This window comes from Ranitomeya imitator, chromosome 1 (assembly GCF_032444005.1).
Source record: "Ranitomeya imitator isolate aRanImi1 chromosome 1, aRanImi1.pri, whole genome shotgun sequence".
In the NCBI taxonomy this organism is placed as follows: Eukaryota; Metazoa; Chordata; class Amphibia; order Anura; family Dendrobatidae; genus Ranitomeya; species Ranitomeya imitator.
In genome coordinates, this window is record NC_091282.1 from 891946736 (window position 1) to 892051844 (window position 105109).

The 105109-nt window shown below is 44.8% G+C and overlaps 1 protein-coding gene across 1 annotated transcript; it reads right to left on the minus strand.

Moving 5' to 3' along the window:
- Nucleotides 1-496: 496 nt before the first annotated feature.
- On the minus strand, nt 497-75397 carry MRPL1 (mitochondrial ribosomal protein L1). Its single transcript, XM_069743212.1, has 9 exons — nt 75299-75397; nt 53877-54000; nt 51740-52019; nt 50056-50139; nt 36954-37025; nt 32195-32306; nt 14949-15049; nt 5819-5900; nt 497-1556 (listed from the first exon to the last, which is right to left on the minus strand). The coding sequence occupies exons 1-9, from the start codon at nt 75327-75329 to the stop codon at nt 1450-1452; spliced, it is 993 nt and encodes a 330-aa protein (XP_069599313.1). The 5' UTR covers nt 75330-75397; the 3' UTR covers nt 497-1449.
- Between the last annotated feature and the right edge of the window lie 29712 nt (nt 75398-105109).

Consider the following 105109-nt stretch of genomic DNA (forward strand, 5'->3'; position numbering starts at 1 on the left):
GGCAATATACTACGTAACTGGGCAATATACTACGTCGCCGGGCAATATACTACGTGGACATGCATATTCTAGAATACTCGATGCGTTAGAATCGGGCCACAATCTAGTATATATATATTTTACTAATGCATGACTCAAAACGCATTACAAACCACAGCAGTCTTTCAGTTGTTAATATATGTGCCAGAGTCAAAAACTAACATCAAAAGCAAGGTGATGTCACATATTCCATTAATTCATTTTGTACAACCTATCTAGCACAGTATTGTGGATACCTTTAGAAACACAAGTCACAATGCATATTTTTTTCGAAAATTTAAATCAAGAAAAAAGAAACAAAACAATACTTATTATTGTGATGTAGATAAAGGAGACTTTACCAAAAATCTGTATGTACTATGTACTCCAGCTGTCAAGTGATGGATCTGTACAGCAAGTAGTAGGGAAAGTTGTTAAAGATTTTATTCAATAAGAAAGAATATAAGTAGGAGTGGGCTTCCTGAATATTTTTACTTTTATTCATAATGTCATTTTTAGAGCTAGAGATCTTTGCAGATTTCTTAAACACTTTCTAAAAGAAAAAAAAAAGTTCTGACCACTGACCAATATAAAATATAAATAACTCTCAAAAGCAGAAATTTAAACATGCTCACTACCTGCAGTCTCCACTCGAGGGAGAATGGGAGCTAATGTAATCAATTACAGACAGCACATTGTGCAGAATGGTTCACTGCTCCCTCTAGTGGTAACTGAAGGCAAACCGCTGAGGGACTCGCTATAAAAATAACAAAAATGTTCTGTGGCCATTCAGTCTACACCCGAATCATCGTCATACCCAATTGTGGTGGAAACTGCCATTGCAACTACTCAAATATGGCTCAAAGCATTTATCATATGTATGTTGGAAGGGCTCCAAAAGTGACAAAGTGTGAGCCATCTCATTGATTATGCAGTGTAAATACGTGTGGGTGAACGGATACCTTTATTCTAGGCAACTTGTGTTGGCATGTAGAAAATACAGTTACAATTATTTATACCTATGAATCATTTAGTGTAGTGTGAAAATGTAGGTCATCAGCCAAACAGGTTTGGCTAATAGATTAAATGACAGTCTATAATTAGGTTGTTTTGTATGATGCTCATTAGCATCATTACAATTAGGAGACGAGTCATATGTTGTTTTATACAGCAAGGATCTTAGCAAAAAAAAAAAAAGGTAATTAGGAAACAGGTTTATTTAATAATAAAAAAAAAAAAAAAAGCTCCTCTCCCATCTCCAGGCAGAGGTTTTCCTTGTATTTGCCTCCTCTTGTTGTGAGGGTTCATTTAGGTCCAGGTGCTGTCATTGCATACGACAGGTTGCACAGAAATACCACTGGCTTCTACACGCTCCACGTGAGCCCACCGTCTGGGTCAGTGCCGCACAAGTCATCCCATTAACTTTTGCCTTTAGTCCTCATCCAGGTTTTCAATCTCTTTTGGGAAGAATGTGTGGCAATCGATAAAAAGGGCTTCACTTGTAGCACTGGTGAGAATGGACCTTTCCACAAAGGGACCTAAGAAAACAACATTTTAGTGATGAGAACTTGTATGTCCATCATTGGAGACATCTATACTGAAGACCATTATATCTGGTACTTGCAGAATATGAAACATCCTAGTTTTAATTAGTTTTTAAGTTTTACAAATAAATTAGTGAAAACTAGCATACTGTAAGAGCAATGTACTGTACAGAAAAGAGTGACCACTGTGCCACAATCTTCTGGTGGGATTGATAGCATGCAGGTAGGTGCCACGTGTCCTAGCAGGGCCACTGTGTGATTGTAGTGTAAACACCACAACCGCACTAGCAGCATAAACTTCCCATAAAAATAACTTTATTAGTACAAAACACATAAAAAACTGTACAGCAGGTAATTGGACAACAGGGAAACGCAGGACACGCACTACATGTCGGTACACATGCCCGCAGGCTCAGAGCAGATTAGCTGCGACGGTATAGAAATACTAAAACAGGTATAAGCCATACACTGTGGGACCCATACTTAATAATATAGGGAATCAATGCCCCAGACAGCGCACATAGTAACATACCAGAATAACACCAGTGTATAGTAAGTATAACTACCTGATACCATGCACAGCCAAAGACTCCGAGCACACCCGACGTACGTTTCGGAGCTACCCGCTCCTTCCTCAGGGGGCCCATGCTGCTGTGCGGTTGTGGTGTTTACCTATGGTTGGCAGTTGTTTTCCTGACTACTGTCTGGAGATACACGCAGTGGTGTACCTATATGATTCTGTTATTATTGATTCTGGGTAACTCTGCATGGCTATGTATGTAACAATCTTCTTTTACGTGACTGTAGTGTGTACAGAATATGTGGATTATCTACACACAAAGAAGATCACACAGACTTGTACACAGCATAGTAAGGTCACCCATACACATCAGACTTAAGTCCACTCGACCCACTGATATCCATAGGTTTGTAGGACAGTCTACTGTTTATGGGGGTGACGGCTGACTGATGGTCGGAATGATGTCAGTCGAACATGACCAATTTCTGACTGTCAGTCGGTAGCCTTCTCATAGAGAACACGAGTGCTTGGCTCGAATCAGAACTCCTGTATTTGCGAGTGTCAGCTGAGATTGCTGTCAGCCATGTGATCGGTCAATGGCCATCTAGAGTGCATGGCCAGCTTAAATCTATACTGGTACTGTTCTCCAAGGACCCGTGCCTGGCAACGTTTTTGGGAACTATAAACTGTATATTAACATGAATATTACCCATAGGATATGTACAGTAACTTGCTTTTTCAGATTTTGACTCTTTCTTATCATGGGTGTATCTTATGATCCAGGGGGAAAAGTCACTAGTTCAGAAATGATGGCAAATGGATGGTGAAACTGTTCTAGCTTGTCTAACATGAGGGCAATATAAAGAAAAAGCCCAAACGGCTCAGTCGGGGGTTCATCTAAATTATACCCTAATTGAGTGCAAGAAAAGGTAGAGGATGAGATGCCCAGATGAAGCATATATACTGGTAGTTTTGATAATTTTACTGTGTAGGTGCTGCCACGACTGGCAGTGTAAGCCTGTGAGTCCATACAGTTAAGGCCCCGTCACACTGGACGATATCGCTAGCGATCCGTGACGTTGCAGCGTTCTGGCTAGCGATATCGTCCAGTGTGAAAGGCAGCAGCGATCAGGCCCCTGCTGTGATATCGCTGGTCGGGGCAGAAAGGCCAGGACTTTATTTCGTCGCTGGCTCTCCCGCTGACATCGCTGAATCGGCGTGTGTGACGCCGATTCAGCGATGTCTTTGCTGGTAACCAGGGTGAACATCGGGTTACTAAGCGCAGGGCCGCGCTTAGTAACCCGATGTTTACCCTGGTTACCATCGTTAAAGTAAAAGAAACAACCACTACATACTTACCTTCCGCTGTCTGTCCCCGGCGATGTGCTTCTCTGCTCTGGCTGTGAGCGCCGGGCAGCCGGAAAGCAGAGCGGTGACGTCACCGCTCTGCTTTCCGGCCGCTGTGCTCACAGTGAGTGCAGAGAAGCAGAGCGCCGGGGACAGACAGCGGTAGGTAAGTATGTAGCGTTTTTTTTTTTACGTTTACGCTGGTAACCTGCGTGGTGGCCCTGCGCTTAGTAACCCAATGTTTACCCTGGTTACCGGCATCGTTGGTCGCTGGAGAGCTGTCTGTGTGACAGCTCTCCAGCGACCAAACAGCGACGCTGCAGCGATCTGGATCGTTGTCGGTATCGCTGCAGCGTCGCTTAGTGTGACGGTACCTTTAGAGCGGTCACTATCTCTGTATGGGAGGAGGATGCACGACTCACTAGCTTGCTCTATGGTCCTGTCAGTCCATTTATAAAACTTCTTACATAAAAAAGGCAAATGGAATTACCGTACTATATAACCTTGCTGGGCTCAATAGCTCCTCTGTTCTATGTTGCCCTAAAGGCAGTGAGGCATAGGCACTAAAAGGCTACAGACTCCTTTGACATGCAAAAAAATTATTTATACATTTTAGTTAATACCGTTCATTAATAAAAAAAAAAAAAGGTTGCAATAAGATTGTTTGCAATTTTCATTCCTTTTCAGACCCCCTAAGTCCTGTATACTGCTCCTATAGTTGTAGGCAGTAAGGGTATGTGCAGATGTTCAGTAATTGCACCAGATTTTTCTGCTTCAAAAACTGATGTGTTGATAGGAAAAATACCATGTAAAGTACACGTGTTTTTGCGAAAATGTTATGTTTTTTTAAACTTCTGTTTTTTCCCCATGCTTTGGAAAAAATGAAAAATGCAACAAAAACAGTAAAAAATGTTTTTGACATGCTGCAGATTTGAGACTGCTTCAAATAAGCAAGTAAAAAATAAGCAAGATGTGCATGAGACTTCAAGAATCCCATACACGTTGCTGGAATCAGGAAGTGCATCAGTTTTTTGACCACTGCATGGAGAGAACATGACAAAAACGCAGCAAATACTTAACAAGTGCACACACCCTAATTCTTGCTGGATGTGAGGTCTGCGCTGTTATCGTCATTCCTCAACGGCTTTCCCAGTATAGAGGGATGATGCGTTGTAATACCTAAAAACGTTAAAGCTTTCCCCCACCCTACTTGTATTTCTAATACTGAAAGAATGGTGGGGGACGGCAGAAAAAGTTGTCAGTGAAACTATCAATGTTTTCAAGGGTGTATTGTTGAAAAACTTCTCACCAGTAAATTCTCATTTTACAATTTCATAACATTGACAACAACAATACTACCTCACCCGCGGAGTCGGACATGCGGCACATCTCTCCAGACTGCAGCATGTCTATTGCTCTTGCAAAGATGCGAGTCTCCACAAGATAAATCTCACACAGAATGTATTGATTGCGGTAAATCCGCCTGGTTCAATGAACGCATGCGGATTTACCTGCGTTCAATAGAAGGAAGCTATGGTCACAGCGTACATGTGCTGCTTCCAAAGCGCTGCCAATTCCTGATTGTGTGCACATTCCCTAACTTGTTCCATACAATTTGTTGCCCATCTCAGGCAGCACCTACTAATAGACAAGGAGAAACAAGTAGACCTTTCTACTTTGATTGTCTTCCTCTGTTTGTTGGGATGACTTGAGAATGCTGGTTGATGACAGGCTAGAGAAGGCACCACCTACAAGTCGTAGAAGGCTTTGTCATTACGATTTTGGACACAATCTGTTTAAGGCCGGGGTCACACTAGCGTATTGCATGATGCGAGAGCATCAGATGCAATATGCTAATGACACTCGGCTCCTGCTCGCAGCAGTGCAGGAGCCGAGTGTCATGCGTCTGTGCTCCGATTCTCTCGCAAAAGGGAGGATCGGAGCACAGCTGCGGAGGAGGCGGAGAAATGAATTTCTCCATCTCCTCCATTGCTGGGGTCCGCTTATAGCGCACATCACTCAGATGATATCCGAGTGGTGTGCGCTGTCTCACTCGCACTCATAGGCTTATATGGGTGCGAGTGAGCCGAGAGTTTTCCTCGGTCCGAGACAATCGAAGCATGCTGCGATTGTCTCGGACCGAGGAAAACAGCCGACAAAAAGTCGGCTGGTGGGAGCGGCCCCATATGGTAACATTGGTCCGAGTGCAATGCGATTTTTTATCGCATTGCACTCGGCCGTATTACGGTCTAGTGTGACCCCGGCCTTACACTTAGGCTTCTAATTTCAATTCAGAGAATTTTTTAGTATTTTGCATTGATACCTACATTTTGGGTACTAAAGTATTTTTCACGTATCAAGTAAAATATAAGGTAACACAAATACTTACCAAAGCTTAATGGTTTGTGTTTGCAAACATCCTTTACAAGGGCATCGAGATTGGCAGCTATGTGCTCAACGGGCATGTCCAGCTGGAAAGAAAGATGATATCAATATGCTTATGGCAAGACTAAGCAAGAACACAAGCATGCTTTTCAACTGTACAGACCAAAGGTAAACTGCAATGTACTCAGAACACATTTTACTAGGAGGTACAGAGCTCTCATTTTTGCTGCATTTCTCTTTGAAATTATCAAACTATGGTACATTAAACCTGAGATACCTGGCTGAAACTCATTTGTAGGTTTTCCGCTGCCAAGCCTTATTAGGGTGAAGTCTGAAAGAAGCCTAGTATAATCAGCTGGCATCTGGGTCATGATGGTGGAAAGAAAGCTCAGTAGGTCAGTTTCTTAGAAACCGGAGGAAGTACATGGATACAACTTTTTTGGCAGGGGCACATGAAGTTTGGCAAATCATTAAAGAATGCAGTAGGTACGGGTTCTGTACACAACCTGAGGCTCACCAGCTGCTACTCCTCCCTGTCTGTGTACCTATCCGTGGCCACATTTCTTGTGAAGACGCAGCTTTAACACCATGTTGTAACTTATATATCGATATAATCCACATATGATTTATCAAATTACAATGCACGTTACAAACTATACGCGTTTTTTTTTCCATAGCTGGATTCACAAGTCTGCTGTTTTCAGAGACAAAATGCGTCAAAGTCAGTATAATTTGTGTGATTGTCCAGGAGAAATCAGTTTCCGAGTAGAATTTCAAGCAGAATTTGCTTATGTGTGTACTATATTGTTTTCAGTTAAATATTAATCCACTTTGTCTTAAGGCCCATTTACACTGGCCGATAATCTGTTATATTCCAATATTAAGTGCGTAGATATGACCCTTAAAATTCTAATTTATTATTGCATAATTACCGTAAACACCTAAAAGGAAAAACCCTGAGGCTATGTGCACATGTAGGAAATGTGGTGCAGAATTTTCTGCACAAAATCCGCATCCCCTGGCAGAATCCACAGCTGCGGATTTACTGCGGTTTTTATGCGGATTTTGTGCAGATTTACTGCGGAATTGATGCGGATTTGCTGCGGAATTGATGCGGATTTTGTGCTGATTTTCTGCAGTTTTTGCCACTGCGGATTTCTATCATGGAGGAGTGCAGAAACGCTGCAGATCCACACAAAAGAAGTGACATGCACTTCTTTTAAATCCGCAACAATTCCGCACTGATTTTTCCGCATCATCAGCACAACTTTTTTTTTTACCCATTGATTTACATTGTACTGTAAATCACAGTGCTGATCTGCAGCGTTTCTGCGCGGAAAGATCCGCTGCGGATCCGCACAAAATCTGTATTGTGTGCACATAGCCTTAGTGTACAACAGTACTCGATAAATACAAACAAGGTCTAAAATAAAGACCAATAGATCATGAATAATTCACATCTATGCAGTCAGAAAATCCAAGAGAACGCCACTTCCTGCGTCTCCTTGAAATGATCTATGATATATATAATTATATCCAATAAGTCACAATATCAGGAAGCACAAGTGGACTAAATTAGTTCTCTAGACTAGGTCTCAGGTACTACCACACATGGCACCCTGCCTACCAGCGGAAGTAGGCACCCTAGATACAATGTTTGGCACCCCTGCTCTACGGTGGCTCCCCCTCACTTGCCCTATATGCCCCACAATAGCAGATAATATATAGGGAACCTAGGCTAGACAGTCATCAACTACACTAAAGGAGGGGTAAGAATAGCAGGACACAACTTGATATATAAAAGGGTGGAGATTACTTATTATGAGGTAACGTATGTCAATAGACGCCTGCTTCTATGCCTCTGCCATGATGCATTTCTTCTTAGATGCTTGCTCTCTCCCCAGCTCTGGGTATTCACTTGATTATGGGAGGGAGCAAGAGGGGCTCACTGCTGTATGACACTGGGCCCCTCTCACTCCCGCCAGTAATCTTAATTGAGTGGCCCTATAAAGGCTGCATGGTCTGCCGCTATGGGCAGTATGCCCCTGACTGTAAGAGCCCCTTGCGCCTCCAGGCCCCGATGCAGATGCACCAGTGGTATGTCCGCCCTTAATCTGGATATTATACAAAGGTCCTAATTGGACTATCAGTATCAGATACCTTTTATTATGCTGTACCTAGGCATAGCATCAAATTTATAGAGTCTTTGTGTACTCCTGTATTTTTACTGTCTGCAGGCAATCGACCCCTTTATCTGCTCTATACCGTCTTTTGTGCAGTTTTTTCATCACTCACCCTGTATATTTACACAAGGTTAATGTGTTTGGTCATAATGGGGCAATTCTTTCTCTGGTTTTTAATTGTTTTTATTATGTGTTTTTGGTATCAATAAAGAGATTTGATTTGACTGATTATACATTCTTGTGTTCATTATATTATAAGGGATATTTTAGTGCCTTTATGCACCACCTCCCTTTTTTCTCACCGATACCTTTTATTCACACTTGTTTAAATGCGGACGTGTGAATGACGCCTAACTGTGTAATGTTAATGGGTTGAGTGCCTGAACGATGTGCCCAATAATGCTTGTTCATTGTGCATGAAATGGTTTTCACTCGCGTAAACTTTCAAAAATTGTATAATGCAAATGGGAGATTATTCCCTCTATTAGATCAGAATATAGGATGAGCGGAAATTCAAGTGCAAGATATGGTTCTGTCTGCGTGAGCTTAATACCCAATGTTACAATCGTTATTCAACCATTTCATTCACAATTCTCAGCCTATACACACACTTGTCTAACATTGTTTGCTTGCCGTGAGTTACGATCACGTTGTTCATGGTATTAACAATCATCTGCTTGTGTAAACTAACCCGTATGGTCAAGGATGAAATACATGCATTCAGATTTACAGCTGCATTGCATATTCCATCTTGACAACCAAAATAAAATTGATTGCAGAGTTATTGCGAACATATCTAATTCATAATGTGACCAGATGTCGAGCACATGCTAATCAATAGTCCAGATTAAAAGCAGCTATAAATACGACAGTTAAAGAACAAAGGGTTATTATAGCTGTCCGAGTAGAAATAAATCACCAATGTAAGACATGTTCGCACCCAGTGTATAAGAACCATTAATAATCATTTTTTTGAAAATGAAGACCTCAATACAGCAGTGCCCTTTCTTATTTGTTCAATCATGGAGGTTTACCGTAATCAGAGTATAAAGGATGCATGTAACGCATTAACAAGTCATTAAAAGTGCACCAGATTTATCAAAATGGCATGTCATGATAAAAAAGGCACAAAATAATCAGAATTACAGCTAACGCTAAGGCACAGTTGAGATTTGAAGAGAGGAATTTCCTGGGGTAGGAGACAATATAATGCATACTATATTGTCCCTTACCCCAAGAAAATTCCTTTCGTCAAATCCCAACTGTGCCTTAAAGGGTTAATTCACCTCTGGATCCCACGTATTATTCGTGTGAGGAACTGATCTCACAACCACATGTATTTGGTTTTACAGAACAGACTCTTCCAATATTCCGAGCCGACTAAATGCTTGCAGTGCTCTTGCTCTGGGGATTAACCAGTCTGCAGTGGCAGGTGTAAAGATGTCACTTCCCAGTCACAGCTGTAGGGAAAATCCAACAGGACCACCGCTTTTTAGCAGTTTTATCAAGTCAACAGAAACGTCTTCTGGTGTTATTGCAATCTAGCAGGCACAGGACTAGATGCAGTTTGTAACCACTTTTGTGGTCTCTTCTACAGCCGGTAGCTCGTGGAGGACTATGCAGCCAACAAAATGAGCAGAAATGCCACGGCCCCATTAGACATGACAATCACAATATTGCCGGATGCCCCTCAGGCATGGCTGATGGTTCTAGGCAGTCCCAGATTAACTCTGCTAGTAAGTAATGTCAAGATAGGGGGTTGTAGTGTCCTATAAATGGGGCATCTAATTACAATGAAAAACAGCAAAATTAAAAGAGCCACTAGCGGTCTTTTATGACTTTAGTGTGTGATAATACCATAAAAAAGGTATAATGACTAGCACAAAAAATTCAAAGATAAAGTATACAAAAAACAAAAACAAACAGTCATCATAGTCGCCCTGTTCAGACTATGCATATTGCATGACTAGAAAAGAAGCGACAGATTTGCTCTTCTGCTTCAGGCAGTCTAGTAATTTTTAATACTGGATTATTTCTGGTTCACATATATAAATACATACTAAGTGTCAATTACAGTAACATGCAAGTAGCACACATTATGTGGCGTTATCACTCCTCCATTGAAGTAAAGAATCTTACAAAACTGCAGTTTGCGCTTTAAAAGCATACATATACGACCGATATTAAAACACACATTAATATGGATAGTGTAATAGATGACAAAACACTGACCATAAGCTTTTCACTCGTGTCTCCTACAGCCCGTGCCTTATCAATGGCCAAGATCATTACAATGCGTACCCTGCATATTTGCAGCTTCTCTTCATTTAGGCTTTCCTACATATGAATTCTCTGAACCCAAATTCCACATATGAATTCTGCGATATAAAGCTTTCATAAAATAGAGATGCAACAAAACTATCATCCAAAAGTGGAAAAAGCTACGGTAGTTTTCAATTTCGAAATGATAAAAAATGTAATGCACTGATAAAAGTTTTACACTGCGCCTTCCTTGGACACAAGTACTTACTCAGGTCCCTAATCAGTTATTAGCAGTCCAGCTGGAGATGCCGATCAGTCCAGTTCTGTGTCAATGACCATACTATCCGAGAGCTGGGAGGAGAGCACAACCTCGCTTTCAGAACTTCTCGCTTTACAGCAAAGAGAGTAGAGAAGAGCCAGGCAAGTAAGGAAGTACAGTCCGACAATAAACCAAACTAAAGCTCCTAAAACAGCGATGCAGATCGATCCCCCTTCCATGCTGTCAGAAGCAGGTTCATCTCATCTTCCTGTCTCAGCAGGGAAGACAAAGTAATGGAAAGAACAGCAGGAGGGAAAGGAGACTACGTAAGATGTGAGGTAGCCAAAACAAACAAACTGTGTTCGCAAACATACATCATAATTTGAAGTAGAATTAAATACTTCCGAAGTGACTGATAAAGGGAGAAAGAAAAAAACGTAGACATTGCATCAAAACGAGCACAACGAAAAAAAGAAAAAAATTTATGGCATTGGGCAAAATGGCTGAACCTTGGGATACACATTCTCCAGCCCTTTAATGGCATTCTGTGCGGCCAACATTTATGTGGAAACAGAAATGCTTGTGTCCGTCTAGCTGTTGACATGTTGATTACTTTACCATGTCAATTACAGATAGGTAACATACCGTTTTCCCGAAAAAACACCTACCACGAAATTAAGCCCTAACATGATTTTTTTACAGGATTTTAGGCGCATGCTTGAAATTTAAGCCCTACTCCAAAAATAATCCATAGTTACAGTCAGGGGTGGCACTAGGGGGGAGTCAAACTGGGCAATCACCCAGGGCCCACACTCTCGGAAGCCCCCAGCATTTCCATTACAAGGTTAAGATGAACACCTAGCCTGTTTATATGCCGAGCTAGCCAGGTGCACTAATCAAAGCCTGCAGATCTAAGAGTTAACCCTAGCCTTCCTAGCATTGCTACAATGTATACACATGTCTATGTATGTGCATATACATGTTGTAGCGTGGCTAAGGGTCGTATAGTCGACCGGAGGCATGTGTCACAGAGTTGGCTTGTCTCTGTGATGTACATAAGCACTAAGGGATCATTTAGTGCACTTGGGTCCGGGTTACGGGTAGCTGTGAGAGATGTACCTCTATATGTGTTTAAGGACCTGCAGTGATGTCACGACCACATGACTAATCATGTGATGGGTTCCTGGGTGTGGTTATAGCTATATAATGTAGGCTACTGCTTAACACAGGACCTGTATGTTTTTTCATCAGCATGTGCAAACAGTAGATTATTGTGCATTCAAAAAGGATCTCAAGAAATTCATGATGAAATTCATGGTTTGAATGTTGATGTTCCAAAATGTGATGACATGATTATATTTGAATACATGTTGATTTTTTATGTTCAAAAATAAATTTGGATGGTTATTCATGGAAAAAGAAAATAAAACATCCCCTCAAAATTAACACATCTTTCGGAGGCAAAAATAATATAAGACCCCAACATGCCCCCTCAACACCTGACTGTGTATATGAATCAGGGGTTTAACCCCTAAGTGAACAAGCTAATTTTGACCTTAATGAACAGGCCATTTTTTTTTTTTTATTTAAATCTAACCAGTGTCACTTTATGTGGAACTATTCAATGGATCCCACTGATTCTGCGATTGTTTTTTTTGCGACATTATATTTCATGATAGTGGTAACATTTATTTAATATGGACTTGAGTTTGTAAAAATTTTGTAATTTTCAAACTTTTAAATTCTTATGCCCTTAAACCAGAAAGTTATATCTCACAAAATAGTTCATAAACAACATTTACCACTTGTCTACTTTACATCCACATCATTGTTAAACAATCTTTTTTGTTAGGAAGTTAGAAGGGTTAACAGTGTTTTTCTTTCTCATTTTTCCAACAAAATTTACACAACTTTTTTTTTTTATTTTTTAGGGACCACATCACATTTGAAGTGACTTTAGGGGGCCTATGTGACGACACAGCATTTTATCTTAATTAACCAGACGTCTATTTTCAGTAAGCCGGGAGGAACAGACTTCTCTATATGTTAACTTTTCAATTTGTTTTCTTGACCAACCAGAAAGAAACACATAGACTTATAACATGCTTTGAACAAAAAAAAAAAAAAAAAAGAGCATGAACCGCACCTCCAAAAATTATACTTTGATCTAAAGCCGGCAGGCAAAAATTAATAACACTGAACATGAGGTTTTCAGTTTAACATTCTGATCAGACTGTATGAAGCCCACTGCCACGTCACGGCAAACCTCGTAGTGGGTCCTACCACCCTAATGGAGCGCAGCCGTGCGGCGACCACCTCCCCAGCGGCAATGCACCAGCAGGACTTCTCGCGAGATTTCGCAATGTATTACTAGGAACGCTAGCTGCCGGGAGCATCGCTGCGCGGGAACGCCAGTAGGTTAGAATACTGCAATTTTTTATTTTTTTTACCTGGTTTGTGTTGTGCACATAGCCTCGACAGATCCGTCAGAAAGACGGGCCCAGTGCACACATTTTCCACAATCTGCACAGGATCCGTCATTTTAACGTCTTGACGGATCCTGTGCAGATTTGGAAGACGGAAGTGTGAAAGAGGCCTAAGAGATCAAACTCGGATTTGGAGTATCATTACCATAATCGAGCCGATTCTCTTGCAAGTAACCTTGGCCTGACATGCACAATCTTCTCTTTTACAAAGAAGATATTACATCTATTTTTTGTTAGTGCATGATAAAACAAGCAACTTTTTCTTTTTTTTATTTAAATGTGCCCCGTTACCTGGATAATCATATTTTTGTTTCATTTTTCTACAGCTATTGCCAAGAGGACCAGCCACTGCTGCCACCTACCAGTGATGGCCGAATATGCACAGTGCTTACAAGCTCTTACATACTGAGCTGGTAAGCACTGCTTTGAGTCTGACTGGGATCTTTGGGGAGTGTTGATCTCTAATTCCAACCACATCTCTCCTACCCTACTGTGGCTGCAGAAGGCAGGCAGCATGGTATTGCAGCATAAAAGCACAGACAATTAAGGCCAGCAATGCAATGATACTGGCCTGAATTGTCAATCAAGCAGGAGTGCCCACCACCTCCCAGTAATCAGGAAGTCTGGAGGGAGGGGAGTTGTAGAAGAATGAAGACTAGAACCACCCTTTAATTTAAAAAAGTATAATTACTCGTATTACGAAAGCACAACAGCATGACAAAGCCTCAGGTTTCCATATAAAAGTGTTTGCATCATGCTTAATTTTAATTATATTGTTTTCCAAAAATACAGCTGTATTATTTACTGTAGCTTTCAGGCCGCATATTACATAGAAGTCAAAGTTATTCTTAACACTATTAATCACTACAACGTAAAAGGAATTCTCTCTTGTGACAGTATAGAATTGGTGGGGGTCTCAGGGCAGCCTATTACATGAAGCTTCATACAAGTATGTTCAACGAAATGGCCGCCAACGACAATGTAACCAACTTCTGCACATGTGGATGCCATTTCACCACAGCGGGCTACTTTGCCATACAGTGATCAAACCCTTCAAAAATAAAGAGGTGAACATCGTAAAATCTTACGGATTTATTGAGATGCTGCTTTTTTGAGTATTGGTTTGTACTGTACTGTTGCTGCTGCCAAAGCTGAGGAATAATGTAAAATGCTTTCTAGCCATCTCACTTCTATGGGCCAAAACCCTGATCATGGACACAGCCAAAGGAAGACATTCTTACGTTGGCTAAGAGCATACCTTTCACATGGGAAATTATCTTCCGCCACTTTTTAAATAGAGTACGGGAATTTGAATAGCAGTCTCAGTTGTCTGTGTGGCACCCTAAACATGTCATTCATTGAAATTAATGATTAATCATGTAATCAAAAGGATGAGTACACTAGACTGGGAGTCGCATTTACAAAGAAGTTTTTAGTTCTGCCTTCTAAAGGAGGTAGGAGGCTGTGATATCAATTTACAGAAATAGGTCTCATAGACAGAGGATGCTATTGTAAGCCAGCTCCCTTAGAATACATTACAAACGGGATTTTAATGTCCTCTCTACATGCAGGTCTGCGGCAAAATGCACACAGGTAATGTATGATGTCCCACAGATTGGATCCCTCATCATCACTGAAATAAGTGAGATCAATGATGACAATTTGCAACACAATTAAGGGTGCAGACTTTGAAAATCCACACTGTGGAATTGATGTGTGCAAATGTTGCACAGGAAAAATCTGTAGCATGTATCTATTACGAAACAAAATTTTCATGAGTGTGGCCAGTCTAATCCTGCACATATCAGATCACCACAAGTTTTTGGCAAGGCAGTTGGGATCATAAAAGTTTGTGCAGGAAACAGCTGCCGTTATCCCATGTGGAGATCTTTTCTTTCAGGAAATGGGTTTATGACGGGAGAAGCGGAGCCCCATTGTACTTACCGTAGCTATTTTTGTCTCTATTAAGCATTCATTTTCTACAATGTACTCGTAGCTGGTTTCAAAAAGCTTCATCATGTTGGCAACATCATTTCCGACAGAACCTAGAACAAAAGAATACCTATGAGAGGTGAGAAGTTTTTACATTTGAACATCTGCATTTTATTAAACAAAATCTGGGTTTTCAGCAATATTGGTCACAAATCTACGCTCAAGTGATGATTTAGGGAAAAAAAATAAGAAGCATGGGCTTGGTGTAGTTTATTAGCTACAGCAATTTCCCTAATATGGCACCCACAGAATTGTATACAGAACTTTGTATCACTGCTTACAAGTATCTCTGGATATTCCCAATTGTGACTGTTCCTTATTCATATGAATAGCAGTAATATACCAAAATGAGCTCCAATGCGGATAATGGTTAAGTCTGGCATTTACAGTTCAGTATGGTCTGGCAGATTTAGGAAAAATAAAATAACAATAGGATCCCGTTCATTTCTGCTGGTGGCAATTCTCAGTCAGATGGATCTATACTGTCGGTAATATGGGCGAAATAAAATATGGAAAAATATCACTGAATTTAATGTCCACTTCGAGGCTTTGTGGATGCAAAGTGTAGCTACAAGATGGAGTTTAAAACACTGTCCATACACTTTAGATAGTTGTCAGCTGAATAGTCGTCATTTGGCTGATCGTTCGGCTTGCAGCTATTTCGCTGTATCATGCACTTCTGTGTGTCACGCAGTGCCTTGGTACTGTGGGCGCTAACTAGGTCCCTAAAACTAAGGGTGCCCTAGTTTATCCATGTCTCCCGGATTACTACTGAAGGTGGAGATGCCTGGTCCACGTGCCTTGCTATACTCCTATATTAACTGTTATCTGTCTCCTCCTACAACCAGGGAGGTGGAATGCCGAAGTTTATAGGAGAACAATAACCAGACAAGCAATGGAAGATGGACAGGGATTAATGAAAATAGCAATTATACAAACTACACTCACCAAACAACACGGAGTAGAACACAGGGGAGTAAAAGGAAGGAGAAACCAAATAGGAGAGGATGAGGATCTACAATCTCCTGAACAAATCTCAAAACACCAACTCCAACCATGAACTATCCCTCCAACTTCAAACCAGGCATTTCTGTAATACAGGAATCGGTTCACAATTATCTCCACCACCAGGAAAATAACGAGGTAAGGCATCCGCCTTAATGCTCATATCCTCCGGCCTACAAATCACCAAAAAAATGAATCTGGTGAAGAACAATGGCCTTCTTGACTGTCTAGGTGTCAGACGCTTTTCAAACTCCAAATATAAAAGATATTTATGATCAGTGACTACCATGACCGGATGTACTGCCCCTTTCAAAAAATGATGCCACTATTCAAAAGCCCACTTTATTACCACTAAGTTCCCCATTACAATGTCAGTTTTTCTCAGCGGACGATAGCTTCTTTGAAAAGTATGCACACGACCACCATTTATTTGGAGATGCACCCTGCGACAATACAGCTCCAACTCCCACTTCAGTGCCTCACTGACCGGACTGGACCATTGTGACTCGAGGTCAGGCAAATATATCAATATGTCATCAATATTTAATTTACAAAGTGCTGAAAGACAGCGAGAACATTTGTCAATCCAAATGGCATCACAAGGTTCTCAGTGTCCCTCAGGCGTATTAAAGGCAGTCTTCCACTCATCTTCCTCCTTCATGAGATTAAATGCCCCCATGAAATCCAGTTTAGAAAACCATTGTGCCCTGACAATCTGGTTTAAGAGGTACAGAATGAGAAGAGGCTATGAATCCTGAACCATGATCCGAATAAGTTTGTGGAAATCTCGGCATGGGCGTAACCCCCATCTTTTTTCTTAACGAAAAAATAAGCTGCAATGGGAGATGAGGAAGGTACAATATGACCCTTTGCCAGACTTTTTGCAATATTGTCCTTATATAACCCGCTCTTAGGCAGCTTGGCTCTAGCAATAAGGATGATGAAGAGGGAGTTATTGACACCCCTGTTCCGAAAACACAGTCCTGAAGTCAGACAGGTATTCTAACAGTAACAGGGGATCCACCCTGGCTAACCGGGTGCCCAAGCAGTGTCTTGCTCCACACTACCACCACAAAAAAAAAACACTCCCTTTTACGCCAAACTGCAGGGTGACTAATAAAACAAGTCATCCCCCCAATTACATGGGTACCTTGGTTGACTCAGCCCTAGGTTCCCTTGACTCCAGACACCCTGATAATTGGGGTGTCTTTATGTCTCTGGAGAAGACATAGGGGATCCACACGCATAGCCAGAGTCATGGCTGCCTCCAGGGAAATCGGGGTCTCATAACAGAGCAAAGATATCCTTTACCCTCATAAAATGCCACTGACAGAACTGACTACAGAGTGCAAGGTCATTCTACTTAGTATCCGTGGACCACCTACGGAACTAGGAGCAATAATAATCAGCAGGCCGGTCTCGCTGCTGAATGTGACAGTTTGGATTTGGCCAGAGAGACACAGTCGTCGTATATATGACCCAGATCCTGAAAACGATTTCTCAAACATACAAAGTTACTGACAGACACTTGTGGGAGAAAATGCCCAGGCTTGGGGGACACACTGGAGTAGAGAAATTACAATCCCTACCCGTTACTCCTCGGTACCTGAGAACGGAATTTAAAATAAAGTTTACAGGCCTTCCTGAAAACAAACAAACTTATCTCAACCCCCAGAGAACTTATCCGATAGAGCGATCTTGGGATCCACCCGGGGTTGCCCATGAGTCATAGGCCCCAAGCCTCAAGTGTCTGGGTGCTGCAAAACAACTGTGTGCAAGTTTGCCACCTCCAAGCTGAATTGCTGCAGTTGTCCTGCCAGAGCAGCCACTGGATCCTTGATGAATCAAAACAGGTATTTGCCAGTGTTAATGTCACACACTGCCCATACACTTTAGATGGCTGTCAGCTGAATGGTGGTCATTTGGCTGATCGTTCGGTTGGCAGGTATTTTGCTCTGCCAAGCACTCCTGAGTGTCGTGCAGTGCCTTGGTACTATGGGCACTAACCAGATCCCTGTAACTAGCGGCGCCCTAGCCTAACCTTGTCCACCAGATTACTCCTGAAGGAGGAGCCAGGTCCATATGCCTTGCTGTGCTTCTATATCAACCTTCATTTGTCCCCCTGCGCCATCCAGGGAAGTGGGAAGCTGAAGTGTAAAGGATAATACTAACCAGACAAACAAGGGAAGACAGACCGGGATAAACAAAAATAGCAAGCATACTAAATACACTCACCAAACAACAGAGTTGAACACATGGGAGTAAAAGGAAGGACAAACCAAATGGAAGATGAGGATCTGCCCACAAACAAAACTCCAAGCAGCATCTCCTGAACATATCTCCAAATGCCAACTCCAACCACGAACTACACCTCCAACTTCAAACCAGGCTGTTAGAACTAACACTGGCAATTCCTAAGTGCGAGAGACGAGCATGCATAGCAGAGTAGAGCTGTAAACAAACAGCTGAGACAGTCCAGGTAGGAAAACTCCAGGAGCTTCAACTGAACAGATACACCATTGCACTGCCAGCAAAGGAAAAACCTGCTCTGTTTAATAAGATGGTGAAGTACTTCTAACCAGTGCAGGAGTTCGTGAATCCTGAGGCCGCAATCTTCTGGCCCCTCTCTCTCACGGTTTTACTGTGAAACTGTTTGCTATTAGAAAGATCAGACATGCCAGATCCTTAACTCCCTCAACAATCAATTTCCCGGGCGTCCCATACACATTAGACTCTCAGCTGAACCCATTGTTATCAGCGTGTTCGGACGATATTAGTATATAGGGGGCTTTAGAGGCCAGACATTTTTTGCCTACATACTCCAGACATGTAAATCTCATTTCACTAGGGGCGATTATGCAGTAATCAGAAATGTACATTACACAGTTGACAGAGTTGTGCTTTTTCAGCTCCGAAACTGGTAAAATCCAGCCTCTGGCAGCACTGAACAGCTGATCAATGAGGGTGCTGGGTTTTGGACCCCCCACTGATCTGATATTATACATATCATATTAATAGCATAGGTCATCAATATGAAAGTAGTGGAATGACCCTTTAACCATCAGTCTCTGCAGAGTAGAGGCAGCGATTAGAACACTAAAGGTTTTGGGCTACGGTATATCCCCTCTAAAAATTTGTACTTCGTTTACATTTACCATCTGGGCTGACATACTACATTTAATCACTTAGGGCTTATTTCCATTTGCGAGAAACACGTCCGTGTCTCGCATGTGGAAACGAAGCTCTGGTGCCGGCACTCCAGAGCGGAGCGTGCAGCCGCATAGCAATACATGCAGCCGCACGCTCCGCTCCGGAGTGCCGGCACCAGAGCTTCGTTTCCACATGCGAGACACGGACGTGTTTCTTGCAAATGGAAACAAGCCCTTAAAGTGAACCTGTCACCAGGTTTGGCAGATACGAGTTATGGCCATCACCTTTCAGGGCTTATCTACAGCATTCTATAATGCTGTAGATAAGCCGCCAATCTGACCTGCAAGAGAAGAAAAATAACTTATTATACTCACCTAGTGGCAGGTCCTGTTCCGGCACCTCCCATCTTCTTGCGATGCCACCCTCCTGCTTGCTTCACTAGCTCCATGGCATCGCGCTCCTGAGCAGGCATACTTATCTGCCATGTTGAGGGCAGAGCAAATTCCTGTAGTGCGCAGGCGCAGGGCCTCTCTGACCTTTCCCAGCTCCTGTGCACTTCAGTACTTAAGTACGCCTGCGCAGGAGCGTGTAGCCCATGTGGATGATGTACAGACGCGTCATCCACATGAAGCAAACAGGAAAACGGCATTGCAAGAAGATGGGAGGTGCCGAACCAGAACCGGCGACACCCACTGGACCGGACTACCCCAGGTGACAATAATAATAGTTATTTTTCTTCTATTGCAGGTCGGAACGAGGCTTATCCACAGCATTATAAGCATGCTGTGTATAAGCCCTGAAAGGCAGTGGTTGTAACTCGTATCGGCCAAACCTGGAGACAGGTTCCCTTTAATGCCCCATGATTGATAATTCAGTCATGGAGCAGATAGTCATGCTGCATGCATCCGAAACACAACCCTTCGGCTACACGATTTTGAAACCAAATCATGCGGCCATTGAGCATCACAGCGAGTGGTGTTTCAGATGCAGCAAGACTCATTGTTTGCAATCAAACTTATAATGAATTTCCTTTAGCGAGCAATTAAAGGAGTTGTCCAGAACTTTTATATTGATGGCCTAGCCTGATAGACTGCAAATAGGTGATGGGTGGGATTGCAATGCCCAGCACAAGTGGCAGTTGCCGTCTAAATTAAGGAGCCAGAATCTGAGTCTAACAGCCGAAGATGTGTTAACCATTGAAATGCCACGGCCAATCTCTGATGGCAGCATGTGAACGGAACACGCATTAAGGACGAGATCGAGGAACCGATGGCTTACCATGGCAGCCAGGGACCCTGAAGGCCCCCTTTCACCTGCCTGTCACTGCCATCTTGCTCAACAACAAATGTATTGAAGTTTGCTATTGCCGAAATCATACAGACCTGGAGAATCACATTTCCCAGTGATTTTTATTGAACAATGAAGGCCACTTAAAATTTTGTACCCATTGTTCAGTACATTGTATGGTAAAATTAATGTCATTCGAAACGGCTGCTCGACCTACTAAAAACAATCCCTCATATGACTATGCTAACAAAAAAAAAAAATTATGTCTCTTGTAACGAGAGTAGGAAAAAAAGTGTGCCTGTGTTACGAAACAGACCACCACCTTGTTCTTTAACAGATTCACTGTACAAATCCAGGAATTTTTTACAGCCCACATGTTATGTAAGCCATCAATCCAGCTAGAAACCTGTTTAGTTCAGTTCTGTTGCCATTGTTACCATTATTTGCAATTTAAACCTTGAATAAATAATGGGATGGGATTAATCAGAGCAGGAAACCTTGCATTATTCGGGCTCTCCTGATATTACTAAGATTGCCTTTATTTTATTTATTAGAGTTTATTTCTTTAGAATGATGGCACACGCCAAGTCTTGCTGCATGAGTCCGAAACGCAGCCCTCTGGCTACACAATCTTGAAGCCAAATCATGCGGTCATTGAGCATCACAGCGAGTGGTGTTTCAGATGCAGCAAGACTCATTGTGTGCCACCAACCTTACAATGGTTTTCCTTTAACAAGCAATTAAAGGAGTTGTCCAGGACTTTTATATCGATGGCCTAGCCTTAAGGTACCGTCACACTAAGCGACGCTGCAGCGATACCGACAACGATCCGGATCGCTGCAGCGTCACTGTTTGGTCGCTGGAGAGCTGTCACACAGACAGCTCTCCAGTGACCAACGATCCCGAGGTCCCCGGTAACCAGGGTAAACATCGGGTTACTAAGCGCAGGGCCGCGCTTAGTAACCCGATGTTTACCCTCGTTACCATCGTTAAAGTAAAAAAAACAACCACTACATACTTACCTACCGCTGTCTGTCCCCGGCGCTGTGCTTCTCTGCTCTGGCTGTGAGCGCCGGGCAGCCGGAAAGCAGAGCGGTGACGTCACCGCTCTGCTTTCCGGCCGCTGTGCTCACAGCCAGAGCAGAGAAGCACAGCGCCGGGGACAGACAGCGGAAGGTAAGTATGTAGTGGTTGTTTTTTTTACTTTAACGATGGTAACCAGGGTAAACATCAGGTTACTAAGCGCGGCCCTGCGCTTAGTAACCCGATGTTTACCCTGGTTACCAGCGAAGACATCGCTGAATCGGCGTCACACACGCCGATTCAGCGATGTCAGCGGGAGATCCAGCGACGAAACAAAGTTCTGGACTTTCTTCCCCGACCAGCGATATCACAGCAGGGGCCTGATCGCTGCTGCCTGTCACACTGGACGATATCGCTAGCCAGGACGCTGCAACGTCACGGATCGCTAGCGATATCGTCTAGTGTGACGGTACCTTTAGGACAGGTTGTAAATATGTGATAGGTGGGATTGCGACACTCAGTACCACCACTGATCAACTGTTTCTGTGGCACACGGCAGCCAGACATGCTCAGTTACAGAGCGGAACTACAGAGCTATGCCACCTGCACAGTAGCCGCAACCTATTGATTCAAATAAGGGGCAGATATGCAGTAAGCGGCTGTGATCACTGTACAGTTGACAGTGCAATTTAGTTCGGCTCTGCAACAGAGCCGCTAAGCACCACTAGGGATAGCTGATCGAACCTACGGATAGGCCATCAGTATAAAAGCCCTGGTCAATCCCTCTACTATTCTTCAATTTGCATGTGTAGCCATAGTGAGTTTTTGGAGAAACACCGGATTACTTACCGGTAATACTCTTTTATAGAGCCACGACAGCACCCACTTGAGAGAGGGGAGCCGCCCCTAGGAACAGGAAACCCTATGGAGAGAATAAAAGGGGCGGTCCCCCTCGCTCCCACAGTTGGGTTACAGAGAATGAGAGGAACCGCCCACCAGCATTAGTAGGCAATCCAATATCATTATTTATCTTTAGTTAACTTAAGTATAGCTGACTACAAGAACCATTCACCCTTATCAGTGCTCTTGTGAAAGAATAACTATTAGGGAGGGAAGTGAAGGGGTGCTGTCGTGGCTCTATAAAAGAGTATTACCAGTAAGTTATCCGGTGTTTTCTCTTCGCCACGACAGCACCCACTTGAGAAACTTACAGAGATAGTCATTCGGGAGGGATCACCGTGTTAAGAACTGCTCTACCGAAAGATAAGTCAGATGAGGAAGACAAGTCCAATCTATAGTGAGTATAGAAGGTAGTAGGAGAAGACCAAGTTGCGGCCTTACATATCAGTTCTATTGGAACCTCCGCTCTCTCAGCCCAGGATGAAGCCATCGCCTGGGTAGAGTGTGCCTTTACGCTTTCAGGCGGGTTCTCCTCTTCTGTTGAATAGGCCAGGCAAATTGCGTTCCGAATCCACCGAGATAACGTGTTCTTTGTGATACTAAAATCCTTCATGTGGCCCTGGAAGGAAATAAAGGGAGCCCTGCTCTTCCTCCAGGGGCTAGTTCTGTCTAGGTAAGCTATTATAGCCCTTCTTACATCTAGTGTATGGTATCTTTCCTCTTTCTGATTTGCGGGGTTACTATAGAAGGGAGGAAGGAAGATTTCTTGGGATCTGTGGAATTTGGCCCCTACTTTAGGTAAGTAAGAAGGGTCTGGTTTTAAAACAATTCTATCCTGGAATCTTGACAGAAAGGGAGGGTCTACCGATAATGCCTGAATGTCTCCTACTCTTCTGGCTGATACTAAAGCAACAAGAAGAGCTGTCTTAAGAGAGACGTATTTTATGTGGGTCGAGTGTAGTGGCTCGAATGGGTCCCCTGTTAGGGCCTCTAGAACTAGATTAAGATCCCACGGTGGTATATGGGGGATCTGGATTGGTTCTGCCCTTTGGCATGCTGAAATAAATTGTGCTACCCATCTGTCTCTGGAAATATTGTGACTATATAGGGCTCCTAGAGCAGAAACCTGTACCTTCAGGGTACTGACTGATAAGCCTAAGTCACACCCTCTCTGGAGAAATTCTAAAATAGCGGAAATTGGAATTTCTTTTGACAGAGCTGCTGGGTAGAAGGTAAGATATTTTTTCCATACTCTTACATATATTGTTGTTGTAGATCTCTTTCTACTTAGAAGGGTATCAATCAACTTTTCTGAAAAGTCTCTTAGTTTTAATAGCTGCCTCTCAAATTTCAGGCTGTCAACCGTAGGCCCTTCACATGAGGGTGGTTGAAGGGACCCTGGGAGAGACGGTCCTGAGCCTCTGGAAGGATCCATAGATCCGAGATTGATATGGCTCTGAGGCAGGAAAATCATGGTCTCTTGGGCCAAAAAGGTGCTATTAGAATTATGTTCGCTTTGTCCTCCCTTATCTTCCTGATTACAGTCGGAAGGAGTATTAATGGAGGAAATGCATATGCTTGCCGGAATGTCCACGGAACTTGGAGAGCATCGCGGATATTGGGGTTGTCGGACAGGAATAATGAAGCGAACTTTTTGAACTTCTTGGTTATCATTGTGAAGATACGACGATTGAGTACCCACTCTCCTTGATGGAGAGTGTGACGGCTGAGGAAATCTGCCTTTGAATTGTCCACTTCTCTGACATGCAGTGCTGACAAAGATAGAAGATGCATCTCGGCCATAGATAGGATGTCGTCTGTTCTAGACATGAGAGCTCCTGATCTTGTTCCTCCTTGATAGTTTATGTATGCAACAGATGTCATGTTGTCGGATAGCATTCTTGTGTGAGTTCCTTGTAAATGCGGAAGGAATTTACATATGGCATGATAGACTGCTTTTAGTTCCCTTTCATTAGATGAATCGTTTGACTCACTAATAGACCATTTCCCTTGAACTATCTGGTCTTCTAGATGTGCCCCTCAACCAGTAGGACTGCCGTCAGTAAAAATTGGTTTTGAAGGTTTAATTACCCAAGGTACAGCACCGACAAGGTGATTCGGCTCTTACCACCAGGACAGGGACTCGATTACATTTAATGGAAGATATAGACGGCTACCTAAATGGCCTTGTAATTTCCCTTCTTCCTTTAATATGGTATACTGCAACCGTCTAGTGTGGAATTGAGCCCATGGAACCGCCGGAATGCATGATGTAAAGGAACCTACCTTCGCTAAGGGAGATTACAGGGTTAATTACTGATTGTACTTTATTTTTTATTGTTAACTGTTTGGATTCTGGAAGGAAACACCTCTGACATTCAGAGTCTAAGATAAGACCCAAGAATGTTTCATCTGGATTTTTCCCAGTTAATCAACCATCCCATTTCCTGTAGGGATGAAATCGTATTAGATAGGCGCTGTTCACATTGTGAAGGGGAGTTTCCCACCACCAGATGGTCATCTAAGTATGGAACTATGAGGGTATCTTTTAATCTTAAGAATGACATCTCTTCTGACATTAATTTGGTAAAGACTCTGGGAGCTATCGAAAGTCCGAAGGGCATAGCTGTATATTGAAAATGACGTATTTGCCCCTTCATCATGATTGCCACACGCAGATACTGCTGATGTTTGATATAAATTGGTAGATGGTAATACGCATCTTTTAAGTCAAGGACTGCCATGAACCACCCAGGGAACAGAAGTTTTACAGTGGATCTGATCGACTATCTTGAAGGTTTGGTTCTCTAAAAAGATACTCAATTTTTTAAGATTTATTCTAGTTCTATATGATCCGTCAGGTTTTGGAATAAAAAATAAAGGGGAGTAAAAACCCTTTCCCCTCTGATGAAGCGAGACTTACACTAATACCTTTTTGGATAGGAGATTTATTATTTCCTGCTCCAAAAGTTGTTGTTGAGATTAAGACTTGTGTGGAGAAAAAAAGACAATCTACCACCCACTGGTAGAACTGTCCTAACGTGGTTTGTCTTCCATTTTAAATGGGCGTTTTCCGAAAAAAGAACCTTTCTGTTTGGTATCCTTATTGGCCAAGCGGTCTTGGTTTCTAAAATCCCTTCTCTTATTAAAAACGGGCTTCCGGAATGCTCTCCTATAAGATGAAAAATAGCTATTAGGGAACCCCTTTTTCCTTTCACCTGCTTTGGTTAGGATTTCATCTAGTTTTGCACCAAACAGGTACTCACCCTGGCATGGAAGGCCACATGATTTTGATTGGGCGTCTCCTTTCCAACCCTTTAGCCAAAGGGCCAGACATGCCGCGTTGGTTAGGCCTGCTGATTTGGCTGCTAACCGGATAGAGTCAGCAGATGAGTCCGCCAAATATGCCGTAGCGCCTCTGATTAGGGGTAAAGAATAGATCAACTTATCTCTGGAGAGGCCACCTTTTAGACCTTCCTCTAGGTCATTAAGCCAGACTAACATGGACCTTGCTGATATAGCCGATTTGAATGCCCCTGTACATGATTCCCATGTTCGTTTTAACAGAGAGTCGGTTTTGTGATCCAGCGGGTCTTGTAAGGAACCAGAATCCTCTACTGGAAGTAAGGATTTCTTGGACGTGGATGCTACTGCCGCGTCTACCTTCGGGGCTTTGGCCCAAGTAGACATGTCCTCGTCTTTAAAGGGATAAAGCCTCTTTGATGATGAAGGCAACCCTCTTTGCCCTAGGCTCTCCCATTCTTTAACTAAATTTTTGATTGCTGTTATTACGGGAAAGGTAGGTCTCCATTCTGACAATCCTGTGAACATTATATCATGTGGTGTTTTGGGGTCTTTGGTGTCCTTAATACCCATGGTGTCACATACAGATTTAACAAGATTATCAATGCTCTCTGTTGGAAAGCACTTATCTTGTTCACCTTCCGAGGAAATATATTCCTGGGAAATATCCGTATCTTCATTATCAGTATAACAGTTGATTTTGGTGAATTATACTTCCTGCTTTTATTTTCAGGAATACTTTCTGAACTACATAAGGCCCGTAATTCCTGATCATCTGTCTAATGTCATCTGATCTTACTTACTGAGGATTCCTCACGTAAGGTGTTTTCAATACAAATATAACACATTCTCTTTGTATGATTATCAGGGAGGGACTGGGTACATAACGCACACTGTTTGTGATTTGATTTTTCGGATCTTTTTGCCTAGGGTGCATAGAGAAAAGAGGGGGCAACAATCAGCTTGATAGGGTGGGATACACACTCACCCCAGTGAAGCAGTCGAACAAGGTACCGGCTGGAGAGGAGGAGATGGAGGCACAGGCTGAGAGGAGGATCGGTCAGATCTTTTCTCTTTAGCGCATTTTGTGGAGGATCTGCTCTGCTTCTATCGTCCACTGCTTGTGCTGCTGCGAGGTACATTGGCTGTGTCTTCTAACGAAGGCATCGCCGAGTCCTGAGGTGAAGCCATGCTTTGACGCCGGGGGATCAGTGCCGGCGTCCTTTACACTGGAGGCCGCCATCTTCTTCCTGTTGTACCCGGAAGTCTTCATCACTTCCGGGTCATGGTCATCTTGCGTGTGTCTGAGCACTGCCCGGCATCATCTCTCCCCTCCACTCACCCCGGAAGCTTTTGCTTCACTTCCGGGGGAGCAAATACCAGGCTCCACACTCGCGCATACCGCCGAGAGCGGCATCACGCTTACTCAGGTGCGTTCTTGCCCGCCGAAGCGTCCTCTTCCTCCGTGAGCCAGGAGACTCCCCGATCCTGGCCTCACGGTGCCTGCCAGCAGAGGGGGGAGGAAGCGGACATCAGGACCCCCGACGCTGCTTCCAGCACTGGAGCCGCTGCCGTCCTCCAAGGTAAACCGTGCAGGCGGCGTCCAGGCCAGGTATCCTCTTCTCCACGGGTTCCCTTAGGAACAGGAAACCAACTGTGGGAGCGAGGGGGACCGCCCCTTTTATTCTCTCCATAGGGTTTCCTGTTCCTAGGGGCGTATCCACTCTCTCAAGTGGGTGCTGTCGTGGCGAAGAGAAAAAACTGAAACACTACCAGAGGAACACTTTCAATGTAAGTAGCTACTCTTGGTGTAATTAGGTATATTGTGCAGTAGGAATACAAGGACAAGGTGCAGTGCTTGTCACTTAGCTACTCTTGGCAATTTTATCAGCAGGTTCAAGCAATAACTAAGTGACAAGCAATATATAGCCAATATGAATGGAGATGCCCATAAAAGGTTTTTTTTTTCCCAAAATTCAAGATCCTATCCCAATATGTAGTAAACATAATAATAATAATATTCCCAAATATCTCCAAATATGAATGTAGACTAGTTCTTCCGATTCGCTATAACGCTTACCCCATGTGCAGGGCACTGCAGTAGCTTAGATATCCATGGTTACGACTGAGGAGAACTAAGTGCTGATGGTAATCAGAGTTTCATTTAAAGGGGAATTCCCATCTCCAAGATCCTATCCCAATATGTAGTAATATAATTATTAATATTAGCAAATAGCTCCAATTAAGAAATGTAGTATATGTCTTCTGATAAACTATGTCGCTTACCCCACGTGCAAAACATTGCAGTAGCTTAGCTATCCATGGTTAATACCACCCATATATTGACAGTTAGTGGTCGTAACAATGGATACCTAATCTACTGCAATGCTTCCTCCTCGTGGTTGTAATTATTTGAAAATTTTTTTTTTTTGATAAACAGAATAGGATTTAAAAAAAAAAAAAAAAAAAGCTACTGCATTGCCTGCACATGGGGTCGGCGACATAAGTTATCAGTAGAACTATACTACATTTCTAATTTGAGGTATTTACTACTATTATTTCATATTGGGCTAGGATCTTGGCGACTGAAATACCCATTTAACAGTTTTGCACTCCTCCACAATGGTAGCGAGGAGTTGTTGCCTGCTGCAGAATTCAGTGATGCTAATCTGAAAATGTTACTCTGTTGAGGAATATGGCAAAAAATAACCCTCTGCCATATACATCAACAGAGAGGCATTTGGAGTTTCACATCATTGAACTCAGCAGCAGGGAGCCAACACTGATCAACTCCTCTCAGCTTTTGTAGCCAATGCCCCATTCCGTAATATATCTCTTTGTCCCCCCTATATACAGCCGATCCTGCAGTATATCTCTCCTTTCAGCCCCTGTATACTGTCCCATTCTGCAGTGTATCACTCCTCTCAGCCCCCAACCTGCAGTTCATCATTCCTCAGTTACCAGCACACAAAACTCTACTGCTTCCTTTCAATGGCTAAAACCCTCACAGTACAGTAGAAGCTCTGTTCTAGACACAGCACATTAATGCTGGCAGGATGATATCTGAGAGACTGCACTATGTGGGATCGACCTCTGCTAATAAAAAGAAAAGCACCAGCTGTGTGACAGGAGCCTGTGCTAAAGGGAACCTGACAGCTGATCATGGATTGGGCAGCATGGACTGGACTGAGGCTGCACTATTTCAGCTAATATTTGTTTTATTCTGAAATGCTGCAGCATTTTGAGAGGAAGCAAAAAAAAAAAAAAAAGAACAGTTTAATAGCCAGTTTTCCTTGACCACAGCCAGGTCTCTCCCTGCATGCATGTATTAGAAGAGACCTGTCACTCCAGGGCAGCGGGCGGAGAGAAGCCGCCAAGGACCAGCTTGTTTGACTAGTTTCCCGTGCGGCTCAGTGCCGGTGGTTATTAAACTGTGTTGCTCTCTGGAAAGTCTCAGCATTTCAGAGTTAGATATACATTGCGGGAATCACGCAGTGTCCGATACATGACCGTGGAATGGCAGCACATATCTGCTGTCAGGTTCTCTTTAACCTGTAAAATGGAAATAGATTATTGGTTACTGAATATCAGGGCTGATATTAGCTCGGTAAAAGCCCTCTACAAGACCAGGTAGCTGATTCATTTTACTCTTCCAGTCTTTTCTAAGGGAGTCTATAATGTCTCTTCTCTTTGTAAGGTGGTCAGTGTGATCAAGGCACTACCGATTGCTTTCTGTACAGCAGCAGCTTCAGTTGCAGAATTTCATTTTTAATTCTTTGCTCTGCCTCCTTGTTAACCCCACACATCCACTGCACCCAGAGAACCTGCCATCTACTTTCCTCACCAGAAAGCCTGTTGCAGGTTGTGCCTACCTTCCTCATACCTTCAATTAGGATGTGTCTACCTCTCCTCTCTAAAGACTCTTGCCCCATGGGAAGCCCCTGATAGTAAAGAGAACCTGTCACCAGGATTGTGTACAGTAGCCTACAGACTGTGTCAGGTCAGCGCCATTATACTGATTACAATGATACCTTGGGAGATGAAATCTGTCTTGTAGTTGTTGCTTAATCTTTGTTTTCAGTTTTGAGTTAAGGTACTGTCACATTTAGCGACGCTGCAGCGATCTAGACAATGATCCCGATCGCTGCAGCGTCGCTGTGTGGTCGCTGGAGAGCTGTCACACAGACAGCTCTCCAGCGACCAACTTGCGAAGTCCCCTGGTAACCAGGGTAAACATCGGGTTACTAAGCGCAGGGCCGCGCTTAGTAGCCCGATGTTTACCCTGGTTACCAGCGTAAACGTTAAGAAAAACAAACACTTCATACTTACATTCCGGTGTCTGTCCCCCGGCGTTCTGCTTTCCTGCACTGACTGAGCGCCGGCCGGCCGTAAAGCACAGCGGTGACGTCACTGCTGTAATCTGCTTTACGGCTGGCCGGCGCTGACAGTGCAGGGAAGCAGAACGCCGAGGGACGCGCCTGACACCGGAATGTAAGTATGAAGTGTTTGTTTTTTTTTACATTTACACTGGTAACCAGGGTAAACATCGGGTTACTAAGCGCTTAGTAACCCGATGTTTACCCTGGTTACCAGTGAAGACATCGCTGAATTGGCGTCACACACGCCGATTCAGCGATGTCTGCGGGAGATCCAGCGACGAAATAAAGTTCTGGACTTTCTGCTCCGACCAACGATGTCACAGCAGGATCCAGATCGCTGCTGCGTGTCAAACACAACGATATCGCTAGCCAGGACGCTGCAACGTCACGGTTCGCTAGCGATATCGTTGTTAAGTTGGCCAGTGTGACGGTATCTTTAATGATATACCCCTGCTCCGGGGAGGCCTGTGGGGGATCTTCATGTGGTGCTCTGATTAGGTATTCATCAGTATAGCTTCTGACAGGTCACTGATCCCTCACTGACCTGCCCTCTAGTTTACATAATGAAAATATATGCACATACTGAAAAAAAAAACCCTTCTGCATGCGCCAGCCGTAGCACCTGCCCTGCAGCATAATCACATGTTTACTGTGTCAATACATATGGTTGACGTTATCCTAATAGTAAAAAAAAAAATCTATTTGAAAATGGCGCCTGCCCAGTAGCAGCTGTCGGTGTATATAAAGGTGATCCGATAGCTGCTACTGCGCAGGCGGCACCATCTTGGAAATTTTTTTTCTCTGGCAAGATGGCGCCACCTGTGCAGTAGCAGCTATCGGACCACTTCTATATACACCAATAGCTGCTACGGTGCAGGCAGGTCGGGTGCCAATTTCAAATGGATTTTTTTTAACGATCAGGATAACCTCAAACACATTTATTATTAACAAATTAAACATGTGATTATGCTGCAGCACAGGTGCCACGAGCTGTACGTACATATATTCATTATGTAAACTAGGGGGCAGGGCAGTGAGGGATCAGTGACCTGTCAGCAGTCTGCATTATCAATACCTAATCAGAGCACCACATGAAGACCCCCCACAGACCGCCCCAGAGCACGAGCATATCATTAACTCAAAATTGAAAGTTAAGGTACCTTCACACTAAACGACGCTGCAGCGATCCAGACAACGATCCGGATGGCTGCAGCGTCGCTGGAGAGCTGTCACACAGACAGCTCTCCAGCGACCAACGATGCCGGTAACCAGGGTAAACATCGGGTTACTAAGCGCAGGGCCGCGCTTAGTAACCCGATGTTTAGCCTGGTTACCATCCTAAAAGTAAAAAAAACGCTTCATACTTACCTTCCGCTGTCTGTCCCCGGCGATCTGCTTCTCTGTACTGGCTGTGAGCACAGCGGCCGGAAAGCAGAGCGGTGACGTCACCGTTCTGCTTTCTGGCCGCTGTGCTCACAATGAGTGCAGGAAAGCACAGCGCCGGAGGACAGACAGCTGAAGGTAAGTATGAAGCGTTTGTTTTTTTACTTTTAGGATGGTAACCAGGGTAAACATCGGGTTACTAAGCACGGCCCTGCGCTTAGTAACCCGATGTTTACCCTGGTTACCAGCGAAGACATCGCTGAATCGGTGTCACACACGCCGATTCAGCGATGTCAGCGGGAGAGCCAGCGACCAAATAAAGTTCTGGCCTTCTAGCCCCGACCAACGACATCACAGCAGGATTCTGATCGCTGCTGCGTGTCACACTGAACGATATCGCTAGCCAGGACGCTGCAACGTCACAGATCGCTAGCGATATCGTTTAGTGTGAAGGTACCTTAAAGATTAACCAACAACCACAAGACGGATTTCATCACTCAAGTATCATTGTGATCAGTATAACGGCGCCGACCTGATACTGTCTGTAGGTTACTGTGCATAACCCTGCTGACAGGTTTCCTTTCACCTACACAGAAACCTGGAGGAGCATGAACATTTTTCTTAACATTCAGTTCCACACCTATTTTGCAAATTCTCCATACTAGTCAAGACAAGTGGAAAATGACTGTCAAGTAGACATGTTTCAACCACTAGGATGGCAAAGTAAAAGTGCAGAAATCATTAGGGAAACATTGAAATGTATATTACCTCTTTTCGTTTTGGGGAATTTTTTCCTTAGCTTATTTTTGAGAATATTTAGTTTGGCAATTATCTCAGGTGTTGCGATGTAGAAATCTGCTTGTACTTCATCGTTTAGAATCTGTAATGGCAACATTTTTTTTACATTAGTTAACATGGGTCTACAACTTAAAAATTAAGGCTAATCACTGTGAGAAAGAATCAGGATTCAATTCCAACTGTAAACTTATAATGGTATACTCACAATAAGGTTTTTGCTGAGAATATACTCCAAGAGCAAATACATACAGTGGCTTGCAAAAGTATTTAGCCCCTTGGCTTTTTAGCTATTTTGTTACACTACAACCCATTTTTAAATATTTTTATAATCCTATTGGGTGTGATGCATCAGCACTAAATAGCTGAAGTTCGTGAAGTGAGAAAAATATAGGCATAAACTAAATTTATGGGATGAAATAACTAAACACTGGCATGTGCACATGTATTCACCCCTTTTGCTGTGAAACCCCTAAAAATTTCTGGTGCAAGCCATTACCTTCATAAGTCACATGCTTAGAGAATGGAAGCCCACCTGTGTGCAATCTAAGTGTCACATGGTCTGTCAGTATATACACATCTTTTCTGAAAGGTCAAAGAGGCTACAACACCATTAAGGAAGAGGCAACGCTAACCAAACACCATGAAGACCAAGGGGATATCCAAACAAGTCAGGGGCAAAATTGTTGAGAAGTACAAGACAGGGTTGGGTTATAAAAAAAAAAAGATCTCCCAATCTCTGAAAATCCACCATCGAATCTATTATCATTAAATCTAAAGAACATGGTATCACAACAAACCTGCCAAGAGAGGTCCAGCCACCAAAAAACTCAGCCCGGGTAAGAAAGCCGATAAAGGGAACCTGTCACCCCCAAAATCAAAGGTGAGCTAAGCCCACCGGCATCAGGGGTTTATCTACAGCATTCGCGATTCGGGGCCTCCCATCTTCTTACGATAACATCCTCTTCTTGTATTCACACTCCGGCGCAGGCGTACTTTGTCTTAGATTCATTAATTTCAAGGACCACCTCCCTACGCGTTTCATCCCAGAGGGGAATCATCAGGGGACAGGGTAGTCAATCTGTGCTCATAATGATGATGGAGTGCTCAACCGTGATTGGTATCTCTAGGGAGCATCTCATCTGATTCTGGTTTAGATGTGGGAGACACATTTCAATGTGCGACATCATCATAATTGGGTGAGATCGTTCTAATTTTTTTTATGTGTCTCCTCTTATTTACAACCTAGTACTGGTGATCATCAGTGGTATTGATTCATCACCTTATAGATGTTGTTTTTCTGACAGTAGCATTTATATCTTTGTGGATGTTTGCATTTGGTCCTTCTGCTTTACCGAAACGGTTGTTTTTTTGAATGAAAACCATGAGGGTTGTGCAGTGAACAAATCTGTCTACTAATTATTTGCCTCTGGACTGATTATCAGAATATTGTCCGATTAACTGTTGGTTAATGTACATGTTTGTCCTTGAGTGTTGTGTCGTTCTATTTTTAAATGGTTTAAAATAAATGTTATGTCTTTATCTTAGTGGTGAAAAAAAATTTCAAACTTTGCTAAAAAAAAAAAATTGCGCCATTTTCCAATACCCGTAGAGTCTCCATTTTTGGGGATCTCGAGTCGGGACAGGGCTTATTTTTTGCGTGCTGAGCTGACGTTTTTAATGATACCACTTTTGTGCAGATATGTTCTTTTGATCGCCCGTTATTGCATTTTAATGCAATGTCGCGGCGACCAAAAAAACGTAATTCTGGCGGTTTGAATTTTTTTCTCGCTACGCCGTTTAGCGATCAGGTTGATCCTTTTTTTAATTGATTGGGCGATTCTGAAAGCGGCGATACCAAATATGTGTATGTTTGATTTTTTTTTTGTTTTATTTTTAATGGGGCGAAAGGAGGGTGATATAAACTTTTATTTTCTTCATATTTTTTTTACAACTTTTTTTTTTTTTTTTTTTTTTACTTTTGCGATGCTTCAATAGCCTAGTAACTGGCACAACTGGATCGGCTCTGCTACACAGGAGCGATCATCAGATCGCTCCTATGCAGCTGAATTAGGCTAGGTTCACATTGCGTTAGTGCAATCCGTTTAGCGCATATGCTAACGGAACGCGCTAACGCAATGTCCAAAAAGGGATTGTGTTTGGCGATCCCGCTAGCGCAGATGCCCGGTCTGCGCTAGCGAAGAACGGACCCTGAACGTTCAAGGTCCGTTCGAAAATAACAGGACATCGCTGACGCATGCCAAAAATGGCATACGTTAGCGATGTGTTAGCACATTGCGGTCAATGGGTGCGCTAACGGATCAGTTACATAGCGTTAATTGCGCCATGTAACGGATTCCGTTAGCGGACACCCACTAACGCAATGTGAACCCAGCCTTACAGACTTGCTATGAGCGCCGACCACAGGGTGGCGCTCACAGCAAGCCGGCATCAACAACCATAGAGATCTCAAGGAGACCTCAGGTTGTCATGCCGACTCATCGCTGACCCCCGATCACATGACGGGGGTCAGCGATGCGCGCATTTCCGGCCCGATGGCTGGAAGCGGTAGTTAAATGCCGCTGTCAGTGTTTGACAGCGGCATTTAACTAGTTAATAGCGGCGGGTGGATCGCGATTCCACCTGCCACTATTGGGCGCACATGTACAAAACAGCTGACATGTCGCGACTTTGATGTGGGCTCAGCGCCGGAGTCCACATCAAAGTGGGAGACACGGCATGTGATGTACTAGTACGGCGCATGTCGTGAAGGGGTTAAGTCACTGAATATGGGTACACATTCAGGTGGAAACACCCACAGCCTCCAAAAATGATAGTATGTGAAGGCCAAATTCAAATATATATGCATCATGGTATGATAAGAACCACAAAGCATGGACTGGCCATGGGTCTCCTGACCCGAACTTTGCACCCTCATATAAGCCAATGAGGCTGTGAGGATCAGAAGGCCAGTTGTTGGACCATGATATACTGATGTCAGAATTTGGCCAAACAGTTAAGTAGAACAGCACTCCATAAGCAGGTATGCCTTCAGAAAGTTTAATTTTTCTTTTACTGATCCAAGCAACAGAAAGCATGTGAAACTAAATATTACATATGCATTGTTTTGGGTCAAAGACCCTTCATCAGGTAATGGAACATAAGTCAGCACACTGCAGTTGCGGTCACATGTTTATCATCTAGGTCCATGACACAGGAAAACTACCCTGTACTTGCGGACCAGTGTATACCCTTGAAACGTCTAATATGTTACCATACTCGAAAGGTCTTTGACCCGAACCGTTGCGTACAAGATTAGTCTCACAAACAGTAATTTGCTTGAATCTAATAAAAAAAGTTAACTTTCTGAAGCCATTCCTACGTATAGCGTGCAGATCTAACTACTGTTATACATACTATTAATAGAATCATTGACTCTTCATTCCAATGCCATCAGAATTTCTATTACTTTAATTCTGCATGTTGTTCCTGGGTAGTGAGAGGTTACTAGGTACATCGTTATCGATTTGATCATCTGTTAAGATGTGAAAAATAATTAGAAACCAACAGTGTCTACAATGAGACAAACACTTTCTTTGTATGCACTAGAAAAAAAAATAATCTTCCCAACCAATGATTCCACAACCTAACAAGAATTCTCAAAGCTTTGGCAAATGCTCACTGAGACAACTCTTGAAACATAATGAGCTAACTACCAAGTTGTACATCAGTCCTCCTCTTTGATGTACTGCAAGGCTGTTTTTCACACAAGACAAGCTTTTTAGATCAGAAGCCTAAAGGCCCCTTCACATTAAGCGACGCTGCAGCGATACCGACAACGATCCGGATCGCTGCAGCGTCGCTGTTTGGTCGCTGGAGAGCTGTCACACAGACCGCTATCCAGCGACCAACGATGCCGGTAACCAGGGTAAACATCGGGTAACTAAGCGCAGGGCCGCGCTTAGTAACCCGATGTTTACCCTGGATACCATGCTAAAAGTAAAAAAAAAACAAACACTAGATACTTACCTACCGCTGTCTGTCCTCCAGCGCTGCGCTCTGCTTCTCTGCTCTCCTCCTGTACTGTCTGTGAGCCGGAAAGCAGAGCAGTGACGTCACCGCTCTGCTTTCCGGCTCACAGACAGTACTGGAGGAGTGCAGAGCACAGCGCTGGAGGACAGACAGCGGTAGGTAAGTATCTAGTGTTTGTTTTTTTTTACTTTTAGCATGGTAACCAGGGTAAACATCGGGTTACTAAGCGCGGCCCTGCGCTTAGTTACCCGATGTTTACCCTGGTTACCAGTGAAGACATCGCTGGATCGGTGTCACACACGCCGATCCAGCGATGTCTCCAGGGAGTCCAGCGACGAAATAAAGTTCTGGACTTTCTTCAGCGACCAACGATCTCCCAGCAGGGGCCTGATCGTTGGTCGCTGTCACACAGAACGATTTCATTAACGATATCGTTGCTACGTCACAAATAGCAACGATATCGTTAACAATATCGTTATGTGTGAAGGCACCTTAAAGTGGAATGTGAGATAGTGGCGTGTCCATTCCTCAGATAATGACAAAGCAGCAGATCTGGTCTGCAAGACCTAAAAGTAACAGCTAGCAATCTGAGATTATATGGTTCCATCATTTACTGTTTGTTCACTGTACATAGCATGAAAGCCATGGTGCAGAATGTTATACATGGCAGCAATGAATTTACAGGCATGAAATATGATACCTGCGGGATGAGCTCAAGCCCTCCAACAAATGCAGCTCCATTCTTTCTTGCAATCTCAGCTTCTTCTGCCTTCTGCAGAGGGGAGGGGAAAAAAACAAACAAACAAAATCAAATCAGTGTGAAACAAAGGGACTGAAGATGGTAAAACCGTTTTATATGTAATTCATTAACTGTATACATTCCTTGCTGCGTCCATTGGAATAGAGAGAGGTTTACTAATAAAAATGTACTAAAGTTCGGGTGTAATTTGGGGCAAATTTCTTGTCAAACACTTTTTGCATTTTTCTCCACAAAGTGCAAGGTATTGCATAATGAAAAAAGGCATACAGTGTCTTTAAAAAGTATTTATACCCATGAACTTTTCCACATTTTTTCACGTAACACCAACAAAGTTAAATGTATTTTCTGTGAGATGCCAACACAAAGTAGCAAAGATTTTTTAACTATAAAAGTACATGATACACTGTTTTCGAAACATTTTAAAAATATCAATCTGAAAATTGCGAAGTGCATTTGTAATCAGCCCCCTGTAGTCTGATCCCTCTAAACACAATCCTGAGTGACCAGTTGCTTCCATAAGTAACAACTAGCAAATTGAGTCCACCTGTGTGTAATTTATTTTCAGTGTAACTACAACTGTTCTGTGCAGGAATCAGAGGTTTGTTTCAGAACAAACAGCATCATGAAAACCAAGGAACACACCAGACATGTTAAAGATAAAGTTGTGGAGAAGAGTAATGCAGGGTTAGAGTATAAATAAAGAACAAAAAAAACAAGCTCTGAACATCTCACTGAGCATTGTTCAATCCATAATCCAAAAGCATTAAGCTACTTACTGGTAGCGGCGTTTCTCGGAGGCCCATGACAGCACGACAGAGAGAGGGGATCCGCCCATTAGGAACAGGAAACCTACAGATACAAAAGGGCGGTACCTCTCCCTTGCCTCAGTTGTATTTCAGAGTCTTGAGAGGACTACCGCGGTTAGTGGCACAAAAAATATACACTACATACAATTATATACAGATTATATACAAATTTCCAGCTATATATTTGGAACTGGTATCCTGAGTGAGATATATACATCTATAGGAAGTGCAACCCCCAGTGAATAGGGAGGGAACTAAGGGTGCTGTCATGGGCCTCCGAGAAACGCCGCTACCAGTAAGTAGCTTAATGCTTTACTCGGACTCCCATGACAGCACGACAGAGAGAATTACAGAGATGTAAGGTACCTTAGGGAGGGACTATGGCCTGTAGCACCCTTAACCCGAATGTGAGATCAGAGGAAGCCCCCAAATCCAACCTATAGTGCTTAAAGAAGGTGGACGGGGATGACCATGTGGCCGCCTTACATATCTGGTCGATTGATACTCCAGATTTTTCCGCCCAGGATGTAGCCATGGCCCTGGTGGAATGCGCCCTCAGATTCTGCGGAGCCGGACCCCCACCTGCAGTATAAGCCAAAGAGATAGCCTCCCTAATCCACTTTGCTAATGTGTATTTTGATACCCTAAGTCCCTTTCTAGGATTTTGGAAAGATAAAAATAATGCATCATCTTTCTTCCATGTGTCGGTAACAGAGATGTATTCTAGCAGGCATCTCCTAACGTCTAATGTATGGAGTAGTTCTTCCTTAGGGTTAGCAGGATTAGGGAGGAAGGATGGTAAGATTATCTCTTGTGACCTGTGAAACCGTGATGATACTTTTGGTAAATAGGCTGGGTCCGGTCTGAGGATTACTCTGTCTGGTAGAAACTCTGTATAAGGGGATACCCTGGAGAGAGCTTGTATGTCTCCTACTCTACGGGCAGATGTAATTGCTACCAGAAATGCTGTCTTAAGGGATAGCGCCTTAATTGAAGCTGTTTGCAAAGGTTCAAATGGCTTTTTAGTCAATGCTGATAGGACTAAGTTGAGATCCCAAGGCATAGATCTATCTTTCTGAATGGGTCTAGATCTACTGGATGCCTTAATGAACCTTGAGATCCAGTAATTATTGGCAATGTTACAGGAGAATAGAGCCCCTAGGGCCGAGACCTGTACCTTTAGAGTACTAGTGGATAGACCTAGTTCTAAGCCTTTTTGCAGGAATTCTAAAATTTGTTTTACAGGTATTCATTCTTCTAAATTGAAATCAGAAGAGGCCAGAAACTTTCGCCAGGTTCTAGCGTAGATTGTTGTGGTTATCTGCTTCCTACTTTTCATAAGGGTTTCAATCAAACTCGGGGAGAACCCTTTGTTTTTCAGTAACGCCCTTTCAAAGTCCATGCCGTTAAATGAAGGTTCTTTACTTGCGGATGACTGATCGGCCCCTGGTAGAGCAAATCCGGAATCTCCGGAAGTACCCAGGGATCCTCCACTGACATGATCCTGAGCCAAGTGAATCAGGCCCTTCTGGGCCAGAATGGGGCAATCAATATAACCCTGGCTCGATCTTCCCTTATCTTCCTGACTACCAAGGGTAATAGGCCTAGTGGAGGAAATGCGTATGCCAGCTGAAAATCCCAATTGATCAGGAAAGCGTCTACGGCTAGAGGATTTTCCCTGGGATTTAGGGAACAGAATTTTGTTGTCTTCCGGTTGTCCCTGGTAGCAAATAGATCTACATCTGGATGTCCCCATTTGTGGACAATCTGATCGAACACGCAATTGTTTAGGGACCACTCCCCTTGTCTCAAGGTGTTGCGGCTTAGAAAGTCCGCTTTGACGTTTTCCTTTCCTCTTATGTGCAGTGCGGATAGGGATAAAAAGTGATTCTCTGCTGTCTGGAACAGACGATCCGCCACTCTCATCAGTGACTCGGAATGAGTTCCACCCTGATGATTTATGTACGCAACCGTCACCCGGTTGTCCGATAGGATCTTGACATGATGACCCTGCAGATATGAGAGGAATTTTTTCACTGAAATCTCTACTGCCATTAATTCTTTCTGGTTGGAGGAGGCTGATATTAGGGAAGGGGGCCATAGACCCTGAACCATCATGTCATCCATGTGTGCTCCCCAACCCGCAGGGCTAGCATCAGTAGTTACCACACGTGTTACCGGAGACATCCAGGGAACCCCCGCCGATAAGTTTTCACTGACTAGCCACCACTTAAGAGATGTGAGTGCTTTTGGACCTAAAGTAACCTGACTCTGCAGGGACCCCTGTAAGATTTTGTCATTAACCAGCACCTCAGCTTGTAATGGTCAGGTGTGGATTTGGGCCCAACGGACAGCGGGAATGCAGGAAGTTAAAGGGAACCTGTCACCCCGTTTTTTGAGATTGAGATATAAATACTGTTAAATAGGGCCTGTGCTGTGCGTTACTATGGTGTATGTAGTGTACCCTGATTCCCCATGTATGCTGAGAAATACATTACCAAAGTCGGCGTTTTCGCCTGTCAATCAGGCTGGTCTGGTCAGGTGGGCGTGTTCACAGCGTTCTTTTCTTCCCCAGGTTTCCGTTGGTGGCGTAGTGGTGTGCGCATGTCCAAGGTCCGGATTCCCTGTGCCCACGTGAAGACACAGCGCGCGATCTGCGCTGTCATTCCTTTCATCGGTGCGGGCGGCCATCTTCCTGGGGCCGCGCGTGCGCAGATGTAATGCTCTGCTGCACGGGGCTTCAGGAAAATGGCCGCGGGATGCCGCGCGTGCGCAGAAGAGATCGCGGCGGCCATTTTCCCAAAGCCGAGTTTGCATCTCGGCTTTGGGAAAATGGCCGCCGCGATCTCTTCTGCGCACGCGCGGCATCCCGCGGCCATTTTCCTGAAGCCCCGTGCAGCAGAGCACTACATCTGCGCACGCGCGGCCCCAGGAAGATGGCCGCCCGCACCGATGAAAGGAATGACAGCGCAGATCGCGCGCTGTGTCTTCACGTGGGCACAGGGAATCCGGACCTTGGACATGCGCACACCACTACGCCACCAACGGAAACCTGGGGAAGAAAAGAACGCTGTGAACACGCCCACCTGACCAGACCAGCCTGATTGACAGGCGAAAACGCCAACTTTGGTAATGTATTTCTCGGCATACATGGGGAATCAGGGTACACTACATACACCATAGTAACGCACAGCACAGGCCCTATTTAACAGTATTTATATCTCAATCTCAAAAAACGGGGTGACAGGTTCCCTTTAAGGAACCCAATAGAGACATAGCCTGTCTAAGGGTCATGGATGGTTTGTCAATTGCCTTAGACACCTGTTGCTGAATATGTAAAGATTTGTCGAGTGGAAGACAACATTGTTGTGTTTCTGAGTTTAATGATAGTCCTAAGAATCTTTGTATTTTTTGAGGCTGTAAACGGGATTTCTCATAATTTATGATCCACCCCAGACGCTCCAGTCTGGATGTGGCTGATTCTAGCTGGGACAGGCAATGGTCTGCTGAGCTCCCTACTATAAGGAAGTCATCCAAGTAGGGAATGATCAGGATGTCGGACTCTCGCAAGTGCGCCATAACCTCAGCCACTAGCTTTGTGAACACTCTAGGAGCTGCTGATAAGCCAAAGGGGAGCGCTCTGAACTGGAAATGGTGAATGCTACCCTCCATTGACACCGCTACTCTCAGGAATTTTTGGAAATCTTCATGTATTGGAACATGATAGTATGCATCTTTAAGATCTACAACTACCATAAAACAGTGTTTAAACAATATCTTTATTGCTGAATTAACCGTTTCCATTTTGAAGGATTCATTAACCAGGAATTCATTAAGACGCTTTAGATTAATGATCGTTCTAAACGATCCATCTGGCTTTTTGATCAGAAAAAGCGGAGAATAAAATCCCCTTCCTTTTTCTGAATCTGGAATTTCCACCAATACATTCTTTGCGCATAAGTTCATGATTTCAGCCTCTAGGGCTGCTTGCTCCAGGGGGGAGGAACGATAAGGGGTTAATTTGAATTTATCCCGAGGCCAATGATTGAAGTCCAGCTTAAGACCTTCAGTAACAATGCCTCTGACCCATCTACTGTTCGTTATGTCAAGCCATGCTGAGGAGAATGCTGACAGTCTGCCCCCCACAGGGATTGCTAGTCATTGGTCTGGTTTTTTCTGATCCTTTGAGGAACGGCGAAACATATATCCTGTACCTCTACCGCGTCTGTCTTCCCATCTGAAACTCTCTCTAGTGGGAGAGGACCCGCGTTTCTTCCCACGACCAAATCTTCTTCGACTGAAGGGTCGGCGGTAGGATGCCGAGTACAGACTTGGGAACTTCTTTTTATCATCGCTTGCCTTTTCCAGTAACTCGTCCAGCATTGGACCGAAGAGATACTGTCCCTCGCACGGAATGGCGCAGAGCTTAGTTCTGGACTGGATGTCCCCTGACCAGCACTTTAACCATAGGGCCCTGCGAGCCGCGTTAGATAGACCTGCTGCTCTGGCCGCCATTCTGACAGAGTCCACAGAAGCATCCGATAGGAAGGCTGCAGCATTCTGAATTGTCGGAAGCGCTTTCAAAATAGAATCTCTGGATGCGCCATCCTTCAGCTGAGACTCTAATTGATCTAGCCAGACCATTAATGATCTGGCTGTGCATGTTGTGGCCACTGCTGGTCTGAGGGATCCAGCCGCCATCTCCCAGGTACCTTTAAGAAAGATATCCGCCTTTCTGTCTAGGGGATCTTTGAGGGACCCCATATCCTCAAAGGGTAATGAGGCTTTCTTTGACGCCTTTGCTACGGCCGCGTCCAACCTCGGAGCTTTATCCCATGTCTCCACCACCGGATCATCAAAGGGATACCTTCGTTTTAAAGCTGGCGGTAAGGCCCCCTTTTTTTCAGGTTTTTTCCATTCACGGAGTATCAATTCTCTGATCTTCTCATTTACCGGAAAAGACCTATGTCTCTTACGATCTAACCCACTAAACATTAACTCTTGTTTGGAGGGCTGTGATTTGGGTTCCTCTATACCCATCGTGCCCCTAACTGATTTGACTACCTTGTCAATCTTATCTAAGGGTAGACAAAATCGTCCAGACTCTTCATCTGATGAAGAGGAGAAAGGACTAGAGAGATAAATATTTTCTTCTCTTTCCTCTTCTGATGAATTAGAGTCCACAGGGGTCCTATGCTTCGGGCCTTCCGCTTGGGATAGGGATCGTAATAACTCCCTTACTTCCAGCCGGATCATTTCTTTTAAATTTGCCGTACTCACGGACTCTTCTGCTACCTGGGGGAGGACAATATAGGTGATAACGACTATCTGACCTAAGGTCACTTCCACCCAACCACTCCTGTAGACCTCACCGTCTGTTGTATACAGGGGGCACATAACTTTTTAGTACAGGAGTCGGGTAAGGGGACTCCACAGAGGGCACACTCCTTATGCTTGGATTTTTCCGTACTTTTCTTCCCCTGGAAAGATAAAGTATAAGGACCCCGCGTCACAGAGTGAACTTTCACGTAGATCACTTACCCGTGCGCCCAAGTCAAATACCGGAATCCGAGGGGGTTCTTTCCTAGACGAAGCTCTGGATCCCTGTTCGGATGAGCTTTTCCGACTAGGTTGGTCGCCTCTATCCTTTTTGGGCTTCTGACGCATCTCGTCTGACAGCTGCTGCTGCTGCTCACCACCACTCTCCATGACGGATTACGACCAAAAGCATGGTTCTGAAATTGTGACCTGCTTATATCCCCCTTGGATCCGGTCAGCAGATAGGCCAGCGCGATCCCTATTGGTTCCTGGACACAGCCAGGAGGGCAGAGGGCTGAATGATGAACCGGCGCTCAGATGCGATGGGCGCCGCCATCTTGGAACGCCCGCGCATGCGCAGACGCCCGGCGACCCGGAAGCGGCTACCAGACTCCGCCCCCCCACGTCACCGCACCCGGAAACGCTCCAGCACACGCTGAGAGCGGTGCAGGACGCCGGGGACGGATCGGCAGCGCTCCGGAGCTCGCCCACACATCGGAGCCCGGCACCCGCAGCCATGCCGCACCGCTGCACCACCAATGGGAATACTTACCTGCGCCGACACTGATGGATGCAGGAAATCCTCCGGACTCCGCTCCCTGCTGCGAACACCACTGACGTGTAATCCAGCAAGGACCACCGTGGTGTCTCCAGGGATCTCCGCACCGGCCGAGGTAGGAGACCCCCCGCTACCGTAATCGGCCGGCCGGCCTGGGCTCCTTCGTCTGTAGGCACCCGTCCCCTCAGGAACAGGAAACCAACTGAGGCAAGGGAGAGGTACCGCCCTTTTGTATCTGTAGGTTTCCTGTTCCTAATGGGCGGATCCCCTCTCTCTGTCGTGCTGTCATGGGAGTCCGAGTAAAATAGAATTACACTTACCGGTAATTTGATTTCGAAAACCCCACATGAAACCACCATAGGGGCAATACCAAAGAATAATGCTAAGGAGGGACAACTGCTTGAAGGACTTTTGATCGCCCATTATTGCATATTAATGCAATGTCGTGGCGACCCCAAAAAAAAAAAAAAAAAAAGAGTAATTTTGGCTTCTTTTTTTCCTCGCTACGCCGTATAGCGATCAGGTTAATCTTTTTTTTTTTTTGCTAGATCGGGGGATTCTGAACACGGCGATACCAAAACGTGTATGTTTGATTTTTTTTTTATTTTGAATGGGGCGAAAGATGGGGTATACATATAATTTATACAATGTGATTATCTGGATTTTATTTTTGATATTCTATCTCTCAATGTTAAAATTAACCTACCCTTAAAATTATAGACTGTTCATTGTCTTTGGGCAAACTTACAAAATCAGCAAGGTGTCAAATACTTATTTCCCCCACTGTATGTATCAAGTGGGAAGGGAAGCATGGTTCGATTAGATCCTTAAAGTACAATATTCAAATCCTACGATGGGATTCTATTGGATCTTCTTTGACGCATTCATGATGCGGCTGTCAAATTTTTTTATCAATCAGTGTTCAGCCAGATTTCTAACAAAAGAGGAACTTAAGACCAGCACCAGGACCTTGAGGGTCCTAGGTTTTAACCTTCTGTACAAGTCCTCCTGCAAAAATCCAATATTTTGGCAATGTCCAGTTGGAAAGGATCTAGAGGTAAGGACTAATGATGGGCGAACTGCTTTTGATAACTCCTTATCCGAATAGCTATAGCACTTACCAAATAGCTGCATAGGGAACCCGGATACCTGGAGCGTTCCCGATAATCAGCTGTTCGGCGCAGCAGCTGCATTTGTCGAGGCTGTGTGACAGTCACAACACATGAATAAAGAGCCCAACAAACAGGCTCTTCATGCATGTGTTGTGACTGTCACACAGCCACGACACATGCAGCTGCTGCGCCGAACAGCTGATTATTGGGAACGCTCCAGGTATCCGGGTGTCCGAGGCAGCTATTCGGTAAGCGCTATAGCTATTTGGATAAGGAGTTACCTGAAGCTATTCGCTCATCACTAGTAAGGACCCATTCCATAACCTGAAGGTCTCCCAAATCTTAGCATACATGGAATTTGTAACCTTATTCTTGCTCTTCTGGAGGGTATGAATCACTCCCTCTGAGAGGCCTCTAGCTCTTAGAATTGAGGCTTCAGAAGCCAGACAGCTAAACATTGGTTCTGGGGGAGTCGGATGATAGATTGCACCATGATGCAGCAGGTCATGGACCGTAGGAAGGACAAGCAGACCCTCTATCTTCATGCTGTTTAGCAACCCAAACCATCCTCTTTTTGACCATATCAGTGCAATGTGGATACCTTCTACTCTGATTTTCTGCAGTGTTCATGGCAGCAATAGGATTGGAGGAAATGCATAAGTGAGCCTGACCTAAGGTTGGGTGAATGCACGTACCCCCGCTTTAGTGTCCTTGAGTCCCAGGGGAAAAAAAATGGTTTTACTTTCGCATTTGATGACTTGCAAACAGATCCACCTCTGGATAACACCATCTTCTCATAATCATGTGTTCGATATCTGTATTTAGACTCCATTCTCCCCGATGTAAATCCCTTCTGCTTATACAATCTGCCTGAATGTTGTCGGTGGCTTTTAAGTGAAAAGCTGACAAAGACAGGAGGTGATATTCTGCCCAGGTGTAGATTCTCGCTAAAAGTAGGCCACTGTAGTCATGTTATCCGAATAAACTTTGACATGTGTCCCATGATGCAGAGATGTTGCTGCCTTGATGGTCTCTTTCAGTGCCTTTAACTCCAAGAAGTTTAGAGGACTGTCTGGCAATCTCATGTGGCCAGTTTCCTTTGAAGGCCACTTGTGAGATTACAGCTCCCCAACAGCTCTTTCTGGTGTCCATCCTCACAGGTGTTAGAGGATATTGAATCCATGAAGTTCCTTTTGCCACATTTTTTCGATAGAGCCACCAATTCAGGGATGCTTTTACATGGTACGGATTCTTTGAGAGAACTTGGAAATCGGTCCCAGCGTGAAATATTATAATTCTGCCGGACTCTTGTATGGTCCTGAGAGCAAGGAACGGCTTGAACACAGGATGTAATGTACCCCAGGACAGACATTGTAAACTTTATATAGAGACTATCTTTTGGTTCGTCAGGGTATAGACCCTTGATCTTAACTGTATTTGGTTTTCTTTTGGTAAAAACTAGGTCTGCTTTTGGGAGTCTAGACGAATTCTCAGGAAAGTCTTCCTGGTGGAAGGATTCAGGTTTGATTTTCCTCAATTCACTAGCCATCCCAGAGAATCTAGAATCTGAAGGGTTGACTGCAGATGTTCCTTGAGCTGTGGAATCGAGGGAGCCATTATTAAGAAATTGTCTAAGTAGGGGAAGATACAGATCTTTTGCTTTCCTATGAATTCTACCACTTCTGCCATGAGTTTTGTAAAAAGTCAAGGAGCTGAAGAAATCCCAACAGGAAGGAAGTTGAATGGGTAATGGCAAATCTTCCGTCGTTGTTTGACCACTAATCTCAGAAATTTCCAGTAAAAAGGATGTATGGGCAAGTATTAGTACGTTTCTTGAAGATCAATGGTTGTCATGACGAAATCCTTGCCTATCAGTGGAATCGTGAATTTTATAGATTCCATTTTAAATCTTCTGTACAAGACATGGTGGTTCAGATTTAGTATTATTCTGTAAGCCCCTGTTGATTTTTTTCTTAAACATAAATGAGAATAACGGCCTCTGCCCGGTTCCATCATTGGAACTGGCGATATCATTATGAACTCCTGCAGGTCTTGAAGCCCTGATATAAAGCCCTGATATCAGGATGTCTTGTTTTGGGGAAGACAGGGATGTTATTTGTAGTCTCAGGGGCGGATAAGATGAAAACTGAATTTTTGCCCCTACTCCAACCAATTCTAGAATCTTTCAGTCCGATTACATTTCTTACCACCATGAGAGAAATTTCACGATTCTACTTCCTACATGCTTGGTGTCACTTCCTCTCTTGTCGCTGGTTCAGGAAACAAAATTTCCCTCTTCCACCCTTTAGGATAACTCCAGTGACTCAGTTTAGCCATCCCTCTGAACTGTAGAGTTTGCGGCTGTGATGGACGAAAGGAACATTGATTTTTGGCTCAGGTAGCTATTTGTTCTTATCTGATGCTTTTTTCTAAAAAGGTCATCCAGAGCAAATCCAAATACATTCTCCTCTAAAAGGGGATGGAGCAAAGTTTGGACTTGGACAACATCTATTCTCCACATCTTCAACCAGAAAGCTCTTCAGGAGTTAGAGAAGACCGAACGTCTTGCTGCTATCCTGATTGACTCCACTGAAGCAGCCGCTAGAAATCCAGTAGCTTTTTGTAGCAACAGCAAGGAGGCAAGTAGATGTTGCCTAGGAGTATCCCTGCAGAGATGTTCTTCCAGCTGATGAAACCAACGGAACACGGACCTTGCTACATAAGTTGAAACATTTGTCTTCAGTGAAGCCGCACGTTTCCCAAGTGTTCCTTAAAGAGCTGTCCATTTTCCAGTCCATCGGATCTTTGAGCTGAGAAGAATCCTCAAATGGTAGAGTCATCTTTGCCACCCCCGCAACCTACATGTCCACTTTGGAAATCTCTGACCAACATTTGGCTATGTATTCTCCAAAGGGAAATTTATCCTTAATTTCTCCAGGAATAGTCAGCCTTTTTTTCCCTGGAAACTCACATTCATCCAGTATTAACCTCTTTCCGACATCAAGAGAAAATAATATGCCGATGTTGGACATGCTCTTTTACGGCACGTCAGCTGTTTAGAACAGCTGACACGTGCAGCTAATAGCCACAGGAGAAATCGCGATCCTCCCGCAACTGAAAACCTGTTAAATGTCGCTGTCAAACTGACTAGCATTTAACGCACGCTTCTGGCAAGCGCGCCTAAAATCCGTTGAGTTGGCATGACAACCAGAGGTCTCTATGGTTGTCACTGCCGGATTGCTCATAGCAAGTGAGTAATTCTGATACATACAGGTGATCTGATCATCACTTGCATGTAGCAGAGCCAATCGGGTTATGGCAGCTTCTAGTCTCCTGTGACGCCCAGGAGACCGGGGTACCCAGCACCGGACCAATGGGGTCTGTCTCTTGAGGGGGATGTCACGGGTGGCTTGACCCGGTGCTGTGGTCTCAGGCAATGCACAGTGTAAGGGGTATCGTGAGGGAACAGGCACTTACTTGATCAGCAGCAGGTTCTCCCAGCGGTGATGATCCCGATCCTGGATAGATGGCTATTGTCCAAATGAAAGACTGAGGCACTGAAACGTTTAACCAGTTTACTTCAACATAAAGGGATTTACAACCAGTCCTGTCACCGGAGTCTGTATGGGAACTCTGAGTTACTTTGACCCTGCCGGGGTCTTCGCCTCTTATTGTACGCAGTTTCTATGTGGCCCTGCTGCTGTATGTGAACTGGCTGCCGGCCCAATCTGTCCCCTCCGGGTCCTGGTTCAACGGGCAACCCGAGTCCTTTTATCGGCTTACCCCCTCCGGGAGTACCGCTGAACTCTGTGTCTGTTGCTGCGTCCGGCCCTAGTGAAGCTGATATCACCTCACGTTTTTCCGGTTGCTGTATTATATATAATGAATACAGCCACGGATCCGGTATCCGTCTTTGCGCCTGTTCTGGGTAGTGATTAATGCTACCCGGTTCTCACAATGTCCTTTTTCTCTGTCCCTCTTCTCCTCAGGCCGGTGATTTGGGCCTGGAAACCGTCATAGGGCTGTTAGAAATTCAGCTGTATGACCTCTCACTTTCAGCTCCTTGGCCCAACTGCCATTTCTTCTCTCAGACCAAAATGGATCAAGGGGAGTCTCTGGAGCTCCCCCTTCTGGCCGGAGGTGGTAGTGCAGTCTTGCTATTTTAGTATTTGTATTTACTGTCAGTAACTATTTTTGTGGCAAATACCCCTAGGGGTGCCACATTCCCATGAAGACTATGGAAGCAGGCTAAAAGTAAAAAAAAAAAAAAAAAAAGTTTAAAAATATATAAAATATATATATATATAAACATTCAAAACACCCCCTTTCGCCCCATTCAAAATAAAATAATAAAAAAATCAAACAGACATATTTGGTATCGTCGCATTCAGAATCGCCGGTCTATCAATAAAAAAAGGATTACCCTGATCGTTAGAGAGAAAAAAGTCAAAACGCCAGAATTTTTTTGGTCGCCACAACATTGCATTAACATGCAATAATGGGAGATCAAAAGCTTGTATCTGCACCAAAATGGTATCATTAAAAAAAAAAGAATTGAGACTCAATGGGTATCAGAAAATGGCGCAATTTTATTTATTTTTTTCTAACAAAGTTCGGAATTTTTTTCACCACTTGGATAAAAAAAAAAAAAAGAATCAGACATGTTTCGTGTCTACGAACTCGTAATGACCTGGAGAATCATAATGGCAGGTCAGTTTTAGCATTTAGTGAACATGGTAAAAAAAGTCAAACAAAAAACAACTGTGGGATTGCACTTTTGTCGCAATTTCACACTTGGAATTTTATTTCCCGCTTTATGTTAAAACCAATCAAAAGTACAACTTGCCCCGCAAAAAAAAAAGCCCTCACATGGCCATATTGACCAAAAAATAAAAAAGGTATGGCTCTGGGAAGAAGGGGAGCAAAAAAACAAAAATGTTAAATCAAAAATACCTCCGGTGATGAAGGGGTTAAACTCTGTATATTATCATAAATTCCAATTAACTTATATAATTATTTGAACTTACCTCTGTAAATACTAAGATCTTATTAGGCTCCATGACAAAAGGAAATGGCAAATGAAGATAGCCAACAAATGGATCCACTTTTTTCTGAAATGTATTAGAAAAGCAACAATAAATATTCTTGCTAATGTTTTAATGAAAGGGAACCTGTCTTGTCCAATAACGCTATTAACATGCAGATGTATGATTAATCTGTAGGTTAATAGAGATATGAAGATGCCCAGCTGCAGTACTGGAAGAGCGGCACCTAGGACAAAATTAACTATGTCTCCCAGGAGCTACCGGCTTTCAGTCACGTAGGCATGCTTGGATCACTTATCGTCACTGCTCACAACACTGAAGCGGGGGCTGTGATCATAATCCATAATACTATATACGTAGGTTAATAGCATTATTGCACATAACAGGTTCCCTTGGAGAATTAAATGGAAAGCATTAGGCCCACGAAGCCTCCCGAACTCTCACTATTATGCTCCAGAGCCCTTTTTCTGTTTATTAATATTGTTCTCGATATCCAAAAACAATCTTAATATAGGAGACTAGATAACTTTTTGCACTTTCTGCCAAATGCTAATTAGCGAGGACTAGTTTTTGGGGTTGTAGGCATTGGCGTCACTTCCAGACTAATCCGGTGTCTCTAAATCTCATCTCTCCTTCTTCAGCGTGCACAGTTAAACTAGTTGTACTCTCTGGCTTCATCGGCGCATAGCACGTGCACAAGAAGTGAACAGAAATAAACAGGAGAGCGCCACTGTGCTGCTGACTGAGGTGCATGTCCTGGGCACTACACATGCCTAGGAAGGTATAGTGATGCCAAGTTCTGCACTCCCATTCTGGGAATGTTGTGAACACAGAAGAACTGTGCTGCCAGCTCTACTGGACGGAGCATGTGCAATGGACCAGTAAAGCAGTGCCTACAAAGTCTTAGTCATGTTGAGTCCAGCTCAGCATTTAAAGGGTAGATATATACAATGGACACTAGGGAGGGCATTAATCATGTGACCACAGTATCTGACTATGGGTGTGACTATAGCACCTGAGGATGGACTAGTCTAGAAAAATTGACGTCCCTGGATTAGTTCTATCTTATTAACATATGACGAGAAGGAGAGAAAAGTTAGTTTACCACTCATAAAAAGATTGTTTTGGGACATCAGGGACATTTTTGGAATACAGAAATAAGTCTCTGGAATATAACTGCCAAATTAGAAGGCTTAGGTGACCTTTATTGATGTAATAGCACATGAAAGAGGTTCTGCACTAGGTAATAAATGACCTAAGGCTCAGTATAAATCTGAGCATTGATATTTCCAACCATCACATGAACAGTGGGGACGCCGCACAAGAATGGGCACACTTTCAGCCCCTACTCTGTGCCGTGTCCAGTATTGTAGCTCAGATGCTTTATGGTTGCGAATCTTTGCACTGCTTACTTATAACAATCTTTCGCTTCTCAAATATATGGCCAAGAGTTTGCAAAATACAGAAAAGAAAACCACAAAGATGTTATCTCTTGTGTATATGTATACTGTAGATATTTACACAATTGCTTATGCAGAAACAAGCTGCCACAATGACAAAATTACTATTATAACATTAAATATCTAGGTCACTTCTAAGGGTAGAAATGCTTTGAAACTCAAAAGTAAAGAGTACAAGTCCATCTATATAATCACACGCTGCTTACCTTTTTCTCCAGCTTCATATCCAGTTTGAGCTGCACAAACACCCACTGCTGTGGGTTGGTAAAATCCAACTTCTGGAAATGTTTAAGCATCTGTATTGCAGTTTCTGGTTCCAGTGTTGGTTTGGGGTAGTAGCGTGCCACATAGACATCATCACTGGGCTCCCAGGCTGTTAAGCCAAAGGGTTTAGCGCGATCTTTGTCCTTTCTTTTTTCTAGTAGTTGCTCCTTGGTTAATCTTCTAGAAATTGGCTCTTTATTGGCTTTCTTTTCTTTGATAAATCTGAAAACAGTGGGAAGAGGCGATGCTCTTTATAATCCTAACGGACTGACAAAAGGCTCAGAAATTCCAACCAATAATAGATTGCTACAGTATTCAGAGAAAACAAATAAGAAAAGGGATGTAGCACAGATATTTAAAAAGCGCAGTGCTTCAAATCTAATTTTTGGATGATACTCTCAAGGGAAGTGGTCTGCACCTTTCATGTACCTAACCAGTATGGGATGATGTACTGGCGTAAGAAGCTTTGCTGGGTAGACATTAATCAAAGCTAGCAGCAAGGAGAGTGTGGCATTGAGATACTCTACTGCATTGTCATCACTCAAGTGACATTACCTGTACTGGAAATGTCACAGAGACATATCTGCACAATAGTCAATGAACAAAGGTTTGTTTTTTTTTTTTGAATGATCATACATGGTTATACATAACTAGATTGTGGCCCGATTCTAACGCATCGGGTATTCTAGAATATGCATGTCCCCGTAGTATATGGATAATGATGATTCCAGAATTCGCGGCAGACTGTGCCCATCGCTGATTGGTCGAGGCAACCTTTATGACATTATCGTCGCCATGGCAAACATTATGACATCTACGTCGATACTGTGCCCGTCGCTGAATCAGAAAAGTGGGATTTCTACGTCCTTTATGACATCATCGTCGCTGTGCCAGTTGCTGATTGGTCGAGGCCTGGAGGCCTCGACCAATCAGACGCGGGATGTCTACGTCCTTTATGACATCATCGTCGCTGTGCCAGTTGCTGATTGGTCGAGGCCTGGCAGCCTCGACCAATCAGAGACGCGGGATTTCCAGGACAGACAGACAGACAGACAGACAGACAGAAAGACAGACGGAAAAACCCTTAGACAATTATATATATAGATAATAATAATAATAAATTAATAATGGTTAAATTTGCAAAGTGCTTGCAAATAAAGAAGCAACTTTGTAATTTACCAGTTCTTAAAAATCAGGAACAGAAGGATTTTAAATTCTATAATTGACTGCTCACTGCCTCCATTACTGACCACCTCGCAGGCTATCAGTTGTGGCTGGACTTCTAGGCTGCTCTGAAACGGACCAGATCACTGGATCCGGCCAGCTTCAGTTCAGAGTCCCGCTCCTCCCATGCTGCAGAATAGTTTCCTCTGCTTCTAGCACCAGAAAGCATCTAGTTCAGGCCAGCGGCTCAGCCATGCAGCTAGACCCAAGTGCCAACCAGCAGGAGCACATCGCCCTCCACAAGGAAACCAGGAGGCAGGGGAGCAGCATGATCCCGAAAATCCTTTTTTGTTTACCTGTGGAATGTTTGAGTACTTAGTTTTACTATACTGTATAGATATTTCATCACATTGTAACTACTTACAGCTGACAAGTGCAATATAACAAAGAAACCAAAAAGCCATCTACTCCGTAAAGACCCACACACTCCTCAGATGCTTCAGCAGCAGCCATCTCGGACATTTCTCCCATTCACAGCAGTGCTTGCTCAGCTGAGCACCTGTGTTCTCTATGAGAGAGCCGCTGACAGACATCTCTGATGGCGGCTTAGTACGGAGAGAGCCAAATGAGTGGCGGTCCGAAATCAGACATACGGGATTTTTAACTCCCCTGAAATAAATTTGTCCAGGGTCCTCATACACATAAGGACTGCCTGCTAAACCTACTGATATCAATGGGGTTTGGGCAACGTTAGTTTATTGTGTATGGGGGCAACAGAGGGTAGATGTTTCATGGTAACTTTCTTCTTTGCCCACTACATATTTCACCCTTATATTTCATCACTATAAGTCCATGTAGGCTATATATCAAGTTTATAGTAAACATTCAGTGTAAGAATCTTTCAGAGATACCTACTTTTGAACGACAGCGGATTCAGCAGCGTAGAATCTTACAGCAGTCCAGCTACTGTTTGCGATGATGGAAGAAGGACAAATAAAGCCCACCTGCTTGAGCACATGCCTATGACAGCCATGGATAGCTGAAAAACAACATTGGGATAATAAATACTCACTAAAGCAAATTCTTATTAGAGCTTCTTGCACATTTTAGTCTACGTATTATTCAGGTCCGAATGTAATACTAGATTTCTAAAAAAAAAAAAAAAAAACAGTTTTCCTACAAACTCACCACAGAGGTAGTGTGAAATCTGTGTGTTAGAAGCACATTGTATGTATAGCATTAAAGGGAATCCGTCAGTAGGAGCAACCCTCCTAAGCCGTCTATATGGGCACATAGGTCAGAGGAAGCGGAATAAAAGGATATCTGGATATCTGTGGTCCGATGTCTTTGGCTGTGTGCCCACGATCAGGAATACTAGCATTCTGGAAGCAGTGTATTTTCACTGTGTTGTACAGTACAAGCACAGTGGATTAATAAAAATCCCATGCCTGCTGTGCTTTTTACGCTGCATAATCTCACCTGCAGTGCAGGTTTCCAAATCGCAGCATGTCATTTTCTCTTGTGGGTACGCTCAGACTTCTGTGCGGAATTTCCCCATAGATTTGAATTTTAAACAAAAGAACATGGTTTGGAATGTGCGTTTACGTGGTGCAAACTCACCCAAAAAACACATCTTAAAAACCATAACTAATATAAAAAAATGACGAGAGGTCCCCCTATTTTTGATAACCAGCTCAGGTAAAGCAGTCAGCTGCAAATTTATATTATCAGGCTTGGAAAGTCCATGGTTATTTGGGCCTTCCCAGCCTAAAAATACAAGCCCACATTAGATGCTCCAATTGTGGCACTTTCTCCAGGCTCTTCCCAAATGCTCTGGTGCGGTGGCAATCGGGGTAATGATTTATGGGGTTGATGTCAGCATCGTAATGTCACCTAGCATCAAGCCTTGGTGATAGTAATGGAGAGGCATCTATCAGACACTCCCATTACTAACCCAGTAAGTTAAAAGAAAAAAAACAAACAAAACAAATATTATATTTTACAAAACACCCTCAACTCTAGCCCCGTTTCACCAATTTATGAAAAAAAGCCATCCAGTCCTGTCACAATGCACTGATGATGGATTTATTAAAATTTGATAATATCAACTCACACTTGTCTGCTTTACCTTGGATGGTTATCAAAAAATAGGTGGGATCCCACATCGCTTTTTTAGCCCCTTAATGACAGCCAATACGTCTTTTAACTGACCTGAGATATAAGAGAATAGCCTCCCCACACAGGTGACAATCCAGTAGCTGTCAGCTGTACACTATAGGTACCGTCACACTAGACGATATCGCTAGCGATCCGTGACTTAGCAGCGTCCTCGCTAGCGATATCGTCCAGTGTGACAGGCAGCAGCGATCAGGCCCCTGCTGTGCTGTCGCTGGTCGGGGAAGAAAGTCCAGAACTTTGTTTCGTCGCTGGACTCCCCGCAGACATCGCTGAATCGGCGTGTGTGACACCGATTCAGCGATGTCTTCACTGGTAACCAGGGTAAACATCGGGTAACTAAGCGAAGGGCCGCACTTAGTAACCCGATGTTTACCCTGGTTACCATCCTAAAAGTAAAAAAAAACAAACACTACATACTTACCTACAGCTGTCTGTCCTCCAGCGCTGTGCTCTGCACTCCTCCTGCTCTGGCTGTGAGCGTCGGTCAGCCGGAAAGCAGAGCGGTGACGTCACCGCTCTGCTTTCCGGCCGCTGTGCTCACACAGACAGTACAGGAGGAGTGCAGAGCACAGCGCTGGAGGACAGACGGCTGTAGGTAAGTATGTAGTGTTTGTTTTTTTTTACTTTTAGGATGGTAAGCAGGGTAAACATCGGGTTACTAAGCGCGGCCCTGCGCTTAGTTACCCGATGTTTACCCTGGTTACCGGCATCGTTGGTCGCTGGAGAGCGGTCTGTGTGACAGCTCTCCAGCGACCAAACAGCGACGCTGCAGCGATCCGGATCGTTGTCGGTATCGCTGCAGCGTCGCTAAGTGTGACGGTACCTTAAAGCTGACAACTTGCTGTATCAGCGACGATCAGTGTTGGCACTGTCCATATCTGTTTAACCCCTTAGATGCTGCTGTCAATAGTGACTACATCATTATAAATGGTTAACAGAGTGTGAGGGCTTCCTATTTATCCCAAATGGTGCCCTCAGATCATGATTCTGTGATCCTGATGTTTGCCATGGCAATTCACGACCAAATAGCGGCCTTAGAGTCTGACGGCTGTAGTAATCTGTTCAGAAGGTACCGACATTTAGGTGGTAAAAATACACATTTTCATTTCTGTCATACCACTTTGCAGTCATTCCTGTAAAGCATCTGAAGGGTTGATAAACTACCTGACAGCAGTTTTCAATATGTCAGAGGGTGCTGTTTTTAAAATGGTATCACGTTTGTGGGTTTCCCAATATATGAGACCCCTAGAGTCAATTCAAACATGGATAGTTTGAATGATGGTTATTAAATATCCACTGACCATGATGAATTGAGTACGTCCAAGGTCAGAAAGGGGTTAATTTTTCCACACGTTTTTACAGTGTTAATTGAGAGGTAAAAATTAACTGGTAAATGATTCTCGATTTTTTTTCATTACGGCGATATCAAACAAGATTGCTCATACTGTGCGCTCTTCAATGCTGCAGACAGAGACTGCAGTAGCGCAGTTACCAGGTGGGCAAAGGGTCTGGTCACCTCAGACGTATTACTCGGAGGGACCCACCCGGAGAAACCTCCACGCGGATATAGTTCATCAATTTAATACATATAGTTCATCAATTTAATACATCAATATTGCCGAATAAGGGCTTATTTTTTTGCAGGACAAGTTGTACTTTTGACTGACAACCTTCATTCCACCATATAGTTTACTGGAGACAGGGAATAAAAATCCAAGTACGTTACATTGAAATTGCAAAAAAAAGTGGAATTCTACAAAGGTTTTGAGTTTCTTTCTTTACCATGTTCATTACAGGTACAACTGACCTGGCAACATGATTCTCCAGGTCAGAACGAGTAAGCAGATAGCAAACATGTATAGTTTGTTTTTTTCTTATTTAAGTGGCGAAAAAAAAAATCTTTAAAATTTCGAAAAATATTTCAAATCAAATTTATTTTATATTTTGATTGATCGGACATTTTCTAATGCAGCGATACAAAATGTGTGTTTTTTTTTTAATTGCTTTATTGTTAATGAGGCAAAAGGGCGGCAATTTGAACTTTTGTATTTTTTTAAATTTTTCAGATCTTTACAAACTTTTCATTTTTTATTGTATTTGTTAGTCTCAGCTAAATGCTGGCTTTCACAGGAGAATCGTCATGACAATTAGGCCAGAGTCACACTACAGCGAGATACGGCCGAGTCTCGCAGGTTAAAAACAAGCTCTGGCATCGGCACTCCGGAGCGGAGCGTGCTGCTCCATGTATTGCTATGCGGCCGCACGCTCCGTTCTGGAGTGCCGGTGCCAGAGCTTGGTTTTAACCTGCGAGGCTCAGCCGTATCTCGCTGTGTGTGATCCCGGCCTTGCAGAGTTCTTCAGCAGACCCTTCGCTGTTATAGCAACCACTGGCGCCCCACGATCACATCATGGGTGTGTGGTAGGACGCACCCCCAGCCATCGCATGTTCAGAGATTGCTAGGGACATTTAATATGTTAACAGCTGCAGACTGTGCTCCGCTCTAACCGTGGCTGTTAGAGGCACATCGTCTGCCAGGAAAGATGCAGGCTGTACGTCATATGTCGTGAAGGGGAGACATTATTTCACTGTATTCCTGTGCTCCATTGTGTAAGCTGCATTTGTCGCTTCAGATAGGTGGGATACAGAATGGCAGGGTGACGCACTGGACGAGTACTGGGAAGAGATATCATCATGCCGGTACTCTGATGTCATGTGCGCGCACCAGCGCAGTTGTGATAGTCTACCCAAAGCAAGTTGCTGTCTTCTGGTGGACTAGCCAGGATCTGGGGTTGGGTGAGTACCCTTTTTTTTTTTTTAAATAGCTCTTATACAGCGACTGTGGGGGCACCACACATTAAATTGTGCAGAGGCAGGCTTTGGGGGCATTACACTGTGTGAGAACTACTGCTTGAGATAGTATAAAGCCCTCTACACTGTATGACGAGTATAGGGGGATCAGTGGGAGCCACCATACTGTGTATAGGGGAGCAGCAGAGGAGCAAAAGAGGAATTTTACTTTGTACAGGGCACAGTGGTGGGCTTCTTGATGTGTGGCACTAACAGGAGTATTGTTTTTGGGCCTAACAGCCAATCCAGTAACAGGATAAGTACGACAGCAGAAGCTCAACATTGGGATATCAGCAGGAGGAGAAGTTTGTGCAGGATGGAAATATGGAAGTGTACTGTGCTGAAGATGTGAGAAGTCAATGGTCTCTAAATTCTGCAGACGAGTCGTGGCTGGAAGAAGTTGTCAGAGTGGACAGGGCCAGACAGAAAAGATGGGAAAAGAGAACGATTCCATCAGCTAGAGGTCACAATTTGTAACTGTAGTGTAATCTCTTAGGCTACGTTCACATTAGCGTTGCGCGCCGGTGCGTCGGCGACGCAACGGCGACGCACAAAAAACGCGCGCAAAAACGCTGCGTTTTGCGACGCGTGCGTCGTTTTTTGACGAAAATCGGACGCACGAAAAATGCAACTTGTTGCATTTTCTTGCGTCCGACGCTAGCGTCGGAAACGACGCACGTGTCGAAAAACGCTACCAAAAAACGCACGCGTCCCCTATGTTAAACATAGGGGCGCGTCGCCGCTGCGTCGCCGACGCAACAGCGACGCACATTAGCGGAACGCTATTGTGAACGTAGCCTTACATGTTCTGCAGCACTGGTGCCTACCACTATATGGTCATTGAATGGGGTAGCATCTGTGATGGTCTTTGTATAGAGATTTATTTTCAGTAACAACATTGTTATCTGCTGATGTTCCCCCTCAGCCATGATTTAGTGCCACAGTAGCTGTAATCGTGGTCATCTCGTTGGAGGCCCATTCAGATGTGCTTCTCCCCTCCCTAAGATGAACCCCCAGCTAAGCCTCTGCAGCCTGGAAGGAGTGAAAATTGGGAGATATACAGTGGCATGTAAAAGTTTGGGCATCCCTGGTCAAAATTACTGTCTCTAAAAAAAACTAAAGCTTAAGATAACACATTTCCTTTGTATTATAGTATATATGTTATTTTTTTTCCATAGTTTTCATTTTAAAAATTACAAAAAGGAAAATGCTAAATTAGGGGCACTCTTGGTGATTTGCTCTCTCAGATAACTTTGACCAAGGTTTCAGACCTTAATTAGCCTGTGAGGGTAGGTGTCCACGTTCAGATTACATCCGGATTAGCTGCGGATTGAACACTGAGTACAGCCGCAGCGTTCAACCCGCAGCATCCAGATGTTACAGCATAGTGGAGATTTTATGAAATCCCGTCTCCACTATGCGTGCTAACACGCACCCGGCGGCCCTGCGTTTATGGACATGCGGCGCGTCTTTTTAGAATGCAGCATGTCTGTTTACCTTGCAGCGACACTCCGTCGCCGCAAGGTAAATCACAGGGCCCTATTTATGGGGTGCGGAGATTCCGGATGTGTACAATGAACACATCCAGAATCACCATGCGTACTGAAGGGGGCGGCAACGTAATTACGGACCTTGGACACCCACCCTTAGGGTTATAGCTTGTTCACCATCATCGTTAGGAAAGGACAGGTGATGCAAATTTTCTAGCTTTATACAAACCCTGCCTAATCTAACCTTGTTCCAAAAAAAAAAAAAACAGCAGCCATGGGTTCTTCTAGGCAGCGCCTAGCACTTTGAAAATGATGGAAGCCTACAAAGCAAGAGAAGGCTATAAGAAGACAGCAAAGCGTTTTCAAGTTGCCCTTTCCTCAGTTCGGAATGTACCGTATATACTCGAGTATAAGCCGACCCGAGTATAAGCCGACCCCCCTAATTTTGCCACAAAAAACTGGGAAAACTTATTGACTCGAGTATAAGCCTAGGGTGGAAATGCAGCAGCTACCGGTGAATTTCAAAAATAAAAATAGATCATTATTTCCCCATAGCTGTGCCATATAGTGCTCTGCACCGTTCATATTTCCCCATAGCTGTGCCCCATACAGTGCTCTGCACCGTTCATTTTGTCCCATAGTTGTGCCCCATATAGTGCTCTGCACCGTTCATTTTGTCCCATAGCTGTGCCCCATATGGTGCTCTGCACCGTTCATTTTGTCCCATAGCTGTGCCCCATATAGTGCTCTGCACCGTTCATTTTGTCCCATAGCTGTGCCCCATACTGTGCTCGGCACCGTTCATTATTGCCCCATATCTGTGCCCCATATACAATGCTCTGCACCGTTCATTTTGTCCCATAGCTGTGCCCCATACTGTGCTCTGCACCGTTCATTTTGTCCCATAGCTCTGCCCCATACAGTGCTCTGCACCGTTCATTTTGTCCCACAGCTCTGCCCTATATAGTGCTCTGCACCGTTCATTTTGTCCCATAGATGCTCCACATAAATCTGTGCCGCCGCTGCTGCTGCAATAAAAAAAACACAAAACACATACTCACCTCTCTTGCTTGCAGCTCCCAGCGTCCGGTCCCGGCGTCTCTGCGCACTGACTGATCAGGCAGAGGGCGCCGCGCACACTATATGCGTCATCGCGCCCTCTGACCTGAACAGTCAGAGCGCAGACGCCGGGAAGATGGAGGCGCCGGGAAGATGGAGCGGCGCCCGGCAGCTGGAACGCGGACAGGTGAATATTACATACTTACCTAGTCCCAGCGATCCTGACGCTCACTCTGCCTGTCACAGCTGTCTTCGGTGCCGCAGCTTCTTCCGTTACCGTTTCCGCTGATTAGAGAAATGAATAGGCGGCTCCACCCCTGTGGGAGGTGGAGCCGCCTATTCATTTCTCTAATGAGCGGTCCCACGTGACCGCTGAAGAGGGGAAGAAGCTGCAGCACAGAAGACCGTGGGACGGCAGGGACAGCGCCAGGATCGCTGGGACTAGGTAAGTATGCCTCAGCGCCCTCACCCGCCGACCCTGCCACCCACCTTGACTCGAGTATAAGCCGAGAGGGGCACTTTCAGCGCCAAAAATTTGGGCTGAAAATCTCGGCTTATACTCGAGTATATATGGTAATTAAGAAACTGCAGTTAACAGGCACAGTGGAGGTCAGGTCAAGATAAAATCTGGAAGACCAAGCAAAATTTCAGTGAGAATTGTTGGTAGAGACGCAAATCAGAACCCCTGCTTGACTGCAAAAGACCTTCAGAAACATTTAGCAGACTCTGAAGTTGTGGTACATCTGCACAAATGTGGCCTTCATGGGACAGTCATCACAAGAAAACCTCCGCTGCGTCCTCACCATAAAATTCAGAATTATAAGTATGAAAAACGAACATCTAAACAAGCCTGATGCATTTTGGAAACAACTCCTGTGGACCAATGAGGTTAAAATATAACTCTTTGTCCACAATGATATGTGTGGGGGGGGGAAGAAAAAAAAAAAAAAGAAAAAGAAAAATCGGTATTATACCTACCGATAATTCGGTTTCCAGGAGTCCATCCCGACAGCACATTGGAGGACATCCTCCTCCTCCTTGCAGGGACAGGAAAAACAACACGAGCGGTTAAAAGGTCCCACTCCGCCCCCTTTCCTTTAGTGTTTTGACAAGTACCACGCCATGGATAGATATACTTTGAAACTTTATTAACCAAACATATTACATCATATGAAATAGCATACATAGGGGGGGGGGGGGGGAAGTAATGGTGCTGTCAGGATGGACTCCTGGAAATCGAATTATCGGTAGGTATAATACCCATTTTCCAGAATGCCCCCCTGACAGCACATTGGAGACTACCAAAGAAACCTCCTTTAGGGTGGGACAACTGCTTGGAGAACTTTTCTCCCAAATGACGTCTGCTGTGCTGCTAATACGTCTAGTTTATAATGCTTACAGAACGTGTTTACCCTGGCCCAAGTTGCAGCCTTGCAAATCTGATCTAGGGACGCCCCTGCTCGCTCAGCCCATGATGCTGAAACAGCCCTAGTAGAGTGTGCTTTAATTCCTGTTTGGCAATCTATCCCTTCTGATTAGTAGGCTTTTGAGATTATAGTCGTGATCCATCTAGCTATTGAAGCCTTGGAAGCTTTTTTACCTTTATTCTTACCCCCAAATAGAATAAAAAGATTAGAATCCTTCCTCCAGGAGCTAGTGGCATCTAGATAATTTAATACTGCCCGTCTGACATCAAGGGAGTGTAAAGCCTTCTTTTTCATTAGAAGGGTTCTCACAAAAGGAAGGTAAAATTATCTCTTGGTGATGGTTTTTGACTGAGGCTATTTTAGGGATAAATGCTGGATCTAATTTTAGTATTATATGGTCCTCTCGGACCTGAAGGTATGGATCCTTCATTGATAGAGCTTGAATTTCCCCTACGCGTTTAGCTGTTGTAATCGCTACTAAAAAGGCCGTCTTCCAGGTACGTATTGAAATAGGCATGTCCTCCTCAAGAGTTTAAGGGCTTTTACATAGAGCCCTGAGGACCAGATTTAAGTCCCATGTAGGTGCTGTCTTAAGGTACCGTCACACTCAGTAACTTTGCAACGAGAATGACAACGATCCGTGACGCTGCAGCGTCCTGGATAGCGATCTCGTTGTGTTTGACACGCAACAGCGATCTGGATCCCGCTGTGCCATCGCTGGTCGGAGCTAGAAGTCCAGAACTTTATTTCGTCGTCAGGTCGGCGTGTATCGTCATGTTTGACATCAAAAGCAACGATGCCAGCAACGTTTTACATGGAGCTAACAACCAGCGAGAACGATAAGTGAGTCGCCGTTACGTCACTGGATCGCTCCTGCATCGTTCTGGAGTTGCTGTGTTTGACGTCTCTACAGCGACCTAAACAGCGACGCTCCAGCAATCGGCTCGTTGTCTACATCGCTGCAGCGTCGCTGAGTGTGACGGTACCTTTAAGGTAGGACGTAATCTCTGGATGGCTTTCACAAATCTAATTATCCAAGGGTGGAAGGCCAATGGATAATCCAAGAAAGTACTGAGGGCCGAGAGCTGCACTTTAAGAGTACTCGGCCTGAGCCCCAAGTTAAAGCCAGCTTGTAAAAAATTTAAAACTCTAGGAACATCCAGGGCTCCCGGTACCCCGGCAGACCTGCCACTTTCCATACAAAACTTCCTCCAGATTTTGTGATAGATGGCTGCGGTCACAGGCTTCCTACTAGCCTGGTTGTAATTACTTCATCCGAAAGACCTCTGGATTTCAAGATGTCCCTTTCAGGATCCATGCTGATAGATGTAGTCTCTCCGGGTCTTGGTGTAATACAGGCCCTTGATGAATGATATCCTTCCATAACGGGAGTTTGATAGGGTTTTCCGTTGTCATGGGAACCAGCTTCTCTTTGGCCAAAATAGTACAATTATCAGCACTGTTGCCTGGTCCTCTTGAATCTTCCTGAGCACTACTGGAATAAGTGCTATTGGGGGAAAGGCGTAAGACAGAGGTTCGTTCCATGTTTGACTTAAGGTACCGTCACACTGAACGATATCGTTAATGATATCGTTGCTTTTTGTGACGTAGCAACGATATCGTTAACGAAATCGTGTGTGACAGCGACCAACGATCAGGCCCCTGCTGGGAGATCGTTGGTCGCTGGGGAAAGTCCAGCACTTTATTTCGTCGCTGGATCTCCCGCTGACATCGCTGGATCGGCGTGTGTGACGCCGATCCAGCGATGTCTTCGGGTAAATATCGGGTTACTAAGCGCAGGGCTGCGCTTAGTAACCCGATGTTTACCCTGGTTACCAGCGTAAAAGTAACAAAAACAAACACTACATACTTACCTTCCGCTGTCTGTCCCCGGCGCTGTGCTTCTCTGCAGTCTGCACTGTGAGCGCCGGCCAGCCGGAAAGCAGAGCACAGCGGTGACGTCACCGCTGTGCTTTCCGGCCGCTGTGCTTACACAGTGCAGAGGAGAGCACAGCGCCGGGGACAGACAGCGGAAGGTAAGTATGTAGTGTTTTTTTTTTTTTACTTTTACGCTGGTAACCAGGGTAAACATCGGGTTACTAAGCGCAGCCCTGCGCTTAGTAACCCGATGTTTACCCTGGTTACCCGGGGACCTCGGGATCGTTGGTCGCTGGAGAGCTGTCTGTGTGACAGCTCTCCAGCGACCAAACAGCGACGCTGCAGCGATCGACATCGTTGTCTATCGCTGCAGCGTCGCTTAGTGTGACGGTACCTTTAGGGCGTCGACTGTTTCCGGCATGTCTGAAGGGTTGAGGGAATAAAATCTGGGCACCTTTGAATTTTTCCTTGTGGCGAACAAATCTATCCCGGGAGTTCCCCCAACGGTGGCATAGTATTTGAAAAATGTTTTGATTTAATTCCCATTCGGTTGGACAAACCTTTCTTCTGCTTAGGTAGTCGGCTAGAATATTTTGTGATCCTTCTAGATGCACTGCTGTTATTGACAGGACCGTGTTTTCTGACCAAGCAAATATTCTTTGCGCCAGATCTTGAAGAGCCTTGTGTCTGGATCCTCCTTGGTGTTTCAAAAAGGATACTGCTGTCACGTTGTCCGATAGGATTTTTACATGTTTGTCCTTTAGACGGGAATGGTTTCTTCTGAGAGCTTCCCAAACTGCGTATAGTTCTCTGTAATTTGATGACATCTGGCCACTTGCCCTGAAAGAATCTTCCTCCCAAGTGTGCTCCCCATCCCCACTGACTTGCGTCTGTGGTGATTACCACACAAGGGGTTGAGATCCAAAGAACACCTATTTTTAGGTTGCGGTCTTGAATCCACCATCGTAGCAACCTTCTTACCTTCGTTGATAGCTGTAGCCTTCTGTCTAATGACAAACGACAACGATCCCATACTGTGAGGACTTGTTCTTGTAATGGCCTTGAGTGAGCCTGAGCCCATCTGACGCAAGGGATGCAAGCTGTCATCTTCCCCCAAATTTTCATGGCAGATCTTATCGTAACCGGACCCTTTAGGAACTCTAAAATCATCTTCTTTATTGAAATCCGTTTTTAAACTCTCGGGACATCACCAATCTACGTTCCGCATCTTTCCATTCCTGTGTTCTCATACGACGAATGTGTTCGCTCACTGAGAATACTGTCTGTTCTTGATACGTGAGACCTCCAAACATCTGATCTTGTCTAGATCTTGGATGTGATTCTTCTTTTATCTGCATGGTACTTCTTACTGCTTGAACCAGCTCTTCTGTGTCTTCCACTGGAAAATAATACTTTCTTCCTTGGTCCTGCTCTTCCAGTGGCAACTCTCCTTCTTCCTGGTCTGAACCTTTAAATTCTGATTTTGCTTCTGAGGAATCATCCTGATCCTCTTGGTATGGATCAATTCTTGGTCTCTTACGAGCCGGGCTTGGACTGGATAGATCCCGTTGAGACATTGAGGCCAAAGAGTTTTGGACCTCCTCCCGGATTAGACTCCTTATTTCCGATAACATTGCCGGTTGTTCATCTCTGACAATATTAGTAAGGCTACGTTCACATTTGCGTTGCGTCGGGCGCAGGTTCGGCGACGCATGCGTCATGCGCCCCTATATTTAACATGGGGGCGCATGGACATGCGTTGTCTTGCGTTTTGTGACGCATGCGTCATTTGTGGCGCAAGCGTCAGGGCGCAGAGGACGCAGCAAGTCCCTTTTTTTTGCATCCAAAATCATGCCAAAAAAGGACGCATGCGTCACAAAACAATGCGTTTTGCATGCGTTCTTGTTTGCGTTGTGCGTTGCGTCGCCGACACAGCACCGCACAACGCAAATGTGAACGTAGCCTAATAGAAGAGCTGCAGAGAGCTTTCTTGTATGCTTCTGGAAGCTTCACATTACATATGGAGCACCTCTTAGATTTTGGCAACGCCTTGCCAGACTTTTTTGTCTGAGGGAGGGGAGTCTGAGTGGCCTCTTTATCCTAAACAGAGGAATAAGAACTGCTCAGTGTGTGTGCGGGCGTCTGTATTACTCTGCGCACTTAGGCTACGTTCACATTAGCGTTGCGCCGCTGTTGCGTCGGCGACGCAGCGGCGACGCAGCGGCGACGCGCCCCTATGTTTAACATAGGGGACGCGTGCGTTTTTTGGGTGGCGTTCTTCGCCACGTGCGTCGTTTCCGACGCTAGCGTCGGACGCAAGAAAATGCAACAAGTTGCATTTTCTGTGCGTCCGATTTTCGTCAAAAACGACGCACGCGTCGCAAAACGCGCGCGTTTTTGCGCGCGTTTGCGCGCGTTTTTCCGTGCGTCGCGCCGCCGACGCAGGGCGGCGCAACGCTAATGTGAACGTAGCCTTACCCCTGTCTCCTCATTTCTGGCCTCCATATTTTCTGTTGAAAGATGCACAGTATAAATATGTGATCTCCCAGTTAAAATAAGGGATGTAGCAGCTTCTGCTGCACTCACCCTTAGTCTCCGGCATTTGTAGCAGTCTGGCTAGCTCGGAACTAACGATAATCCTGTGTCCTGCAGCCGAGATACCATCCAGGGAATCAAATCTGGCGCCTCCACCTTCCTTCACACCGTAAGGAACGCTGGATGAACATCTGCAGCAATTCTGGGATTTTGCGCCTTTAACAGACGCGCACTTCCGCGTTCCACGAGGTGGAGTGCACGCCAAGATGCTGCCCCCCCCCCCCCCCCCCCCCCCCAATGTGACGTCACCTTACCCTGCGTTGACACCGGAAGCTCCTGTATATGATCTCCTACTGCCGCGTTCCACACTGTGGAACGCACGCTGCGCCTGCTGCTGGCGCCAGATCTTCCGTGCGGCGCCTCTTCTCACCTGGCACCTGAACCGAGAGCCCCCCCTCGGGAGGAAGTGGTTCAACCCAGGAGCCCGTCCGCTCGACTGGTCTCTGGGCAGAAGGACTCCCCTACCTCCTCCCCCCCCCCGGGAAGTTTCTGCCTCGGGCTACTATTGCGGGGGAAGGATATTGGTCATAGCCGCACAATCCCCCGAGCCCTCCGGACTGGTGAGTTTTCGCGCTGTACAGCGCTGTCTTCTCTTGTGTGTCCCTCCATGCAGGGACAGGAAAAACACTAAAAGGGGGCGGAGTGGGATCTTTTAACCTCTCGTGTTGTTTTTCCTGTCCCTGCAAGGAGGAGGAGGACGTCCTCCAATGTGCTGTCAGGGGGACGTCCTGGAAAAGGGCACAGAATTTCAGAAAAAGAACATCTTGCCAACCATTAAGCATGGAGGTAGATCAATCATGTTTTGAGGTTGTGTTGCAGCCAATGGCATGGGGAACATTTCACGGCAGAGGGCAGAATGGATTCAATGAAATTTCAACAAAATTCTTGATGCAAACATAACACCATCTGCAAAACATATGAAGTTGAATAGAGGATGGCTTCTACAGATGGATAATGATCTTAAACACAAGTCAAAATCCACAATAGAATACCTCAAAAGGTGCAAATTCACGGTTCTACATTGACCCTCACCATCCTCCGATCTGAACATCTTTGAAAATCTGTGGCTAGACCTCAAAATAGCAGAGTATGCAAGACAACCCAGGAATCTCACAGAACTAGAAGAACTTTCCAAGGTAAAATGGATGAAAATCACTCAAACAAGAATTGAAAGACTCTTGGTTGGCTACAAAAAGCGTTTACAAGCTGTGATACTTTCAAAAGGAAATGATACTAGGTACTAACCATGCAGGGTGCCCAAACTTTGCATCAACCCATTTTCCTTTTTGTAATTTTTAAAGTGAAAAAATATCCTTTTTTTGCCTAAAATATGTCATCTTTAACTTTAGCACTTTTATACATCATTTCATCTTCAACTTGCTTAACTGTTTACAACAGTAGTTTTGACCAGGGGTGCCCAAACTTTTACATGCCACTGTTAACAGTGCATTCCGGCCATCCCCAGTACAGCTCTTACAAGTTCTACTGGATACAGTGTCAGCACTGTGCTGCTCTACTGGGTCATTCCAGTGAACAGGGGTTATACAGAGCAGTGTATTGCAAAGCTGCTTGTCTTTACTCTGCAATTTTATACATGGAAGAACTTGGGGATAAACCTTTAGGCCTCTTTGACATCAGTGTGCCCGTTACATGTGGCGACAGTTTTCACACGTACCGGAAACACACACGTAGACACATTCAAAGGAATGTCTGTGCACATCAGTGTGTTTCCATGGACAAAATACGCCGTCATGTCTGTTTTTTACCAGCAGCATGGGCTGAAAAAAGTCCCACACACTGATGAAGAAGCCTGGAAAGCAGAGGTACAGTTAGCGCTGTTCCCCGGCGCCGGGTGCTGAAAACCACTCTCATCATTCTCCCCTTTTCTGCCGGCGATCAGCATGAGCTGGGGAGAATGATGAGAGTTACATTAATATAACAGCAATAACAGACTGTGGAACTACTACTCATCAGCCTACACCTGCTGCCACTAATAGTGAGAGCAGGTGGCGGCTTATGGGAGTATTCATGGGCTGCTGCCCGCGCTATAAATAAATTTAAAAAAATGGTGTGTGACAAATTCTCACGGTAAACTCAGTGACCTTTTCACGGTGCTGAGGTCACTGCAATTCAGCCCGGCTGGAAACTCAACCTCAGTGACTGGAGGCAACCTCGATGGCGTCACAGCTAGTCACTGATGCTGCGCTCACAGCAGCTCATTCATCAGTGGTTCTCAGCCTGGACGGTCACATCTTGGCACCATCCAGGCTGAAAATTATTTATCCCCAGACATAGATTACAGCATGGAATAGAATGTCAGACAGGTGAGGGATTTTGTTGTTTTTTTATTTTTGTTTTATTACAGGAGACGAGGGCTTCAATGGAATGGGCGTTGGTGAGTGAGTATATGGTGTGTTTTTTTTTTTAAATAAAAATGGAAAAGTGTGTTTGTTTTATTTCAATTAACCCCTTTCTGTCATTGGACGTACTATTCCGTCCATGTGGGGTGGGCCCTAATTTCCAAGGACGGAATAGTACGTCCAGCGCGATCGGCCGCGCTCACGGGGGGAGCGCGGCCGAGTGTCTGCTGACTATCGCAGCTGACATCCGGCACTATGTACCAGGAGCGGTCACGGACCGCCCCCGGTACATTAACCCCCGGCACACCGCGATCAAACATGATCGCGGTGTTCCGGCGGTATAGGGAAGCATCGCGCAGGGAGGGGGCTCCCTGCGGGCTTCTCTGAGACCCCCGGAGCAACGCGATGTAATCGCGTTGCTCCGAAGGTCTCTTACCTCCTCCTCCCTGCAGCAGGCCCGGATCCAAGATGGCCGAGGAATCTGGGTCCTGCAGGGAGGTGGCTTCACTGCGCCTGCTCAGAGCAGGCGCCAGGAAGCCTGGAGAAGTGCACGTCAGATCGCTGATCTGACACAGTGCACAGCAAAGTGTCAGATCAGCGATCTTACACTATAACATGATGCCCCACCCTGGGGCAATGTTATAGTGTAAAAAAAAAAATATTCACATGTGTAAAAAAAAATTTAAAAAATTCCCCAAAAAATATATATATATATATTGTTCCTATAAATACATCTAAATAAAAAAAACAATAAAAGTACACATATTTAGTATTGCTGCGTCTGTAACGACCCCACCTATAAAACTATATCACTAGTTAACCCCTTCAGTGAACACCGTAAAAAAGAAAAAAAAAACAAACAACAAAAACGAGACAAAAAACAACGCTTTATTCTTATACCGCCAAACAAAAAGTGGAATAACACGCGATCAAAAAGACTGCTATAAATATACATGGTACCGCTGAAAACGTCATCTTGTCCCGCAAAAAACAAGCCGCCATACAGCATCATCAGCAAAAAATTAAAAAGCTATAGTCCTCAGAATAAAGCGATGCAAAAATAATTATTTTTTCTATAAAATAGTTTTTATCATATAAAAGCGCCAAAACATAAAAAAATTACATAAATGAGGTATCGCTGTAATCGTACTGACCTGAAGAATAAAACTGCTTTATCAATTTTACCAAACGCGGAATGGTATAAACGCTTCCCCCAAAAGAAATTCATGAATAGCTGGTTTTTGGTCATTCTGCCTCACAAAAATCGGAATAAAAAGCGATCAAAACATGTCACGTGCCCGAAAATGTTACCAATAAAAACATCAACTTGTCCCGCAAAAAAACAAGACCTCACATGACTCTGTGGACCCAAATATGGAAAAATTATAGCTCTCAAAATGTGGTAACCCAAAAAATATTTTTTGCAATAAAAAGCGTCTTTCAGTGTGTGACGGCTGCCAATCATAAAAATCCGCTAAAAAACCCGCTATAAAAGTAAATCAAACCCCCCTTCATCACCCCCTTAGTTAGGGAAAAATTAAAAAAATTTATTTATTTCCATTTTCCCATTAGGGTTAGGGCTAGAGCTAGGGTTAGGGCTAGGGTTATTATTATTATTATTATTTATTATTAAGGCTACAGTTTGGGTTGGGGCTAAAGTTAGGGTTGGGGCTAAAGTTAGGGTTTGGATTACATTTACGGTTGGGAATAGGGTTGGGATTAGGGTTAGGGTGTCAGGGTTAGAGGTGTGGTTAGGGTTACCGTTGAGATTAGGGGTGTGTTTGGATTAGGGTTTCAGTTATAATTGGGGGGTTTCCACTGGGGGGCTCTGCAAACGCGACATGGCGTCCGATCTCAATTCCAGCCAATTCTGCGTTGAAAAGTAAAACAGTTCTCCTTCCCTTCCGAGCTCTCCCATGCGCCCAAACAGGGGTTTCCCCCCACATATGGGGTATCAGCGTACTCAGGACAAATTGGACAACAACTTTTGGGGTCCAATTTCTCCTGTTACCCTTGGGAAAATACAAAACTGGGGGCTAAAAAATAATTTTTGTGGGAAAAAAAGATTTTTTATTTTCACGGCTCTGCGTTATAAACTGTAGTGAAACACGTGGGGGTTCAAAGTTCTCACAACACATCTAGATAGTTCCTTGGGGGTCTAGCTTCCAATATGGGGTCACTTGTGGGGGTTTCTACTGTTTAGGTACATAAGGGGCTCTGCAAACACAATGTGACGCCTGCAGACCATTCCATCTAAGTCTGCATTCCAAATGGCGCTCCTTCCCTTCCGAGCCCTCCCATGCGCCCAAACGTTGCCCCCCCCCCCCCCCCCCACATATGGGGTATCAGCGTACTCAGGACAAATTGAACAGGAAATAGAAAAGCATCACTCCAAATATGCACACCACATACACAAAAAATAGAAACATGATACTAAATGATATGAAAAACAAGATTTTTATTAACACACCACACAAGGGTAAAACATAATTAAAGGGAACCTGTCACCCCGAAAATCGCGGGTGAGGTAAGCCCACCGGCATCAGGGGCTTATCTACAGCATTCTCTAATGCTGTAGATAAGCCCCCGATGTTACCTGAAAGAGGAGAAAAAGACGTTAGATTATACTCACCCAGGGGCGGTCCCGCTGCTGGTCCGGTCGGATGGGCGTCTCTGGTCCGCTGCGGCGCCTCCCATCTTCATTCCAAGACGTCCTCTTCTGATCTTCAGCCACGGCTCTGGCGCAGGCGTACTTTGTCTGCCCTGTTGAGGGCAGAACAAAGTACTGCAGTGCGCAGGCGCCGGAAAGGTCAGAGAGGCCCGGCGCCTGCGCACTGCAGTACTTTGCTCTGCCCACTGCAGTACTTTGCTCTGCCCTCAACAGGGCAAAGTACGCCTGCGCCGGAGCCGTGGCTGAAGATCAGAAGAGGACGTCTTGGAATTAAGATAGGAGGCGCCACAGCGGACCAGAGACGCCCATCCGACCGGACCAGCAGCGGGACCGCCCCTGGGTGAGTATAATCTAACGTCTTTTTCTCCTCTTTCAGGTAACATCGGGGGCTTATCTACAGCATTAGAGAATGCTGTAGATAAGCCCCTGATGTCGGTGGGCTTACCTCACCCGCGATTTTCGGGGTGACAGGTTCCCTTTAAAAACAGCAAAAAAGCCCTGTCCATAACCATCAAATAATGATCAATACAAATGTGTATATATAATACAATGATGTATATAGTATGACATAAAGCACTACAAGCCTGCCCATGCACCTATTATGAGAAGGGGTTATAAACCGCCAGCCAGAAGAGCCCGACCAGTGTGCAATGAAAGAGTTCTAAGACACCATATATATATAGCACACTGAGCAATATAAACCAAACAGTGCCTAGATAACAAAACAATACCTGTTTGGCTCATGGGATCTATATAACCCAAACTGACTGATCTATCACAAGGCTCCCAAAGTCACCATGAATGTGGTGAACAAGTACAGCCATGTGGCGAAAAGAGACCCCAGAAAATACTAAGGCCAGATTACCCAGTGTGAGGTGGTGACCAAAGAAAGGTCCGTAGGCAGGCAGGCAAAAAGGACAAGGACCAGTGCAGCCCCACACGTATCGCCCTCACTGATAGGGGTTCATCAGGGAAGATGATAGCGTGTCCAAAATCTTGTTTAAATACAATACAAATAATAAGGCAAAGATGGCACACCTGTGAGACAACGGTGGTTTACGTTATAAACTGTAGTGAAACACTTGGGGGTTCAAAGTTCTCACAACACATCTAGATAAGTTCCTTTGGGGGTCTAGTTTCCAATATGGGGTCAATTGTGGGGGGTTTCTACTGTTTAGGTACATTAGGGGCTCTGCAAACGCAATGTGACGCCTGCAGACCATTCCATCAAAGTCTGCATTCCAAATGACGCTCCTTCCCTTCCGAGCTCTACCATGCGCTTAAACGGTGGTTCCCCCCTACATGTGGGGTATCAGCGTACTCTTCAAAATTTTTGCCAAATTTCCGCTTTTTTCACAAATAAACGCAGGTAATATCAAAGAAATTTTACCAATATCATGAAGTACAATTTGTCACGAGAAAACAAGGTCAGAATCACTGGGATCCGTTGAAGCGTTCCAGAGTTATAACCTCATAAAGGGACAGTGGTCAGAATTGTAAAAATTGGCCTGGTCATTAACGTGCAAACCACCCTTGGGGGTAAAGGGGTTAAAAGACTTTATATTGCCTTGTCTTTATTTACTATACAACTATAGGATTAGTAATGGAAAGGCGTTTTATAGACGTCTCCGCATTACTAACCCGTGGGTTTGATGTCACCTGACAATATAAGGGTGACATCAACCCCACAAATATGAACCCTACTTGCCACCGCTACTAGGCAAGTGGGAAGAGCCGAGCAAAGTGCTGTCAGAACTGGCGTATGTAATAGATGTGCCTTTTCTGGGAGGCGGCTTGCTGCTATAATTAGGCTTGGGGAGGGGGGTCAATATCCATGGCCCGGTACCAGCCTGAGAATACTAGCTGTCTGCTTTAGCATGGCTGGTTGTCAAAAATGGGGAGGACCCTCACACTGTTTAAAAAAAAAAAAAGTGTGGGGACCACTCCATTCTTGATAGCCAGCCGTTTATTTATAGCGCAGGTGGCGGCTGATGAAAACTCCCATCAACCACTGCCTGCTCTCACTTATTAGCAGCAGCAGATGGGAGTAATAGTCCCATCAGCCACTGCCAGATCTCATCGTTCTCAGTTCAATATAACTCATCATTCTCCTCTGCTCACCGGCAGTGCAGGCGAAAAAGATGAAAGCAGTATTCAGCACCTGACTCTGGGGAACAGCGCTAACTGTGCCAATGCGTGTGATACTGATGCAGCACATGGTTGTCACACGTATTACTCCGGTACCAGAAATATCAGGATGTGTGAAACAGGCCTTAACCCATTACTTGCCAAATTAAAATTTTTACACGTACGGATTTTTCAGAAAAGTGCGTCCCAATATTCAATTAAAAATGCTAATTACATGATTTCCTATTTTGAAAACATTCGTTTTTACAAACAACACAAAAAATTGGACCCAATTATAAAATCTTAGTTGCTAGAAGCTAAAAGATTAGGCGTCACCAAAAAAGGACATTGGTAGATAACGGGTTAATGAAACAGACACGCATAACCATTCGAAAACGATGCTCAAGTTGGTGTCTTATTCGACCAGGTTTTTTTTTAATTTGGGGCTGAAGTTGGTTTCTTTTTCGGCAACTTTTTTTTCTTTTTACAATTTTAGCAAAAATAATTTACAATAATGAAATACAATGCAGCGAGGTGCCCTGATTGTGAATGCGCCTAAAAGCTAAAAAAAAACAAACAAAAAAAAAACTATAAAACTGGCACAAAAATGGACAAAGTGGGCACTGGCAGGCGATATTGAAAAGGTTAAATAACTTTGGGCCACTGATCTCACATGGCAGACACACAGTTTGTGATACCCCACATCTAACTGAGGTCACTCTAGCCTGGCCCAAATGTGTTGTGGGCATGAGAACTGGCATCAAAGTGGGCAAATATTCAAATATCTGAAGATTGGCTATTTGCCCACTTTGGGCCAGGCTGGCGTGACCTGAATTTGATGTGTGCCATCACTATCTGTGTGTTGCTGGTTTGAGCTCAGTGGCCTAAAGTCAGTTAACCCTTTCAATAACACCCATCAGTGCCAATTTTGATGCCCATTTTTGTTTCAGTTCCATCATTTTTGTAGGTGTTTTTAAGCATAGTCACAACAACGCACCTCTGTGCATTGCATTTTGTTAGGCTAGGTTCACACTAGCGTTGCGCCGCCCTGCGTCGGCGACGCACGTAAAAACGCACGCAAACGCGCGCAAAAACGCGCGCGTTTTGCGACGCGTGCGTCGTTTTTGACGAAAATCGGACGCACAGAAAATGCTACATGTAGCGTTTTCTTGCGTCCGACGCTAGCGTCGGAAACGACGCACGTGGCGAAAAACGCCACCAAAACAACGCACGCGTCCCCTATGTTAAACATAGGGGCGCGTCGCCGCTGCGTCGCCGACGCAACGGCGGCGCAACGCTAATGTGAACGTAGCCTTATTGTGATTTTTTTTTTTTGTTAAACCTGTAAAGAAACAGAAAAAAAAAATTTCCGAATGAAAAAACCAACGTCAGCATCGTCACTAAATTAGGAGTCCATGTGCTATTTGTACGCCGAGGTGTGAACGGTCCCATAGCTGACAGACAACATGGGCCAGTGGGGGCGGACAGCTGCCACCACAGGGCGCCCCACAGCCCGTCAGGTGCTCCGGCGTCTGCTCTCCACGCACACACACAGGCACCGCAGGCATACACCGAGAGTCTCTAGAAACTTTATGTGAAAGAAAACATGGACAACACCTCTAACAATGCCACAGCTCTGACAGGAAGACCACTATGTGCACAGCGGCCATATAACGCCGCGCACCTGAGAAACCGGCCACTGACCTGTACGCAGGCGGCACAAGGGGGCAGCCATGACCTACAGCAGGCGTGTGCACGGGAGGAAGGGGAGGAGAGGTGGCGCTGAGGCGGAAGAGGCGTGGCTGGAGCCAGGAAGACAAGGCTGTCGGGGGAGGGCTCAGACGTGTAACTCCGCCCCTCTGTCAGCAGCGGAGGAGGGGCGCTGCGGAAGTGTGCTCACTAAGTTTGTTTACGACGAGCAGGTTATACGGCGGTGCGCACCGGCTGTATGGGCAGGGTTTGTACGGTGGTGCGCACTGAACACCTACTGTGAGGGCTATCTGCTAATGCAGGGTGTGTAGAGCAGAAACGCAAAATGCTTTTCAAAACTTGAGTACACACATTATTTAGCCTGTTCACACTGTTAGGCTACGTTCACATTTGCGTTGTTGGGCGTTGCGTTGGTGACGCAACGCACAATGCATGCAAAAACGCATTGTTTTGTGACGCATGCGTTTATTTTTGGCTTGATTTTGGATGCAAAAAAATGCAACATGCAGCGTCCTCTACGCCCTGACGCTTGCACCAAAAATGACGCATGCGTCACAAAACGCAAGACAACGCATGTGCATGCGCCCCCGTGTTAAATATAGGGGCGCATGACGCATGCGTCGCCAAACCTGCGCCCGACGCAACGCAAATGTGAACGTAGCCTTAGGCTATGTGCACACATTGTGGATTTTGATGCTATTCCGCAGCGTTTTTGGACACGCAGAATTGCATCAAATCCGCAGTGTAGTGCACCAATGCTAGTCAATAAGAAAATTGACAACTGATGTGCATATGCTGCAGAAAAATAGGCGCGGAGCCGCAGCATTTCATTTTCCGCAGCATGTCAATTTTTTTTTGCGGATCTGCAGCGTTTCTGCACCCATTGACTTCCATTAGCAGTTTAAAAAGAGTTGCAATTTTGCTGCGGAGTTGCGTGCAAGAAACGCAGATCGGAAGGAGGAAGAGTGTGGGCGGAGACTATTATGTGGGTGGAGACTGTGAGGAGAGAAGATGCGTGTATCTGTGTGTATGGGTATCTGCAGGGTCTGCGGGTCTATGTGTAGGCAGTCATCGTACGATGGCACTACTAGTCCCATCTGGCTATGCCTGCTACAGTGATAGGTAGCCAATGATGGCACATTAGTAGTCCCATCATCCAGCTACTGTGTTCAAGTGTAAAAAAAAACACACACATATACATACTCACCATACAGCTACTCCCCGACGCCCTCGATCACCTGCAAAAAAAAAAAACTAACCGTATACTCCCTGTTCCGACGTAATCCATTTCATAATGAGTGTCCCATGATGATCTCCCGTATAGAGCTGTCCCATCAGCAGATGTGACCGTTTTACAGGGCCTCCGGTGATACAATGATAGCAGGTATCCTCCCAACAGTGGATCACTCCACTGTCACAGGTCAATGGAGTTCAAGCTGTCACTTGTGGCACCGCTGCATGGGAAAATTCTCACGCAGCAGTGCCATAAAGTGAGAGCATGAACTCCAGTGAACCCTCAGTGATAACACTGCAGGAGCCATTGTCTCCTGTCAGAGTGTCACTGGGGGCCCTGTAGAGCGGTCACATCTCCCGATGTGACTGCTCTATAGGGGAGATTGTCATGGGACACTCGTTATTAAATGGACTGCGTCAGAACAGGGAGTATACTGTTGGTTTACTATTTTTTATTTTTTTTTACAGATGATCGATGGTGTTGCATGGATTAGGAGAACAATAAAGATGGGAAACTGTTTAGTGTTTTATTTCATTAAATACTTTATTCTAGCTGTGTGTTTGCAGCGCCCCAGAGACCTGGAGGTTGCAGTGATGTCGCTCTGCCACTAAGGGGAGTGATTGTACGTCTGATGGCACAAAAGAAGTTAATCTGACCAGGTATCACAAGCACACATTACACTTCACACTCCGGCCACTAGGGGGAGCAAAAGGTTCTATTTATTAGGCCACTCCTCACACTGGTAAAACTAGGGGTTGGATAGGAAGTTAGACAGAAGCTGACTGGGTTTTGCCCAGGCAATATCCCGTGGCAGGGGGTGTTGCGGGGGAGACTTCAGGGGAGTCCCTGTCAGGTGTGGGAACCTGGCAGAGACTTAGCGACAAGAACAGAACGAAACGGAACCGCGCCTGCACTACCTTGCGGCGGTATCCTTAGAAGGGACACGAAGCGAAGGATATTGTGGACAGTGAGAAACGAGATCAAGCACAAAGGAGAGGCAGTAGGAGTCGTGCCCCGAGAACGGCAACATCCTACTGAGGCGTGTAGCCGGTGACCGGAACACCGAGGAAGTAACTGACTTTATGCCTTACTTCAAATACCGCAGGACAGTTAATTATAGGTTGGCTGTCTACCTTACATCACCTAAGCAGACATAGGGGGCAACCGTGGAGAGGGGCGTCTCTAGGGTCCCAGAATAGCTCCGAGCCTTCCCGTCAAACGGGTGCTTCCTAGCCATAACAAACTTGGGGAACGGAGAGAGAAAGAACTAGAAAGAACGAGAACAGAAGTTGTGAGGAATATCCCGAATGCTCAGCAGGGAAGCACTACAACACACAGGCGCTAGTGGTAGGCAATGATTTCCACCTGCAAAGGGAACTCTGGATGTGCCTTCGGACCGGCCGGTCTCAGACAGCCCTGTTAACAGTGCTCTGGATTGAGGCTCCTGAAGTCACCAGTAAAGAGGTAAAGTGACCGCAACCCTGTGTCCTCGTTATTGACTGCAGCTCACACCATCGCCACCTACACCACTGGGAAGCCCTGGGGATATACTTCACCTGTGGGAAGGTATACCATCTAGCTGCCATCACATCACCCCCGTGGACCCCGAGCAGCGTTGGTCACCCTGACCGAAGACCACAGGTGGCGTCACGAAACCTTGACAGACTTGCATCACCTTTTATTGGACGCCCCTTGGCAGGGTCACGGACCGGGTCCAGCCACCGTGACAACACTAGAGCCTGACAGAGAGGACCGGTACTGAGTAACCCGCGGCCCTGCGTCTGGGTTACTGCGTCTGCATCTCCATGTTTATTTAACCCCTTAACAACTATAGGGTTAGTAACGGATAAGTGTCTTATTGACGCCTCTCCATCACTAAACTGGGCTCGATGTCACCTTACAATACAAAGGTGACATCAACCCCACAAATATTACCCCATATGCCACCGCTACAGGGCAGTGGGAAGAGAGAGGCTAAGTGCCAGAATTGGCGTATCTTGGAGATGCGCCATTTCTGGAGCGGCTGTGAGCTGGTGTTTGAATATCAGCCCACAGCTGTCTGCATAGCCTTTTTTGGCTATTATAGGGGGATCCAAAGTCGTTTTTTTGGGGGGTCCCCCTATTTTAATAGCCAGTAAAAGGCTAAATATACAGCTGCAGGCTGATGTTCATAGCCTGGGAAGATCCATGGGTATTAACCCCTTCCTAGGCTATAAACATTACATTAAACATACAATCACTGGCTTTCCCTCTCTGGTGCAGAAAATTGTGCGGGAGCCCATGCCACTTATTTTACAATTTTTTTTTAATTAAACATATTGAGTTTAAGGCCATGGTCACACTTGCGAGAGTCTCGCACCTCAATAGCCGGCACTGCGGGACCGGAGTGTGCGGCTGCATGTATTTCTATGTAGCTGAACGCTCCGGTCCCGTGTGCCGGCGGCAGTGCCAGGTATCGAGGTGCCAGACTTGTGTGAGTTTCTTGCAAGTGTGACCCCGACTTAATGCAGATTTTGTGTGTGTGTGTATTTAACTCTTTATGTACCATTTTATTATGTTTATTACTAAACATCAGGCTTGGTGTTATCTATCCATCTATCTATCGCTATATCTGTGTGTAAACATTATTCTTCAATGGAGTATGTAAAAGAAGAGGTTGGATGAGGAAATGACAATTTTTTTTGTGTCAAATCTAATATATAATTGCCTAGAATACTACTTCCTGCAATTTGTGCCAACTTCCTGTCCGGAGCTAATGTCCGGAGCTAATGTCCGGAGATAAGTGACGTCAACAGTGTCCAGTGTCTGATTGGTTGCCGCCTGCTGCGAGCGACCAATCAGAAACGTGCCGTACTGTGACACACTCCGCCCGCCATTTTGGTGTGATTTTTGAATTTTTACCTCACAGCAAGTTTCTACTGCGTGGAGGCGGGCCCAGTGACGTTGCTCTTCAAGCTCCTGCCGAATTTCGTCAAAAAAATGATAATACCATTTACCAAAACTATATATATTTAGCTGTGAAGTGGTTCAGTGACATTTTCACACCAATTTTGAACTTTTGTTTGGTGTTTTCTCCATATACTGCCTATTATTCACTGACTGTTATACTGAGAGACTGCCGTTTATTAACCTCTTCTTTGCCACATTGGGTATATTGCTCTATTATTTGCCACATAAGGACATTGTCCATTATTGCCCAGCAATTTCTCTGCAATATAAACTGCCTATTTATTAATATCTGCATTCCTGCAAAGAACTATTGCCTATTATTAACTGGGTATTTTCCTACTACTTGACACTGCCTCTTATTAACCTGTTGTTTGCCACCACCACGCTTAAAGCTGTTTAGCTTAGCCAACATGAGCTCTAATAGTAAGGATACTAATGACACAGAGCTAACAAGAATTGTCAAGAGCTGGTGAGTGCAGCCATTTTTTGTTCTTTCTTACTATTATTTATTAATTGTATTATTCTTACATTTGAATAAATAAAGTATATATGGATTCTAGACTCCCGATTCTTTAGAATCGGGCTGCCATCTAGTAATATATATTTAGATTACAAAAATGCATACAAATCTGCATGAAAATCCGCATCAAAACAGCGAAGATTTTCAAGTGCGTTTTCTGCCAAGAGAGGAAGAATCTGTGCAGAAAATTCCACAGGCAAATCTGCAATGTATGCATATACCATATTGTTCCACAGGAAGATGCTTCAGGAAATGCTGTTTTTTTTTTCTGGAAACATTTCCTGAATGTGAGTAAAACTGTGCTTTTTATTTTTATTGAAAATAAAGGAGTCTGTGTCTTTATTTCTATTAAATATTCTATAATTTAGACCTAATACTATCTAATAGACCTGACAGAATAACAAATCTGCAGGTGGTCGGGCATTTAGGAAATAGCGACCACAATATTGTGCAGTTTCACCTGTCTTTCACTAGGGGGACTTGTCAGGGAGTCACAAAAACATTGAACTTTAGGAAGGCAAAGTTTGAACAGCTTAGAGATGCCCTTAATCTGGTAGACTGGGACAATATCCTCAGAAATAAGAATACAGATAATAAATGGGAAATGTTTAAGAACATCCTAAATAGGCAGTGTAAGCGGTTTATACCTTGTGGGAATAAAAGGACTAGAAATAGGAAAAACCCAATGTGGCTAAACAAAGAAGTAAGACAGGCAATTAACAGTAAAAAGAAAGCATTTGCACTACTAAAGCAGGATGGCACCATTGAAGCTCTAAAAAACTATAGGGAGAAAAATACTTTATCTAAAAAACTAATTAAAGCTGCCAAAAAGGAAACAGAGAAGCACATTGCTAAGGAGAGTAAAACTAATCCCAAACTGTTCTTCAACTATATCAATAGTAAAAGAATAAAAACTGAAAATGTAGGCCCCTTAAAAAATAGTGAGGAAAGAATGGTTGTAGATGACGAGGAAAAAGCTAACATATTAAACACCTTCTTCTCCACGGTATTCACGGTGGAAAATGAAATGCTAGGTGAAATCCCAAGAAACAATGAAAACCCTATATTAAGGGTCACCAATCTAACCCAAGAAGAGGTGCGAAACCGGCTAAATAAGATTAAAATAGATAAATCTCCGGGTCCGGATGGCATACACCCACGAGTACTAAGAGAACTAAGTAATGTAATAGATAAACCATTATTTCTTATTTTTAGTGACTCTATAGCGACAGGGTCTGTTCCGCAGGACTGGCGCATAGCAAATGTGGTGCCAATATTCAAAAAGGGCTCTAAAAGTGAACCTGGAAATTATAGGCCAGTAAGTCTAACCTCTATTGTTGGTAAAATATTTGAAGGGTTTCTGAGGGATGTTATTCTGGATTATCTCAATGAGAATAACTGTTTAACTCCATATCAGCATGGGTTTATGAGAAATCGCTCCTGTCAAACCAATCTAATCAGTTTTTATGAAGAGGTAAGCTATAGGCTGGACCACGGTGAGTCATTGGACGTGGTATATCTCGATTTTTCCAAAGCGTTTGATACCGTGCCGCACAAGAGGTTGGTACACAAAATGAGAATGCTTGGTCTGGGGGAAAATGTGTGTAAATGGGTTAGTAACTGGCTTAGTGATAGAAAGCAGAGGGTGGTTATAAATGGTATAGTCTCTAACTGGGTCGCTGTGACCAGTGGGGTACCGCAGGGGTCAGTATTGGGACCTGTTCTCTTCAACATATTCATTAATGATCTGGTAGAAGGTTTACACAGTAAAATATTGATATTTGCAGATGATACAAAACTATGTAAAGCAGTTAATACAAGAGAAGATAGTATTCTGCTACAGATGGATCTGGATAAGTTGGAAACTTGGGCTGAAAGGTGGCAGATGAGGTTTAACAATGATAAATGTAAGGTTATACACATGGGAAGAGGGAATCAATATCACCATTACACACTGAACGGGAAACCACTGGGTAAATCTGACAGGGAGAAGGACTTGGGGATCCTAGTTAATGATAAACTTACCTGGAGCAGCCAGTGCCAGGCAGCAGCTGCCAAGGCAAACAGGATCATGGGGTGCATTAAAAGAGGTCTGGATACACATGATGAGAGCATTATACTGCCTCTGTACAAATCCCTAGTTAGACCGCACATGGAGTACTGTGTCCAGTTTTGGGCACCGGTGCTCAGGAAGGATATAATGGAACTAGAGAGAGTACAAAGGAGGGCAACAAAATTAATAAAGGGGATGGGAGAACTACAATACCCAGATAGATTAGCGAAATTAGGATTATTTAGTCTAGAAAAAAGACGACTGAGGGGCGATCTAATAACCATGTATAAGTATATAAGGGGACAATACAAATATCTCGCTGGGGATCTGTTTATACCAAGGAAGGTGACGGGCACAAGGGGGCATTCTTTGCGTCTGGAGGAGAGAAGGTTTTTCCACCAACATAGAAGAGGATTCTTTACTGTTAGGGCAGTGAGAATCTGGAATTGCTTGCCTGAGGAGGTGGTGATGGCGAACTCAGTCGAGGGGTTCAAGAGAGGCCTGGATGTCTTCCTGGAGCAGAACAATATTGTATCATACAATTATTAGGTTCTGTAGAAGGACGTAGATCTGGGTATTTATTATGATGGAATATAGGCTGAACTGGATGGACAAATGTCTTTTTTCGGCCTTACTAACTATGTTACTATGTTACTATGTTACTAAATGACTTTATTATGGGTGTTTTGTTATTTACAATATGACTATGGGGTTAGAAATGGGGGCTCCTCTCCATTACTAACCCCTGGGCTTGATGACACCAGACAATACAAAGGTAACATCAAACCCAATACTATTACTCCACTTGCCACCGCACCAGGGTGAGTGGGAAGAGTGAGGCTAAGTGCCAGAATGGGTGCATCTTAGGCCTGTCCCACACGTCCAGATAATTCCGGTACCGGAAAAATCAGTACCGGAGTTATCCGTGTCCGTGTGCTCACGTGGCAAATCAGTGTGGCACACGTGCGGCAGCCGTGTGCCGACTGGGTACCACACGCACCAAGCAGGAGACAGCGCTAGAGTTAAGCGCTGTCCCCTGCTTTGGGTGCTGAATCCAGAATTCATTCCTTCTTCCCAGCAGCGTTCGCTGGAAAGAAGGAATGAAAAAACTTTTTTTTTATTTTTTTGTTGTGAAAATAAAGTTCCCGGTAATCTCCCCCCTCCCACCCCCTGTGCGCCCGCCCGCTCGCTGGCATTAAAATACTTACCCAGCTCCCTCGGCGCTTCATCTCAGCGTCGCAGCTCTTCCTGTATGAGCGGTCATGTGGTGCTGCTTATTACAGTGATGAATATGCGGCTCCACCCCTATGGGCACGGTGGCGCAGTGGTTAGCACTACAGCCTTGCAGCGCTGGGGTCCTGGGTTCTAATCCCACCCAGGACAACATCTGCAAAGAGTTTGTATGTTCTCCACGTGTTTGCGTGGGTTTCCTCCGAGCACTCCGGTTTCCTCCCACATTCCAAAGACATACTGATAGGGATTCTAGATTGTGAGCCCAATCGGGGACAGTGATGATAATGTGTGCAAACTGTAAAGCGCTGCGGAATGTGTTAGCGCTATATAAAAAATAAAGATTATTATTATTATTTGTTTTATTTCAAATAAAGGCCTTTTTCTTGCTGTGTGTTTATTTACAATACAACTATAGGGTTAGTAATAGACATCTTATAGTCTCTCCATTACAAATCCGTTGGCTTCATGTCACCAAACAATACAAAGGTGACATCAACCCCACAAATATGAACCTTTGGGGTCATCTGACTTAGGCAATTGTCTCTGCTGTGAAGATAGGAGATGTGCAGCATCTGAAACAATTGATACTGGAAGCCTGTGTTAGCATTTCTTCTGCGGTGTTGCTATCAGTGTGTCAAGAGTGGGAGAAGAGGGTTGCATTGACAATCCAACACAATGGGCAGCACTTTGAACACATTTTATAAGTGGTCATAAATTTGTAAATAACTCATGAAAGAATAAAGTTACGTTGCAAACCAAGCACATCATTGTTTTTCTTGTGAAATTCTCAATAAGTTTGATGTGTCACATGACCGTCCTCCCATTGGAAAAAATAAAGTTTGATTCAAAATGGCCAACTTCAAAATGGCTGCCATGGTCACGACCCATCTTGAAACGTTTTCTCCCTCCCATATACTAATGTGCCACAAACAGGAAGTTGATGTCACCAACCATTCCCATTTTATTTAGGTGTATCCATATAAATGGCCCACCACGTACAACTCTCAACATTTTCCCCTGCTAGCGCCGATGACAGCACGAGCACGGGAGGATGATGAGAGCGGTCTTCAGTGCAAACTGTCCCGCTGATTGCCAGGCGCCAGTACCTGTCATGATGAAGACACACAGATGTCATCCGTGTTTCATCAAGGTGCATGTGTGCGGGACGTTTTGCGGCCTCTGCTGCTGTTAAAAAGCAGACATATCAGTGTGTTTTGCCCACGGACACACGGCCTGTAGAAACACACTGAGATGTGCACAGACCCATTCACGTGAATGGGTTTATGTGTGTGTCTCCGGTACGTGTGAAAACTGTCACCACATGTACCGGACACACTGACGTCTGAAGGAGCCCTAAAACACACTTATGCCCCACCATATTTTTATATCACTTTGTACTAGTAATACCAGAGACTTGTAAAAATATATAGTCACATAGCCTCTAAAAAGGCTCTCATGGCCCCAGGGACAGCTATATTCACACTTCTGCAGCACAATGAAAGTATTTTTTTAACTACCCCATCTCCCCTTGCACATTTAGAAATTAGTTGTGCTTAAAAAAAAATGCAAGAAAAGCTAAGTACTTACCATTGATGGTGAGAAAATAGCAGCAAGTTCTCTTGTGTTTTAAAACACCATGGTTATGGACATTTTATGAGATCTGCATCATTAGTTGTAACTCAAATAGACATTAGGGTATGAGCACACAACACCTTTTTCAGACTGGTTTGCTTCAAAATCCACCTGAAATAATGCTCAAAATAATGAACATTTCTAGGGTACATCCACAGGAGACACTTCAGCTGCATATCTGAAAAATATAGATGTACCCTTAAAGGGACTCTGTCACCTGAATTTGGAGGGAACAATCTTCAGCCATAGGGGCGGGGTTTTCGAGTCTTTGATTCACCCTTTCCTTACCCGCTGGCTGCATGCTGGCTGCAATATTGGATTGACGTTCATTCTCTGTCTTCCGTAGTACATGCCTGCACAAGGCAATCTTGCTACACAGAATGTACTTGGGCATGCAAATCATCAAGATCTGCATCTGGCATCAACCTTTGCAACTGCCAACGAATTACATGCTAGATGTGTTGAATGTGAGTGAACTGTGGTAGCAAGTTTAAGCCATGCAGGCTGCTCAGAGTACAACAAGAAGTGTGTGGCCGAGTGTTGCTATGTTGATAAACGGCTTCTGGGAAATATTGTAGAAATGGCCGTGCCACTGGTTCCATGATCAAATCAATTTAAAGTTGAAGCATTAATGTGCCTGTAATGATGACCAAAGGAGACCAGCTCCCATATATTATGCTACCCCATACCATAATCCTGGAAGTTGTCATAAAGATCTCAGAAGGGAACATTACACCTGTCCTACTGCTGTGATTATGGTGTGGGGTGGCATAATGTATGGCAGCCGGACAACTCTAATTTTTATTCTAGGAACACTAACAGCTGGGCAGTACATTGACATAGTGGTGAAACCAGTTTTAGGACCATTTCGCCAAAGTGCCCTAGGAGCTAGTCCGCATGTTGCTTGTGCTACTGTGAACTGCCTGCATGGCCTAAAAGTGCTACCATGGCTCCTGTTGTTTCTTTGATTGACTCCCATCAAGCACATCTGGAACGTCATTGGATGGCAATTGCAAAGTGAGCTGCCAGCAATGGATTTTGATGAATTGCCTGCTCAAGTGCATTCAGCGTGGCAGAACTTTCCTCAGACCATTAATAACCTCATTTATAACATACCAAGGAATGTAAGTTAATGCATTTCTGCACATGGAGCTCATTCTCAATACTGAATAACTACAGACATTTTGAAAATGTTTCTATTTTTTCATCATTTACATATTATTATCATGTCCATCCGTTGTGTGGATAATTCAGCGACTTTTCCTTCTTGGTGTTGCAGTTTCAATGATAAGGAGTATGTATACATGGGAATTGTTTTTCGAATGTTTAAAAAGATGATGTATGAATGTAGCAAGATCCTCATTGTTTATACTGGAATCAAACAAGCCTAGTAATCACACTGCTCTGCTATGATTGCTAGATTAGCTTATTATAAAAACAGGGTAAATCAGTTATAAGCATGCATCACGTTGAAGTAAAACTAGAGAGAAACTGACTAGCGACGAGTTCATGTGCTAATAGAGTATCTGGAGTTCTCGAATACTATGTTCGAGTCAACATGGCTGCATGTCTTGTGACTAGTGTTGAGCGATACCGTCCGATACTTGAAAGTATCGGTATCGGATAGTATCGGCCGATACCCGAAAAGTATCGGATATCGCCGATACCGATATCCGATACCAATACAAGTCAATGGGACACCAAGTATCGGAAGGTATCCTGATGGATCCCAGGGTCTGAAGGAGAGGAAACTCTCCTTCAGGCCCTGGGATCCATAGTGAGGTGTAAAATAAAGAATTAAAATAAAAAATATTGTTATATTCACCTCTCCGGCGGCCCCTGGAACATCACCGCGAGGAACCGGCGTCCGGCAGGCTTCTTTGTTCAAAATGAGCGCCTTTAGGACCTGCAGAATGACGTCGCGGCTTCTGATTGGTCGCGTGCCGCCCAAGTAACCGCCACGCGACCAATCAGAAGCCGCGACGTCATTCCACAGGTCCTAAAGGCGCTCATTCTAGGAATTTATCTGAGGAATGATTGGTCGCGTGACGGTCACATGGGCGGACGCCGGTGACTCGCGGTGATGTTCCAGGGGCCGCCGGAGAGGTGAATATAACAACATTTTTTATTTTAATTCTTTATTTTACACGTCCGATACCGATACCCGATACCACAAAAATATCGGATCTCGGTATCGGAATTCCGATACCGCAAGTATCGGCCGATACCCGATACTTGCGGTATCGGAATGCTCAACACTACTTGTGACTGTTCAACAGCCGCAACACATACAGGGATTGCCTAACAAACACGCAATCCTTGCATGTGTTGCGGCTGTCGAACAGACGAGAGACATGCAGCTACAGTGACTCAAACATACAGTAGTTGTGGAGACACGGGGGGGGGGGGGGGAGGGGTCAGCAGGTGCCCTAGTCCGCTAGCCGAAACCGCATGGACCAGGGATCATTCCACCAAATGCCCACTCTCCTTTTATCATGGGCATAATACTACTCAGACAACTCACAGGGTTAGGGTAAAACAGTGTGGCAATAATTTATTGAACCACAAAACCAAGCAAATAACTAAGAGAACAGTCTGAGCAGAATACCCGAGATGGTGCAAAATTACAGGGTCTCAACTTTCAGCTGACTCGCTGGGATAAGAGCAGCTGTGACTTCAGAGCTTCCAGGGCCGACTACCCCTATCTGTGGCACGCACAGAGAGAAGGTAATGACAAGCTTAGGAAGCTGACAGTTCATTAAGTTACAAGGCCAGATGACCAGAGTGTCACATCCTGGTTTCTCATGGACCCATTGACCGGTGGGTCCCAATCCTGACCACTCCAAACATGGTTCAGTGATGGTCAATGAAGCAGATCTGTATTCTTTCAGCTAGGGCCGTGGTTCCCTAAGCTGGCGTCCTGTAAAATGTCAAATATGTGTCCCTCGTGATGGAGCCATGATATCTTGTCTGCTGTCTTGTAGCGTGTTCCTAGCTAGGATTTTGTAAAAAGTCTCTAGTTCTCTTGGATCTCTGGATTTCTTGGCTGTCTGCATGTGTATTGTTAGAAGCATATATCACTTATATAGATCCCAACTGTTGTCCTTCAAATCAGCATTCAGAGGTTAAGAGGAAGATCTGATGAGATTAACTCGCATTGTTTTACTATTTACTCAATAATTTTTACTCCTCTGTTTTGCAAGTCAACAAGCCACAGGACCCACACAATGGTCATTCAACATATTAAGCAAACATCTATTGTTGAATTACTCTGCATCAATTTCTTGCATATAAAAGGCAGACATTATCCATTAAAAATCAAAAATCAACGTTTAAGACTCATATGACAACAGTGTATGATTCTTGACCTACTGAAGAACAAACACATAAATTTAAAAGTCAACATATAGATAACAGTCTATTTCGCCTGGCTTACTGAAAATAGACACCTGGTTAATTAAGATAAAATGCTGTGTCGTCACAATAGTATTCAAAGCACGTCGAAGATACTCTATTCGCACACGAGCATGTTCGGATAACATCTTATCTGAGCACGTTCGCTCATCACTAAAACTGACAATTCTTGCTAGACTTAATGAGTTTTACCCAACCCCCAACTGTCATTTACCTGTGTTATGCCGCTGCCGCCAGCTCCGCTCACTCATACTCACCTATCTTCGGCGTTTCGGCACGCCTCCTCTCCTGCGGCGTCTTCCTCTCTGCGCTCGCTCCCGGCCTCTGATGTTCGTCGGGCGCGCGCGCATGCCAGATTCAGCACTGCGTGTGCGCACTTCTAAGCCTTCTGCCGGACGCTCCTTCTCGTCCTATCTTCCTGGAGGACTGTTAGCCGGAAGTGTTCTTCACGCCGGTATGTATACCGCTTCCTGCCGCCCCTCTGTGCCTGATGATCATATGTGCTTTCATGTGCTCTTGGCCCGCTTGTGGTCCCGCTACATTCTATGCTCTCTGACTTTGGGTCTCTTCTTCCTCCCCAGTATCCCGCCAGTTCCAGCGTCCCTGCGGTGTTTCCGTCTGTCTCTGTGTCTCTACGTACCACGCCAATTCCTGTGTCTCAGCTTTATCCCCGTCTGTCCCTGTGTCTCTATGGTACCTCGTCTGTTCCTGTGTTTCTGGCGTGTTCCCGTCATTCCCATTGTTGCTGTATCCACCTATCCTGAGTCCCCTCCGCTCCCGCCAGTCCATTTTCTCGTCCTTTTTCCGTCTTGGTCCCCCAGCTTCCGTGGCGATAGTCCCTCGCGGGCCTTCCCCTAACTCTCCCTGTATAGGGAGCGGTCTATCTGGCTAGCTCGTCCGTGAGGGGATCATCGTCACGGTCCAGAGGGTCCACTTTTGTTTTTGTACGGATCGTCACAACCTGCTCATCGCCAATATGCAGATACATGCCCATCTTCTTGCAGGCCTCTGGTCTTCTCAATCAGATGTCATCTTAGAGTTCTCTAGAAGCTATACAATGCCGATCCAATCATGAATTGTGCTCATCCTCTATCTAAACCCTTTATACACACTGACAAATACAGAGCCCAGTCCTTTTATTTTATATGAGAAAATAGACCAGTTTCTTGTGCTGTGTTTATATGGCATGGCAGGCTTTCATACTGAACACCATAGATGTACACAGTGCGTGAACGCAGGATTGATAAAGTACATTGGAAAATTGCAGAACTTTTCATATTACCGCTCACAGATAGGTTTTATTTCCTGAAACCAGATTGGCCCTTTATCTTTAAAAAAAAAAAAAACTCTTGGTCAAGTGGTAAGGGGCCAAAACATTGTGCATGGAAAAATGTTAAGGCACACTTTCAAATCACAAACAAATGCAGTGTATTTTTCCACTACGTATTCGCTAGAGGAAAGTTTGAGGTATTTTACAATGACGGCACACTGCATGAGATTTTAACACATTTCACAAACACGCTGCAGAAAGACTCAGAAGTCTACACTTTTGGCCTGGGACAGCTCATAGAATCCCAAGGTATGCAGTACCACCTCGACGCTGATGACATGCAGATCTATCTATCTGGACCTGACCTCACCTCCTTACTTACCAAAATCCCACACTGTCTGTCTGCTGTCTCGGCCTTCTTTTCTGCTCGCTTTCTACAACTGAACATGGACAAAACAGAATTCATCATCTTTCCCCCATCTCACTCTACCCCTCCAACAGACCTATCCATCAATGTCAATGGCTGCTCACTTTCCCCAGTCTCACACGCCCGGTGCCTCGGGGTGATCCTCGACTCTGATCTCTCTTTCAAGTCACATATCCAAGCCCTTGCCTCCTCCTGCCGTCTCAAACTCAAAAATATTTCCCGGATCCATGCTTTCCTTGACTGCGACACCACAAAAACGTTAGTGCATGCCCTTACCATCTCTCGCCTCGACTACTGCAACCTCCTACTCTCTGGTCTCTCCTCTAGCACTCTGGCACCACTCCAATCCATCCTACACTCTGCTGCCCGACTAATCTACCTGTCTCCCTGCTATTCCCCAGCCTCTCCCCTATGTCAAGCCTTGCACTGGCTTCCTATCACCCAGAGACTCCAGTTCAAAACCCTCACAATGACATACAAAGCCATCCACAACCTGTCTCCTCCATACATCTGTGACATGGTCTCCCGGTACCTACCTACACGCAACCTCCGATCCTCTCAAGACCTCCTTCTCTACTCCCTTCTCATCTCTTCTTCCCACAACCGCATCCAAGACTTCTCCCGTGCTTCCCCCATACTCTGGAACTCTCTACCCCAACACATCAGACTCTCGCCTACCATAGAAACCTTCAAAAAGAACCTGAAGACTCACCTCTTCCGACAAGCCTACAGCCTGCAGTGATCCTGAACTTACTGAACCACCGCACAACCTGCCCTACCCTCTCCTAGTGTTTCATCACCCATCCCCTGCAGACTGTGAGCCCTCGCAGGCGGGGTCCTCCCTCCTTATGTACCAGTGTGCCTTGTTATTTGCTCATGTCTAATGTATTTGTCTATATTTGCCCCGTATTCACATGTAAAGCGCCATGGAATAAATGGCGCTATAAAGATCTATAATAATAATAAAGTAAAAATAACAAGAGCTGCCGTCACTATTCTGCTGTTACATCATGTCTTATCCACCAGTCACATCCAAAGCTGCAATCAATTCTCTGTAGTATAAAAAATTAACAAGAGCTGAGGGTTTGAGATCAATTTATGCGGTGGATGTCTCTGCGAATGTCTATACTCCAGTCACATCCTAAGCTACACTGACAATGTCTATATACAACTTTACGCCAGGTTATTTTACTGCAGGAGAAACTGAACAGGAAAAAAGGTGGTAGGGGAAGGTGCATTAGGGGAAGGGGAGAGCAAATTGGGCAATTTCTTAGGGCCCCATAGCAAATATTCCAGTTTTCCTTTGCACCAATTTTGATATCTATCCTATCCCCAGTGTATCTAATTTTTCTATTATTGGCTTCCCGTTGGGTTATTGGAACCATGCAGGTAACCAGCATTATTTTCTCTCCTACATTAGGAAACATGTAACTGTGTGGTATAGTGTTTGGATAAACATGGCACAAGTGCCAATTCTGATGAATCACTTGTGAAGGAGAATAGCTCCTATTCTTTTCAGTAGGAGCTGACCTGCAATACCCCACATCGACCACTCCACATTTAAAGGGACTCTGCTAGCACAGAATAACTGTTCAAACTAAGTCCTGTCACTCAATGCTTTACAGAGGAACCAATCATCTATATACACCTCCCAACTGCTTGTTTTCCTGCTACCTCCACCCCGTCTTTGATTGACAGCTCTGGCTTCATAAGGACAGAGAAGAGATAGATGGAAAACAAGCAGGTGGGAAGGTGTAAGGCTATGTTCACATTTGCGTTGTGCGGGGCTGCGTCGGCGACGCACCGCACAATGCAAACAAAAACGCAACAAAACGCACGCTAAAACGCTGCGTTTTGCGACGCATGCGTCCTTTTTTGCCGACAAATGGACGCAAAAAAAATGCAACTTGCTGCGTCCTCTGCGCCCTACGCTTGCGGCCAAAAAAAGCATGCGTCGCAAAACGCAGCACAACGCATGTCCATGCGCCCCCCATGTTAAATATAGGGGCGCATGACGCATGCGTCGCCGCGGGTGCGCCCGACGCAACCGCGCAAAACGCTAATGTGAACGTAGCCTAAGTAAATGATAGGCCCTACCATGAAGCACCAATCTCCGGGACTTGATGTGGAAAATCATTCTGTGCTGACAGTCCCTTTATTGGAGCTGCGAATTGTAGCTCTTTTCAATGTGTTTATGTCTGTCCGCAGCTGGGGCTGAAATCCGCTGATAAGTGGGAGGCCGAGTGTCAGACAACCACAGATCAATTGATGACCTGTCTCACAGATAGCTGATTGACATATTCTGTCTAGACAGCCCCTTTGAATGTGTAACTAACTTACAGTACTTATGAAGCCACCATTTACAACTGGTAAACGTTACAACTGGAAATTGTAAAATATATTATTATTTATTATTATAGCGCCATTTATTCCATGGCGCTTTACATGTGAGGAGGGGTATACATAGTAAGAACAGGTACAATAATCTTAAACAATACAGGTCATAACTGGTACAGGAGGAGAGGACCCTGCCCGCGAGGGCTCACAATCTACAAGGGATGGGTGAGGATACAGTAGGCGAGGGTAGAGCTGGTTGTGCCGCGGTTTGGTGGATCAGTGACTACTGCAGGTTGTAGGCTTGTCAGAAGAGGTGGGTCTTCAGGTTCTTTTTGAAGGTTTCCACAGTAGGCGAGAGTCTGATATGTTGTGGTAGAGAGTTCCAGAGTTGGGGTGATACGCGAGAGATATCTTGTATACGATTGTGGTAAGAGAAGATAAGGGGTATATATTTTACTTTAGTAGAAAGTCAGTAAAAAATGTTAACCTCTTGTAGGGGCCATGGCAAAGACATTTAGCATTATCCTTGGGTACTTTAGAGTATGAGTAGGGAACAAAGAACCGTGCTGCTCTTTGACCGCTAACTGGAAAAGACTAGTTGATAACTTGGTGTCAGCCAGACACCAGTTCATTGAGCTATTGTAAACTGTAGTCAAAGTGTAAACCCACACTTATGACTTTCAATTCTAGCAATCCGTTTAATTCTCAGCTATTATATTAAAGAGGTATTCTCTTACTTTGTAGGTATGTTCACACGTTGCATTTTCTATGGGTTTTTCCCACACATAGCGACTATGGTCGCATTTCTACTGCTATTATCTCAGATTTCTCTTTACATATACAGTAATCTGATAGTCCTTGTTTTCAGACTGAAACGTTATAAATACTGACATATCCTTATGGATTGTTTTAAAGAAACAAACCTGAATGTGGGTGAAATCCACAGGTGACAGGACCACAGGTCCACAGAAATCCTAGGTGAAATCCCAAGAAACAATGAAAACCCTATATTAAGGGTCACCAATCTAACCCAAGAAGAGGTGCGAAATCGGCTAAATAAGATTAAAATAGATAAATCTCCGGGTCCGGATGGCATACACCCACGAGTACTAAGGGAACTAAGTAATGTAATAGATAAACCATTATTTCTTATTTTTAGGGACTCTATAGCGACAGGATCTGTTCCGCAGGACTGGCGCATAGCAAATGTGGTGCCAATATTCAAAAAGGGCTCTAAAAGTGAACCTGGAAATTATAGGCCAGTAAGTCTAACCTCTATTGTTGGTAAAATATTTGAAGGGTTTCTGAGGGATGTTATTCTGGATTATCTCAATGAGAATAACTGTTTAACTCCATATCAGCATGGGTTTATCAGAAATCGCTCCTGTCAAACCAATCTAATCAGTTTTTATGAAGAGGTAAGCTATAGGCTGGACCACGGTGAGTCATTGGACGTGGTATATCTCGATTTTTCCAAAGCGTTTGATACCGTGCCGCACAAGAGGTTGGTACACAAAATGAGAATGCTTGGTCTGGGGGAAAATGTGTGTAAATGGGTTAGTAACTGGCTTAGTGATAGAAAGCAGAGGGTGGTTATAAATGGTATAGTCTCTAACTGGGTCGCTGTGACCAGTGGGGTACCGCAGGGGTCAGTATTGGGACCTGTTCTCTTCAACATATTCATTAATGATCTGGTAGAAGGTTTACACAGTAAAATATCGATATTTGCAGATGATACAAAACTATGTAAAGCAGTTAATACAAGAGAAGATAGTATTCTGCTACAGATGGATCTGGATAAGTTGGAAACTTGGGCTGAAAGGTGGCAGATGAGGTTTAACAATGATAAATGTAAGGTTATACACATGGGAAGAAGGAATCAATATCACCATTACACACTGAATGGGAAACCACTGGGTAAATCTGACAGGGAGAAGGACTTGGGGATCCTAGTTAATGATAAACTTACCTGGAGCAGCCAGTGCCAGGCAGCAGCTGCCAAGGCAAACAGGATCATGGGGTGCATTAAAAGAGGTCTGGATACACATGATGAGAGCATTATACTGCCTCTGTACAAATCCCTAGTTAGACCGCACATGGAGTACTGTGTCCAGTTTTGGGCACCGGTGCTCATGAAGGATATAATGGAACTAGAGAGAGTACAAAGGAGGGCAACAAAATTAATAAAGGGGATGGGAGAACTACAATACCCAGATAGATTAGCGAAATTAGGATTATTTAGTCTAGAAAAAAGACGACTGAGGGGCGATCTAATAACCATGTATAAGTATATAAGGGGACAATACAAATATCTCGCTGAGGATCTGTTTATACCAAGGAAGGTGACGGGCACAAGGGGGCATTCTTTGCATCTGGAGGAGAGAAGGTTTTTCCACCAACATAGAAGAGGATTCTTTACTGTTAGGGCAGTGAGAATCTGGAATTGCTTGCCTGAGGAGGTGGTGATGGCGAACTCAGTCGAGGGGTTCAAGAGAGGCCTGGATGTCTTCCTGGAGCAGAACAATATTGTATCATACAATTATTAGGTTCTGTAGAAGGACGTAGATCTGGGGATTTATTATGATGGAATATAGGCTGAACTGGATGGACAAATGTCTTTCTTTGGCCTTACTATGATTTCACTTATCCCTACACTGAGTAGAAGCACTTTATCATATTAAACAGTGCAGGTTTCTGCTAGCAGTGCAGGGGTTTATCTGTTCAGTTGAGAGCTCCTGGAGCTTTCCTGCTTTGATGGTCTCAGCTGTTCAGTGTTGGCCACTCCCCTCTGATTATTCTAGATTATTATATCTTCTCGGATTGCCATTGTTACTTTCATACTGGGGATATATTCAGACCCAGGAGTCTGATCAAGACTTTAGTCTGATCCATGTATCTTTCAAATTCCATCTTTCAAATTCCAGATTTCTAATTACTATACTTTACTATACTTTGAATTAGACTTGAATTCTAGAATGCATTTAGCCACTCATCACTGCTACAATATTATCATCATCATCTGTACCATCTAATCGAGCTGTTCTCCTCTTCCCACAGGTATGCACTGACTTTCCCCAACTCTCCCTGGATCTTGAATGTCTCTGTATATTGCACTGATTTTCTATGGCTTTCCTGGCATTTGAGTGTCTATGTGCAGCGCATATAATCTTTTTCTGGTATGCTTTCTTACCTATCATCTTGTTTCCATGACCTGTTTCATGTATCTCATTATGGCATCTCTTTGAGTGGCCACTCCAACCCCTCCCTCTCTTTATGACCTTTGCTTAACTCTCTACATCTGGTCTCGCCATATTCACCCACCTCCTCATTGACACCTGATTGCCCTTAGCTGGGGATATATTTAGACCCAGGAGTCTCATCAAGACTTTAGTCTGAGCCATGTATCTTTCAAATTACAGATTTCTAATTACTATACTTTACTACAGGGGTGTCAAACTGCATTCCTCGAGGGCTGCAAACAGGTCATGTTTTCAGGATTTCCTTGTACTGCACAGGTGATAATTTAATCACCTAAACACATAATGATTACAGCACCTTGTGCAAAGCTAAGGAAATCTTGAAAACACGCATGGTTAGCGGCCCTCGAGGAATGCAGTTTGACACCCCTGCTTTACTATAATTTGAATTAGACATGAATTGGACTGGAATTTGACTAAGGTAACGGAATATCAAACCACTACAATGTTTCGTTTTTTTTTTTATCTTTCACACCTATACTTTATTTTTTCATAGCTCCTGTAATCCCCCCCCCCAGGAAGGAACATCCACATACAATCCTCTTTCTCCAGACACACGGCCTTATGTCCTATCCTGCTCCCACCTTCTAACGCTCTGTCTGCTACTCCTCATCACTGGTGACATATCCCCAAATCCTGGCCCTCCTCAACACATCCCCAGACTCATTTCTAACCCCCTGCCACGATCCTCTCCAGCTGCACTTTCCTATGGCGGATTCCACCTCTCTCACTCCCCTCGCCCCAGCAACAAACGTGGTGAAGTTGGCTTGCTCCTGTCCACCACCTGCTCCTTTACTACAGTCCCACTACCACCCTCCACTACTCTTCCCTCGTTTGAGGTGCACTCTGTCCGCATCTATTCCCCCACCAACCTCCAGCTGGCTGTCATCTACCACCCTCCAGAACTAGCCATCTCCACCTTTCTCGACCACTTCACCACCTGGCTACTTCAATTCCACTCTGCTGAAATCCCCACTATCATCATGGGTGACTTTAATATCCCCATTGACACTTCCACCTCAGCTGCCTCTAAACTTTTAGCACTTACTGCCTCCTTCGGCCTCACTCAATGGTCTTCTGGGGCCACTCACAAAGATGGTCACACACTAGACCTTATCTTTACCTGATTCTGTTCCCTTACTAGTCTCACTAACTCACCCCTCCCCCTGTCTGACCACAACCTTACGACATTCTCTTCCCTGTCCTCTCCTAGTGCGCAACCCCCACTCCATAAACTCACTCACCCTCGCAGAAATCTCAAACACCCCAATTTACAATCACTCTCTGAGTCCCTTCTCCCTCTTACAGACATAGCTTCCCTTCATGACACAGATGCTGCTGCCACTTTTTATAACACCACAATAACATCTACACTCGATTCGGCCGCCCCCCTCATGCATAGCAAAACTCGTAAAATCAAAAGGCAGCCCTGGCTGACCAACCTGACCAAAGAACTGAGATGGGCTTCCAGGGTCGCTGAGTGGAGATGGAAGAGATCCCACTCTGCCGAGCACTTCATCGCATACAAGCAGTCCTGTTGTGAATTCTGTTGTCGGGCTCCCTCTTGTGGTCACGAATGGTACTTCGGCTGGTTCTGTCCATGGACTTCCTTTGGTGGGTGTTTCTGAGTTTCCTTCCACAGGTGACAAGGTTAATTCGTTAGCTGGCTGCTCTATTTAACTCCACTTAGATCTTTGCTCCATGCCACCTGTCAATGTTCCAGTATTGGTCTAGTTCACTCCTGGATCGTTCTTGTGACCTGTCTTCCCAGCAGAAGCTAAGTTCCAGCTTGTATTTCTTTGGTTTGCTATTTTTCTGTCCAGCTTGCTATTTTTATTGTTGTCTTGCTTGCTGGAAGCTCTGGGACGCAGAGGGAGCGCCTCTGCACCGTGAGTCGGTGCGGAGGGTCTTTTTTGCGCCCTCTGCGTGGTCTTTTTGTAGGTTTTTGTGCTGACTGCAAAGTAACCTTTCCTATCCTCGGTCTGTTCAGTAAGTCGGGCCTCACTTTGCTAAATCTATTTCATCTCTGTGTTTGTATTTTCATCTTTACTCACAGTCATTATATGTGGGGGGCTGCCTTTTCCTTTGGGGAATTTCTCTGAGGCAAGGTAGGCTTTATTTTTTTATCTTCAGGGCTAACTAAATCCTTAGGCTGTGCCGAGTTGCATAGGGAGCGTTAGGCACAATCCACGGCTATTTCTAGTGTGTTTGACAGGATTAGGGATTGCGGTCAGCAGAGTTCCCACGTCCCAGAGCTCGTCCTTATTATCAGTAACTATCAGGTCATTCCGTGTGCTCTTAACCACCAGGTCCATTATTGTCCTGACCACCAGGTCGTAACAGTACAGGTGGCCCAAAGTACTAATGCATCTCAATAGAGGGATAAGAGAAGTTCTGAGACCATTTTTTTTTCTTTGCAGTGTGTTTTGTCTCTCTTTTCCCCTTTACCTCTGGGTGGTTCAGGACACTGGTGTAAACATGGACATTCAAGGTCTGTCCTCTTGGATGGATAATCTCACTACAAGGGTACAAAACATTCAAGATTTTGTGGTTCAGAATCCGATGTCAGAGCCTAGGATTCCAATTCCTGATTTGTTTTTTGGTGATAGATCTAAGTTCTTGAATTTCAAAAACAATTGTAAATTGTTTCTTGCCTTGAAACCTCGCTCCTCAGGTGACCCTGTTCAACAAGTAAAGATCATTATTTCTTTGTTACGTGGTGACCCTCAAGACTGGGCATTTTCCCTTGCGCCAGGAGATCCGGCATTGCGTGATGTTGATGCGTTTTTCCTGGCGCTTGGATTGCTTTATGACGAACCTAATTCAGTGGATCAGGCAGAGAAAATCTTGCTGGCTCTGTGTCAAGGTCAGGATGAAGCGGAGATATATTGTCAGAAGTTTAGAAAGTGGTCTGTGCTCACTCAGTGGAATGAATGTGCCCTGGCAGCAATCTTCAGAAAGGGTCTCTCTGAAGCCCTTAAGGATGTCATGGTGGGGTTTCCCATGCCTGCTGGTCTGAATGAGTCTATGTCCTTGGCCATTCAGATCGATCGACGCTTGCGTGAGCGTAAAGCTGTGCACCATTTGGCGGTACTATCTGAGCATGGGCCTGAGCCTATGCAATGTGATAGGACTTTAACCAGAGCTGAACGGCAAGAACACAGACGTCGGAATGGGCTATGTTTTTACTGTGGTGATTCCACTCATGCTATCCCGATTGTCCTAAGCGCACTAAGCGGTTCGCTAGGTTTGCCACCATTGGTACGGTACAGTCTAAATTTCTATTGTCTGTTACTCTGATTTGCTCTTTGTCATCCTATTCTGTTATGGCATTTGTGGATTCACGCGCTGCCCTGAATTTGATGGACTTGGAGTATGCTAGGCGCTGTGGTTTTTTTCTTGGAGCCCTTGCAGTATCCTATTCCATTGAGAGGAATTGATGCTACGCCTTTGGCCAAGAATAAGCCTCAGTACTGGACCCATTTGACCATGTGCATGGCTCCTGCACATCTGGAGGATATCCGCTTTCTGGTGTTGCATAATCTGCATGATGTGATCGTTTTGGGGTTGCCATGGCTACAGGTTCATAATCCAGTATTGGACTGGAAATCTATGACTGTGTCCAGCTGGGGTTGCCAGGGGGTACATGGTGATGTTCCATTTTTGTCTATTTCGTCTTCCACTCCTTCTGAAGTTCCAGAGTTTTTGTCGGATTATCGGGATGTATTTGATGAGCCCAAAGCCAGTGCCCTACCTCCTCATAGGGATTGCGATTGTGCAATTAATTTGATTCCTGGTAGTAAGTTTCCTAAGGGCCGATTGTTCAATTTATCTGTGCCAGAACACGCCGCTATGCGGAGTTATATAAAGGAATCCTTGGAGAAAGGCCATATTCGCCCGTCGTCATCACCGTTAGGAGCAGGGTTCTTTTTTGTGGCCAAGAAGGATGGTTCTTTGAGACCTTGTATTGATTACCGCCTTCTTAATAAAATTACAGTCAAATTTCAGTATCCTTTGCTGTTGCTGTCTGATTTGTTTGCTCGTATTAAAGGGGCTAGTTGGTTCACCAAGATAGATCTTCGAGGGGCGTATAATCTTGTGCGTATTAAACAAGGCGATGAATGGAAAACAGCATTTAATACGCCCGAGGGCCATTTTGATTACCTGGTTATGCCATTCGGGCTTTCGAATGCTCCATCAGTATTTCAGTCCTTTATGCATGACATCTTCCGAGAGTACCTGGATAAATTCCTGATTGTGTATTTGGATGATATTTTGGTCTTTTCGGATGATTGGGAGTCTCATGTGAAGCAGGTCAGAATGGTGTTCCAGGTCCTTCGTGCGAATTCCTTGTTTGTGAAGGGGTCAAAGTGTCTCTTTGGAGTTCAGAAGGCTTCATTTTTGGGGTTCATTTTTTCCCCTTCTACTATCGAGATGGACCCTGTTAAAGTCCAGGCCATTTACGATTGGACTCAGCCGACATCTGTGAAGAGCCTGCAAAAGTTCCTGGGCTTTGCTAATTTTTATCGGCGCTTCATCGCTAATTTTTCTAGTGTTGCTAAACCGTTGACTGATTTGACCAAGAAGGGTGCTGATGTGGTCAATTGGTCTTCTGCAGCTGTAGAGGCTTTTCAGGAGTTGAAGCGTCGTTTTTCTTCTGCCCCTGTGTTGTGCCAGCCAGATGTTTCGCTCCCGTTTCAGGTTGAGGTTGATGCTTCTGAGATTGGAGCAGGGGCTGTTTTGTCGCAAAGAAGTTCTGATGGCTCGGTGATGAAGCCATGTGCTTTCTTTTCTAGAAAGTTTTCGCCTGCTGAGCGTAACTATGATGTTGGTAATCGTGAGTTGTTGGCCATGACGTGGGCATTCGAGGAGTGGCGTCATTGGCTTGAAGGAGCCAAGCATCGCGTGGTGGTCTTGACAGATCACAAGAATTTGACTTATCTTGAGTCTTCCAAATGGTTGAATCCAAGACAGGCTCGATGGTCGTTATTTTTCTCCCGTTTTGATTTTGTGGTTTCGTACCTTCCGGGCTCTAAGAATGTGAAGGCTGATGCCCTGTCAAGGAGTTTTGTGCCTGACTCTCCGGGTGTTCCTGAGCCGGCGGGTATTCTAAAAGAGGGGGTAATTTTGTCTGCCATCTCCCCTGATTTGCGGCGGGTGCTACAAAAATTTCAGGCTGATAGACCTGACCGATGCCCAGCGGAGAAACTGTTTGTCCCTGATAGATGGACTAGTAGAGTTATCTCTGAGATTCATTGTTCAGTGTTGGCTGGGCATCCTGGAATCTTTGGTACCAGAGATTTGGTGGCTAAATCCTTTTGGTGGCCGTCGTTGTCACGGGATGTGCGTTCTTTTGTGCAGTCCTGTGGGACTTGTGCTCAGGCTAAGCCCTGCTGTTCTCGTGCCAGTGGGTTGCTTTTGCCCTTGCCGGTCCCGAAGAGGCCCTGGACGCATATTTCTATGGATTTTATTTCAGATCTCCCCGTCTCTCAAAAGATGTCGGTCATTTGGGTGGTTTGTGATCGCTTTTCTAAGATGGTCCATTTGGTACCTTTGTCTAAATTGCCTTCCTCCTCTGATTTGGTGCCATTATTTTTCCAGCATGTGGTTCGTTTACATGGTATCCCGGAGAACATCGTTTCTGACAGAGGTTCCCAGTTTGTTTTGAGGTTTTGGCGATCCTTTTGTGCTAGGATGGGCATTGATTTGTCTTTTTCCTCGGCTTTCCACCCTCAGACAAATGGCCAAACCGAACGAACTAATCAAACTTTGGAAACATATCTGAGATGCTTTGTTTCTGCTGATCAGGATGATTGGGTGTCCTTTTTGCCGTTGGCTGAGTTCGCCCTTAATAAATCAGGCCAGCTCGGCTACTTTGGTTTCGCCGTTTTTCTGCAATTCTGGTTTCCATCCTCGTTTCTCTTCAGGGCAGGTTGAGTCTTCGGACTGTCCTGGTGTAGATACTGTGGTGGATAGGTTGCAGCAGATTTGGACTCATGTGGTGGACAATTTGACATTGTCCCAGGAGAAGGCTCAACGTTTCGCTAACCGCCGGCGCTGTGTGGGTCCCCGACATCGTGTTGGGGATTTGGTTTGGTTGTCGTCTCGTTATGTTCCTATGAAGGTTTCCTCTCCTAAGTTTAAGCCTCGTTTCATTGGTCCGTATAAGATTTCTGAGGTTATCAATCCTGTGTCATTTCGTTTGGCCCTTCCTGCTTCTTTTGCCATCCATAATGTGTTCCATAGGTCGTTATTGCGGAGATACGTGGCGCCTGTGGTTCCATCCGTTGATCCTCCTGCCCCGATGTTGGTCGAGGGGGAGTTGGAGTATGTGGTGGAGAAGATTTTGGATTCTCGTGTTTCGAGACGGAAACTCCAGTACCTGGTCAAGTGGAAGGGTTATGGTCAGGAAGATAATTCCTGGGTTTTTGCCTCTGATGTTCATGCTGCTGATCTGGTTCGTGCCTTTCATTTGGCTCATCCTGGTCGGCCTGGGGGCTCTGGTGAGGGTTCGGTGACCCCTCCTCAAGGGGGGGGGGTACTGTTGTGAATTCTGTTGTCGGGCTCCCTCCTGTGGTCACGAATGGTACTTCGGCTGGTTCTGTCCATGGACTTCCTTTGGTGGGTGTTTCGGAGTTTCCTTCCACAGGTGACGAGGTTAATTCGTTAGCTGGCTGCTCTATTTAACTCCACTTAGATCTTTGCTCCATGCCACCTGTCAATGTTCCAGTATTGGTCTAGTTCACTCCTGGATCGTTCTTGTGACCTGTCGTCCCAGCAGAAGCTAAGTTCCAGCTTGTATTTCTTTGGTTTGCTATTTTTCTGTCCAGCTTGCTATTTTTATTGTTGTCTTGCTTGCTGGAAGCTCTGGGACGCAGAGGGAGCGCCTCCGCACCGTGAGTCGGTGCGGAGGGTCTTTTTTGCGCCCTCTGTGTGGTCTTTTTGTAGGTTTTTGTGCTGACTGCAAAGTAACCTTTCCTATCCTCGGTCTGTTCAGTAAGTCGGGCCTCACTTTGCTAAATCTATTTCATCTCTGTGTTTGTATTTTCATCTTTACTCACAGTCATTATATGTGGGGGGCTGCCTTTTCCTTTGGGGAATTTCTCTGAGGCAAGGTAGGCTTTATTTTTCTATCTTCAGGGCTAGCTAGTTCCTTAGGCTGTGCCGAGTTGCATAGGGAGCGTTAGGCACAATCCACGGCTATTTCTAGTGTCTTTGATAGGATTAGGGATTGCGGTCAGCAGAGTTCCCACGTCCCAGAGCTCGTCCTTTATTATCAGTAACTATTAGGTCATTTCGTGTGCTCTTAACCACCAGGTCCATTATTGTCCTGACCACCAGGTCATAACACAGTCCCTCGCCAGAATCAAGTCCACGCTCAGTGCCGCAAAACAAACTTATTTCTCATCTCTCGTATCCTCCCTGTCTCACAACCCTAAACATCTTTTCAACACTTTCAATTCTCTACTCCGTCCCCCAGCACCTCCTCCCCCCCCCCCCCTCATTTCTGCTGAAGACTTTGCCTCTTTCTTTAAAAAGATCGATACAATCAGAGAAAGCTTTGGCCCGCAGCGCCTAATGACCCTCATAACTGCTCAACCCTGTTCCTCCAAAACCAGCTTCCACCATGACTGGAGATCAGCTCTCCACCCTCCTGTCTAGATCACATCTCACCACTTGCACGCTTGATCCACTTCCGTCCCACCTCATCCCTAGCCTCACCAGTCTTCATCCCAACCCTAACACATCTCTTCAACTACTCACTTACAACTGGTGTCTTCCCCTCATCCTTAAAGCATGCCAAGATCACACCCATCCTCAAAAAGCCCTCCCTCGACCCATCCTTTGTGTCTACCTATTGCCCGATATCTCTTCTCCCTTATGCCTCAAAACTACTGGAACAGCATGACCGTCTTGAACTGCCCTCCCACCTCTCTCCTCCTGCTCCCTCTTTGACCAGTTACAATCTGGCTTCCGACCCCATCACTCAACTGAAACTGCCCTAACTAAAGTCACCAATGACCTACTAACCGCCAAGAGCAAGCAACACTACTCTGTCCTTCTCCTGTACCTGTCTTATGCCTTTGACACTGTGGACCATTCCCTCCTGCTACAGATTCTATCATCTCTTGGCATCACAGATTTGGCCCTATCCTGGATCTCCTCATATCTAACAGACCGAACTTTGAGTGTCTCCCTCTCCCACGCCACCTCCTCACCTTGCCCCTTGTCTGTCAGTGTCCCTCAAGGCTCAGTTCTGGGACCCAACTCTTCTTCATCTACACCTTCGGCCTGGGACAGCTCATAGAATCCCACGGTGTGCAGTATCATCTCTACGCCGATGACACGCAGATCTACCTATCCAGATCTGACCTCACCTCCTTACTCACCAAAATCCCACACTGTCTGCTATCTCGGCCTTCTTTTCTGCTCGCTTTCTAAAACTGAACATGGACAAAGCATAATTCATCATCTTTCCTCCATCCTACTCTACCCCTACACCAGACATATCCATCAATGTCAATGGCTGCTCATTTTCCCCAGTCCTGCATGCTCGGTGCCTCTGGGTGATCCTCGACTCTGCCCTCTCTTTCAAGCCACATATCCAAGTCCTTACCTCCTCCTGCCATCTCATACTCAAAAATATTTCCTGGATCCACACATTCCTTGACCAACGAAACCACAAAACTACTAGTGCACGCTAGTATCTCCCACCTTGTCTACTGCAACCTCCTACTCTCTGGCCTCCCCTATAGCACCACTCCAATCCATCCTACATTTTGCTGCCCGACTAATCTACCTGTCTCCCCGCTAGTCCCCAGCCTCTCCCCTATGCCAAGCCCTTCACTGGCTTCATATCGTCCAGAGGCTACAGTTCAAAACCCTTACTATGACATACAAAGCCTTCCACAACCAATCTCCTCCATACATCTACGACATGGTCTCCCGGTACTTACCTACATGCAACCTTCGATCCTCACAAGATTTCCTTCTCTACTCCCCTCTTATCTCTTCTTCCCACAACCGCATCAAAGACTTCTCCCGTGCTTCCCCCAATACTCTGGAACTCTCTACCCCAACACATCAGACTCTCGCCTACCGTAGAAACCTTCAAAAAGAACCTGAAGACACCTCTTCTGACAAGCCTACAGCCTGCAGTTATCCTCAACCTACTGAACCGCCGAACGATGAGCTCTCCTGCAGACTGTGAGCCCTCACGGATAGGGTCCTCCCTCCTTCTGTACCTGTTAGTGCATTGTTTTTTACTCATGTTTATTTTATTTGTCCCCTTTTCACATGTAAAGCACCATGGAATAAATGGCGCTATAAAAATGTATAATAACAATAATAATACTGCCCGATTTTGGAGTTGGAGGTATTGGTTGTTTGAGAAGGCATTTGGAGTGTTGTTCAAAAGACTGTTGCTTTGTTGATTTAGGCTACTTTCACACTAGCGTCGTACTCGGCCCGTCACACTG

Excerpts from the sequence above, each read along its gene's own strand:
- MRPL1 (XM_069743212.1), bottom strand. The coding sequence starts at position 75,329 with ATGGCTGCCCCCTTGTGCCGCCTGCGTACAG. Across the intron at positions 50,140-51,739 it reads ATATGAAGCTGGAGAAAAAG|AAAAAAGTGGATCCATTTGT; the intron begins GTAAGCAGCGTG and ends AATACATTTCAG. Across the intron at positions 32,307-36,953 it reads GGCTTGAGCTCATCCCGCAG|ATTCTAAACGATGAAGTACA; the intron begins GTATCATATTTC and ends TTGCCATTACAG.